Source organism: Schistocerca gregaria, chromosome 1 (assembly GCF_023897955.1).
Source record: "Schistocerca gregaria isolate iqSchGreg1 chromosome 1, iqSchGreg1.2, whole genome shotgun sequence".
Taxonomy (NCBI): domain Eukaryota; kingdom Metazoa; phylum Arthropoda; class Insecta; order Orthoptera; family Acrididae; genus Schistocerca; species Schistocerca gregaria.
Genome location: NC_064920.1, coordinates 1,166,581,805 through 1,166,725,983, shown reverse-complemented (window position 1 = coordinate 1,166,725,983; position 144,179 = coordinate 1,166,581,805). Strand labels below are relative to the sequence as shown.

At 42.4% G+C, this 144,179-nt stretch overlaps 1 protein-coding gene across 1 annotated transcript; it reads left to right on the top strand.

Annotated features, from left to right (window-relative positions):
• Nucleotides 1-37,165: 37,165 nt before the first annotated feature.
• On the top strand, nt 37,166-124,322 carry LOC126295950 (uncharacterized). The gene is made up of 6 exons (XM_049988091.1): nt 37,166-37,172; nt 39,862-40,034; nt 62,784-62,919; nt 80,148-80,273; nt 94,897-95,885; nt 124,194-124,322. Exons 1-6 carry the CDS (start codon nt 37,166-37,168, stop codon nt 124,221-124,223), a joined length of 1,461 nt encoding a protein of 486 aa, XP_049844048.1. The 3' UTR covers nt 124,224-124,322.
• Nucleotides 124,323-144,179: the final 19,857 nt, after the last annotated feature.

Here is a 144,179-nt window from a genome sequence, read left to right as displayed (position 1 = left end):
AAGTGTTTCGTTGGCGATCCTCGACAGATCTAACGATGGAGTAGAGTGTATGTCCAGGCATATACTTATACCCCGAAGTGTTTCAGCGCATATCGTTCTGCGCACATTCTTAACGTGGCCTCAGCAGCAGACTGCTGATTGTGCCCTCACGTTGAGCCAGAGACGTCATCAAATCCACTCTTCAGCCAAAGGCCTAACATGTTTATCAAAACTTTGATTATATAAATCACATAAAATAAATTCCGTTTGAAAGAATAAACTGATGAAGATCTCTTACAGATTTTTAAATTCATGTAAATGAGTTTACAAAACAGATAAAACGAGATCAGGGATGATAATGTTAAATCTGATGGTGGTGGCACATAAAAATTATCATTTTCATGCTAGAGGTGGAATAATCAATACTAGAGAGGGGGTCTGCAGAAAGCAACGGACAGTTCTTGAGGAAGCAGGATGGAGGAGGTAAATAACTGAAGAATGGGGTGGAACATTGATGAATAGAGTGTGTCTTGAGATAGATACGAGACGGTTATCGCGGGACGGTAGCAGGAGTTGACTGAAGCTCCAGTGGGAGAGGACGGATAAGGCATGGACGTCCATGGAAATAGGGATATGGAAGAAGAGGCGAAGCTTGCTACGTCGCTAGTGATTCGTGGTTAGAATATAGGGTGGGACTGGGATTTCTGCCTGATGTATTCGTTCTGAAGATGCTCAGAGGTGAGATGAAGGCGTGGGAAGTGGTGGAGCTACCATAGGACGCGAATTGGAGAAGGAATGACGTTCCTGACAAGCTCAGTGCACCAATGTCGCTGCCGTCCGAAGGCGAATGTCGAATCCGTGAGCTTTAGCCTTCCATGCTATTGGATTTATAGGCTGCTTGTAATAGAGGCTCTTCCCAACCAGCTCTGGCGATGGTCTGCCGACATGTGGTGTGTCGATATCCCATCTGGCGTGATTTCAGACATCTCTTTGTGTCTGTTGGATGGGAATATAATACTCTTACAGCTATTCAGGCAATGTATTGAGCAGAGAAACAAATCTATAACCCAAAGGACTCGCAATTTTTCTTACAGAAGCAGGTGTTGTTCTCCTGAACACCAGGGTACATAGGATTCAATGGAATTGGCTGAATGATTCGCCTGCTAAAGACGCCTGTGATGGAAATACATTAACAAAGTGTGTGATCCTGTTGCGCTCCCAGTTGAGGTACATGATCAAGTGTCAGTGGAAGAAAGAATGACTGAGAAAGGGATAGTATACTACGGCCAGTGAGTCCCCTATCCGGCTACTGTATTACCCAAAAAATGGCTCTGAGCACTATGGGACTTAGCATCTGTGGTCATCAGTCCCATAGAACTTAGAACTACTTAAACCTAACTAACCTAAGGACATCACACACATCCATGCCCGAGGCAGGATTCGAACCAACGACCGCTGCGGTCACGCGGTTCCAGACTGAAGCGCCTAGAACCGCACGGCCATATTATATTACCCCTTCCAGTCACTGAGTCCAAATACGTCTATCAATTGAACACTATCTGCTGACGAGTGGATTCCTCCTCGAGAATAACAACAATAACCATTCTACTCTGGTACTAAAACTACAACTACGAACAACAATAATAACTATTCATTATAATAATAAAGGCACTTAAGAATTTGAATGTGAATACGTAAAAAAGGAAAAAAGGGAAGAATGGTATATGACACATTGAGCTCTAACAAGGGAGGTACCCACCTCAGTGGTTAAAACCGTAAGGAAACGCTCTTAAGATAAAAGGTTTTACCTGTTCGAATAGCAATCAATGTCATTCACCTGCAAACATAAGGGTACGGCCGTTAGCGCCATCTGAAGGTCGATGTGCCAGTCTCGCTGCATGTACACACAGCATGAGTGAGACATTTGCGGCGTTTCGTAGTGCAATGCATGTACTAACGGCAGAAATGAGCGGGCGGAAGCCAATTAATCCCTTGATCGTAGTGAAGTTACTGTTTGAAAAGATACATGGAAATTACACTAAAAAAAGGAATTATCAGAACTAGACGCAAATCGGTTGATATGATGTAGGCCTACATGTGCAGGCAAAGAAATGATCACAATTTTACAAAAATGATAATTTATTTAAGAGAAAGATCTTCACAAATTGAACAAGTCAGTGGCGCGTTGGTCCACCTCTGGCTTTTGCGCAAGCAGTTATTTGGCTTGGCACTGATTGATGCTATTGTTGGATGTCCTGAGTGATATCGCGCCATATTCTGTCCAATTGGAGCGTTAAATCGTCAAAATCCCTAGATGGTTGGAGAGGCCTGCCCATAGTGCTCCAGACGTTGTCGATTGGGGAGACATCTGGCGACCTTGTTGGCCAAAGTAGGGTTTAGCAAGCATGAAGAGAAGCGGTAAAAACTCTCGCCGTGTGCGGGCGGACATTATATTTCTGCAATGTAAGCCCAGAATGGCTTACGATGAAGGACAACCAAACGGGGCGTACAATATTGTCGACGTACCACTGTGCTCTACTAGTCCCGTGGATGACAACTAAAAAGGTCGTACTATGAAAACAAATGGCACCCTGACCATCAGTCCTGGTTGTCGGACAGTACGGCGAGCGGGGCGACAGTCGGTTGGTATCCCATCGCTGTCCAGGTGTCTCCAGGCACGTTTTCACTCGTCGTCGGGTCTCAGTTCGAAGCGGGACTCATCACGTCAGACAATTCAATGAGATTCTTGGCCGAAGACGTGTCTGAATAGGACTTGACAGCTGTGGGATACCAAGCTGACTGTCGGCTGCAAAACGGTCCGACAGCCGAAATGGTGGTCTGGGGTGCCAATTATTCTCATCACGAGACCCCTTTGGTTGCCATCCGCAGCACCCTTACAGCACAGAGGAACATCGACGGTATTCTACGCCCCGTTTTGTTTCCCTTGATGGAAAGCCATCCTGGACTTACATTACAGCACAACATAATGACCCCCCCCCCCCTCCCGCTCACCCTCACACGGCGAGAGTTTCTGCTGTTTGTCTTTGTGGTGTCACCGCCAGACACCACACTTGCTAGGTGGTAGCCTTTAAATCGGCCGCGGTCCGGTAGTATACGTCGGACTCGCGTGTCGCCACTGAGCGCCGCCACACGGCAGGTCTAGAGAGACTTCCTAGCACTCGCCCCAGTTGTACAGCCGACTTTGCTAGCGATGGTTCACTGACTTCTACGCTATCATTTGCCGAGACGATAGTTAGCATAGCCTTCAGCTACGTAATTTGCTACGACCTAGCAAGGCGCCAGTATCCGTACTATTGATATTGTAAATCATGTACCATAAAGAGCGACGTTCGTCATTAATGGATTAAAGTTAAGTATTCCACCAGGTACGTCCGTTTTTCTCAATTCTAATTCCCTTGTCATGTTCCAGACCTCACGCCAGCCTGCGTGAGCTAAAACGCGTGCATTTCGGCCTCCTTTACTAACACGGTTGGCTCTCCTGCTAACCACAACAGTCTTCGTGCTTCCAAAGACTACTTTGGCCAACAAGGTCGCCGGATCTCTCACCAACTGAGAACGTTTGGTAGGGCCCACCAATCATCTCGGGATTTTGACGATCTAACGCGCCAATTGGACAGAGTTTGGCACGATATCCGTCAGGACGACATCCAACAACTCTATCAATCACTGCCAATCAGAATAACTGCTTGGATAAGGGTCAGGCGTGGACCAACTCGTTTTTGACTTGCTTAATTTGTGAAGCTCTTTCTCTTGAATCAATCATCCAATTTGTTCTGAAATTGTAATCATTTGTTTGTCTGTACATGTACATCATACTTACCGATTTCCGTCCCATTCGGATAATTCCTTCGTGATGTATCTTTCTTTTGTCTTAGATTGTAGTCCAGTTCACTGTCGACGTGCTTTAGACTGCTTCAGGAAGTGCATTTCGGGAATTACTTGCAGAGGCAAGAAAACGAATTGTTAAGTGAATACACTGGAGTGCAAGAGGTGAGTGAGACATACCAAGCTGAATGATAGATGAATCAATGAAGTTCTTTGATACTGTCGAACGTTACCCTTGCTGACGGAAATCTTAAAATAATCCGTTATGAACAGTTTCCTTTGTTTCTCGAAAGCAATTGAATTAGTTTTAAGCGAATTTTTGACGCACCGCTTTGTTCGATACACCTTTATCGGCATAGTTAAGTATAACAACAGTTTTTCGAAAAATTGTATCCAACTTACAGGCTGCTGAAAACAGTGGTTCAAATGGCTCTGAGCACTATGGGACTTAACGTCTGTGGTTATCAGTCCCCTAGAACTTACAACTACTTAAACCTAACTAACCTAAGGACATAACACACATCCATGCCCGAGGATGTAGCAGTCGCAGTCGCGCGGTTCCGGACTGAGCGCCTAGAACCGCGAGACCACCGCGGCCGGCAGCCTGCTGAAACTAGTGTGAAAAAGAAACTAGGCACATCTACATCTACATCAGCATTTACACTCCCCAAGCAACCCAACGGTGTGTGGCGGAGGGCAGTTTACGTGCCACTGTCATTGCCTCCCTTTCCTGTTCCAGTCGCGTATGGTTCGCGGGAAGAACGACTGTCTGAAAGCCTCCGTGCGCGCTGTAATCTAATTTTACATTCGTGATCTCCTCGGGAGGTATAAGTAGGAGGAAGCAATATATTCGATACCTCGTCCAGAAACACACCCTCTCGAAACCTGGCGAGCAAGCTACACCGCGATGCAGAGCGCCTCTCTTGCAGAGTCTGCCACTTGAGTTTGTTAAACATCTCCGTAACGCTTTCACAGTTACCAAATAACCCTGTGACGAAACGCGCCGCTCTTCTTTGGGTCTTCTCTATCTCCTCCGTCAACCCGATCTGGTACGGCTCCCACACTGATGATCAATACTCAAGTATAGGTCGAATGAGTGTTTTGTAAGCCACCTCCTTTGTTGATGGACTACATTTTCTAAGGACTCTCCCAATGAATCTCAACCTGGTACCCGCCTTACCAACAATTAATTTTATATGATCATTCCACTTCAGATCGTTCCGCACGCATACTCTCAGATATTTTACAGAAGTACTTGCTACCAGTGTTTGTTCCGCTATCATATAATCATAAAATAAAGGATCCTTCTTTCTAAGTATTTGCAATACATTACATTTGTCTGTGTTAAGGGTCAGTTGCCACTCCCTGCACCAAGTGCCTATCCGCTGCAGATCTTCCTGCATTTCGCTACAATTTTGTGATGCTGCAACTTCTCTGTATACTACAGCATCATCCGCAAAAAGCCGCATGGAACTTCCGACACTATCTACTAGGCACCTTAGCCACTGAAACTACTTCAGTACTTGTCGCCTCCTACACGTATTTCTGTTGTAAAAACTAAAATCATCTAGCTTGAAGGGGGAAACCAGATGGCGCTAGGGTTGGCTCGCTAGATGGCGCTGCCATAGGTCAAACGAATATCAACTACGTTTCTAAAAATAGAAACCCCAATTTTTAGTTAACATATTCGTGTAGTACGTAAATAAATATGAATGTTATAGTTGGACCACTTTTTACGCTTTGTAATAGATGGCGCTGTAATAGTCACAAACGTATAAGTACGTGGTATCACGTAACATTCCGCCAGTGCGGACGGTATTTGCTTCGTGATAGACTATCCGTGTTCAAATGGACCGTTTACCAATTGCGGACAAGGTCTATATCGTGATGATGTATGGCTATTGTGATCAAAATGCCCAACGGGCGTGCGCTATGTATGCTGCTCGGTATCCTGGACGACATCATCCATGTGTACGGACCGTTCGTTATTTAAGGGAACGGGAAGTGTTCAGGCACATGTGAAATGTCAACCACGACCTGCAATAAATAATGACGCCCAAGTAGGTGTTTTAGTTCCTGTCGGGCCTAATCCGCACATCAGTAGCAGACAAATTGCGCGAGAATCGGGAATCTCAAAAACGTCGTTGTTGAGAATGTTACATCAACATCGATTGCACCCATACCATATTTCTATGCACTAGGAATTGCATGGCGACGACTTTGAACCTCATGTATAGTTCAGCCACTGGACACAAGAGAAATTACGGGCGATGACAGATTTTGTGCACGTGGTCTATTTAGCGACGAAGCGTCATTCACCAAGAGCGGTAACGTAAACCGGCAAAACATGCCTACGATGGCTGCGACAAATGGAACATCAGCGATCTTGGCGGGTTAATGTATGGTGCGGCATTATGAGAGGAAGGATAATTGGCCCCCATTTCATCGATGGCAATCTAAATGCTGCAATGTTTGCTGACTTCCTACGTAATGTTCTACCGATGTTACTACAAGATGTTTCACTGTATAACAGAATGGCGATGTACTTCCAACATGATGGATGTCCGGCACATAGCTCGCGTGCGGCTGAAGCGGTATTGAATATCATATTTCATTACAGATGGATTATCCGTCGAAGCACCATACTATGGCCCGCACGTTCACCGGGTCTGACGTCCCCGTATTTCTTTCTATGGGGAAAGTTGAAGGATATTTGTTATCGTGATCCGTCGACAACGCCTGACACCATGCGTCAGAGCATTGTCAATGCATGCGCGAACATTACGGAAGGCGAACCACTCGCTGTTGAGAGGAATGTCGTTACACGTATTAGCAAATGAATTGAGGTTAACGGACATCATTTTGAGCATTTATTGCATTAATGTGGTATTTACAGGTAATCACGCTGTAACAGCATGCGCTCTCAGGAATGATAAGTTTACAAAGGTACATGTATCACATTGGAACAACCGAAATATGTCAATCGTACCTACGTTCTGTATTTTAATTTAAAAACCTACCTGTTACCAACCGTTTGTCTAAAATTGTGAGCCATATGTTTGTGACTATTAAAGCGTCATCTGTCACATAGCGAAAAAAGTGGTCCAACTAAAACCTTCAGATTTTTTTACGTACTATACGAATATGTAATAGAAATGGGGGTTCCTATTAAAAAAAAAAACGCTGTTGATATCCGTTTGACCTATGGCAGCGCCATTTAGCGGGCCAACCATAGCGCCATCTGGTTTCCCCCTTCATGCTAGACAAGTTTCGTTCTTTGTAGTTTTCTCGTTTGACGCTCATTTCGTGAGATGGCCACTGTTGTATGCACGGACCCAACCAACCAACCACCCAACTCGCGCACGCGCGCCCTGACCGTGACATCGCTGTCGCGGCCGTCGGCGTCTCAGGTCGTTACCGCCGACGGAAGAGGTCGCGCCATGGCTGAGCTCAGGTCCGCAGCGCCCTTTGCCTTTTGCATATAAGGAGGAGCGCTGGCCCCGAGACGGACATTCGAGGGTTGGATTCCCTCACTGCCTCATCGAGGACTGGCACTGCCTGGGCTTCTCTCAGGGTGTATCTTCGACGTGGAAGAGCCCCAACCGTGCTTGTCGCGTTGTTGCCCGTCTGCACGCCGTCACTGCTGCCCGCCGCCTGGTCGCCGACTCTTGGTGTTCGCTGTCGCCTGCAGTTATGGACGCCCCAACTACCACCATCATCTACACCTCCCCTTCACCTGACCCCACTATAACGTCATGGAGTGCTTCCTCTGGGATTAAACCGTCTCATCCACCTCCCCTACTCCCCATCTCCTCCCCATCTACCTCCTCTCCATCACTGTATCCCCACGTGTATGTCACTCCCGCTCCTACCCCTGCTGCTCCTCCTGTTCCTGCTCCTGCCTCTGCCCCTGCTCCCACCCCCCCCCCCCCTCCAGCTCCTGTCACCCGCCGAGACGACTTTCCCCCTCTCCCCCTACTCCCCATCTCCTCCCCATCTACCTCCTCTCCATCACTGTATCCCCACATGTATGTCACTCCCGCTCCTACCCCTGCTGCTGCTCCTGTTCCTGCTCCTGCCTCTGCCCCTGCTCCCACCCCCCCCCCCCTCCAGCTCCTGTCACCCGCCGAGACGACTTTCCCCCTCTCCCCCTACAACTACCACTGCTTCCCCTGCCCGAGTCACCGCCCGCCGCGCCACAGTCGCCGGCACAGAGCGCCCTTCCCTCTCATCAGGTGCTACTGCCTCACAGGAGGGCCCTGCCTCCCACCACCTCCCCATCTATCCAGTCCTTCATCCCTCCTCCCAGGCAACACCCGCCAAAATTCTTCCAAACGGCCCAGTAGCGACCTCTCCTCTACCCTCTCATCCAAAAAGTCACTGCCCACTGCACCTCCCACTCTCCCAACGTTCTGTCCTTTCCCCTCTCCTCTATCTCCTGTACACTGCTGATATGCCCAAACCTCCCCCTCCTGTTCATCTTCTCCAGTTTGCTTATGACACCGCCTTCCTAGCCCTTTATCCTACCCTTCAATGGCCCCAATGTACCCTCCAAACCCACCTTGGCCAATTCACCGCTTGGTGCAACCAGTGGTTCCTCCGTGTTAATCCCTCCAAGACCCAGGTGATCATCATAGGCCGCTCCTTCCGCCTCCATGATTTATACCTCTCCATTTACGGCCATCCTATCCACCTCACTCCTACCCTCAAATTCCTTGGCCTGACACTCGACCGCCACCCTCACCTGGATACCTCATCTCCTTACCATCCAAAACAAAGCTCACAACCGCCTCCTCCTCCTCCGTCCAGCCGGACGTGGAGTCTGCATCCTTCCACCATCCTTCACACCTACAAATCCTTGATCTGCCCCATCCTCTGTTATGCCAGCGTCGCTTGGATTTCCGCCCCTCCCCGGTTCTATAAAGCCCTCCAAATCCTCGAACGCCATGTGCTCCGCCTCACTTTCTGCATCCGCCTTCTGTCCCCGACGCGCATCCTCTGTGACCTCATCCCCTTCTCCCACCTTCTCCTTTTCCTTGAACACATCCGCACACTATGTATTGCCCCCACCTTGATCTCCCTCACCCCCTGGTTTCTCCCATCCTCTCCACCCCCAACCAGTTGCCGCGCCTTTACCGTTGTCCCACCCTCTCTCCATCTCCACGCCCTCCATCTCCTTTCCCAACACAGCTTCCACCGTCTACCCCTTGGATGATGACCTTCGCCCTGACATCTACCCTTCCTACCAACTCTAACCCCTTCTTCCTGCCTCCTCCTCTGGGCTCCCTTTCCTCCCCTCCCTCCTCCTGAGCGGCTTCCCCCTCCTACTCCCCCTCCACCTCTTGTGCCTCCTTCCAGTGTCTCTGCGCTCCCTCCTGCCCTGCCTTCCCTCTTCCTCTCCCGTCCCATGTGTCTCCTGCCTCTTCGTGAACCCACTGATGCCCCTCCTCTCTTCATCCCGCCACTTCCCCAGCTGCCCCATGCTCTCCCCTCCTTTTCCATACTCTCTGACCTTTTCCCTCGGCAGGTCCCACCTGGCAGCTTTATTCTTCGTTGTGTGTGCTCCAAGTGGGTTTTATGTGTGTTATTCCAGAGTGTTTTTACTACTGTGGCCGACTCTTAACCTGTGCCTGCTCGTTCAATGTCTTCTCTGTGTTTTAAGAATCGCCAACTGGTGTTTTTTTAACTTTCTGGTGACTTTTTTTAACTGTCCCACATGAACGTCTCCATGTCAGTGTATATTTTACCACCATTTTCTCCCCTTACTCTGTTTTATATCCCCTTTTTTATCTCCTTATGTATGTATCATTTTATTCTTATTTTAGTTGTAGTGTCACTAGGCTGAAGAGCGGCGGATTGTGCGGCAGACAGCCCTCCCCTGCCCATATGGGGCAGGGGAATCAAATCACAATAAAGAAGAAAGAAAAAAAAACCCGAGACGGACAGTCTATTGTCGATTGTCTATTTTTTTTTGTAACATCCTCGATGGTCTGTATAAGGGTGATGTACTTGAGAACAATATTATAGATATGGAAGAGGATGTAGATGAAGATGAAATGGGAGATATGGTATTGCATGAAGAGTTTGACAGAGCACTGAAAGACCTGAGTCGCAACAAGGCCCAGGGAGTAGACAACATTCCATTAGAACTACTGACAGCCTTGGGAAAGCCAGTCCTGACAAAACTCTACCATCTGGTGAGCAAAATTTATGAAACAGGCGAAATACCCTCAGACTTCAACAAGAATATAATAATTCCAATCCCAAAGAAAGCAGGTGTTGACAGATGAGAAAAGTTAAGCATCATCGGGTCGGTCCGGTTAGTACTTGGATGGGTGAGAAAGAAAAATAATGAAAAAAGTAAGAAAGTGGATATACAAAAAAGGAAAAAATAATAAAAACAAAAAAATACACCAGTTCTTGTCCGATCACCAAAAAAAAACTAGAAAAAAGAAAGAAAAACAAAACAAAAAGTAAGAATAGAAAAAAACAGGGAAAAACAAATTAAATAAAAATAGAAAATAAAAAAGAGAAAAAATAAAATAAATAAATAAAATAAAATAAAAAAAATACGAGCAAAAAACAAAACAAAAAAACGCAACTCACCCTATAAGGATTCCTTTGCTGATAAGGAGAGCCGCAATGTGCACTGCGTATGGTGTTATATTTTATAGGATTGCATTTTATTTTAGCTATGAGGATAGAGTATAACCTGTCAGGTGATGTAATCTCTGCTTTAGTACACTCCTGGAAATTGAAATAAGAACACCGTGAATTCATTGTCCCAGGAAGGGGAAACTTTATTGACACATTCCTGGAGTCAGATACATCACATGATCACACTGACAGAACCACAGGCACATACACACAGGCAACAGAGCATGCACAATGTCGGCACCAGTACAGCGTATATCCACCTTTCGCAGCAATGCAGGCTGCTATTCTCCCATGGAGACGATCGTAGAGATGCTGGATGTAGTCCTGTGGAACGGCTTGCCATGCCATTTCCACCTGGCGCCTCAGTTGGACCAGCGTTCGTGCTGGACGTGCAGGCCGCGTGAGACGACGCTTCATCCAGTCCCAAACATGCTCAATGGGGGACAGATCCGGAGGTCTTGCTGGCCAGTGTAGTTGACTTACACCTTCTAGAGCACGTTGGGTGGCACGGGATACATGCGGACGTGCATTGTCCTGTTGGAACAGCAAGTTCCCTTGCCGGTCTAGGAATGGTAGAACGATGGGTTCGATGACGGTTTGGATGTACCGTGCACTATTCAGTGTCCCCTCGACGATCATCAGAGGTGTACGGCCAGTGTAGGAGATCGCTCCCCACACCATGATGCCGGGTGTTGGTCCTGTGTGCCTCGGTCGTATGCAGTCCTGATTGTGGCGCTCACTTGCACGGCACCAAATACGCCTACGACCATCATTGGCACCAAGGTAGAAGCGATTCTCATCGCTGAAGACGACACGTCTCCATTCGTCCCTCCATTCACGCCTGTCGCGACACCACTGGAGGCGGGCTGCACGATGTTGGGGCGTGAGCGGAAGACGGCCTAACGGTGTGCGGGACCGTAGCCCAGCTTCATGGAGACGGTTGCGAATGGTCCTCGCCGATACCCCAGGAGCAACAGTGTCCCTAATTTGCTGGGAAGTGTCGGTGCGGCCCCCTACGGCACTGCGTAGGATCCTACGGTCGTGGCGTGCATCCGTGCGTCGCTGCGGTCCGGTACCAGGTCGACGGGCACGTGCACCTTCCGCCGACCACTGGCGACAACATCGATGTACTGTGGAGACCTCACGCCCCACGTGTTGAGCAATTCGGCGGTACGTCCACCCGGCCTCCCGCATGCCCACTATACGCCCTCGCTCAAAGTCCGTCAACTGCACATACGGTTCACGTCCACGCTGTCGCGGCACGCTACCAGTGTTAAAGACTGCGATGGAGCTCCGTATGCCACTGCAAACTGGCTGACACTGACGGCGGCGGTGCACAAATGCTGCGCAGCTAGCGCCATTCGACGGCCAACACCGCGGTTCCTGGTGTGTCCGCTGTGCCGTGCGTGTGATCATTGCTTGTACAGCCCTCTCGCAGTGTCCGGAGCAAGTATGGTGGGTCTGACACACCGGTGTCAATGTGTTCTTTTTTCCATTTCCAGGAGTGTATATGGTGAGACAATTATAGTGCCACTTTCTAGGTTCTGCAAAATGTGTGATCTACCTCCTAAATTACTAATGCGGAGACTTATATGTGTTGTTTAGTACTTTAGAGCCATCATTTATCTACAGACAGAAGAAAACCAATGTTCTAATTGCATTTGCAGGAGCTGGAAAAACTGCGCACCGACAGTGAAGAGGCGTTGAGGAGACAAAAGCTATTCTATGAAGCTCAGCTCAGCAAACTGGGTCCAGAGCTGTAAGTACTGTTTTACACAGGGTGCCAGGTTTCAGTACACAGGAATATGACACGAACGATCATTCGAAGCATAAATATTTACCAAACAAGGGCTCAAGGCTGCACACCTTAAAAGCTACTAGCACCTGTTTATTTTCGCTACTGTGAAAAACATCTCTTCCACTGAGTTATTCATTTTAGAGCACTTGTTTACTAGTCAAATTTTTACCCCTTCATCCCTCCCCCCAAATATGTGAAGGCAAGAGCGCGCTGTAGAAGAGATTCGTTGGTTGGTTGGTTGGTTGGTTGTTGGGGGGAGGAGACGAGACATAGAGGTCATCGGTCTCATCGGATTAGAGAAGGACGGGGAAGGAAGTCGGCCGTGCCCTTTGAAAGGAACCATCGCAGCATTTGCCTCGAGCGATTTAGGGAACCCACGGAAAACCTAAATCAGGATGGCCGGACGCGGGATTGAATCGTCGTCCTCCCGAATGCGAGTCTAGTGTGTAACCACTGCTCCACCTCGCTTGGTAAGAGATTCGTTTCACAGTACTGAAAATCAGAAACTGCTCATAGTTATTAAAGTATGCGTTATAGAGCTTATAGGTGCTAGACATTTTTGCTTCGAATGATCTTTCATGCCATATCCCTGAGTTTTGATGGTTCCCATGGGATTCACCGTATTTTTTATACTTCAATCAGCGCTATCATTACGCTTCTTGTACTTATTAAATTTTGAGCAGATGGATAAAATGTTCCCTTATCGACACAGTGTACATCAGTAAAAAAATGTTAGCCAGAACACGGACAGAACATGGGATCTTGGCTCTTGCTAGTAGTAGCAGTAGTATTGTATTAGTGCTATCTGAGCATGTTTAATTTGTATCACCGAACTTCCATGTGTATCTCCTGTGGTTTGATGGCTGTTGAACTACGTTATAATTCCGCAGGTTTGTCACTCCTGAGAGAGATTGCGGAGTGGAGAATGATTGAAATACATCCTAGGATTGGTCAGATGTTCAGCTGGTTCCGAGTGCTGGACTGGAACATAATTTTAGAATGTCACTAACATTGCGTTTCACACGTTATTGAATGCATCAGCTGCTGTATGAAACAATCACGTGAAATCACTCAGCACTTCATTGTATTTCTTACTGTTCTTTGAAATATCAATTTCAATCTGTTTGCGTTTGCTGTTCATGTTCGCAACTCCTTATTTTCTGTGCTTGTTATCCAGGATATCAATCTGTGTATCCCGTAGGACTTTGTAACCTAAAGGCATCTTAGTTTGTTCCATTATTTTTCAACGATAAAAAGCTTTCTAATTTCGTGAAAGAAAAATACAGATTTATTTCCCAGTGTTCAGAAAGTTTTATTTCATTTCCACGTGGCAAGCGGCCTGGCCGGATCACGAGATACTAGACAGACGGTCAGCTGTAGTGTATGCAGATAAGAAAGACTTAGGGAACTACCTCTTGTATAGCGACATTATTGCTATTTTCAGAGACATGGTTAAAAGCGAAGGCCTGGACAACCAAGTATTTGCAAAAGAGTCCCTGATCACTACCAAACTGAAATACAGCCGTGGTTATTACCGACCACGTCTTCATAGGATCCATACTACATCGCCAGCACACTTTAATTCTGGATGAGAGCCTTATGTGCTTTTGTTGCCCTGGACATAGAAATAAATCAGAATGGTTACTTAAGACGATCCTTCAAATAAAAGACGAGCTCCCCAATGGTTATAACATGACCGGCTAATGTCCTAAAACGATACATGCTGCTTCTTTACTCTTCTTCTGAAGAACGTAATTATATGCTTTCTCTTGCTGGTAATTTCTAGGAAGCCTGTAATGAAAGGTTCAACTGAGAACAGTTATTAACTTTCTTTTGCTGGTAATTTTTAGGAAACGGATAGCGAAACATAACAGCAGTTAACAGGTCACTGCACGATTTTTCTTTTTTACTAAAATTGTTACTCACTTCAGTCAACGGCCTCGCTGCAGTGGGAATACCGGTTCCCATCAGATCACCGAAGATAAGCGCTGTCGGGCTGGACTATCCATTTCCCTTTTTAAATTTTCTAACCTACCTGCCCGATTAAGGGATCTGACAGTCCACGCTCCGATCCGTAGAACGCCAGTTTTCTTTCTCCTGATAGCGACGTACCCTTGAGTAGTCCCCCCAGGAGATCCGAATGGAGGACTATTTTACCTCCGGAATATTTTACCCAAGAGGACGCCAGCATCATTTAACCAATACAGTAAAGCTGCATGCCCTCGGAAAACTATGAAAAACACTCCCATATCGTAACTCCACCTCGGTGCTTCACTGTTGGCACTATACATGATGGCAGGTAACGTGCTCCAGACTTTCGCCAAACCCAAAACTTCCATCACATTGGCGCAGGTTTCACTCATCCACTGTCTAGCGGTGTCGCTCTTGACACTAAATGAACCATCTCTCAGGATTAACTACAGGCTGATCGTCCATTATACCCCATCCTTTTGACTACCTACGCGCACTCATTGTGGTAGCTGGACTGTTGGTAGCACTTTGGAGATCACAAGCGATTCCTTCCGCTAATTTTATGCAATTTCATACAACCACCATCGAGAATGGTCGACAGTCCCTGTTCGTCAGCACATGAGTTCTGCCTGGTCTTGGTTTAACTGCGGTTGATCCTTCGCGTTTTCACTTCACAGTCACATCACCAGCAGTCAACTAGGGCAGCTTTAGAAGGATTGAAGTGCAACTAATGGAACTGTTACTCAGCTGACATCCAATGACTAGTCCACGTTCGAAGTCACTGAACTCTGCTGACAGACAAATTCTGCCGTTACCGCTTCTCTGCCGACAACACAGTATTACGCGCCTCCTTTTATACTGGCGTATCCACTTCTCATGACATCTAGTAGTAAATTCCGCTTTACATGGAGGTGTCGGGATACTTTTGAGCAAATAGGGTGCCTTTGTGAAGAATATTCCTTGCCAAATTGGCTTTAGATATTCTACTGGCCATTAAAATTGCCACACCAAGAAGAAATGCAAATGATAAACGGGTATTCATTGGACAAATATGTTATACTAGAACTGACATGTGATTACATATTCACGCAATTTGGGTGCATATATCCTGAGATATCAGTACCCAAAACAACCATCTTTGGCCGTAATAACGTCCTTGATACGCCTGGGCATTGAGTCAAACAGAGCTTGGATGGCGTGTACAGGTACAGCTGCCCATGCAGCTTCAACACGATGTCACAGTTCAGCAAGAGTAGTGACTGGCGTATTGTGACGAGCCAGTTGCTCGGCCACCATTGACCAGACTTTTTGAATTGTCGAGAGATCTGGAGAATGTGCTGACCAGGGCAGCAGTCGAACATTTTTTGTATCCAGAAAGGCCCGTACAGGACCTGCAACATGCGGTCGTATATTATTCTGCTGAAATGTAGGATTTCGTAGGGATCGAATAAAGGGTAGAGCCACGGGTCGTAACAGATCTGAAATGTAATGTCCACTGTTCAAAGTGCCGTCAATGCGAACAAGAGGTGACCGAGACGTGTAACGGATGGCACCCCATACCATCAAGTCGGGTGATACGCCAGTATGGCGATGACGAATACACGCTTCCAATTTGCGTTCACCGCGATGTCGCCAAACACGGATGCGACCATCATGATGCTGTAAACAGATCCTAGATTCATCCGAAAAAATGACGTTTTTCCATTCGTGCACCCTGGTTCGTCGTTGAGTACACCATCGCAGGCGCTCCTGTCTGTGATGCAACGTCAAGGGTAATCGCAGCCACGGTCTCCGAGCTGATAGTCCATGCTGCCGCAAACGTCGTCGATCTGTTCGTGCAGATGGTTGTTGTCTTGCAAACGTCCCCATCTGTTGACTCAGGGATCGAGACGTGGCTGCACGATCCGTTAGAGCCATGAGGATAAGATGCCTGTCATGTCGTCTGCTAGTGATACGAGGCCGTTGGGATCCAGCACGGCGTTCCGTATTACCCTCCTGAAGCCACCGATTCTATATTCTGCTAACAGTCATTGGATTTCGACCAAGGCGAGCAGCAATGTCGTGATACGATTAACCGCAATCGCGATAGGCTACAATCCGACCTTTATCAAAGTCGAAAACGTGATGGTACGCATTTCTCCTCCTTACACGAGGCATCACAACAACGTTTCTCCAGGCAACGCCGGTCAACTGCTGTTTGTGTATGAGATATCGGTTGGAAACTTTCCTCATGTCAGCACGTTGTAGGTGTCGCCACCGGCGCCAACCTTGTGTGAATGCTCTTAAAAGCTAATTATTTGCATATCACAGCATCTCCCTCCTGTCGGTTAAATTTCGCGTCTGTAGCATGTCATCTTCGTGGTGTAGAAATTTTAATGGCCAGCGGTGTATTTGTAATTTGTGCTACAGCTATTCGTTCTTTAATGTTGTTACTATATACTAGCTTCTTGTCACAAGGATGATCCCTCAATTTCACTTTCACAGCTGGACGCTCAGAACTCACACAATTTTGGCTCTGACGTCTACACAAAACGCAGGAGGGAGGAGGATTTGCATGGGACTGTTGCACGTGCTGCAGGCGTGCGCAGGCGCAGAAGCAGGTGCGCGCGTTGGAGCTGGAGATGGAAGAGCGGCTGCGTGCTGTGCGTGCCGCGTGCCGTGTGCAGCTGCGCAACGAGGTGGCGCGCGCCGCGGCGCAGGCGCAGCTGCGCCACGGGGACGCCGGGACGGCCGGGCTCGCCGAGGCGGAGGTGCAGGTAGCTCTGAACGGCACACTCTTCGCTGCCTTTATGTTCGTGCAAAACAAAGAGTGCTGGTATTAATTGCGCAAATCTCAATATGTACGATCTATGCACCCTGCTGGCCATGAAAACTGCAACACCACAAAGGCAACACACAACGAACGCGCAAGTCTGCTTCGTGCATTGATATGCAAAAGATACGCATTTCAGCATAACCACACAAAGTAGACAGGAATAACGCCAGTATATGTACAAGGAAAGATGATGTAGTGGGATCCTCATTCAGAAATCGCATCTGGAAGTTGTTTGTTCCCGAAAAGATCGTGTAACAGACTAACGCCTACAGGCTCGTGTGAGAATTAGGCTGTGGCTCGATAGTGGCCATTTGGCACTGAGTATATCGTTTGGCGATAATGCTGTCTGCATCGGTCGGAGTCCCACGACTGCCACGTGAATGGGGAATAAATAGGTGTAGGAGGGCCATACACATCATTTAGGACATCAACGGCTCCACGCGGCTAGTGCCCGAAAGGGCAGACATATTGTTCGCCGGCAGACCAAATGGTGTTTCCGGTGATTACAGTGGACACATTAATGGCACTACATCATTTGTTCAGACGAGATCGAATTCTGCACGCAACATTATGATGGACGTACCTGTGTGTAACAGCTCTGAGGAGAACTACAGTGGCAGACAGTATTCGTCATTTGCATATGTCCCCAGTACCTATTATAATAGTATGGGGGGCCACAAGGTACACAGCTTGATGGGCCCTCATTCAGAGAGCCAGTAGTTTGGACAGCAGCTGTAATATTTCTGATGTGTTAATACTGGTAGCTGTGTCCCATCTTCTCTCGTCGTTGTCTGATGCAGCGAACAGCCATTGCGTGTTACAAAGGGAGAACCACAATGGTAGTGACTAGCATAAGACCCTGAGACATTGGAATAATTGTCCGCCCCCGGTAGCTGATTGGTCAGCGTGACGGAATGTGAATCCCCACGACCCGGGTTCGATTCCCGGCTGGGTCGGAGGTTTTCTCCGCTCGGGGACTGGGTGTTGCGTTGTCCTAATAATCATCCTTTCATCCCCATCGACGCGCAAGTCACCGAAGTGGCGTCAAATCGAAAGACTTGCATAAGGCGAACGGTCTACCCGACGGGAGGCCGTCGTCACACGACAGTGTTATTATTGGAATAAAAGGTAATTTACGAATAATCTCTGGCTGTGGGATCGACACCAGTCTATTACAATAACAGAGACTCAAAATTTGACAATGCCAGCCTCTTGTGCTGAAGAAAGTCAGAAAAATCATTAAACAAAAGTTGGCAGAAGGTCCTGCACGAGAGGCAAGAGGCGATAAATCGCACGAGTGAATGTTTTTTTCTTGTTTTCACTTGAAACAATTTCCACTCCACACAGAATTAGTGCAGCTTAGATATTCCTAGCAACTCTGCCTCACAAAAAAAAAAGTGAAGCACCCAGACGACATGGTCAGATGTTAATTTAATTTCGTGTGTGTACACACCATCGGTGTGTAAATAATTTGAGTTCCAATTCTCTGTGACGGGTAGAATGGTCAAAAGAGTGCGTCAGTGTTGTTTGTGTTTAGAGTAATTACCAGGCCTGGTAGGGTATATAGTGTAAAATATCGAATGATAATTGTGAAGAACACTGAGATGCTGAATACTTGAGTGAGGCAACTATATCAATACCTGACACAGTTTTAAATGGGCATAATTGTGGCTCTTCATTTGGCCAGCTAGTCGAATCATGCCGTGTCCTGATGTGCGTGCCATTCAGAAGTGTTCGTTGCCTGATATCGGACGTGAGGAGAGGGATGGTCATTGTAAAGTTTCTGGTCGAACATCTCTCAGCACCACAAGGAGAAACACCTAATTGCACCCCAAGCAAACTGCGACCCCGTCAGTGTCTGTCACCCAAAAACTGGAAATGGACTTCTTGCAGTATTATATGCCACTCAGCACCACTGGTCGGAGACTAACAGCACCAGGACTGGAAATTACCGACCTATGTGTAAGCTGCATTACCACTACAATACCCGTCGCATTGTGTTCAGTGATGATCCGTAGCTTGGATGACCATCGCTGTCGAATATGGCGACGACCTGGGGAGAGGTCCCATTCTTCCAAACTTTTGGAGAGGTACAGCGGTGTTACTCCTAGTGTAATGGTGTGGGGAGCTGCTGGGTATGACTTCAGGCCATGAGTGGTAGTATTTGAGGGAAATCTGACGCCACAACGGTACGGTGTACGTCACCAACATCTTGCATCCTCATGTGTTATCTCTAATGTGATGGGGTCATGATGCCATTGAACGACAGGGTGATTCTCGTCAGCACATGACACATCTCCCTATAAACTGTCTGCGTTATTTTGAGGTACTCCTCTGAACAGCAAGATCCCCATATTTGTGCCCGATAGAATATGTGTGGCATCAACTTGGACGTCGACTGCGTTCCAATGCATAACACACCAGTTGCGAGGCATCTTGCCTTAGGAGAGGATACAAAGCCTTTATGTCACCCTTCCTAATAGACTCTGTGCATGCCTCCAGGCCAGAAGGGGTACACTGTCATGTTGTAAGTGGGTTCATGCTGCCAAGTTCTTTATAAATTGGACTCGATTTTGTAATCACTGAAGTAACAACACAAATCCTCTTCAAGAAGGTATCAGATAGATTATATATATAATGGTAATACAGAGATTTAGGAACCAGGTTCTATTCAATACCTCCTCATTAGTTGTGTGATCTACCCATCTAATCTTCAGCATTCTTCTGTAGCATCACATTTGGAAAGCTTCTATTCTCTTCTTGTCTAAGCTATTTATCGTTCATGGTTCACTTCCATACATGGCTACACTCCCATACAAATACTTCGAGAAACGACTTCCTGACACTTAAATCAATACTCGATGTTAACAAATTTCTCTTCTTCAGAAACTCTTTCCTTGTCATTGCCAGCCTACGTTTTATATCCTCTCTACTTCGACCATCATCAGTTATTTTGCTCCCCAAATAGAAAACTCCTTTACTACTTTAAGTGTCTCATTTCCTAATCTAATTCCCTCAGCATCACCCGACTTAATTCGACTACATTCCAATATCCTCGTTTTGATTTTGTTGATGTTCATCTTATATCCTTCTTTCAAGACATTATCCATTCCATTCAACTGCTCTTCCAAGTCCTTTGCTGTCTCTGACAGACTTACAGTGTCATCGACGAACCTCAAAGTTTTTAGTTCTTCTCCATGGATTTTAATATCTACTCCCAATTTTTCTCTTGTTTCCTTTACTGCTTACTCAATATACAGATTGAATAACATTGGGGAGAGGCTACAACCCTGCCTCACTCCCTTCCCAACCGCTGCTTCCCTTCCATGCCCCTCGGCTCTTACAACTGCCATCTGGTTTCTGTACAAATTGTAAATAGCCTTTCGCTCCCTGTATTTTACCCCTGCCACCTTCGAATCGACATTGTCAAATGCTTTCTCTAAGTCTACAAAAGCTAGAAACGTAGGTTTGCTTTTCCGTAATCTTTCTTCTAAGATAAGTCGTAGGGTCAGTATTGCCTCACGTGTTTCAACATTTCTACGGAATCCAAACTGATCTTCCCCGAAGTCGGCTTCTATCAGTTTTTCCATTTGTCTGTAAAGAATTAGCGTTAGTATTTTACAGCTGTGACTTATTAAACTGATAGTTCGGTAATTTTCACATCTGTAAACACCTGCTTTCTTTGGGATTGGAATTATTATACTCATCTTGAAGTCTGAGGGTATTTCGCCTGTCTGATAGATCTTGCTCACCAGATGGTAGAGTTTTGTCAGGACTGGGTCTCCCAAGGATGTCAGTAGTTCTAATGGAATGTTGTGTACTCCGGGGGCCTTGTTTCGACTCAGGTCTTTCAGTGCTCTGTCAAACTCTTCACGCAGTATCGTATCTCCCATTTCATCTTCATCTATATTCTCTTCCATTTCCGTAATATTGTCCTCAAGTACATCGCCCTTGTATAGACTCTCTACCTTCCACCTTTCCGATTTCCCTACTTTGCTTAGAACTGGGTTTCCGTCTTTGCTCTTGATATTCATGCAAGTGGTTCTCCTTTCTCGAAAGGTCTCTTTAATTTTCCTGTAGGCAGTATCTATCTTACCCCTAGTGACACAAGCCTCTAAATCCTTACATTTGCCCTCTAGCCAACCCTGCTTAGCCATTTTGCACTTCCTGCCGATCTCATTTTTGAGACGTTTGTATTCCTTTTTGCCTGCTTCATTTACTGTATTTTTATATTTTCTCCTTTCATCAATTAAATTCAATATTTCTTCTGTTATCCAAGGGTTTCTACTAGCGCTCGTCTTTTTACCTATTCGATCCTCTGTTGCCTTCACTATTTCATCTCTCAACGCTACCAATTCTTCTTTTACTGTATTTCTTTCCCCCATTCCTGTGAATTGTTCCCTTATGCTCTCCCTGAAACTCTGTACAACCTCTGGTTATTTCAGTTTATCCAGGTCCCATCTCCTTAAATTCCCACCTTTTTGCAGTTTCTTTTGCAGGATAGCGCCACGAAATTTCGATTTGTTATTACAGATTTAAGGTTTTCATTTGACTCACCCTCGTACTTGAGAATAGAAGATACTTTGCAACCAGGTGGACGCAGTGGCGGACGAGCCGGAGCAGAACGACTCCCACCTGCCGTCAGCGTCAGGGGGGCAGCCGCTGGCGGCGGAGTCGCGGGAGTGGTGGACGCAGGAGCGGGAGCAGCTGCTGCACGAGGCGGCGTGCCGGCTGCAGCGACAGACCTCCACCCTGCGCCGCATGGCTGCGCGCATCGACCAGCTCGAGGACGAGCTCGCCGTCGCCAGGATCAAGGAGGAGGTGACGCTCGGCTTCCGCACAGCAGGGGGGCACCAGCTCCATCTCGCGTGCCGAGCTCTGTAACCCCTCCCGCTCCTGCCCCCCCCCCCCTACCCCCGCCACACTACCGTGTCACGCTGTCTGAGCTGCGGAACGGGAACAAGGAGAACTGCGAACATGCCACATTCAGGCAGAAATGCAGTCACGCAAGGAACACTCAACGCCTTCCATGCAATTAGGATTCATTTTTCATATTTCTACATCCACATCTGCATCCATACTCCACAACCCACCTGACGGTGTGTGGCTGAGGGTACTTTGAGTACCTTTATCGCTTCTTCCTCCTGTTCCAGTCTCGTATTGTTCGTGGAAAGAAAGATTGTCGGAATGCCTCTGCGTTGACTCTAATCTCTCTGATTTTATCCTCATGGTCTCTTCGCGAGATACACGTAGGAGGGAGCAATATACTGCTTGACTCCTCGGTGAAGGTATGTTCTCGAAAGTCCGTATCGAGCTACTGAGCGTCTCCCCTGCAGAGTCTTCCACTGAATTTTATCTATCGTCTCCATAACGCTTCCGCGATTACTGAATGATCCTGTAACGAAGCGCGCTGCTCTCCGTTGGATCTTCTCTATCTCTTCTATGAACCCTGTCTGGTACGGATCCCACACTGCTGAGCAGTATTCAAGCAGTGAGCGAGCAAGCTTACTGTAACCTACTTCCTTTGTTTTCGGATTGCATTTCCTTAGGATTCTTCCAATGAATCTCAGTCTGGCATCTGCTTTACCGACTATCAACTTAATATGATCATTCCATTTTAAATCACTCCTACTGCGTACTCCCAGATAATTTATGGAATTAACTGCTTCCAGTCGCTGACCTGCTGTATTGTAGCTAAATGATAAAGGATCTTTCTTTCTATGTATTCGCAGCACATTACACTTGTCTACATTGAGATTCAATTGCCATTCCCTGCACCTTGCGTCAATTCGTTGCAAATTCTCCTGCATTTCAGTACAATTTTCCATTGTTACAACCTCTCGATATAGTACAGCATCATCCATAAAAAGCCTCAGTGAACTTCCAATGTTCTCTACAAGGTCATTTATTTATATTGTGAATAGCCAACGGTCCTACGACACTCCCCTGCGGTACACCTGAAATCACTCTTACTTCAGAAGACTTCTCTCCATTGAGAATGACATGCTGCGTTCTGTTATCTAGGAACTCTTCAATCCAATCACACAATTGGTCTGATAGTCCATATGCTACTTTCTTTGTTCATTAAATGACTGTGGGGAACTGTATCGAACGGCTTGCAGAAGTCATGTAATGATTACAGCATCACTATGAATTTTTCAGAATTTGCGTTTTCCTTGACGCCAGTGAGCTTAAGGAAATGAACGATGTTTTTGCCAGAATTTCTCTCTTCCACAATGCATTTTCGTTACTAAACGCATCGCCATCAAACCAGAAATAATTCTTTTCTCACCTTGAAAAATCTTACTGTGGGTAGCGTGCAGTGAAGTCCACTTAAAATGGAACGTCTCATATCCATTCAGGATGTTCTAATTTTCGTTCTTGCTTTCCTTGATCTGACAAACGCACTTTGCAACAATATGTTTAGTCTCCATACTCTACTTTCAGTTCCACAAGAAAATTGTTGCTAGTGACAGTATAATATTGCATGTGTCTTCAGAAAATTTGCTGTTCGAACCATCAGTTCCATCATATGCTCTATGCCTGCAAATTTTGAACAAAGTTCTTCTTGATGTTCAGAACAATCCATCCCATACCACTTGTGTGTCGATTTTTGTAATGTTTTGCTCTTTCATCGTCAACTAAATGTTTAAAATTTATTACTGTATGACGTTATAATGTCGTTCCGTAATACATTTGTGGTGATTATGCGACTGCATAATAGACAGTGAAAATTCCCATCCTTCTCCTCTGTGATTCCCACTCAGTTTTAATGGCTTGAGACTATATAGCGATAGACTGTTTCTTTTTGTGCAAACAGCCAGTCGGAATGCCAAATTGTTTAAGAAGATGTCTAAAAAATATCACAGGTGAACACCACATATTATTCTTAGAGCACATATTTGAGCAAAAAAAACTTTTTTCTGGAAGATAGTTACATTATTGATACGACATTATTAAATGAAAATATGCTGACATACTGATTTGTCTCTCGCCAAGATTTGCAATGACTTTAAGTGCAAATGTAGGTGAACTAAGTTGTTTTACAGGTCCAGAATTTGATTTTTCCAGTTTAAATCTTCATCAATAGAGACACCCAAAAATGTTTCAAGATTCCACCCTATTTATTATTTCTTCAGGATGTGCTGTACTTATCACTAATGTAACAACTCTAGATGTGTAGAACTGAAGGTTATCATTTCTTCTGTTGTTCTGTATATACTTGGATTGATTAGAATACTAATGTCATCCGCAAAAACAACTATGTAATTCTGCTTGTACATTAGACGGAAGATGGTGTAACTCACCACTGTCATCTTACTATTCATTCAGTGCTAGCCTGTGGAGGGTTACTTACTTCCACTAGCAGGAGCTTCTTTTGTTTATTATTAAATCTTTTGTTCCAGCCTTCTATGATGGCATATCCTGTCCACATTCGCTCTTATTTTTCTCTGTCGACGTAACCTCTCTGAATAGTTTTGCCCATTACTTGAAATAGATTTAGGCCCATCTAAATTTTAGGAACAAATCCTTCATTGACTGAATTTATTAAGGTCGCAACGGATAACGCAATGGTATTCTATGGAGCAGCCACAGAAAGCTACATACCGTTAGCTAAATTTGAGCCAAGCACTTTGGATTTAGGATCGTAATCATCCATACTACAAGTGTGACTTTATTTTTAGATGTACTGAAAATAAATTAACGATCACGGAAATAGTTTCAAATGATAAAATATTTATTTTTGACTAATATCTCGCATGTTAACAGTAATCTTTTTGTATTTAATAGTCGGACAAAACATTCCTGGTACATTTATAAACGATCCTATGGCTTTCTCATACAAGAATAACAAGCCACGTTGACCTTAATCTGTAGGGTCCTGTGGGGGTGGGAAAATCTGGGGAGCATGTGGTCAGTGCTGAAGTTTGTAACACAGAGATTCACATGCACTAATTCAAACGGCAAACAAAATGTCGACAGCATTTATTAGTTGGGAAGAGTTGTATGCACCTCGTAGCTGGCATCGAGCAGGATTTTGTTGGCTGCATATCTTTGCGTGAAACGCTTGGAGTCAGATCGATTTATCTTGCCGAATATATGCTCGGTACAGGTTCATCGATAATTTAAAATGTCCCGCACAAATAAAATAAAATGGCAGACAGTAAATTTTAAGGCTTGGGCTGCGCTTTGAATCTATAGATCGCGTGGACGAGCCTTACGGAAATCACACTATTATGACACTGATTAACTGAACAAAAAATTGTAACCAGAACCTAAATGGTAATTCAAAAAGTGGGTAGGAGAAGAAATTGTTGAGATTAACAAATTATTATTAACAGATTCAAATGCCTTTTGTCCCTCATTCGACACAGACGTTCTGAGAGAACGTGTGGTTGCTTACCTGTCTTCAGAACAACTCCACCTGTAACTGTCGCACGGAGCTCTCTCCGAACCGCCCGAGGTGGTGGGGCAGGCCCACTACCAACCTGTGCTAGGAAAACGTTTTGCTTTACTCATCTTTGGCCAAGTCCTCCTCTTCCCGCTCTCTGCCTTCCACCGACACCGTTTAGGTTGGTAGAAGATTAAGAAACCCACCACTTCTCTGCCCACTTCTCTGGTTCGTCTGCTACTGCATTCAAATCATTCACGCCTGACCACAGACTTTCAAGAAGTGTGAAAAATGGAAATCAGGATACAGGACGTCCATATAGGAATGAAAAAAAGAAATGTGTAGACCCATATTGCTTTTACAGGCATGACGGGTATTGGGGATGAGATTGATTAGTTGCATCACTCATTTTTTAAATCATGTAACGACACCTATTGTGATGTTACAATAGTTAACTTATTTAAGGAACTATGGCAGACCTACGATTGAGCCTAGGGAAACACACTATGTGATTTATACCCAGTCAGAAAAATCTCCCCTGATTACATCGGTTGAATTACTAAGTACAACTTTCTGAATTCTTTTGGTTAGATCTGACACTATCCGTTGGTTGGTTATACTGTCAGCCACATAAAACAGTTTATCTGGGAGAATACCGTGACTCACACAGTCAGATGCCTTAGATAGGTCGCAGAAAACAACAAACCGACGCTATTTTGTTATTTTACACATGTAAAATTTGGTGAATTACTTGCAGACAGCATTCTCAGTAGAGAAACTTCTGAAACCCGAACTGTGATTTTCTGACGATATTATTGTCGCTCAGGTGGGATACTATTCTAGAATACATTACCTTCTCAAAAATTTTAGAAAGTGATAGCACTAGTGAAACAGGTCTTTAGTTATCAACATGTCTCGTTTCATCTTTCTTATAGATTGATTTAAGAACGGCATATTTCAGTCTCTCTGAAAGAATACCTTTAATTAATGATGCATTATATTTCAGGTCTTATTAGATGGAAAGAAATCTTTAGTACTCTGTTGGGAACATTATCAAATCCACATGAGCTTTTTTTTGAGAGGCTATTTAATTTTCTTAATTTCAGACGGATAATTTGGTGATACATTCATACGACTGAATTTTCTGAGAGCTTCTTTTTCAACATACTGCTGTGACTTTTCTCTTGAACTGTTTGTCCCTGTATTTTGTACTATATTTAAAAAATGATTATTAAACTTATTTACTACGAGCGACCCACCGTTTATAGCTCTTCTATTTAATTCAATAGTGATGTTATCCTGTTCCACAGCTCATTGTTGTGTGTATCGTTTCCCTACATTCCATATACCTTAGATCTGTTGTCGGATGACATAATGTGCATGTTCCTATATTTTTAATAACTATTGTTGGTTAATTTTGAGTAGTGTTTGTAGTGTGCGACAGTGCAGGATCTCTACTTATTCTTACCAAGAGATACATTTCCGTTTTAATTTCACAAGATAATATATTCGTTGTAGTGATCCATGGTTTCTTAGGTGGCTTTTTAATGTCATTTCTGATTAGGTTATGCTGAAAGCTGTTTTCAAAAAATGATATGAATTTATCATGGAATAGATTAAATTTTATGTGAGCATTTGGTTCATTATAAATATCTTCCAAACGCGTCTCTCGTAAACTATTCTTAAAAAACATTTGTTCTGGTGTCATTAATTTTCCGAATTGATTTCGACTGAGGTGTATCAATACTGTAAGACACTATTTTATTTATCCCAACCAACTGTGCATCATGAACAAAGGGAGCATTTGTCACGGGTGTACAGTTATTTTCTTGTATTGAGTTTTATCGATGAAAACATGATCAGTTGAGATCGTGCTGTCTTTATCCACCCATGCTGGAAAGTTAATTACTGAGGTCAAATCCTAGTCTCTAAATACGGGTTGCAGATCATTTTTACCATCAAAATATGTAAGAAAATCTACACAGGAATCACCACAGCCTATTAAGTGCTTGCTACTGTCTAACAGATAGCATAGTAAGGAACGAGATTCCTCATAAACAGTTAGCACTCCGTTGACGTGGGAGGGGCGAGTCCATTTGTTCGGAGGGAAGGTAGGTATGAGTACAATGTGTGCTATCAGCGACAATAGTGGATTCCATTGCATAGTGTGTCAACTGCAGTGTTGCCACTATTTGAGTTCCAACCTACGTAACTTGCGGCCTCAGAGTTTTCGCAATGGTGGGACAGACACGCCACATGTCAACCTACAACGGTAACTATTTTGGAGTTCCGGTAGGCACTGCATTTCTCACTAAAAGACAGTCCTGGTCTTCTTTAAGGTCACAATCTTGGGTAATACCCTCAATTTTTTTGTTTATTTGTTTGAAACATGCTGTATTGCAATATTTGTAATTCTACATGTAAGTACGAACGTGTGTGTGTGTGTGTGTGTGTGTGTGTGTGTGTGTGTGTGTGGAGTGGGGTGTAATTGTGTAATGTTTGTTTGTGACGATGACGATGATGATGATGAGGGAAGGGAGAGGGTGAAACTTGTTGTCGCCACATAGCCTACTCCTCACGAATAGCACCAAGGGGGCCTCCAAACTTAACCTCCTCATTCGACAGACAGATCACCACCAACAGTGTCACTTGCCCTCGCTTCATGAGAATCTGCGGTTTGGTATTTAAACCAGGACATTGGCGCAAAGTCTACTGGTCAGGGACTTTACATCACCATCTCTCCTCTCCTTGCCGGCCAGATACCTGGAATGAAAATTTTTTCCCACTGCTGGACTCGAACCAGCTTACCCCCAGGTAGATGAACACCGTACAAGCGTACGTTAGTGACCTCGTCCACGGAGGCGGGTAAAACTGCAATCGAACTAGAATAGATCTCACGAACGTTGCACTTAAAAACCAGTGTGCTGCCAATTATGCCACAACTGTTGACACTAATACCCTTCAGTGTAACGAGAACTTACCACCCCCCAATACAGTTTATAGCTACATATCTTACAAAAATAATACATTGGTGTTGATCTTCGGAATCTGTCCAAAGTCAGACTTAATGCTGAACGCGCAGTAATTTATTTTTCAAATAACGTGCGATATCGCCGCTTATTAAAGAAACCTGCCTCTCTGTTGTGAGTCTAAGGAGCGAGGATTTGGCTACTAAGTCGACGAGAGCTGCAGTAAATTGAGACAAGCACTGCGATGTTCCACCCTTGGTACCTACTGCTTTCGGGGCTCTCCACGGAGGAGCAGTAGCGAGCTCCAAACCCGTATGTGCAGGGGACCAGACTGGAGGCGAGAAGACGCGGAACTGCGGTGCTGACCAGCGCGGAAGCGGAGCTGCGACTGGAAGCTGTCAGGAGGCATGCGCAGAGACTGGGTACGTACCTACATAGACTCACAAACCATCAGTCACCTGCCTCGTGCCTACCGCTGTGTCGCGATTCCTCCGCCGCCCCGCTCAAGGGAAGCGCTGTTTCTTCAGCAGACGCTTTGTTTTCATTCTGTGAGCCTCCAGGTGGCACTGCTACACACTGGTTCTCGGGATCCGCCATGGTGATACTGTTCTGTCACTATTCTGGATAAATAAACGTCACGTTCGGGCAATCACTTAGCCTTCGACCACAAACTATCGTGCAGCCCCCTTGCTAACCATCCAACAACAGATAAAAAATTACTAACACTAACGGGCTCTACACGTGCATTACATCCGTTCACTGTAATCTACGCCTACGAAGGCCTCATGTGACCCAACCTTACCTTCGCCTACACTTAAATAACATCTCCTTCAAGACGCCCCTTCTTCCTAGCACAAAAGTCCGTGCTGACATTCTACTAACTTATTCTAGCTCCCAAATACGATCGTCAAGCCAACACTGCAATAAACCTTCAAGGCTCCTATCAGCAGCAATCGTCGCTCCTTTCTATCCAGGCCCTGCTTATCCATTAGACGCTTCCCAGCTGTCTGAAGTAATGTCATATAAAGGAAGCGCCTCTTTTTGCATTTTAATCGCATTATTTAATATTTATATCACATTACATTAGTCGTATTCGATGGATCCCACGAAGAGTGGTCTCTGGGATACGGAAAGAAGTCAAACGTGTACTTTTAATTTAAGTGCAATACACTGAAACAACATTACCTTCCTGTATTGCAGTGATGATTTTTATTATAAATAAACTTAAAACATCAAATTTAAGAAATTCTATGTAGGTAACCTTCAAGGGCATAGAAGAAGTTTCTCAAGAGAAAATTCTTTAATTAGGTCTTAAACTCTACTACGTTTTCTATATCACATTTAACATGCTTGGTGTACCCATGTGCGTGACCCCATTCTGTACTAACATTAACCCCGTGATGTCTTTGTAGCGGTTGTTTTCCGTCCTATGTAGTATCCACACTTATTACTAAATGTTGTGAAAACAGTATTATTGGTATCAACAAAGGACATTAATGAATGTGTGTATTGTGAGGTACTTGTAAAAATACCAAGTTCTTTGAAGAGGTTTTTCGAGGATATTCTTGAATTAGCAGCAGATATAATTCTTGCATCATGCTTCTGTATTCTGAAAATAATATCTTTGTAACTTAAATGGATGCAGAAAAACTTCCATAATCCATAAGCGAATCGGATCAGGAAAAATAAGCTGATTTCTTCATTTTTAAATTGACTGTAGCTGTAATCATGTGAACTGCGAACATAAGTGAATCAAAACGTTTCATTAATTCTAGGGATGCGTTTTCCAGTTGAGGTTGTGAATTATCTGTATTCTTATAAACTTAACACTTTCCAATTATTGTATTTCATTGTTTGAGAAACTTATTTTTATAGCTTGTGGAGTTCCTTGAGAAACACTGAACTGTATGTACAGAGTGTTGACAAAATTCAGTGGTAATCCATTTGTCTTTAAACATCTACCGATGTTTTCGAATATTTACATAGCTATCATGTTTTAAACTTTACATAACTTGGCGACTATTATTTTATGACATTACACTGAAGAGAATCAATATAACTGCTGCCAGCCCAACGCCCCATACATGGGGAATAGCTGACAAAAAAGAACAGATTGATAATGTGGGCAACGACTGATAATAAATTAGTTGTGGATCGCTGTAGATACGGTTTGGGCTAGGACTCTTTTGTAATGAATTCGTCTTTTATTTAGTATTGTTCGTTTTTATGTAACTATTTTGTGGATCTGGTACTGAAAGGTTATGCCTAGGGTTGGTGTTTATTGTGTTGCAAACTAGTTTGCGTAGTATAACACTTCTGGGACTAGAAGAAATTAAGGTTCACTCTTAATATCACACGCATACTGACTGGTCTCATATCACCTGACAGATGTTAATCATAGTAAATCTGATTTGCAATGTTGCAACCTAAGTCAGGATTACATTACAGTAAATATTAAGTGGTCCATATTGAAAAGTAAAAACTGTCTGTTACTGTGGCCCACTCGTTAGCTACTGTCTGTGAGTGCCGACGGTATACGATATTTGTTACTAGAATCACCATCATGTACATAAAAAGCAAATTTTCAAGAGAATACAGTTATGACTTTAATTCAACACACTACTGGCCATTAAAATTGCTACACCACGAAGATGACGTGCTACAGACGCGAAATTTAACCGACAGGAAGAAGTTGCTGTGATATGCAAATGATTAGCTTTTCAGAACATTAACACAAGGTTGGCACCGGTGGCGACACCTACGACGTGCTGACATGAGGAATGTTTCCAACCGATTTCTCATACACAAATAGCAATTGACTGGCGTTGCCTGGTGAAACGTTGTTGTGATGCCTCGTGTAAGGAGGAGAAATGCGTACCATCACGTTTCCGACTTTGAGAAAGGTCGGATTGTAGCCTATCGCGATTGCGGTTTATCGTATCGCGACATTGCTGCTCGCCTTGGTCGAGATCCAATGACTGTTAGCAGAATATGGAATCGATGGGTTAAGGAGGGTAATACGGAACGCCGTGCTGGATCCCAACGGCCTTGTATCACTAGCAGACGACATGACAGGCATCTTATCCGCATGGTTGTAACGGATCGAGCAGCCATGTCTCGATGCCTGAGTCAACAGATGGGGACGTTAGCAAGAAAACAACCATCTGCACAACAGTTCGACGACGTTTGCAGCAGCATGGACTATCAGCTCGGAGACCATGGCTGCGATTACCCTTGACGCTGCATCACAGACAGGAGCGCCTGCGACGGTGTACTCAACGACGAACCTGGATGCACGATTGGCAAAACGTCATTTTTTCGGATGAATCCAGGTTCTGTTTACAGCATCATGATGGTCGCATCCGTGTTTGGCGACATCGCGGTGAATGCACATTGGAAGCGTGTATTCGTCATCGCCATACTGGCGTATCACCCGGCATGATGGAATGGTGTGCCATTGGTTACACGTCTCGGTGACCTCTTGTTCGCATGGACGGCACTTTGAACAGTGGACGTTACATTTCAGATGTGTTACGACCCGTGGCTCTACCCTTTATTCGATCCCTGCGAAACCCTACATACAGCAGGATAATCCACGACCGCATGTTGCAGGTCCTGTACGGTCCTTTCTGGATACAGAAAGTGTTCGACTGATTCCCTGGCCAGCACATTCTCCATACCTCTCACCAACTGAAAACGTCTGGTCATGGTGGCCGAGCAACTGACTCGTCACAATACGCCAGTTACTACTCTTGATGAACTGTGGTATCGTGTTGAAGCTGCAAGGGCAGCTGTACCTGTACACGCCATTCAAGCTTTGTTTGACTCAATGCCCAGGCGTATCAAGGCCGTTATTACGACCACAGGTGGTTGTTCTGGGTACTGATTTCTCAGGATCTATGCACCCAAATTGCGTGAAAATGTAATCACATGTCAGTTCTAGTTAATATATTTATTCAATGAATAACCCATTTATCATCTTCACTTCTTCTTGGTATAGAAACTGTAATGGCCAGTAGTGTGTATAGTAGTTAGTTACAACATGCACGTAATACAGACATATTTCATTATACTACATAATGTGTTATATTCTGCCCCCAACAATGATTGGTTCTTGAGCCTTCATTTAATATAGCTATACAGTACACTCCCGCCCATGAACCATGGACCTTGCCGCTAATTGGGAGCCTAGCGTGGCTCAGCAAAACAGGTAGCCGAGCTGTAGGTGCAACCACAACGGAGGGGTATCTGTTGAGAGGCAGGCAAACGTTTGGTCCCTGAAGAGGGGCAGCAGCCTTTTCAGTAGTTGCAGGGGCAACAGTCTGGATGATTGACTGATCTCGCCTTGTACCATTAACCAAAAACGGCCCTTCTGAGTTGGTACTGCGAACGGCTGAAAGCAAGGGGAAACTACAGCCATAATTTTTCCCAGTGGCATGCACCTTTACTGTGTGGTTAAATGATGATGGCGTCCTCTTGGGTAAAATATTCCGGAGGTAAAATAGTCCCCCATTCGGATCTCCGGGCGGGGACTACTCAAGAGGATGTCGTTATCAGGAGAAAGAAAACTGGCGTTCTACGGATCGGAGCGTGGAATGTCAGATCCCTTAATCGGGAAAGTAGGTTAGAAAATTTAAAAAGGGAAATGGATAGGTTAAAGTTAGATATAGTGGAAATTAGTGAAGTTCGGTGGCAGGAGGAACAAGACTTGTGGTCAGGTGAATACAGTGTCATAAATACAAAATCAAATAGGGGTAATGCAGGAGTAGGTTTAATAATGAATAGGAAAATAGGAATGCTGGTAAGCTACTACAAACAGCATTATTGTGGCCAAGATATATATGAAGCCCACGCCTACCACAGTAGTACAAGTTTATATGCCAACTAGCTCCGCAGATGACGGATAGATTGATGAAATATGTGATGAGATAAAATAAATTATTCAGATAGTGAAGGGAGACGAAAATTTAATAGTCATGGGTGACTGGAACTCTGCAGTAGGAAAAGGAAGAGAAGGAAACGTAGTAGGTGAATATGGAATGGGAGTAAGGAATGAAAGAGGAAGCCGCCTGGTAGAATTTTGCACAGAGCATAACATTATCATAGCTAACACTTGATTCAAGAATCATAAAAGAAGGTTGTATACAAGGAAGAAGCCTGGAGATACTAGAGGGTTTCAGGTAGATTATATAATAGTAAGACAGAGATTCAGGAGCCAAGTTTTAAATTTTAAGTCATTTCCAGGGACAGATGTGGACTCTGACCACAATCTATTAGTTATGAACTGTAGATTAAAACTGAAGAAACTGCGAATAGATGGAAATATGAGGAGATGGGATCTGGATAAACTGAAAGAACCAGAGATTGTATAGAGCTTCAGGGAGAGCATTAGGGAATGACTGACAAGAATGGGGTAAAGAAATACAGTAGAAAAAGAATGGGTAGCTTTGAGAGGCGAAATAGTGAAGGTAGCAGAGGACCAAGTAGGTAAAAAGACGGTGGCTGATAGAAATGCTTGGGTAAGAGAAGAGATATTGAATTTAATTGATGAAAGGAGAAAATATAAAAATGAAGTAAATGAAGCAGGCAAAAAGGAATACAAACGTCTCAAAAATGAGATTGACAGGAAATGCAAAATGGCCAAGTAGGGATGGCCAGAGGACAAATGTAAGGATGTAGAAGCTTATCTCACTAGGGGTAAGACAGATACTGCCTACAGGGAAATCAAAGAGTCCTTTGGAGAAAAGAGAACCACTTGTATGAACATCAAGAGCTCAGATGGAAAGCCAGTTCTAAGCAAAGAAAGGAAAGTAGAAAGGTGGAAGGAGTATATAGAGGCTCTATACAAGGGCGATGTACTTGAGGACAATATTACGGAAATGGAAGAGAATGTAGATGAAGATGAAATGGGAGATATGATACTGCGTGAAGAGTTTGACAGAGCACTGAAAGATCTAAGTCGAAACAAGGCCACAGGAATAGCAATATTCCATTAGAACTGCTGACATCCTTGAGAGAGCCAGCCCTGAGAAAACTCTACCATCTGATGAGCAAGAGGTATGAGACAGTCGAAATACTCTCAGGCTTCAAGAAGAATATAATAATTCCAGTCCCAAAGAACGCAGGTGTTGGCAGATGTGAAAATTACCGAACTATCAGTTTAATGAGCCACTGCTGCAAAATACTAATACGAATTCTTTACAGACGAATGGAAAAACTGGTAGAAGCCGACGTCGGGGAAGATCAGTTTGTATTCCGTAGAAATGTTGGAACACGTGAGTCAACACTGACTCTACGGCTTATCTTAGAAAATAGATTAAGGAAAGGCAAATCTATGATTCTTGTATTTGTAGACTTAGAGAAAGCTTTGACAATGTTGAGTGGAATACTCTCTTTCAAATTCTGAAGGTGGCAGGGGTAAAATACAGGGAGCGAAAGGCTATTTACAATTTGTACAGAAACCAGATGGCAGTTATAAGAGTCGAGGGACATGAAAGGGAAGCAATGGTTGGGAAGGGAGTGAGACAGGGTTGTAGCCTGTCCCTGATGTTATTCAAACTGTATATTGAGCAAGCAGTAAAGGAAACAAAAAACACAAAAAAAATTGGATTAGGAATTAAAATCCACGGAGAAGAAATAAAAACTTTCAGGTTCACCGATGACATTGTAATTCTGTCAGAGGCAGCAAAGGAGTTGGAAGAGCAGCTGAACGGAATGGACATGGTCTTGAAAGGAGGATATAAGATGAACATCAACAAAGGTAAAACGAGAATAATGGAATGTAGTCGAATTAAGTCGGGTGATGCTGCGGGAATTAGATTAGGATATGAGACGCTTAAAGCTATTTGGGGAGCAAAATAACTGATATTGGTCGAAGTAGAGAGGATATAAAATGTAGATTGGCAATGGCGAGGAACGCATTTCTGAAGAAGAGGAATTTGTTAACATCGAATGTAGAAATTTTAATGGTCAATAGCGTAATAACCGTGCAATAATTCACGTTCTCGCATTTGTTGCACGCACGTCGGAAAGACAGGAGTACCATACTAATCCCCTACGCACATGTCTGTTCTTACACAGTGTGTAAAAGAACTTTACGGCAGGACTAATTCCTCTCACGTAGGCGAAGAAATTATGTTACTTAACTATCTCTCCCCCGATACAAATGTTGAGTGCTAGCGTCATTGCGCTCAGGTAACCCATACATCAAACGGGCATCTGCCTTCTCTGTTATTTGTGTGCACTGCCATTGCTGGAGCCAAGTCTGTGGTTAACCCTACGTAGTATCCATGTGCTTGCAAAGGTCGTACCGATCGGTCAAACAGATGACGTACATCGCATGGGAGCAGGGACATGTAAAGCAGAACACTGGTGATGCACAACATAGCCAGACGTCACAAAAAGTGCCTTTTCCCCTGGATTCTAACGTTCTGTTCTTGTGTGTTCCCGTTAATAATGAGTTGGAGAAAATGAGGTGCAACATAGCAACAAAGCGTTTCCAGACCGATGTTTATAAAATACAACTTCATCGTCTACCTGTGAGAAATGTGTCCTGCAATTTATGATGTACATTTTTGTTACACCTTGTATACCCGCATTGGTGTTTCGTTACGTTGCATATACGTAACAGGAACGCCCTCAGGCGGAAACTTTTGGATCACCCCCTTATATTGTCTGACCTGCCGAGTGTGAATATAGCCACATAATTTTGGTTATTACATCACCTGTCAGACTCTTGATGATGAACTATCCCGAACACTCATCGAATAATAAATAGTCTGCACGCAGTCTAAAGGCGATGTTTTGGAAGCTTTTATTTCTTAATTGATACAATTTATTAAATAACTTTTGATCTAGCGCAACTGCACACAGTTCATGCACTCTTTATTCCAGCGACAGCAACAACTACGAACAAAAAATTAGAGTGCTTTTCTGAAAAAGTGAGACAACAAGACTTCACAAACAAAAACTGTTCAAAATACGGGGTGTTTCAAGAAGACGCGTCCGATTTCACAAGACTGTATCTTCTACATGAAAGAAGACAGAAGCTTGTCGCGAATTTTAACTTACGCATAGGGCTACAAAGTTTCTATTTTCAAAAGAATCATCCGATTTTATAATGAAGTAGCTTTTACATGCAAGCAGATACAATATTGGTGTACTCCAAGCGCAGAGAGAATTTACAAAATTGTGCATATGGCGGCTGTGTGGTTTGCTAGCTGTCACTTTCGGACAACGTTCTGCAAGATTGTTTCACTTACCTCAGTGAGTTCCACACCTCCTGCTGTCTGGTCTACGGAGACATGCAAAGTACCTGTCAAGAGAAACTGCGAAAACCTGACTGCAATTACATGCCTCTCTCGGATGCGTCATATTTGCTACTTCATCGCAAACCTCGGTATTAAGTTCCATACTAATTGATATAAGTTACGTGAAGAATAACTAAGTTGTATTTTAAAATATGAAGTCAAAAATGTTTGCAAGCCGGTGCCATAACTGCAAGTACTTGTTTCTGGTGCACTGTTGATAGAATTATCACTCATGGCACAGTCATATTAACAGTCAGTATCTATGTGGAAATCACGACTCTCTGCCGACATAATCGATTTACTAACATCTTAAATCTCACACAGTGTACATCAGTTCTGTATGTTCCCCAAAATACTACACAGTTCATTACTTAGTATCGATGTGATGCCTCTGAGCTACGTCTACGTAATATATCGCGCAGTTCTACGATGAGTGGTAAGAAATGGAGATTTCACGTCATCAAAGTGATGATGATGAGGTCCCATACTCCGAGGAGCGTAGGGGACGATGCGGGAGACCTACACCGCTGTACTAGGCAAGGTCGTAGTGGAGGTGGTTTCCCATTGCCTTCCTCCGACCGTATTGGAAATGAATGATGATGATGAAGACGACACAACAACACCCAGTCATCTCGAGGCAGGGAAAATCCCTGACACCGCCGGGAATCGAACGCGGGACCCCAAGCGCGGGAAGCGAGAACGCTACAGCAAGACCACGAGCTACGTAAGTATCCAGCTACCTTATTCGAATACGATATTATTGAAAATGTCTACGATAACATAGTTCCTTACCAAATGCATTTTTCCAACTTATTGCTGAAGTTTTTAGACCCTCTGCAGATGACACAACGCTACTTTCTAGTGACTGGATTACGGCTCCTCTGTACTATACTCCACGCAATTCATTTTCTGGCTTGTGAGATGCAGAAAATTACTTAAAACGTAGCGTTTTCCATAGTAAGCTCTCTATCTGATCAATCACTAAGAATTAAATAAAATTTACATCTACTGGCAAAATCTGTTCTCAAAAAAGTTCGATGAACTTCAGTTAACCATCTCTTGGCGCGTTTTGAGAACAAGAATAAAGATATTACTTCTCCAGTGGACGTTCTGACTGTTTTTCCATTATAACTTCCACTCAGTAAAAGTGACCTAGTCCCCTAATACACTTTAAGCGCAATCTCAAATAATCTTAATTACTCACAAATTCAAGATTCATTCTTCACTCCATGTGCAGTTTTAACTGGATGTAAACGCAGAATTGTTATTTATTACGGGAGATTTTGGGTTTTAAGCAACTTTCTGTATATGGGAACTATTAAGGATATTTACTTGAAATGGAATTTATGAACTACTATTATTCTGTATCATCGTTGTGTAAATTTTCATAAAAATTGGTTCATTGAATCGCATAGAAGTAAAATAACAGGTTGGCATAAGATGCGCCGTCACCATAGCTGTCATAAGCATACAGTGGGTACACGTCGCGTGGGTACGTCTACGCACAGCATCTCCACAGGCAGTCAGTACTTTCTCTAAAGGCTGAACACAAATTGCTACAGAACAACAACCTTGTTGTTCATGATCATTAAGAAGACTTTTGTAGCCATTGAGACCTGTACTATTTGTAACACCAACGTTCTCACAAAAGGACAGACACATGAGAAATGGCTGACTCTCGGTTGACACTACGTTTACGCTGTTATGGAATACAAGCAAAACTCAACTGAATGCACTGTACGTCGTCAACGGGCACGCAGAGACAATCTGCGGATTTCTCCTTGTGCCATCATCGCCCCAAATCACGCGGCACAAATGTAACTGAATTGTCTCTGTTGAAACAGAGAACGCAAAATGCCTTTGTTGCTTTGCTTTGTTATCGCCATCTTGACAGGGGTAAGGCCGGTATTACACACTCAGATGTCTTTGTCAAATATCTTTCTCAAAAATCTTTGTCAAAGAAATTTGATGGTGTAATAGGGTACTTCGTCAAATGTCGTCCAATATTTCATTAAATCTAGGGCCTCGCTGTAGATTTGATCAAAAAAGTCGCTTGTCTTCTGTTCACTGCAATGTGACATGTTTCCACATGAAGCGCTAGCATCGCTGCAGCGTTCTGTCGTCTGTAATGTTTTTATAAACATTACCGGCAAATACAATTGGTGTGTGCCGACAACTACAAAATTAATAGAGATGTATGAAGCTGATGAGGCGTCTTACCACTTGAGACACCCTGAATACAAAAACAGATTAAGAAGATTGGAGACCTGACCTGACCTGATCAAACCTAACCTAACCTAACCTAACCCTCTCCTGTAGCAAGGAATCGGAATGTTACAGTGAGCCTGTCTTTTGCAGATGTAGCAGTTCTTAAGTGAAAATTGTGCTTTGTGATATGAGGTTACACTTCACTGAGCACATACAGAAAGGTATGCTCATCCATTCTTAAGTAATTGATGTACGACTTGACGTCCTCCACTATAAGCTCAGGTAACAAGTTTTGTTGAATGCTTTTATCGTGTCGTCTTAAACCCCACAGCTTCACCCAGGTATGTTTCCATTTCCCCCCCCTACTTCTCTTCCGCATGTGCACACAGTACAATTGTAGTACATGCAACTGCTGCGGTTAATAACAAGTCGTTGTCAGCCAATTTGAACTTTGACGAAAAATATGATGACAGTGTAAAAGCCCTTCTAGCGCTAGGTCAAAGATCTTTGTCAAATATATTTGACGGAATATTTGATCATATCTTTGATCAAATCTTTGACAAAGAAATTTGATATTGTAATACCGGCCTAAAGAAGAAGCGGATGAGCGAAAGAACAAGTGAATGAGCTAGCTGCACCAGAGAGACCTCTACCAGCAGCCACAAGAACCAGCAACTTAACAACTGGCGCCAAGGTGAACTTTCAGGTTCGATGCTTAGATTAAAATTCACCCCACACTTGTATCTTCATTCATATAGGACATGTAGTCTTATTAAACTGGATGATTCTTTTCGAAATGTCTTCTAATAAAGGAAGTCTCGTGAACCGTTATTGAAGACTGCCATAAGTGAGCTAAGAAAGAGCAGTGGTAACGTTAGAGGCTGCCACAAACCCAAACTGGTGACGTGTGTCCACAGAGACAGCACTGGAGGCGCGTCGCAGGGAGGCGCAGGAGGCGCACTCGGAGGCGGGCGAGCTCCGGAGGCAGCTGGCTCTGGTGCAGGGCTGCGCCGCGCTGCGGGGGCACTGGCTGGGCGCTGGAGCGGCAGGGAGCCTGTCCAGCAGGGAGCCTTCTGCCGAGGACGAGCAGGTGAGGGCTGCAGCTGGGAGGGCCGCAGCAGCCAGCCGGTGAGGGCTGTCAGCAGGAGCATGGTGGGGACGGCAGTGGAACTGTCTAGCCGTGGGGAGAACACTGCCTCTTGGAGCTCGGTAGCCAACAATCTGCAGGAGTGTGTATCAGTTGGGGTTCGGAATGGACTCATTCAGTCTCATCTTATGAAGGTCTCAGCTGACAGCTAGTGAGAGCTGTTAGTTGGAGCATCTGGTGGGGACGGCAGTGGAACTGTCTAGCCGTGGGGAGAACACTGCCTCTTGGAGCTCGGTAGCCAACAATCTGCAGGAGTGTGTATCAGTTGGGGTTCGCAATGGACTCATTCAGTCTCATCTTATGAAGGTCTCAGCTGACAGCTAGTGAGAGCTGTTAGTTGGAGCATCTGGTGGGGACGGCAGTGGAACTGTCTAGCCGTGGGGAGAACACTGCCTCTTGGAGCTTGGTAGCCAACAATCTGCAGGAGTGTGTATCACTTGGGGTTTGGAATGGACTCATTCAGTCTCATCTTATGAAGGTCTCAGCTGACAGCTAGTGAGAGCTGTTAGTAGGAGCGTTTGGTGCGGACGGCAGTGGAACTATCTAGCCGTGGGGAGAACACTGCCTCTTGGAGCTCAGTAGCCAACCATCTGCAGGAGCGTGTATCGGTTGGGATTCGGAATGGACTCATTCAGTCTCAACTTATGAAGGTCTCAGCTGCCAGCTAGTGGGAGGTGTTAACAGGAGCGTCTGGTGGGGATGGCAGTGCAACTGTCTAGCTGTGGGAAGAACACTGCTTCTGTGGAGCTCGGTAGCCAACAGGTGGGAACTAATAATAGGAGTGTAATGGGCATCGCTGGGCATGAGGGAAGGCCTATAGGCGATAAGAGGAATCCTTTCCTGCCAGGAGGAGCATTCTAATGAGGAGGAGCTTAGCAACCAGCAGGTGGGAGTTGCAGGGGTGTGTATCGGTTGGCGTTCGGAATGTACTCATTCAGTGTCATCTTGTGAAGGTCTCAGCGGCCAGCTAATGAGAGCTGTCAATAGGAGCGTCTGGTGGGGATGACAGTGTAACTGTCTAGCCATGAGGAGAACACTGCCTCTTGGAGCTCGGTAGCGAACGAGCTGCAAGAGTGTGTATCGGTTGGAGTTCGGAATGGACTCATTCACTCTCATCTTATGAAGGTCTCAGCTGCCAGCTAGTGGGAGGTGTTAGCAGGAGCGTCTGGTGGGGATGGCAGTGCAACTGTCTAGCTGTGGGGAGAACACTGCTTGTGTGGAGCTCGGTAGCCAACAGGTGGGAACTAATAATAGGAGTGTAGTGGGCATCGCTGGGCACGAGGGAAGGCCTACAGGCGATGAGAGGAATCCTTTCCAGCCAGGAGGAGCATTCTAATGAGGAGGAGCTTAGCAACCAGCAGGTGGGAGTTGCAGGGGTGTGTATCGGTTGGCGTTCGGAATGGACTCATTCAGTCTCATCTTATGAGGGTCTCAGTCGCCAGCTAGTGAGAGCTGTTAGTAGGAGCATCTGGTGGGGACGGCAGTGTAACTGTCTAGCCATGAGGAGAACATTGCCTCTTGGAGCTCAGTAGCCAACCATCTGCTGGGGCGTGTATCGGTTGGGGTTCGGAATGGACTCATTCAGTATCATCTTATGAAGATCTCAGCTGCCAGCTAGTGAGAGCTGTTAGTAGGAGCGTCTGGTGGGAATGGTAGTGTAACTGTCTAGCCATGAGGAGAACACTGCCTCTTGAAGCTCAGTAGTCAACGAGCTGCAAGAGTGTGTATCGGTTAGGGTTCGGAATGGACCCATTAGGTCTCATCTTATGGATTTCTCAGCTGCCAAGTAGTGAGAGCTGTTGGGAGGAGCGTCTGGTGGGAATGGAAGTGCAACTGTAGATATCTGCCTGTGTCGAGCTGAGCAGCCAGCAAGTGAGAGCTGTAATAAATTCTTCTCGTCGTATAATCGCTAAGTTCTGTCTTGGATGCTTTATAGTGCTTTGGGTAATTTTCTGTTTGCATAGTTTACGAGTGTTGTTAGAAGATATTATCTTTTTATAGTTTTCATTCACTTCGTGTCAGGAACTTCCTATGTTCAATGAACTTTGATCATGTTACTCTATGTATTACTGACACTTAGAGGTTAGCTGAACAACTCACTGAAAGATAAGTATTTACTGATTATTACTTTATTGCAGCTTATGTGTGTTGTAGTGCTTATCAGTTAACTGTTAAGACTAGTGTCATGTGTGACAAATGTGAATGTTGCCATAGCCTAACTGGTATGGGATAAACATGTCAGGACAGTAGGTTGATGTTTCACTAAAAATATGGAACACAGAAGCTAAAAAAGTTCAGATGATGCTTTTCTTTGGAATTGTAGATTATGTAGGCCAGACAAGAAAATCGTGGAACAGGCGACAAAGATTTGTGCACTCGAGGCAGAATTAGAAATGGTATATTTTGAATTAGATAAGTTGAAGGAGGAAAGAGACAATGGGAGCCTGGACAAGGTCACAAGTAATAGAGAAAAGGGGGAAATCTTAGAAATCACAAATTCCAGTTAGCAATCAGTTTGTCTTTTTATCTGAAGTAGAGATAGATCCTCAACCAGTTTTTGAGATTGATTGGGTGTACCAGATTCATTCTAACGACTTTACGGACAGATCGGTAGAAAAGTCACGCAGAAAGAAATGAGTCTTGCTCTTAGAAGTAGTCATTGGAGAGGTGTAGGCCAATCTCTACAGGAAAAGCCAGGTGTATAACACCAGGTAACAAACATCGTGAAATCTGTAGCACAATCAGCGCAAGGTGATGCCTGACAGGTGCCAGTGGCTCGAACTGAAAGCAATAGTAGTCTAAAGTGCTTCAGCAACACTGAAGCATTGCTACAGACAGTTTATAAAATTACGTGACGTGATACGATGTAGCAGACGCCCAAAGCTGCTACGCCCAGCCTACTGCAACTGACAGGGGTCAACTTACAGCGACCTGCTATAGTGCCAATAGTATCCATGTGACAGATACCATAGAGGCTTTTGCAGAAATTTCGATGGCAAGGGCAAGGTACTTATTGTAGGAGGAGCAGGAAATAGCGTGACTAGCAACTTAGAATATAGCATTAAAGGTGATTTAGAGGACATAGAAGCAGCAACAGCACATACTCATCTGGGGTTTGTAGAGGTTTTCCAGTGACGTGACCAGCCTTGTATTAACGTGGCAGCTTGTTGTGTGAACAAAGAGCTGAACGAATTGCTTTTGACTGAAACAAAGTCTCATACCTGTGGGACGCCTTTCGCTACAATTGGTCGATGGGGATATACTAATCATGGCCTGCAGCTGAAAATGAGAAGAAAGGGAAGATTAATTGAGCAACTTGCAGCAAGTGTAACGGGGGCCACAAGCACACAAGTCAGAATCCGAGTGATTAAAGGAATGAAAGGGATACATTGTTTTATGTCACTGTCAGGTTACAGACAGAGAGTACTGAAATAAACAGAGCAGTACAAGACCACAATACATGTAACGATTTCCAGAAAAATAAAATTAATTTGTTTCATCAGAACATTGAAGGTTGAAAAACAGGACATGACTTTACTGCATGCGTAGAAGAGGTGGAAAATTGTGAAGTGATAGATGTTATGTAGCCACGGGTGTGGAGAAGTTTAATATATCAGAGATTGTAGACTTGCACCATTTTCTTGTCGAGTTTATATGGAAAAATGAGGAGTTTCAACATATGTAAAGGTTGAACTCAGATAAAAATGTTGAAACAAAAAGTTTTTGTATTGACTAGATCCTTGAAGCACGTGCTTCTGAGTTGTTATTGCAAAATACTTCTCTGATAATTGCAACAATCTACAGATCCCCTCTACAAAACTTTCTGTTATTTATGAAAAATCTAAATGCATTTTGAGCTACATGTCAGACAAAACGCCACAGTTAGTAGTTTTTGGAGATTTCACTGTAGATTTATTGAAAGATATGGACAGCAAAAATCAACTAGAATTATTATTTTAGTATTTCAGTCTAACTTCATTAGTCAATTTTCCATCCTGTGTACAACAAAATAGCAGTACACTGATTGATAAAATTTTTATGAACTGTACTAAGGTGGAAACAATTAATGTGTACCCAACTGCTAATGGACTATTTCATGATGATGTGCAATTAATGTAAATAAACAGTATGACAACTCTGAGGCAGGTTCATACAAAGCAGTAAAACTTATTAATAAGAAAGGATATGATGTGTTAAGAGGCAGCCAAAAGGGATGGTATGGGGTGAAGTATATGTAGAAAGAGATGCTGAAGTCAAATTGAGTTTATTCCATAACCAATTAGTGTTAATATTTGAAAGTTGCTTTCCTAAACAATTATCCAGTATACAAATTTAAAAAAGTATGCTGTGGGTAACTAAGGGGATTAATATTCCATGTAAGAGGAAGAGGGAAATTGATGTAAAGGCCAGAGTAATTGCAACTTGCAAAAAAATACTGTAGCATTTTTAAGGGAAGTCATTAAGATGTCCAGAAGTATGCAAATCATGACATAAATAAATAATGTCGATAAAAAAATTAAAACTGTACAGGGCATTTTCAAGTGGAAGACAGGATAGCCAGTCAGTGTACAAAGTTCGATAATACAAATACTAAATGCCAATGTAGTGACTGATAATTCACAAGCTGCAAACACTTTTAACAATCACTTTCTAAACGTAGTAGAAAATGGTTCAATTGAAGAAGCAAGAGATTATGTTAAAAATATCATTCCACAAAACTTTAAGCAACTAGATGTAACACCAACATTCTTCACTGAAATTAACACAATTATAATAAATCTATAAACAAAAGCTCTTGTGGAGCTGATGGAATTTCAGACAGAATTCTGAAAAGTAGTTACTACTTAATAAGTAATGTCCTTAGTGATATACGCAATAATTCAATGGCAAATGGAAATTTTGCAGACAGGTTAAAGTTTGCAGTTATTAAACCACTTCATAACAATTCATAATGAAGGTGACAAGACAGACTTAAATAATTATCATCTAGTTTCCATACTGACATCTTTTTCCAAAATATTCGAAAAAGTAATGTACTCAAGAGTAGTCGCACTCTTAAGTGGAAACAATTTACTTAGCTTATCACAGTTTGAATTCCAGAAAGGTTGCTCGAATGAGAAGGCTATTTATACATTTATTCGTCAAATAGTATAAACCTTAAATTATAAAATTTTGCCATTTGGTTCTTTTTTGTGGTCTTTCCAAGGCATTGTGTGGATCATGTTACTCTTTTAGAAAAACTCATGTTTGATGGAATTTATGGCCTTATACACAGCTAATTTGACTAATACTGAACAAACAGAATACAAAAGGTTGTGCTGAAGAATTCAAACAATGTCGAAAGGGTAGGAAATTTTAGTGACTGGGGAAAAATCACAAAGGGATTCCCAGAGGGTTCAATTCTGGGTCCTCTCCTATTCCTTGTATGTGAATAGACGTATATGTGAATGAACAATCAAAATTGGTACTTTTGCAGATGATACTAGTGTTGTAGTAAACCCCATTAGAGAGAAAGCAACAGAAGAGTTGATAAATGATACTTTCCAAAGAGCTATTAAGTGGACTCTCCCTAAATTTTGAAAGAAAACCCACACTACATTCTGCTCTATACAACAAATAAAGTCAACTGATGTAGGACGTGAGGAGGGTCAGCAAATACGGTAGCATGCTCCAAATTTTTGGATTTCCATAAGGATGAAAACTCGAGCTGTTACTGAGCTTTTCAAACAATTCAATTCAGGTAATTTTGCTCTTTGCACAAATGCTAATGTTGGAAACAAGTAAATCAACTTCCAGATATATTTTGTACATTTCCATTCAATGTAGCACAGAATAATTTTCTGGTGTAACTCATCTCTTAGAAAGCAAGAATTATGGTCACAAAAGCGAGCAGTGTGAATAATAAGTATGTAACGTTCACCCACGGATGTCATGTACCTCTTCAAGAAGCAACGCATTTTAATTGCGCCTTCACAATATATATATTCACTAACGAAATTCGTCATAAATAATCCATCAAAATTTATGAAGAACAGTGATGTACATACCTACAACATTATAGGGAAAATGACTTACTATCCATTGTAAAAGCTGTAAGTAACAGAAAGGAGATCAGTATGCAGCAAGAACAATTTTTGATCATTTGCCCAGTAACATAAAATATCTGACAGGCAATGAAGCAAGTTTTGAAGCTAATTTAAAATTATATTTCTTGGAAAACTCCTTCTGTTCCTTTGACGAATTTTTATTTAAAACTTGATTGCCAGTTAAAAATATTAAGTAATTAGTTGCATAAGTAGAACTAAAATAATAATGGGTTCATTAATGTTAATACTAATCATGTATAGACTAGTGTATCCTGTAAACTGACTCGTTCCACGTAATTTCGCCAAAAGCATCGTTCAAATGTTGAACGGAACATGTAATTAGCTAAATAACTGTAATAATAAGAACGTGGTAGAGTTGGGGTATGTACGAGAAAGAGCTTACTGGCCATGGGAGAAACCCTGTCGAGCAGGGGAGGTGGGGCCAGAGTGTTCTACTTAGATTTGGTACCATACGCGTTCCTCACCGTGATCCCTTAATAGCCTCAATAATTTAATGTTTAAAACTGCAGCTGTCTAACGTTGAAGTCCCTAGTACGATACTTGTGATATTTTTTGAGGACTTTATCTTGGTCTGTTTAGCCTCTTTGTTGTTGTTGTTATGGTCTTCAGTCCAGAGACTGGTTTGATGGAGCTCTCCATGCTACTCTATCTTGTGCAAGCTTCGTCATCCCCAAGTACCTACTGCAGCCTATATCCTTCTGAATCTGCTTAGTGTATTCATCTCTTGGTCTCTCTCTACGATTTTTACCCTCCACGCTGCACTCCAATACTACATTGGTGATCCCTTCATGCCTCAGAATATGTCCTACCAACCAATCCCTTCTAGTCAAGTTGTGCCACAAATTCCTCTTCTCCCAAATTCTATTCAGTATCTCCTCATTTGTTACGTGATCTACCCATCTAATCTTCAGCATTCTTTTGTAGCACCACATTTCGAAAGCTTCTATTCTCTTCTTGTCTAAACTATTTACGGTCCATGTTTCACTTCCATACATTGTTACATTCCATACAAATATTTTCAGAAAAGACGTCCTGACACTTAAATCTACACTCAGTGTTAACAAACTTTCTTCTTCAGAAACGCTTTCCTTGCCATTACCAGTCTACATTTTACATCCTCTCTACTTCGACCATCATCAGTTATTTTGCTCCCCAAATAGCAAAACTCATCTACTACTTTAATTGTCTCATTTACTAACTTAATTCCCTCAGAATTATTTAATTCAATTACATTCCATTATCCTCGTTTTGCTTTTGTTGATGTTCATCTGATATCCTCCTATCAAGCCACAGTCCATTCCGTTCAACTGCTGTCTCTGACAGAATTATTGTGTCATCGGCAAACTTCAAAGTTTTTATTTCTTCTCCATGGATTTTAATTCCTACTCCAAATTTTTCTTTTCTTTCCTTTACTGCTTGCTCAATATACAGATTGAATAACATCGGGGAGAGGCTACGATCTTGTCTCACTCCCTTTCCAACCACTGATTCCCTTTCATGCACCTCTACTCTTACAACTGCCATCTGGTTTCTGTGCATATTGTGAATGGTCTTTCGATCCCTGTATTTGACCCCTGCCACCTTCTGAATTTGAAAGAGAGTATTCCAGTCAACATTGCCGAAAGCTTTCTCTGAGTCTACAAGTGCTAGAAATGTAGGTTTTTCCTTTCCTTAATCTGTCTTCTAAGATAAGTCGTAGGGGCAGTATTGCCTCACGTGTTCGAACATTTCTACGGAATCCAAACTAATCTTCCCCGAGGTCGGCTTCTATCACTTTTTCGGTTCGTCTTTAAAGAATTCGTGTTAGTATTTCTCAGCTGTGGCTTATTAAACTGATAGTTCGGTAATTTTCACATCTGTCAACACCTGCTTACTTTGGGATTGGAATTATTATATTCTTCTTGAAGTCTGAGGGTATTTCGCCTATCTCATGTATCTTGCTCACCAGACGGTGGAGTTTTGTCGTGGCTGGCTCTCCCAAGGCTATCAGTACTTCCAATGGAATGTTGTCTTCTCCTGGGGCCTTGTTTCGACTTAGCTCTTTCAGTGCTCTGTTGGACTCTTCATGCAGTATCATAACTCCAATTTGATCTTCATCTACGTCCTCTTCCATCTCCATAATATTGCCTTCATGTACAACGGCCTGCTTTCCCTTCTTTGCTTAGTACTGGTTTTCCATCTGAACCCTTGGTATTCATACAAGTGGTTCATTTTTTTCCAAAGGTCTCTTTAATTTTCCTGTAGGCAGTATCTATCTTACCCCTAGTGAGATAATTCTCTACATCCTTACATTTGTCCTCCAGCCATCCGTGATTAGTCATTTTGCACTTCCTGTCGATCTCACTTTTAGACGTTTGTATTCCTTTTTGCCTGCTTCATTTACTGTATTTCTATATTTTCTCCTTTCGTCAATTAAATTCAGTATCCTTCGTTTATCCAAGGATTTCTACTAGTTTTCGTCTTCTCACCTACTTGATCCTCTGCAACCTTCACTATTTCATCTCTCAAAGCTACCCATTCTTCTTCTACTGTATTTCTTTCCTGTTGTTCTTATCAATCGTTCCCTAATACTCTCTCTAAATCTCCCTACTACCTTTGGTTCTTTCAGTTTATCCACGTCACATCTTCTTAAATTCCCACCTTTTACTAGATTTCTTCAGTTTTAATCTACAGTTCATAACCAATAGATTGTGACAGAGTCCACATCTGCCCCTGGAAATGTCATACAATTTAAAACCTGTTTCCTAAATCTCTGTCTTACCATTATATAATCCATCTGAAACCTTCAGGTATCTCCAGGCCTCTTCCACGTATACAGCCTTCTTTCATGATACGTAAACCAAGCCATGATTAAGTTATGCTCTGTGCAAAATTCTATTAGGAAGCTTCCTCTTTCATTCCTTACCCCCATTCCATATTCACCTACTACCTTTCCTTCTCTTACTTTTCGTACTATCGCATTCCAGTCCCCCATGACTAATAAATTTTCCTCTTCCTTCAGTATCTGAATAATTTCGTTTATCTCATCATACGTTTCTTCAATTTCTTCGTCATCTGCGGTCCTAGTTGGCATATAAACTTGTGCTACTGTGGTAGGCGTGGGCTTCGTGTCTATCTACAATAATGCGTTCACTATGCTGCTCGTAGTAGCTTACCTGTGCTTCTATTTTTTATTCAATATTAAACCTACTCCTGCAGTATCCCTATTTCATTTTGTATTTATAACCCTGTATTCACCTGACCAGAAGTCTTGTTACTCCTCCAACCGTACTTCACTAATTCCCACAATACCTAATTGTAATCTATCCATTTCCCTTTTATGTTGCTTAACCGAACTGTTCGTTTAAGGGATCTGTGTTACCACTCTCCGATCCATAGAACGCCAATTTTGTTTCTCCTGATAACTTCGTCCTCCTGAGTAGTCCCCGCCCAGAGATCCGAATGGGGGACAATTTTACCTCCGGAATATTTTACCCAAGAGGACGCCATCATCATTTAACCACACAGTAAAGCTGCATGCCCTCGGAAAAAATAACAGCTGTAGTTTCCCCTTGCTTTCAGCCGTTCGCAGTACCATCACAGCAAGGCCGTTTTGGTTATTGTTACAAGGCCAGATCAGTCAATCATCCGGACTGTTGCCCCTGCAACTACTGAAAAGGCTGCTGCCCCTCTTCAGGAACCACACGTTTGTCTGGCCTCACAACAGATACCCCTCCGTTGTGGTTGTACCTACGGTACGGCTATCTGTATCGCTGAGGCACGCAAGCCTCCCCACCACTGCAAGGTCCATGGTCTATGGGGGAGGGGGTTAGCCTCGATAGGGGCAGTAAAACTCGTGAAAAAGGAAACATGAAACATCAATCCTGTCAGTTAATTTCCTCAAATGGCGTCATTTTGAATGAATGTCATCCAAAGTGCTTCGGTAGCTGGGGCAGTAAAACATGCTAGTATGGTGGTATTCGATAGCAAGATAAGAATTTGAATCCCAGAGGAGGAAGAAATTTCAATCACTACTGGAGAAAAAATTTATGGTATACAGATCCTTGCACTAGATGCTGCACCAATCTCCGATGTGAAACTCATTACTTCTCTTCTTTAAGAAGTGATAGAATTGGGAATCGGACAGTGTTCTGGAAACCAGACTTTGTCCTTTGCAGGCAATGTTCTTGTCAGCTGAACTATCCGGGCATGATTCATGACCCACCATCATTCGGGTCTGTCAGTACCTCTCTCCTGCTCTACAAGTTCTATAGAGGATCTCATGCAAATCTTGCTGGACTGCCACTCTTAGGAGAAATGTATTTGGCACAACATAAGGTTTGTTTCCAGTATTAATTTATCACTCTTTAGCGAAATGAGCGCTATTCTGAAACTGCCTTCAAATTAAAACTGTGTGCAGGTAGAACTGATAGAATAGAAAGAAAATATCCGACACAGAGAGGCGCGTTTCGCCACGGAATCGTTTAGTCAGCGCGAGAGCGTGGCGGAGATGCTCAACACATTCCACTGGCCGGCGTTGCAAGGTCTACTATTAAAATTTCGAGAGAGCAGTTTCTGGGAAAAGGGAGAAATCTTATTACTTCTCACCATATCCATCTCGCGTTAGAATCTATAAGAAAATTCGAGAAATTAGAGCTTATACAGAGGCTAACCTACAATCATTATTGCCACGCAATATTTGCGAGTGGATCACGGTAGTGGGGGATCAGTTAGTGGTACCAGAAGTACCCTCCACCACACGCCATTAGGTGGCTTGCAGAGAATGATGTAGCTATATATTAAACTGTGGTGTTATTTTCTGGTTTTCGAACACGTAATAAGCAGCGGTGTGTACGGAGTAAATAACTTTTTATATACAGCAGATATTTAAGAAGTAAGTCCTGTAATTGTATGCAAATCCGTGAAGATAAATCTTAGAGAAAAACTGAGACTAAAAACTAGGCTAAAAGTTCTTAATGCCCTGACAAATCCTGATGGTTAATAAATATACAGAGGTACTATAAATGATTCATTTGCCTCCAGAGCTCTATATTTTGCGATGTGTTACAATTACAAATATGACTATGCGTGAATAGAACCGAAAACTCAACAAGTTATTAGTGGTGTGATAAGCCATGTAGCAATGTTAATGGATTTACAGGGACACTATAAATGATTCATTCGTTTTCAAAGCTCTACATTTTCCAAAGTGTTGCATGTGGAAATATGACTGACATGTGAATAGCAACGTATTGTCGGCGGTCATCACAGCTGCAGTGATGCGTTATCTGAGCTGTTCCAGTGTTCTTGGGCGTGGTGTTACGTAAACACGGTTAATTACTGTACCTCCACGAGAAAAAGTTACTAGGCCTTACGTCAAGGGCCGCCAGGTTTTTTTTAACAAAATCGGAATTTTTTACGAAACTGAGACAAAAACCACATAAACCCAAAATGCAAAGTAATGTTTAACAAAGCACTGCATTTTATCTTGCTGATCTCTCTGCTCACTTTTCAACCCCGTCAGTTGTATCTTCCATTGGTCCCCGTCGAGAAAACGACAGAACTGCACGCATGTAAATACCATTATTCCAGCTTTTAATGTAGCCATTGACAAACGGTTTATCTCTGTTGGCCAAATGTTCACCATGAGGCTGAACATTCTTTTGGAGAAACATTGGAATGAGGCAACTTTTAACAGGTTTCCGCAGATATTGAGAAGCCACTTCTATGAACTCTAAAACTGAGCGCTGTTTCCCTGTTAATGAAAATTGTTTGAGAGCTTTGTACTCGCTCTCTACAAAGTCAAATCGTTTGTCAAGTTAGATTATACCACCCTGCAAATAATCGGCCACTTCTCTTTTCAGTTTTTTCACGATCATCACTTCCTGACTTCGAGACTACTGAGGATACCACAGGGCCATGAAACTGATCTTCCTTCCTTTGGTTCAGAGAGGTTCTAAAGTGGTTCATGAGGTCAAGTAAGACTGTTACAAACGCGTCACCAGGTTTAAGTTTTGCATTTAATAATGCAAAATAACCACCAATGTTCATTATAGATCCCAAATATGCGAAAGATAATTCATTTTCGAAAACGTTGCTGCATATTTTGGTGTGTACTCCTGCGAGAGTTCAAAGTTTTTCACTATTCGCTGCACGACCGCCAGCGTGTTTGATCTCCTGTCATTCGCCGTCCATCTGGGCAAAAAATTCGTTTAGTTCACTGAGTCTTTTAGTAGACCGATGTAATTCATTACATATCTAAATAACAATGGCTCCTACATCAATATTCTAAGTGCTTTCTTGCTTCGTGATGGTACTCAAGAGATGACAGTTCATGCTATTCCAATCAAGTTTGCGTTTCCTTTGCGTAGATTTACGATAGAATTTTATTCTTGGCAAAATTAACAGATGCGTTGTCAACAAGAAAAAGCTTGCTAAGCTCACGTTCGATTCCAGCCTCAGCTAAGTCAGATGTTTTATTATCACTGTTATAAAATGAGAGACGTTTTGCGCATACATCTCCTTCAGGAGAAAATAACTTACTGTCAGTGGAACGGTTTTAAAAGTGTCTTTTGTGGATGCATCCGAAGAAACAAAATAATTAATAGTATTGTCCAATTGCTTCATTCTTCGCTCTTTTTAATACGGGCCCAGTAATGATGAAATAATTTTCGTTGCTTTTGTGTGTCCACATAAATATTTCTTACACATTTTTGAATTTGGGAAAAACTTCGGGGAAAAACTATTGCTGCGACCCACAGAAACATCACCATGCTATGTTTAACTTAGTCAAACACAAAGGTTGCTTCCGCGGCTATTACTTTTTCTTGCTTTACACTTCCACGAGAGCTTACTTGTATCGGCGTTTTTGAAGTCGAGCGTTGAATAGAAGTTCTGTGTGTTTTTAACGTCATTTGCGCCTCCTTGAGTAACACTGAAATAGGAGGGTCACACAGTACAATGATAATTATAATCATTTTTACGTTTTGGAAGCCACAAGCAAAACTGTGCTTCATTCACTATGGAAAATAGTTTTCAGCTTCAGTTTATTTTTCGGCACCGACACTTGTTTCGTTCGCTGTCTGATGACGAATCCATATTTGTAAACAATGTTTCGTGGAGGACGCTGCACAATACTACTTAGTTGTTCGTGCAGGGAGTGACTAAGCACTGTTATTGATCGACTTCTGACTCGCTACTCGTAAACAACGGCTGTTAGTCAGATTCGGCAGCTTAGGTCTCTGGCCAAAACTAAAAAGAGAGTTTTAAATTTCAGTAACTTTCATAAGACTGCCCCTCATTTTTAAATCCACAATGAACAATTTGAAGTAGAGAGAGCTAACGCGCTGCTTCTTGGACTCGGGTAGGCGCGCCGGCACCGGGTCGAATCCACCCGGCGGATTAACGACGAGGACCGATGTGCCGGCCAGCCGGGATGTGGTTTTTAGGCTGTTTTCCACATCCTGCTAGGTGAATACCCGGCTGGTCCCAATGTTCCGCCTCAGTTACACGGCACGCAGACATCTGCACACATTCGCACTATTCCATGGATTACACTCGACGCAGACAGTTGGGGTACACTGATTCCGTCCTCGGGGGTACAGGGTGGTGACACGAAGGGCATCCGGCCACTCCTAAACATTAAAATGCCAAATCCGATTAACGATGGCTGACCCTGCGGGACGAAGGCTCAAGCGATAGATAGAATCATAATGTTGCATAAAATATTGTCCATTTTTGTCTGATTGGGATTTTTACATATCCCGACATGGTTTAATCGGGAGACGGATTTTCAAATGGAAATTCGGGACAATCTCGCCTAAATTGATATACCTGGCAACCCCCGTTAAGTCAGCCGACATGGGGGTCCAAGGGAAGTGAACCACATCATCTTCATCTTGATGTGTTGCACTTCTTCTTGTTACGCCCGTCCTTGCTACGAAATGGGAAGAGGAATTCCGTCTTATGCAAAATGAAACAAAACAGTTAGAAACTGTGTATTTGGCTTGAGACAGAGTAACTGACTGACTTTGAGAGTGAGACTACTTAGCAACTTCCAACAAACTTTACACATGATTTCAAACCTTTACGAAACTTTTCCTCGCTGGAACCCCCACAAAATCATGAAAGGAAATAGGTTTATCGCGTACTACATTTTGGCTGTTCGTGCCATAAAACTTCAGAATCAGACATGACGTTTTAATTGATTGTTTATTTACTACCGACTCTATTCGCAAGACAGTTTGCAGACAGTATCCACGTATACCGCTGAATGTATTTATAAAATTACACAGTATCATTGTACGATATATGGTGCAGCAGATACGATGTCATAACATTTAGATTATGAAAAACTAGACCCTGCTTAAAACAACGCACAGTTAACACTTAACATCAGTCGTGATGTTTTAATTTATTATTTATTTACTACCACTTCTACTCGCAACACATTTTGGAGACAATATTGCCATTGATCAGTGAATGTATCTGCGAAGTTACATCATTGTATGTCACGTAGTTCAGGAGGTATCACAGATAAACATTTTGATGCGTGAAAAACTAGGAAATTACCCAGACTGCGCTCATTCATAGTTTCATAATGGAACACTTATTAACTTCCAACAAGCTTTTAGCGTATTTCCAAATCTTTCCAAAATTTTTTCTCATTTATGTGCTCCACGTCAAATATTTATCATCTGATTTGATCCATTATAAATGGTTTTTGAAAGCCTGCGACTGTAGATACAATAGGTTTGTTTATAAATAAATAAATCTTCTGCTACCAGTCACGATTTTTTATTTATTATAGTATTCGCACGACGCGTTTTGAGAAATAATTCCCATTTTCAAGTGCGTTTTTTAAATGTGTGTTAAGCCATTTCTTTTCATGTTGTCAGTCTACCTACATCTACATTTATACCCCGCAAGCCACCCAACGGTGTGTGGCGGAGGGCACTTTACGTGCCACTGTCATTACCTCTCTTTCCTGTTCCAGTCTCGTATGGTTCGCGGGAAGAACGACTGGCTGAAAGCCTCCGTGCGCGCTCGAATCTCTCTAATTTTACATTCGTGATCTCCTCGGGAGGTATAAGTAGGGGGAAGCAATACATTCGATACCTCATCCAGAAACGCACACTCTCGAAACCTGGCGAGCAAGCTACACCGCGATGCAGAGCGCCTCTCTTGCAGAGTTTGCCACTTGAGTTTGTTAAACATCTCCGTAACGCTATCACGGTTACCAAATAACCCTGTGACGAAACGCGCCGCTCTTCTTTGGATCTTCTCTATCTCCTCCATCAACCTTATCTGGTACGGATCCCACATTGATGAGCAATTCTCAAGTATAGGTCGAACGAGTGTTTTGTAAGCCACCTCCTTTGTTGATGAGTGTGTGTGAGTCTGCTTCATTTTGTTGACTTTTACTGTAATACATAAGAAACGCGATTTTTTGTTGGGTATCAATTCTTTCTGTGAGGTTAGTGGCTAAAGCTTGAGAACAATTTGTACTTACAGTTTTCTAATGGTCCATTTGTGTGAAATATCAACACCAGATACACAGAGGACATTAGAGCATACACACACAACAAACACACTACATCAGCAATAGCAACACACATACATAATACAGGACACCCATTTGGAAAAATTGAGCAAAATGTCAAAGTACTCCACCGACTAAATAAAGGACATAAAATGGATTTGCTTGAAGAACTGGAGATATATTCACAATATAGAAAATATGAAGATAAAATATTAAATGAAAAACTTGAAAGTGAATCAGTGAATTTCTTCAGATGTTTCGATAGTATACTTGAATAAAAATAGTAAAACATAGAAATAAGCACAAATGTAAAATCAGTATAAGTAATTCATGAGCCAAATTGTGAAGATAAATAACCTCTGTACAAAAGCATATCATAATCTGTGGAAGACCTATAATGTTATCTCTGTGAACTACCTGTAAGAAGATCTTTGTAACTGTTTTGTTTATATAAGATATTTTCGATGTGTAAAGTGTACAAGTTGTGTGTGATGTTAAGTGTGTGTGAGACTCTACACAAATGGACCATTAGAAAACTGTAAGTACAAATTGTTCTCAAACTTTAGCCACTAACCTCACAGAAAGAATTGATACCCAACAAAAAATCGCGTTGCTTATGTATTACAGTAAAAGTCAACAAAATGAAGCAGACTCACACACACTGACAACATCAAAAGAAATGGCTTAACACACATTTAAAAAAAAACGCACTTGAAAATAGGAATTATTTCTCGAAACGCGTCGTGCGAATAGTATAATAAAGAAAAAATCGTGACTGGTAGCAGAAGATTTATTTATTTATAAACGATCCTATTAAATATTTATCATATTAACTCATTTGTGAAGCAATCAGACGTTTTAAGCTATTTTATACACGAGAGTTCGATTCTCTAAAGAATTGGAGTTTACTGGTAATTTTCTAACACTGACTGACAGCACATTCTTTTCTGAAGCACTTCATTAAAAAACGGTGCTCATATACTACACTTTGGTTCTACACGTATTACATATCGCCATGATTTTGGTGAAATTTGTTCTCAGAGTATACGTGGCAAAGGCCATCTCGATATGGGGATTCCCAACTAGGATGACAGAACCAGCCCTCTGTTGGCGGATGACAAAACTACTAGCTCTTACGACCAGAGGATCACAGGGCCATGAGTTTTGGAGCACTACCGCGAGATGGCATGCCGCTCTCTCTAGCAGTTCGATTTCACGGCTGCTCCACGTTGTACTTACATAGTAAATCCTTTGTCATCAAATCTTAAATAATTTTCCACACCAACAAATAACGAAGTCCCAGGTTGCTTCTATATGACACAGGGGGTTAAAGAATTTGATAATATTCGCCAAAAATGCGGTTTAATAACGTATAAATCCACAAGACGTGTCTACTTCCTATGCATTTCACGCCCTTACACAGAAAGTGTTGAAAATCACAGTATCGTCATTCATTCACATTCATTCTAAGCGCATCACCATCTCATCAGATTGAGATAATTATTTTTTACTTATGTCAGAGTATTTTCCTTAGTTTTCAAACTGTTTTCATCAAAGACTGAACAAGACTAAATATGGCCACTCCAAGACAGCTTCCTTAAGGGAGAACTGAATCTTAGATGATCTTTGCTGTTATGCTGTATTTATGTACATCTTTTCTTCGTTCCACAGCTAGTTTTGGCTTTTTAAGCTTTCATCGAGTGCTTAACTAGAACAAGGTGCCGTAGTATATAAATAGCAACACTTTGACATGATGTGCTTCCTGTCGCTTAGGTTTCCAAAGTGCGTCTAGATCTGTCAAATCAAAGCACTGAAAAATTTGTAAATGAAAACGAAGGGAATCAGATCACGATGTTAGCTACCACCCTATTTTGATAAACGTATCTTGGGAACGGTACGTAAATGAGTGATCGGATTCACCGGAACTGATTTTGGCCCAGCGGTTGTAGTCTAGAGATGGATCACACAAAACCGTTCCCACTTTAAAAAAATTACGAGTTATGAGTTCTTTGTAGATTTTTTAACTGTGCCGAAAACTAGTACGTGCAGTAAAAACAGTAAGAAGATAACTTTGTAAGCAAACGAAAACCGGTCAGATTCTAAGTAGCCTTCCACTTTCGTATATTTAAAAGTTTTTAAAAGTGTTTGGGGCTGGCTCTCGAAAGCACTCCGATATTTGTACTAAGCACTCCGATATTTGTACTCTTGATGCTGACAAGACGAGTAGCAAGTCGAACTCTGCGCGCTCAGCACGGCAGAAATGTCTTGAGCTGCCGACGATTCACTGGGGTAGCGACGTTTTGTCAAAAAAGGGCCATTATGCGTGAGAGGCTGTTTGTGTCTAAGGACTCCAGGTAGAGACGAGGTACTAACGCACAATTTAATCAACTATTAAAAAGAAACTTCTGGCAGAATACAACTATGTGTCGGCTCGGGGCTAGCACCTCGGACCTATGCGTTTCGTGGTCAAGTACTCTGCCGACTGAAACATACAAGCACGACTCACGACTCGTCCTCGCAGCTTTACCTGTGCCAGTACCTCTTCTCTTATCTTCCAAATTTCACAGAAGTTCTCCTGCAACCTTGCGGTCTAGCACTCTTGGAAGAAAGAACACTGCGGAAATATGGCATATCTACAGCCTGGGAGGTGTTTCCAGAATGGAATTTTCAATCTGCAGCGGAGTGTGCAGTGATCTGAAATTCTTGTCAGATCAAAAGTGCGTGCCAAACCGAGACTCGAACCTGGGACCTTTGGCGATCGTGGACAAGTGCTCTACGAACTGTGATACGTGAGCACGACTCACGAATCCCCCCCTCCGCACCCCTACTTTGCCTGTACAGTTCAGGTGGTAGGGCACAACTGAAGATCTCAGGTTCGAGTCCCGGTCTGGTACACAGTTTCATTCTGCCATGAATTTCAGACCAGCATACACTCCGCTGCAGACCGAAAAACAGATCGGGGCACTCTCTGTTCCGTATTTAAAGTTAAGATTGGAAACCATGATCTTGAACACGAATTGTTGCTGCTAACTATTTAAACTACAGCTACATACACACGAAAATATTCTTACAAATATTGTAGGTTTCTAAATCAGAAGTTGCTTGGTTGCAAAACTATTGTAGCATGGGGGATCTGTTCCATCTTTTGATAATTTACTTGGTTTCAAAGTCTCAGGTGCCGTGTAAATCGCGCCTCCTTTTCATTAAAATCAATTCACATTATTTTTGGCTTTCTGAATTTTAGTTGGCAATCGGAGCTGATGGTTGCGACAGCATGCAGGGCTAACTTCCAATCAAGGTACAAGTCCCAGTTAGAGAAAATTCGTAACCGTCTGCCTATTGACACGTGCCCTACCTGCGACTCTAATAATTCTGACAAAAATTATCACCGAAACATTACCATTAATAAGATGAGGTTAGAGTTCACAGTGATCTGACACCTCAGAATTTATTATATTTTAAACTCCAACAATACAGTGTTATTGCTGCGAGCCTAATCACTGTCGCTCTGCAAACGCGTTCTTCCGCTCAACAACGTTGCAATCGAGTTTGCCATTGCTAGTATGTTCTTTACGTTCGCCTTTAATTTAAGAGTCATTCCCTGAATTTCTAAATTACCTCAGTTCTACAACAATATAATACACACAATCACGAGACTGTGTAGTGCGACAGTTGTTACCGTTTGACAGATGGAGCGACACAAGGACTGCAAGGCTAATGTTTGTTTTCAATTATTTTCTACGTAATTAACGAAATAGTTGATATATTTTTGCGTTCCATGCCTTAGTAAATTACCAAGAGACGTAAATTATCGCGTAACACATTTAAAAACAGACGACTTCACACTGATTCAATGACATAAGCTACAAATTGTTCATGAAGAATACTTGCAAATATGTGTATAATTGCAGATTATTCCGCTGAAAGCAAGAGAATATAAACATACATCTCAAGCATGAGAAGCATATATTTCTACTGATATTATTAAAGGCAGTTTCCTTGCCACTTAAAAAAATTTAATGGAGTCTAATGATTCGCCCATTCTTACATTTCACTCGACTTCCTAAAACATGAATATTTTTGTAAATGTAATTACTTTTGCTTCAAAAGCGAATGTTTTGAAGATTCTTGCGGTCTGTGTCTCAGACTTAGCAACAACTGTAGAACTGTGTTTTCCAGTGTTGGAAAACAGTTTTATTGCTTTTGACGATTTCATATTACGTCTGTGTAGTTTTTTCCTCAAGCTACAGATGTAATGAATTATTTAAATGACTATGTTAAACAATGTTGGTATTATATTCCGTAGCGAAAAAAACTCTACTTTGTTGGGTAGATATAGATGGTCTTTCTGCATAAGACCAGGTCTTCCAATGCTAATTAGCAATTTTTTTGTTATTAAAGGAAAACAATGTTTTTCAGTAAATGTCTGTACGTTACAAGAGAATCGTAAATAAACTGTCCTGTAAAGTACCGTTTCGTACCGTCCAGGGTCCTTAGGAAACTAAATAATGACAAATGCGGAGTAAAATTTTAGTTATTGACGATTTTTATGGCACTAAATACACTCCCTGTTGTAGAAACTACACTCCTGGAAATTGAAATAAGAACACCGTGAATTCATTGTCCCAGGAAGAGGAAACTTTATTGACACATTCCTGGAGTCAGATACATCACATGATCACACTGACAGAACTACAGGCACATAGACACAGGCAACAGAGCATGCACAATGTCGGCACTAGTACAGTGTAAATCTACCTTTCGCAGCATTGCACGTTGCTATTCTCCCATGGAGACGATCGCAGAGATGCTGGATGTAGTCCTGTGGAACGGCTTGCCATGCCATTTCCACCTGGCGCCTCAGTTGGACCAGCCTTCGTGCTGGACGTGCAGACCGCGTGAGACGACGCTTCATCCAGTCCCAAACATGCTCAATGGGGGACAGATCCGGAGATCTTGCTGGCCAGGGTAGTTGACTTACACCTTCTAGAGCACGTTGGGTGCCACGGGATACATGCGGACGTGCATTGTCCTGTTGGAACAGCAAGTTCCCTTGCCGGTCTAGGAATGGTAGAACGATGGGTTCGATGACGGTTTGGATGTACCATGCACTATTCAGTGTCCCCTCGACGATCACCAGACGTGTACGGCCAGTGTAGGAGATCGCTCCCCACACCATGATGCCGGGTGTTGGCCCTGTGTGCCTCGGTCGTATGCAGTCCTGATTGTGGCACTCACCTGCACGGCACCAAACACGCATACGACCATCATTGGCACCAAGGCAGAAGCGACTCTCATCGCTGAAGACGACACGTCTCCATTCGTCCCTCCATTCACGCCTGTCGCGATACCACTGGAGGCGGGCTGCACGATGTTGGGGCGTGAGCGGAAGACGGCCTAACGGTGTGCGGGACCGTAGCCCAGCTTCATGGAGACGGTTGCGAATAGTCCTCGCCGATACCCCAGGAGCAACAGTGTCCCTAATTTGCTGGGAAGTGGCGGTGCGGTCCCCTACGGTCCTACGGTCTTGGCGTGCATCCGTGCGTCGCTGCGGTCCGGTCCCAGGTCGACGGGCACGTGCACCTTCCGCCGACCACTGGCGACAACATCGATGTACTGTGGAGACCTCACGCCCCACGTGTTGAGCAATTCGGCGGTACGTCCACCCGGCCTCCCGCATGCCCACTATACGCCCTCGCTCAAAGTCCGTCAACTGCACATACGGTTCACGTCCACGCTGTCGCGGCATGCTACCAGTGTTAAAGACTGCGATGGAGCTCCGTATGCCACGGCAAACTGGCTGACACTGACGGCGGCGGTGCACAAATGCTGCGCAGCTGGCGCCATTCGACGGCCAACACCGCGGTTCCTGGTGTGTCCGCTGTGCCGTGCGTGTGATCATTGCTTGTACAGCCCTCTCGCAGTGTCCGGAGCAAAGTATGGTGGGTCTGACACACCGGTGTCAATGTGTTCTTTTTTCCATTTCCAGGAGTGTATGTTACAAATCATTATAAACTTTGGTATTCGCATTCGTCCGATATCGTGTTCAGAAGTGTCGCTTTCTGGCCGCTGGGGGTTACTGATACCACCATGGGTAACAGAACCGAGAGGGAGTGTCGCAGCTGTTACGTTAGAGTGTGGTCCCGAGTTCGAGTCTCGGTCCGGCACATAGTTTTAATCTGCCAGGAAGTTTAATACTGAAATAGTTGCCGAAATCAACAGTCAAGGAATAAAGTCTTAACTTGAACACTTAATCTTCTGTCCCGTGTATGGCAACAGTTATCAAGGAAATTACGTAACGAGCTAAACCAACGATGGAATTTAACATCAACTCCTTACAAAAAGGAAATAGAAGCCAAACAAAAAGAAGAAAATCTGTCCACAAGCCTATAAAATAAGAAACAAATAGATGACAACTTTAACAAGAACAAAAGAAAAGGACGGTATGAATTGGTCATGTCAGCTATGTAAGGAACGAGATGATGAAATGTAAAGGTCGGTACTTGACCTATATGCAGACGTGGAAAGTCAAGTGGAAAATTAAAATTACGAAATATTTCTAAGATATCTATCTTCAAAGCAACAATTTAAGAAATTTAATTGGTTAAGAATTTAGGTTTTGTTTCCTACTTGTAGTTTCACGATGTGTAGCTACGGAAGAAACGTTACGTTAATAGTCTGTAATACGTTACTGTGAGATGTTGTTACATTACTCCACGGATTTATTATGTCATCGCTGACTTCGTAACCTATGTTCGACTATAGGGGGCACGATTTAGGAAACCAGGCGCCTTAATTGTACCGAAGATTTAGATTTGAGAAAGACTGAAAAACGATTTTGAGAAAAGGTTTATATTTGTGTGGAAGCTGGTTGTTAGCTTAAAAAAATAAAGATCCAGTGTACGCAAAAAAATTGTATTATTTAAATTACCCTACGAAATATAGTACTTCTCTCTCCTCTCTGGTACGACTTGAGCAGCCTTACGCTATGTAACACTAGAGCTGGCAATTTATCTGACTGCAGTCGTAGTCACGAGTGAAATGTTGTGGCGTTTCTGGTTGCAGCTGCACGGCAGGGAGGCGGCGCCGCAGGGCCTCACCAGCTGGTCGCAGCTGGCGGCCGCAGAGGCGCCGCCCACGCAGCAGGCGGAGGGGCTGGGGGAGCCGCGCCAATCACCGCCGCCCAGCTCCACCGGCACGCGTACGTACACACCCCGGCACCGGGAACACCAGCCGCAATCACCTTAAGAATAACCTGCAGGGTGTCTCACACCGGGACGTCAAATACACTACTGGCCATTACAATTGCTGCACCGAGAAGAAATGCAGATGATAAACGGGTATTCATTGGACAAATGTAGAACTGACATGTGATTACATTTTCATGTAATTTGGGTGCATAGATCCTGAGTAATCAGTACCCAGAAAACCACCTCTGGCCGTGATAACGGAATTGATACGCCTGGGCATTGAATCAAACACAGCTTGCATGGCGTGTACAGGTACAGCTGCCCATGCAGCTTCAACACGATACCACAGTTCATCAAGAGTAGTGGCTGGCGTATTGTGACTAGCCAGTTGCTCGGCCACCAATGACCAGACGTTTTCATTTGGTGAGAGATCTGGAGAATGTGCTGGCCAGGGCAGCAGTCGAACATTTTCTGTATCCAGAAAGGCCCGTACAGGACCTGCGACATGCAGTCGTGCATTATCCTGCTGAAATGTAGGCTTTCGCAGGGATCGAATGGGTAGAGCCACATGTCGTAACACATCTGAAATGTGGCGTCCACTGTTCAACGTGCCGTCAGTGCGAACAAGAGGTGACCGAGACGTGTAACCAATGGCACCCCATACCATCACGCCGGGGGATGACGAATACACGCTTCCAATGTGCGTTCACCGCGATGTCGCCAAACACGGATTCGACCATCATGATGCTGTAAACAGAATCAGGATTCATCCGAAAAAATGACGTTTTTCCATTCGTGCACCCAGGTTCGTCATTGAGTACACCATCGCAGGCGGCCATGTCTGTGATGGAGCGTTGAGGGCATCCGCAGGCGTGGTCTCCGAGCTGATAGTCCATGCTGCTGCAAACGTCGTCGAACTGTTCGTGCAGATGGTTGTTGTCTTGCAAACGTCCCCATCTTTTGACTCAGGGATCGAGACGTGGCTGCATGATCCGTTACAGCCATGCGGATAAGATGCCTGTCACCTCGACTCTAGTGATACGAGGCCTTTGGGATCCAGCACTGCGTTCCGTATTACCCTCCTGAACTCACCGATTCCATATTCTGCTAACAGTCATTGGATCTCGACCAACGCGAGCAGCAATGTCGCGATAAGGCAAACCGCAATCGCGATAGGCCACAATCGGACCTTTATCAAAGTCGGAAACGTGATGGTATGCATTTCTCCTCCTTACACGAGGCATCACAACAACGTTTCACCAGTCAACGCCGGTCAACTACTGCTTGTGTATGAGAAATCGGTTGGAAACTTTCCTCATGTCAGCACGTTGTAGGTATCGCCGCCGGCGCCAGCCTTGTGGGAATGCTCTGAAAAGCTAATCGTTTGCATATCACAGCATCTTCTTCCTGTTGGTTATATTTCGCGTCTGTAGCACGTCATCTTCGTGGTGTAGCAATTTTAATGGTCAATAGTGTGTTACACTGAAGAGCCAAAGAAATTTGTACACCTGCCTAATATCGTGTGGGCCCCCTACTAGGCCGCTACGTCGCGAGACGTGTACGTAGGAGGCTCCTTAAGGCTGAAAACAAAGATAGGTTAGAGTAGGAATTGATAGCAATAAATAAGGTGGCCTATTCAGCAGCCTTTGGTAATTAACACCTGCCGATGTATCTATAAAAACTCTACGAATTTTGTTTCGAGTCATTTGAAAATTCAATCGTGATTGAAAGTATTAACGAAATTTATGAGGCAAAAGAAACTGTGTAATGATGATTCCTAACATGGTGACTAACCGAAATCTGGAAACAGATTTCATCTGCGGTCATTCTGAGAGGAGCTGATAATTCACTCAAAATGGTGGCAACCATTAAAAACTACTCAGGTTTTAAACAGTTATTGCCTTCCTTGTGTAGGCATAGTGATACAATGGAAACCACCTTATCCACAGTTAGGGCTCCACCAGGTAATGGAAGCCTTTCGGGTAATGTAGCCATTACTATGTATCAGTAGTCAGGCTCTGTACCCCTTGACCTCCCACGCAGTTGACAATGGCTCAGTTCTGTGAAGTCGGGACACTATCGGAGTGTGGTGCCGCCAGTCTATAATAGTTTTGCCCGTCAGCACGCCGACTCCCAAACAGTTTGAGTTTCAAGACTGATCAACAGCTAAGGCTGCGTCACGACCATGTCTTGCGATAGGTATTTAACGCCATGTAGTAGTTGTTTATTACCTTGAACAGAACACAGCAGCCTTGCCGACTGGGACCACTGTGTATGACGACCACTAACCAACGGTCCAGCCATGTGGCCTCTCATTTTAATCATCAGTCTTTTGACTGGTTTGATGCGCTCCGCCATGAATCCCTCTCCCGTGGCAACCTCTTCATCTCAGAATAGCGATCGTTCCCTATCTTCCCAATTATTTGCTGGGTTTATCTCAATCTCTGTCTTTCTCTATATTTTTTACCCTCCACAGATCTCTCTAGTACCGTTGAGATTATTCCCTGATGTCTTATAATGTATGTCCTATCATCCTGTACCTTCTTCTTATCAATGTTCCACTTTCTTCGCCGATTCTGCCGAGAACCTCCTGATTCCTTACCACTTAATTTTCAACATTCATCTGTAGCACTGTATCTCATGCTCTTTGATTCTCTTCTGTTCCGGTTTTTTCACTGTCCATGATTCACTAATTTACAATTCTGTCGAATATTTCTTCCAAAAGGGATGGCATTTTGAAGGCTGTGACTGTTGATCAATACAAATAAAACATTTTCTGTTACTCAGAAATTTCTGCCTCCTATTAGCATTAGAATTCTCTTTTCCTGTGCTAGTCTGCTTCTTATGCCCTCCTTGATTCGTCCTTAATGGGTAATTTTGCTTCCAAGAGAACTGAATTCCTTAATTTCATCTACTTCGTGATCACCGACTCTTTCGTTAAGTTTCTCGCTGTTCTCATTTCTACTTATTTTCATAACTTTGTTTCTTTTTCCTGTCCCCTCTCAATTTATATTCTGTACTTACGAGGCTGTTCATTCTATGCGACAGATCCTGCAATTCTTCTTTACATTAACTGAGGATACCACTGTTATTAGCGAATATTATCATTGATATCTTTTCATCCTGAATTTTTATTCCACTCCTGAAGCCCTCTTTCATTGGTTCCTCGATATATAGATTAAACAGTACATCTACATTTATACTCCGCAAGCCTCCCAACGGCGGAGGGCACTTTACGTGCCACTGTCATTACCTCCCTTTTCTGTCCCAGTCGCGTATGGTTCGCGGGAAGAACGACTGTCTGAAAGCCTTCGTGCGCGCTCGAATCTCTCTAATTTTACATTCGTGGTCTCCTCAGGAGGTATAAGTAGGAGGAAGCAATATATTCGATACCTCATCCAGAAACGCACCCACTCGAAACGTGGCGAGCAAGCTACACCGCGATGCAGAGCGCCTCTCTTGCAGAGTCTGCCACTTGAGTTTGCTAAACATCTCTGTCACGCTATCACGGTTACCAAATAACCCTGTGACGAAACGCGCCGCTCTTCTTTGGGTCTTCTCTATCTCCTCCGTCAACCCGACCTGGTACGGATCCCACACTGACGAGCAATATTCAAGTATAGGTCGAACGAGTGTTTTGTAAGCCACCTCCTTTGTTGATGGACTACATTTTCTAAGGACTCTCCCAATGAATCTCAACCTGTTACCCGCCTTACCAACCATTTATTTTATATGATCATTCCACTTCAAATCGTTCCGCACGCATACTCCCAGATATTTTACAGAAGTAACTGCTACCAGTGTTTGTTCCGCTATCATATAATCATACAATAAAGGATCCTTCTTTCTATGTATTCGCAATACATTACATTTGTCTATGTTAATGGTCAGTTGTCACTCCCTGTACCAAGTGCCTATCCGCTGCAGATCTTCCTGCATTTCACTGCCTCACACTCTTCTTAAAGTGAACAATTTTGATGATTTCAGTGGAACGTCCCCCCAAACCACAGCAGCACAAGACGCAGACTTCACAAATGAGCACGAGAAAACGTTGTTCCAGCAATGAAAAAAATCCAACAAAAATGCGTTTGACACACAAAACCAAACCAGCCACACCTCAGGACCAGCAAAATGTAAAAATGGTGACATGGTGCATTAATTTAGACCTGTGTCTCATTTCGGTCGACAGCCAAAGGGCACACAAAACCTAAAGTAAAAGAAACAATAAAACGAAAAAGCCCACTGATGATCCATAACCTGGCGATGCATGTAAGGTGTGAAATCAAAACAATAGTTGTGTACCTGTAAAAGGCGAATCAATCCTTAATTCATTATCAACTCCAGTTTATTTAATGCCTAAGTGATTTATATCACAGTATTCCCGTCTTTCGCTGAGCATTTTTGTACTTCCTTCGTCGATCAGTTGAAGAATTTGTTTTGTTACCCGAGGATTCTTCGCGGTTACCTTCCTAGTACCTATGTTTGTCTTTCCAACATCTGTGATTGCTGTTTTTAGAGATTCCCATCCCTCTACAACTGAAGTGCCTACTATAATATTCCGTATCACAGTTCCACATCCTCAGCGAAGTTCAAACGCGTCTCATCCTTTCTCAGTAATTGAATATCCCATATCGTTCCACACTGATTCTTCTGTACTACTCACTTAAACATCAGTCTGCCCCCCCATCACTAAATTGTGATCCGAGTATACTTCTGCTCCTGGGTAAGCTTTACAATGCAACATCTCATTTCGGAGTCACTGTCTGAATATGATGTAATTCAGTTGGGATGTGATAAGATCAACCAAAATAGCCGCTTTCTCATATTGATCTACTTCTCATGATTTAGCATTCCCTCTTGGCTCGATCGTAGTTCTATGTAGTTTATCATTACGTAACATCAGTGAAGGGTGCCCTCAGCTAAATATTTTGTTTTGCTCTATTATAATTTCACAGTAAGTCTCTATTTTTTTAACTCTTCATTTCTTTCTTATTAGTGTTGTATATTCACCAAACTTTCCGAGTATCCAAACAAATGAGAACCCCCCTGCAAGTAGGAACGTTCCTCATGGCTTACACTGCATAGGAAATCAATTTCAAATCATGGAGAGCTATTAATGTTGACCGTGTCCGCAAAATGAGGCAATCTCTTTCCATTTTTGCTACCTGGGGTGCCGAGAGCTGTGGAAGACGGCAGGATGAGGTAGTACATACGTACTTTCATACTTGCTCTGTTCAGTTCTCTAAGCTTTGCTAAAGTGGGCTTCCGACCAATCAAAAGAATATCACCTGCGAGTCAGTAATTCAGATGAGAGCTGTTTATGCATATTCTTTCTTGATGCTAGTTCAAGGAATTAAGATGTCTTCCAAGACTGCAGAAAATTTTTGTAGAATGAGTCTCCTTACGTAAATCCTTCTTCAATTTTGAACATTTAAATTTCTTGATGTAACCGAATCGAAGTTGAAGACTGTTCCAACATTGCCCCCTAGGACATGGGCAGTGGGGACTTCATATCAGTTCACACGTGAGCAGGCATAGCTGCTATAGGCTACCAATTACATAGCTTTATTACACGCAGTCAGCACGTCGCTGAACCCTTTGGCCACCCCTGCACATGGGCGCGAGTCTAGGCAGTACGGTTGTGCATGCTACAGTCTCGCTGCCTGACAGCATAACTTCAGCTGTTTACCCAACGCTGCCCACAAGGGCTACCTGTAGCTGGGCACTTAACCAGGCCCAGATCTATAGGCTACCCACTATGTACCCAATGATGCATGCGGTCTGGGCATCGGTGGACCCTTTGGCCATCCTTGCATGTGGGTGCGATTCCAGACACTGTGGCTGGGCATACTACAGTTTGGCTGCCTGACAGCCTCATACTGACTGCTTCCCACCTCTGTCCACAAGGGCTGCCCATGGGCCGACACTCGAGCAGACACAACTCTACAGGTTACCCACTACGTAGCCATTTTGCATGCTTTCTGTGCATTGCTGAACCCTTTGGCCACACTTGCATGTGGCTGCTAGTCAAACTAATATGGCTGTGGCTGCTGCTACCTGGCAGCCTAACTTCACCCGTTTGCCCAATGCCGCCCACAAAGGCTGCACATAGCTGGGCGGTTAACCAGGCTGAGGTATATAGGCTGACCACTATGTACCCATGTTGCATGCGTTCTGTTTATCGGTGAACCATTTGGCCATCCTTGCACGTGGGCGCGATTCCGCACACTGTGGCTGGGCATACTACATTTTGGCTGCCTGACAGCATAATCTTAGCCTGATCCCACCTCTGCCCACAAGAACTGTCCGTGGCTGGACACACCTGAGCTGGCACAGCTTTATAGGCTACCGACTACGTAGCCATACTGCACGCATTCTGTGCATCGGCGATCCTTTTGGCCACACCTGCACGTGGATGAGCGTCCAGACAATATGTCTGCGCATGCTACAGCCTGGCTAGCTGACAGCCTCGCCTCACTCTTTGCTCACCATTGCCCATGATTGCCTTGCTAGACACTAGAACTGGAACAGCGTGGTTTATATGGTCCTGTGTGTTACTCCAACATCAAAATCCATCTCGTTCTTTCCCTGGTTTAAGTCTAACGTTTTTCAGAACGACCAGTAATAACTTTCATAAAATTTTTTTATACCGCTGACAAAAAAATGAATGGGCTTAAAGTTCACCACATCTTATGTACTCCTTTTCTTGTGAATTATAATAATTATAACATTGATCCAGCTCTGACCTTTCATGTTTTCTCGGAGTAATTTTTAACTATGCCTTCCGGTGCTCAGTCGAGGTGCCAATTCTATTTTTGTGCACGATAGTTTGACGAAACGCCCATCCCACAGGCAGTTACGGCGAGCTGCGTTATGATGCTTACTCCCAGCCTGGATTCCTACCAGTCTGCCTTGAGCTTGCAGCTCCTGAAGAATACTGCTGGGTCGATGCTATCATTCCTTCTTACAGTGTTTGCACAGGGCATGCCTCGTTCCTTGTGTGGAATTAGATTTTTGCTACTTTTTCTTGTAGTACTTTCGTAATGAACTCATTCTCACACATTGTTTCCTGAGAGACTGTTTCCTTAGGTGCACTGTATAGATTTTGATGCGATTTTGATACGACCTACTACTGACATACTGACTGTTCTGATATGATGTTATCATATTTTCCTTGCTCTCGATCGTCTCTCTTATAATGTGCTCATTATATATAATGTGCTCCATGAACCATGGACCTTGCCGTTGGTGGGGAGGCTTGCGTGCCTCAGCGATACAGATAGCCGTACCGTAGGTGCAACCACAGTGGAGGCGTATCTGTTGAGAGGCCAGACAAACGCGTGGGTCCTGAAGAGGGGCAGCAGCCTTTTCAGTAGTTGCAGGGGCAACAGTCTGTGTGATTGATTGATCTGGCCTTGTAACATTAACCAAAACGGCCTTGCTGTGCTGGTACTGCGAACGGTTGAAAGCCGTTATTCTTCCCGAGGGCATGCAGCTTTACTGTATGGTTAATGATGATGGCGTCCTCTTGGGTAAAATATTCCGGACGTAAAATAATCCCCCATTCGGATCTCAGGGCGGCGACTACTCAAGAGGACGTTGTTATCAGGAGAAAGAAAACTGGCGTTCTACGGATCAGAGCGTGGAATGCCAGATCCCTTAATCGGGGAGGTAGGTTAGAAAATTTAAAAAGGGAAATGGATAGGTTAAAGTTAGATATAGACGGAATTAGTGAAGTCCGGTGGCAGGAGGAACAAGACTTCTGGTCAGGTGAATACAGGGTTGTAAATAGAAAGTCAAATAGGGGTAATGCAGGAGTAGATTTAATAATGAATAAAAAATAGGAATGCGGGTAAGCTACTACAAACAGCATAGTGAACCCATTGTGGTGGCTAAGATAGACAAGAAGCCCACGCCTACTACAGTAGTACAAGTTTATATGCCAACTAGCTCTGCCGATGACGAAGAAATTGGAGATATGTATGATGAAATAAAAGAAATTATTGAGATAGTGAAGGGATACGAAAATTTAATAGTCATGGGTGGCTGGAATTCGGTAGTAGGAAAAGAGAGAGAAAGGAAGCGTAGTAGGTGAATATGGACTGGGACAAAGAAAGAAAGAGGAAGCTGCCTGGTAGAATTTTGCACAGAGCACAACTTATTATAAAAGAAGGTTGTATACATGGAAGAAGCCTGGAGATACTAAAAGGTATCAAATAGATTATATAATGGTAAGACAGAGATTTAGGAACCAGGTTTTAAATTATGAGACATTTCCAGGGGAGATGTGGACTCTGACCACAATCTATTGGTTATGAACGGTAGATTAAAACTGAAGAAACTGCAAAAAGGTGGGAATTTAAGGAGACGGGACTTAGATAAACTGACTAAACCAGAGGTTGTACAGAGTTTCAGGGAGAGCGTAAGGGAACAAATGGCAGGAATGAGGGAAAGAAATACAGTGGAAGAAGAATGGGTAGCTTTGAGGCATGAAATAGTGTAGGCAGCAGAGGATCAAGTAGGTTAAAAGACGAGGGCTAGTAGAAATCCTTGGGTAACAGAACAAATATTGAATGTAATTGATGAAAAGAGAAAATATAAAAATGCAGTAAATGAAGCAGGTGAAAAGGAATACAAACGTCTCAAAAATGAGATCAACAGGAAGTGCAAAATGGCTGAGCAGGGATGGTTAGAGAATAATTGTAAGGATGTAGAGGCTTATCTCACTAGGTGTAAGATAGGTACTGCCTACAGGAAAATTAAAGAGACCTTTGGAGATAAGAGAACCACTTGTATGAATATAAAGAGCTCAGATGGAAACCCAGTTCTAAGCAAAGAAGGGAAAGCACAAAGGTGGAAGTAGTATATAGAGGGCCTATACAAGGGCGATGTACTTGAGGACAATATTATGTAAATGGAAGAGGATGTAGATGAAGATGAAATGGGAGATATGATACTGCGTGAAGAGTTTGACAGAGCACTGTAAGACTGAGTCGAAACAAGACCCCGGAAGTAGACAACATTACATTAGAACTACTGACGGCCTTGGGAGAGCCAGTCCTGACATAACTCTATCTGGTGATCAAGATGTATGAAACAGGCGAAATACCCTCAGACTTCAACAAGAATATAATAATTCCAATCCCAAAGAAAGCAGCTGTTCACAGATGAGAAAATTACCGAACTATCAGTTTAATAAGTCACAGCAGCAAAAAACTAACGCGAATTCTTTACAGACGAATAGAAACCGACGTTGGGGAAGATCAGTTTGGATTCCGTAGAAATATTGGAACACGTGAGGCAATACTGACCCTACGGCTTATCTTAGAAGGTAGGATAAGGAAAGGCAGACCTACGTTTCTAGCATTTGTAGACTTAGAGAAAGCTTTTGACAATGTTGGCTGGAATACTCTCTTTCAAATTTTGAAGGTGGCAGGGGTAAAATATAGGCACGCGAAAGGCTATTTCCAATTTGTAAAGAAACCAAATGGCAGTTATAAGAGTTGAGGGGCATAAAGGGAAGCAGTGTTTGGGAAGGGAGTGAGACAGGGTTGTAGTCTATCCCCGATGTTATTCAATCTGTATATTGAGCGTGCAGAGAAGGAAACAGAAGAAAAATTCGGAGTAGGTATTAAAATCCATGGAGAAGAAGTAAAAACTTTGACGTTCGCCGATGACATTGTAATTCTGTCAGTGGCAGAAAAGGACTTGGAAGAGTAGTTGAACGGAATGGATAGTGTCTTGTAGGGAGGATATAAGATGAAAATCAACAAAAGCAAAACGAGGATAATGGAATGTAGTCGAATTAATTTGGGTAATGCTGAGGGAATTAGATTAGGAAATGAGACACCTAAAGTAGTAAAGGAGTTTTGCAATTGCAAGGAAAGCGTTTCTGAAGAAGAGAAATTTGTTAACATCGAGTATAGATTTAAATGTCAGGAAGTCGTTTCTGAAGTATTTGTATGGAGTGTAGCCATGTATGGAAGTGAAACATGGTCGATAAGTAGTTTAGATAAGATGAGATTAGAAGCTTTCGAAATGTGTTGTTACAATGTATGCTGAAGATTAGATGGGTAGATCACATAACTAATGGGGAGGTGTTGAATAGGATTGGGGAGAAGAGAAGTTTGTGGCACAACTTGACTTGAAGAAGGGATAGGTTGGTAGTAAATGTTCTGAGGCATCGAGGGATCACCAATTTAGTATTGGTGGGCAGCGTGGAGGGTAAAAATCGTACAGGGAGACCAAGAGATGAATACACCAAGCTGATTCAGAAGGATGTAGGTTGCAGTAGGTACTTGGAGATGAAGAAGCTTGCACAGGATAGAGTAGCATGGAGAGCTGCATCAAACCAGTCTCAGGACTGAAGACCACAACAACAACAACATGCTTCTGCTCTCTTCTGGTAAACGTTTGTGAACTGTTTCGCTTAGTTCAGTTACTTCTATGTGACTTCTGTTATCATGTACATTTAATTTTTTTCTTTTCTAGGGTCTTCTGAAATTTGGTTTTGTTTATTCGTTTTAGGTTGTTTGTGTCCGTGGGTTAACTATAATGATTTTGCAGAAATATTCAAATTGGTATGGTCTTGCAATTCTTCGTAATAGAGTCATCTCACAGCATGAGTGATATGATACGACGTGTATCCAGCATAAATGCCTGTTACGGTGTCTTCATACGTAGCTTGTTCTCGGTTGTCTCCCTTATAATCTTCTAAGTAGTTTCTTCTCGTAATCGCTTCTGAATGATTTTGTTAAGATCAGTTAATACTATATGACTTCCGTTATCGTTTAATTTTAATTATTTATCTTCTTCATTATCTCTCCAAAGTCATTTGAAATGTGTTTTATCCGTTTCTCTTTGCACCTGCAACATCTTTAGCTCTTGTCAGTATACTAATCGTTAAAGTATGATTTCTTTATATACAGAGCTTTAAACCAGTAAGTTAATTTTGGTTGTTATTGTTCCTCATTTATGCTTTTTTTAGCCAGCGTACACGCCTCATTTCACAGCACATAGACGATTTCATTTATAATACTGTTTGGTCATATCCATCTTTATTTTCTGCCAGGTATTTTTCTCTAATGGCGTTCTTAGCGAATACCACTACTATATTTCGTCTATCGTTTCAGATATTGAATCCTATGTTGACTACTGAAGAGTCAGTTTTCATCTTTCTCCCCGTTTTTGCTTTAAATCGCTCACTACTATACTAAACTGTAAATTGCTTTAGTTTAACACTTATTGTATATCATCTTTAAGGTTTTCAGATTCTTCATCGGGATGTAAGGATATTGGGACATAAGCTTGTGCTATTTGAAATGATTATCTTTTATTTACTTTTAATACATTTCTTTCTATTATATCTGAGATTCCATCATTATCATCATCAATACTCTTGTTAATGTTAATACCTAACCCTGAGTACCTGCTTTGGTCTGTGCCCCTGTAGTAAAAGGCATTTCCTGACTTCCTGACTGTCGCACTTCGTTATCCCCTTCCTTCTTCGTTACTGTGATATCCCGATGCTATCCCATTTGATAAAATTTGGTTTTAATCTCATTATTGGTTTCAGCAACCTTATTTCTGTCCAAAATGTTCTGCAGTTTGTGGGTTCCATATGGCTTGTGTCAGTCAGACACAAGACAGTCAGGTCCTTGTGAGTCATGATAAATTTATTTTAACCAAATTTCGCGTAGCAACGTGCAGGTGCAGAAGCAACTTGGGGTGCCTCATGTTATAAATACACTGCCTGAATATCTTCAGTCCACCACTTCCGATATGCTTTAATTAAGGCCGAGATGCCAAAATCCCTGCAAATGCACATGCCTGTCAGTTGTACACTAGCCTGGTAATCTGAAAGAGTTTGATGAGACAAACATCCAGAGCAAAACGTTGTAAGAGGAGAGCTCACGGCAGTTTCAGACTCTCTTTCATTGTTTCTAAATGTCGAGGAATGAAATCCACATAACCAGTTCGGATGCTGAACATGTTTCAGCAAAGGGTTATCCTCTTCTTCTTAGTCAACATTAGTTAGTCTACAAGACCAGAAAATAATGTGGTCTGTCCAGAAAGTTGGAGACGTGTGATGCGGATTAAAGATGCTCTCTTTTGCGTGTTTTCAACAAACTGATGTTTGATTGGACCGCTCTCACACAGAACTAAGTGTGAATTGATAAGGTGAACACGATGGGTAATGAAAGTTACAGGAGTTGTGGGACACACTTTGTGTTTTTTGCCACTTGAACCTGTTCCGTTTGGAAACTCCTACCAATGACTGCAACTTCTTAGGTGGCTCTCAGCTTGATGCAATCACGCAGATTCCTGTACTCAAGTGGTCAGTACCATGATAATGTGGCGTCCAATGGAAAGGTATTTGTTCAGTATTCAATTCATTCCATTGTATTACTCGTAAATAAGAAGGCCAGTCAGAAAGTAATGGTTCTTACTTCCCTTCTGCTTCACTAAGTGTGTAATGGAGTAATCATGAGATCGGCATACTTCCGCAAAACTCCTACGGCGTTCCCCAGTAAAAACATCCTACATCAACAGATGGCAGCACTGTAAAAATTTAGAAGATGGCCGACATAGACGTACGTATAAGACAACCTTCTGTGACAGAATTACTTGCCGTAGTCGGTGAAACGGCCAGATGCATTCACGAAAGGCTGGAGAAGGGGTGTGGAGATGCTACGGTCTATATCAGTTCCGTTAGACAATGGTTTTGTCACTGTAAAGAGCCTGAAGGGCAGGCACAGCTGGGGGATGCAACGTGGAGTGGTTGGCCAGTGATTGCAGTGACTTCACACAACATTCAGGGGGTGTGATTATGGTTGATGTTTTGGAGACAGGTTGCACAATGGACGTTGAAAGCACGTCTTCAGCGAGTTTGCACATCAAAAGTTCCTTCTTTTGCACGACAGTGCGATACCACAAACCAGTCACTGTACCACTGACGAAATTGCAAAACTTTCGAGTAGGGTAATTTTCCAAAGTGGTAATCAGTGAACGTAGAGTTGCACCTACATGAACAATGGCAATAGTACACCATTATTGACCAGAAATAACATCTACATTACTTAAAGTAAAATCGAATTGACAACCACGGAATTCAGTATGCTCATGAAGAGCATCAATAATTTTTGCTGCATGAACTTTCATATTACACGTTCGTGTTACTATCTGTTCCTATATCGATAACGCATTTGTAAACAGTAGGACACCACAGCCCTGATAATACAGTCTTCGAAGATATCGAGGCCTTGAAAAATTCTATGGAGCAGTCGCTGAGGATGAAGGACTATGATATTTACCGCACTGGTATACATGTTCTTGTTTCAAGGCGGAAAAAAACATTGTGGAAAAAGATGGTGATTATATTAACAAGTGACAAATTAATCTAAAATATTGTAGACGTTACCCTATGAATATGGCATTTATTTTACTGTAAAAATAATAAAAAATTGATGGAATTAATTTCTGATTGACTCTATTACAATATATATCCTTGACTTCGTTGCACATGCAGTGACCCTTCTGCACGGGATCCATAGAATGTGGATATCTAGGTTGTTGACTGGCTCATTTATGCTTCCTTGAGCTGTATATGAAATTCTATAAGTATACATTGTGTCCAAGGACGATTTGTCAATATTCAGGGATATGATAAGAGCCATCATTCGAAGCCAAAGAATCTAGTTAACATGGGCTCTAAAATGCGTACTTTAAGAGATGTAAGTATTTCTTCATTATCGATAGTGTGAAACAAATCTAGTCTACCCTCCAAGCTCTTTGCTTTCCATGTTTTGGGAAGTGTACTATGGACCAAAACAAGAAAAAAATGTCTGTACACTTACTCTCTAAAATGCATAACTTAAGATCTATGAGCATTTGTTGAGTAGAAGTGATGTGTTTAACAATAGTGTCGATGAGGAAGCGCTCATAGCCGTTAAGGAATACACTTCAGAGCCTGTTACACTGGGCATTTTTTTCTTGTTTGGATCAATGTCATCACCTCTCAAGATATGGAGAGCAGAAAGCTTGCATCAGGAGAGATTCGGTTCACAGTATCGAAGATAAAAAGTGTTCATAGCTTTTAACATATGCATTTTGGAGACCATATTTACTTGACTTCTTTGCTTCATATCCCTGAATACTGATCATTACTTCTGGGACACGTTGTGTAAGTAACAAGTCCTGTATTATACAATTTTTATGTTTTTGCCTCCTGGTCAGGGTTCCGTGACTCAATGCGTAAAAAATGGAACCCGTAGCTAACTTTCCTGTCCGCCTGCCTGCCTGTATGTCTGTCTGACTGTTAAAAACTCATTTTGCCAGGAACGGGTACACATATAAAGTTCAATTCTATGTCACATACTGAGGTATACGGTCCCTTGGCGATGTAGTACATGTAAGCTTGTAAGTCAATGCAATAAAAAGATACAGTTATTTATGTCACATACTTTGATATTAGGAAACTCACTCATCATTTGTAAAGAAACAAGTTTTCACAGTACAAATAAAGGAAGAAAAAATCCGAAAACTATTACTTATATCAAACGATTTTTTTTGTCGTTTGTTATCCGACTGTGTATCTGTCCGTCTGTTAAGATGTCTTTTTCTCATGAGTGATAGACGTAATAAGTTGAAATTTGTGTCATATACCAAAGATATTTTGGATACTTGCAAACTCACTCATCAAAATATGTAGGGTATTTGCTTTGACATAGAATCATCAGTTTCTAAAGAAGCTATGTTTAACAATAAAAGTAAATAAAAAATTCCGAAAACTGTTAATTTGTAATTGTATCACACGAAAATAGTTTTTTGTCATCTGTTATCGGATTGTCTCTTTCTGTCTGTTCATGTGTTAAGACGACTTTTTTTTATGAACGTGCAGAGGTACCGAGTTGAAATTTATGGAATATACTAATGTCTATGGTCCTCTGGGATGTAAAATAGTTGAGTTTCTAAGTGATTGGTAGTATGCTATTCTGCCTTACGGCAGGTATTGTCTTGGGTTAAGACTCTTCCACTTTTATCTGTCCATAACCATTTCTGAACATTTGCCTCCTTTGATATTGTCCAGCATTCGATATCTTCTTTTTCCTCTTCCCCTTTATCCCTCCACCATTCCTTCTATTCCTTCCTTCAATAAACGGTCCCTCCTCAAACAATGACCAATACAGTTCCGTTTTCTCTTTCTGATGACTTTCAGCATGTTTCTTTCTTCTCCAACTTTCCTTAATACTTCTTCATTCCTTACTCGGTCTTCCCATTTCACTTTTTCCATTCTTCTCCATATCCACATCTCTAGTGCCTCCAGTTTTGTTTCATCTTCCTTCCTCAATGTCTAGGTCTCCGCACTATATAGTGCAATGCTCCAGGTGTAACATTTTTCAAGTCTTTTCGTCAGATCTTTGTTTAGTGGTCCACAAAGTAATTTCTGTTTTCTCTTGAATCCTTCTTTTGCCATTGCAATTCTTTTCCTAATTTCCCTTGAGCCATACAAATCATCCATTATTACACTTCCTAAGTAACTGAAGTTATTCACTTGCTCTATTTCCTCTCCCCCTATTTTCATACGGCATTTTCTCCTCTTTCCTCAAATTACCATGCTTCTCGTTTTCTTCTTGTTAATCTTCATTCCATATTCTTCTAATTTTGTGTTTAGATCTTCTAACATTTGTTCCATGTCTGTTGCTCTCTCTGCCATCACAACCTTGTCGTCTGCAAATCTTATACACTCTACTCCCCGACCCCCTATACAAACTCCTCTCCTTCCATCAAAACTTTCACTAATACTTCCCTCCAGATATATATTGAACAGTATTAGTGATAAATAACAACCTTGTCTTGCACTTCTTCCCAGTTCAATTTCTTCACTCATCAGACCTCCTATTCTTACTCTTGCTCTTTGGTTCAAATATAAATTTCTAATTAGCCGTCTATCCCTCCAGTCAACTCCATGTTTCCTTAGCATTTACATCATTCTGTCCTATCTGACACAGTCTAAGTGATTACAACCACAAGATACGGCCATTTATATCGCATATTTTGATACTCGAAAACTCAATCATTAAATCATTAGGGTACTTCTCGTTGACCTGGAACCATGAAATTTGGAAGAAACAATGTTTCAGAGCATAAACTAAGGAAAAAAAATCAGAAAACCTTTATTATTTCACACGAAAAATATTTATTTTGTCACTTCCTGGCAGATTAAAACTGTGTGCCCGACCGAGTCTCGAACTCATTCAAAGATATTTTCCTCCTGTTACGAGTATACAAAGACAAAGCAGATGTAGACGTATAAGCAGATTTACCAAAGTCTTTATTAGCGAGTTCGGCCATATGATAGGTGCGAAATGCAATAATGTCTCTGTCAACGAAACTTTCTAGTCCACCAATATTTGGTACTCCAGAACCTCCACGGACAATGGCTACAGTAAACCATCCGTTACAATGACCATGAGTTCGAGACTCGGTCGGGCACACAGTTTTAATCTGCCAGGAAGTTTCATATCAGCGCACACTCCGCTGCAGAGTGAAAATCTCATTCTGGATTTCTTTTGTCATTTGTAACGCGGCATCATACCTAAAATTAAAACATTCTCGAAAGTCTTGGAATTCCAGTGACCGATATCTTGCACGATCACCGTAGAAAACAGGGAAAAGTCGTTGAGTTTCTCGATTACTGGGGTGGATGAACTGTCTATATATAAAGTTAAGTTTGTACGGAACCGTTACTGCGCGTGTCCTACTCACACTTGGCCAAATATTTATTGAAATTGCAGCTCTTACAATTCGTTGACTTGTAAGAAATGCACTCATGCTTTTACTGAGTAACTACCAAAATTAATCCTTAAGTTTCTAGCGTTTAGTCAGCATGTGTGAGTAGTATGTTCCACTGATGATAACTAGGTTAATGATTTCTCAGTATGTGAATTTTTTATTTCTTTTTGTAGCCAATGAATTGTGGATTGCTTGGCCGGCCGGAGTGGCCGAGCGGCTCAAAACGCTACAGTCTGGAGCCGCGCGACCGCTGCGGTCACAGGTTCGAATCCTGCCTCGGGCATGGATGTGTGTGATGTCCCTATCTTGGTTAGGTTAAAGTAGTTCTAAGTCCTAGGGGACTGGTGACCTCAGAAGTGCTCAGAGCCATTTGAACTATTTTTTTGTGGATTGCTGGGGTTGCCGTTTCTAATAGAACTACATGGCACGTACTGGCGCTTTGTAGGTTCTACGGACAGCCTGGAGCGTGGATCGATGGCAGGTGAGGATCGCCTGCGCAGCCTCGAGGAAGGGAATGAGCTGCAACGGGCGCGGCCGGGAGACGCCGGGCGCCTGAGTCCATCCGGGCAGGGTAAGCACAGCACAGCACGGGCCGGAACCGCGGCTCCTAGTTCTCTAGGGTACAGCCTGCTCTGTGCAGAGGGGGCACGCAGCGTCCTGGCTGGACTGGAGGGTCGCGACACGAGTGTGAGTAACTTTAGGCGTCCACCAGGGAAGTGTATCGGTGCTCTTGTTGTTCACTGTATACAGTGTGATTGTTCACTGTATACAGTCTGTTCTAAGTCATGTCTCCCTACCACTTCGCGCAACGACGCTCTGAGCGTGTTTTTCAGGAAATTGACTAGTTTGAACCTGGGACCTGTTGCTGGTAAGGAGACGCCCGACCACACATGAGATGCAGAGTTCAGTGAGAATAGCGATGATATAACCAAATACTTAATGATCTCAGCGTCAGCTGCACTGCACTCCCTGTAAAAGAATCTTAATACTAACTAAATGTAGTGGAAGGGGTTCAAGGCTTTCCTATTTTTAGTTAGCTGGTAAAATAAAGTCGAAAAAGCAGTTAAGTTTACCATTGGAAATTTTATTCTACTCACAAAACATTGTTTATAAATTGCACTATTGATAAAAGGAAGTGTTTTAATACAGGATGGTAAAAACCAACTGCTCTCAACAGAAATGTGAACGAATATTCCCTGAATGGGTTTCCAAGTTCTACAACGGATCGAAGGCTGACCTATGCCATATCACATCTATAATCTAAGTTTAAATTAAGTTTCACAAAAGAGAAAACTATCAAAATGGTCTACAGTGACCCTCAATTATCTTTATTTACTTATCTAACTTGTCGTAAATTACAGTGGCTGATGTGGCTTCTCAATAACTACATAACAGAAAAATCATCGCGTTTCAGATTCTTACTTAAAGTGGCAAATGTGAACACCATGAGCTTTAATTGACGATCGACACTAGTATTACGCAAAAAGGGGGTGTAACAGATGAGACTTCTGCAGTTCTGAGTGAAGCTTTATGCGCTGTTATGCGGCATCGCGTGCGTACATTATCTTGATGGTGTTCGTCAGGGGGCGGCGGCCGGTGCAGCAGCCATCCAGCTCGCCGTCTGGGAACTAACTAACCTCTCCCAACTTCTCCTTACTACCATTTTCCGAAGTTGGTTTAAAAAAAACTATCTGGCTGTGTTTTCATCTGACCAATCAGGGTCTCAATGTTAACCTTAAGCTCCGCCTACAAAAATTCTGTCTATCCAATGAGAAACGTTATACTTTTCATGGTGGGGCAATGTTTTTAACGTTTGAAACGTAACAGAGACGCGAAAAAGTCTCACGCTAAAACTTGGAGCTGGTGTGGCCCTTTTAGTGTTATCGTAAGATCTATACTGTTCTTCTGGAGGGCTCTATCATTTAACATGGGCTGGGGGGTGGTCATGGCGGTTGGCTGACGACGTGGGTGTCCATCCCTTATCGTGGGGCCTTCTAGCTTAACACGGTTCTGCTCTCGGCTTCTCGTTTCTCCCCTCGGAACTGCATCTGTTTCACGGTGGGAAGGTATGACATGCATTTAGGGGTTCTTGTGTTAGTCTGTGGTATTCCATTTGCTCACTCGTTGATCGTATTACTTTGGTTAATTTAATTTGAGGATTTATTTGGAGCTATGCGACATACTGCCGAATTTGCCACCATGTGAGGGTTTTCATGGAAGGTGTTGGATTTACCTGACACCTTACAAAGTTATGTCTGAAAATGCGTAGTTTCCATGCTAGAGACCATTTATTCCATCATAACTTGTTACAGAGACTGTGGTTCGATACACGCTGTGCTATGCAGCAACAGTTTTAGATTGTGTTGAAAATAGTTTCCATCTACCTCAATGCATTCGTGTTTGCGCCAGTCGCACGTTCTGTCCCACACGTTCGCATCGACCCCGCTGCCTCCGAAAAAAGTGTCAAAGACAGTACGGGTACGCTGCTCTAGTGTCTCTACATCTGGAATGGGCTCTGCAAGCATGATACTTTTGAGATGGGCTCATAACCAGAAGTCGCCCGGTTTGAGATCTGGTGAACGAGAAGGTCATGCTACTGGACCCCCTCGTCTGATGCATCGACCAGGGAAGACACGATTGAGATGCGTCTGGACGTTAACGGCGAAGTGGGCTGGAGCACCGTCATGTAGCAGCCACATAACCCTTCGAATCATCAATGGCTCTTCTTCCATCAGGGGACGCAAAGTCACCCGCAAGAAACGACGATAGTTCTGTCCTGTTAGGCGACGCTGAAGGAAGACTGAACCCAAATCATGGTCGCTGGTATTACGGCTTACACCTTCCGGCTGCACCGATGCTCATGATTCGCTGTCACCATACCATGTGGATTTTGCGTACTGTCCCACATATGAGAGTTATGAAAGTTGAATATACCACTACGCGGAAAGGTTGCCTCCTCTGTGAATAGGATGGGTGATACAAATCCCGGAATCGTGGTTGCCTGGTGAAGAAACCAGTGCCAAAATTGCTCCCGATGTGGAAAGTCTGTCACTAGTAATCCCTGAACATGCTGCAAGTGATAAGAGTAGAAACAATTGTCATGGAGAATGTTCCGCACGGTCGTCTGGCTTATCCTGTACTGGCGGGCCAACTGTCTGGTCACATTCCATTGAGTTAATCACATTTTCCTCCATGTCTGGTGTCCGAACATTTCGGGTACGTCCTTCACGATTTCCTACTTCCTGACGCAACACTGTCTCAGACAAACGGCGAAACACTGTTGCAAACATTGAATGTTGTGATTGTTGCCGACGGGGATGAGTCTCATACAGCCTCGCTGCCCGCTGCCCATTGCCATTTGCCTTTCATTGAGTAAAAATCACGTCGGCAAGCTCTCGATTCGAATACGGAACCATTGTGTACAACCCTGTATCACATCCACTACAAGGTGAGTCAGCAAGAGAAGTGAGTCGGACATGACATTACCAATTACTATGGCACGAGAGGCGCTAGGGCATGGCGTACGAGGAACAGTACCACACCCTGAGAGAAAACCACTGTAACTGTGGCTGCATGGTACAGCGCGTATTAGACCGCAGTCTCTGTAACAAAGTACGACTGAATAAATGGTCTCTAGCATGGAAACCATGCATTTCCGGACATAAGTTCATTAGACCTTTTATGTTCCGTGTCTTTTCATCCACCAATCTCTAGAGTTTGTACACAGAGGAAAAAATCACCCAGTGTTATATTGTTGACCTCAAAGACAATATTAACAATAACGTCAGGTTTTTGCAGGTGATGCAGGTGATGCATCTATCTACAGGGTGTCACATATAAAACCAATACGCCTCAGGTACCGGTTAATCATCTCTAGTCGAATTGCTTGTGGAGTGGCAACACTGTCTCGAACGTTAGCTGCACTGCATTTCATCGGAAAGTTAAGTACAGCTGCGTATCCGTACGTCGGTTTTTACGAGAAACTCATATTGTTGAGTTATTACAGAGATGGGGCAGTTTGCATTAGAACGGCGAATTGACATTGTGGAAAAAGGCAGGCTCCATCAAGGAACGTAAAGAAATGTTTCAAGCAAAGCATACTGGTAGGAAACACCCCACGATCAGCACAGCGTCCTGGTTGGAAATTCCCCATGACCAGCACTATTCAAGATCTGTACAAGAATTGGAGGGCTGTTGAAGATTCGTTCAGAATGTGCAGAGGTATAGGTGACCGACGTTGAGGACTATAGACGCAATTCGCACGGGCATTGCGAGAAGAGCCCACAAGTCGGTAAGGAAGCAGGTTGTCGTATCTCGTACATTGTGTCGTTGTGTACTAAAAGGTATGAAATTAAAAGCCCAAACGTGAGTGTGGTGCAAGAGTTGAAATTTGAGGACCAGGAAAAAAGAAGAGTCGTTATTGCAACTGACTATTAGCATCAAGTGCTAACGGTTACATTTTGCGTGAAGAACCTCTACATTCAGAGAAGATAGGTGTTTGGTGTGCATTGTCCGGAATGCGCTTTATGGGCCCCATAATTTTCAGTTACATCTTAAGCAATTTCAGATATCTAGAGATCTTCCAAGATTTCTATGCACAATTAACAGGTGCAGAGAAGCTGTATGCAGTATTCCAGCAAGATGGAGGAACCGCTCACACATCTAACAGAAGTATGACCCACATCAAAAATGTACCCCCTGAAGACAGACTTCTCAGTAGTGGCCTCTGGCCCACAAAGTCCCCGAATTTAACATCGCGTGATTTTAATTTATGGGGCACACTAGAAAGCAGATTGTATGCTGACAATCCTCACATAACAGACGATCTTAAACGGAACATTACTGGAGAAATTAACAACATCATGCCTGCAGAATTACAGAATGTTGCTGGTAACGTCATCACACGAAGTCAGCCATGCCGGATGCCCATGGCCACCAATTCAAGCATCTCTTATAAATAGGTAGCTACATCCTTTTAACGTTACTATTATCTATTCATTTTAGTTACTTCTTTGCTATGTGAATTTAGGTCTCAGGCGTATCGTTTTATGCGCAATACCTTGTGTGAAGAAGCTACGCAAAAATCCACGATTTCAATATTTTGCGAAGATTCGCGAATTGCTGTAATGTGCAGAAATGTAATATTGGGTACTTTTAAAAACGCAGAAATTTAGTATCCTGTAACAACAAATCAACCGTTGGAATCAGTCAATTCATACAAATGTCTATTTCTAACAACATATACGGGTGTAAAATGGAGTGATCACATACGCTCAGTGATAGTCAAAGCAGGTGGCCAACTTTGGCAGCGGTCTAATGATCATGAACTTTGTGGCCACTGAATGGGCTCTCCAGCGCGGTATTTGTTTACGTAAAGACGTAATTCTTCCTGCTACATAGCAGTCAACTGCCATTCTGGAGCGTAAGCGTGAAACATGCTATTGGGATGCTGCCTGCCACTGTACCGAAAAGAGCTTCCGTGGGACGCTATGCTGAAAAATACATATGTCAACATTGACGAGATACTGGCAAAAACAGTCAGTAACCAAAGGAGACTAGTTACACTGAAGAGCCAGAGAAACTGGTACAACTGTTTAATATCGTATAGGGCTCCCGCGAGCACGCAGAAGTACCGGAGCACGACGTGGTATGTACTCGACTGACGTCTGACATGTTCCCAAAGAACAGATAACATACATTTAAGGCTCACCGGCCTTTTCACCATCTTCTTCTGTGCGGATGCACAAACAGTGCCCCAACTCTTACGGAAATCGGCATTAACGCCGCGAGTAATGAATATAATGGACAGGGGCACTGTGAATAAAGTGCAGGTCAATAAGTTGCGAATGTGGGTCTCACAGGAGGCATGCCGGAGAGAAATCTCTGCAGTCGTGCTGTCCTCTGTGTCCTCGGTGACTCAGATGGATACAGCGTCTGCCATGTAAGCAGGAGGTCCCGCGTTTGAGTCCCGGTCGGGGCACACATTTTCAACTGTCGTCGTTGACTTATATCAACACCTGTATGCAGCTAAGGGTAATTGATTGTAATTTCATTCTAACGAGCTGCATTGTCACTGATGGTATCTGTTCTTTAGGAACATGTCCGAAAGAACAGATGGGTGATCAAAAAGTCAGTATAAATTTGAAAACTGAATAAATCACGGAATAATGTAGATAGAGAGGTACAAATTGACGCACATGCTTGGAATGACATGGGGTTTTATTAGAACAAAAAAATACAAACGTTCAAAAAATGTACGACAGATGGCGCTTCATCTGATCAGAGTAGCAATAATTAGCACAAGAAAGCAAGACACAGCAAAGATGATGTTCTTTGCAGGAAATGATCAATATGTCCACCATCATTCGTCAACAATAGCTGTAGTCGAGGAATAATGTTGTGAACAGCACTGTAAAGCGTGTCCGGAGTTATGGTGAGGCATTGGTGTCGGATGTTGTATTTCAGCATCTATAGAGATGTTGGTCGATCACGATTCACTTGCGATTTCAGGTAACCCCAAAGCCAATAACCGCACGGACTGAGGTCTGGTTACCTGGGAGGGCCAAACATGACGAAAGTGGCGACTGAGCACACGATCATCACCAAACGACGCGCGCAAGAGATCTTTCACGCTTCTAGCAATATGGGGTGGAGGCTGGGGATGATGCGATTCTGTAACATATCGGCGTACCTCTCACCCGTCACGGTAGCAGTTTTGCTGTCCAGCGCCATCTGTCGGACATTTTGTGAACTTTTTTTTGTTCTATTAAAACCCCATGCCATTCCAAGCATGTGTGTCAATTTTTACCTCTCTATCTACATTATTCCGCGGTTTATTAAGTTTTCAAATTATACAGACTTTTTGATTACCCTGTATATCTTTTACAAGAATGTATTCAAGTTGTGCGCCAGCAATATTTAAGGCTTCGGTGAAATCAAAGACAGTAGTTCAAGAAACCAATTCTGAACACTATGTTCCCTGCGAATTGAAGAAACTGTTCTCAACTAAGACCCTGAACGGTTAATGGTCGCTTTTATATGATGTACCGTCAATCCTATGAAGTCATGGCCTTTTTCCACGGACAATAAGTTATGGTGCAATAAACTGCTGACAGGTTTATGGATGGGACTCTTCTCTGTACAGCATGTATCGCCCAGAAGCTGATTTCTGTCGTCTTTCTGGCCAGAGTCTCCCAACCTGACACCTGATGTTTCCCAGTGTTGGTGGCTGATGATGGCGTGCTGGACCATGTTGTCAGAGACCGAGATGCAGGTTGGCGGCCCTATAAAGTGTCGGTCGCCGACGCAGGTCACTCGCCTCATGTACATGCAGCTATCTCCGTCAGCACTCCATTTGCATCTCCCCTGAGGGGTCTGTCATTAGCGACAATCGTACCGTCACTTCCTCCAAGTCTTCCCCATGAACGGATGCTGCAATGTTTAGTTTTTACAGTTTGCTATTCCTTTAGCACGTTTAACCTTCTCTTGATTCAGAAGTTATTTACATTCCGTATTTACATTTAGACATCCACCCCTTGCCAGTATTAAACTTAACGTTATTAATACTCCTTGGTTAACTTAGACATATACTTTTACTTTACATGTGGCAAGGGCCTTCTCGACCATACGCCTGCTCTTTTTGAGCCTCTTCCACTTCTGCCTGTCCAAAGCGCTGTTTGTCCAGCTGCTGCTGCTGTTCATCCTAGTTGTGTCCTCCCGAATGTTATCCCGCCATCTGATTCTGGGTCTCCCTCTGCCTCTCGTTCCACCTATTGTTCTGCTAAGTGCCATTCTAGGTAGTCTATTCTCTGTCATTCTTGCTATATGGCCTGCCCAATTCAACCTCCTCCTCTTGAGCACTTCCACGATGTTACCGTGTTTGTACAGCCCTCTTAATTCTTCATTTCTTCTTATTCTCCATTCCATGCTATTTTCGTCGTATACAGGTCCCAAAATTTTCCTTAGTACTTTTCATTCGAATATTAACGGTTTTTCTTCATCTCTCTTTCTAAATATTAATGTTTCACATCCATATAACATCGCAGGTGTAATGGTGGATTGATATAAGTGGATTTTGAAGTTACTGCTAAGTGATCTTTCTCTTAGAATTTTGATGAAACTAAAAAGTGTCTTGTTTGCTGTTGATAAACGGGCATCTATTTCTATATCTGTTCTGTTGTTATTACTAAAAAGACTTCCTAGGTACTTGAAGTGGTCAACAGTCTTGAAATTGAATCCATCTACAGTCAGAGGTGCATCTTTTCTGGTTTTCTTACTTATGGGCAGGTATTCTGTCGTTTCTTCATTAACATGTAATCCTGTTTCCTCAGCAATGTTTTAGTAATTTTGCATCATTCTGATTAATTCTCTTTTGCAACTACTTATTAGTGCTACATCATCTGCATAGGCAAATCTTGTAATGTTCACATCCTGTAGCTGGATCCCTTGCGGACTGGTTTTAGAAAATTCTCTATCGATCTCCTCTAGGACAAGGTTAAATAAAATAGGTGAAATGGCATCCCCTTGTCTCAGTCCAGTGTACACCCTAAAATCTTCAGTTTCTGCTACCGGTGTCTTCATGCGACATAAAGTTTCTTCTATACACATTTTCACTAATCTGATTAATTTTGATGGTATTTTAAATTCCTTCATTATATTTAGGAGTGTCTGTCGGTGTATGCTATCATAGGCCTTTTTAAAATCTACGAATAATATGTGGACATCTACATTGAATTCCCACGCCTTCTCAGTTTCTTGCCTTACGTCGAATAACTAATCTAATGTGGATCTGTTCCAGCGGAAACCGCATTGGTAGTCTCCAATCAGTCTTCTGTTATTGGTATCAGCCTGTTTAATAGACAGCTCGATAAGATTTTGTAGGTGACATCCAGAAAGGCAATTACTCTGTAGTTATCACAAACAAGTGGATCATTCTTCTTAAATATGTGGCACACAGTTGCGGTTTTCCAATCGGCAGGAATAGTTTCTGTCTGCAAATTGTTTCTATTAACGCCTGTATTTCTAATTCCAGTTGTGGGCTTCCATTCTTTAATAACTCAACGCATATCTTGTCCTCGCCACAAGCCTTGTTATTCTTTAATTTCTTTATTGCTTGATGTATTTCATTTACTGATGGGGTAGTAACTGTATCAGCTGTATCAATTGTATCAGGTTCTTCCAATTTACAGTAAGAGTGTGGGTCATTGCAGTTGAGTAGTTGTGTATGTTTTCCATCTGTTTTGTATGTCACTTTTGTTGGTCAATATTTTCCCATACTGATCCTTTATAAACTATACCCTTTTATTGAAATTACCAAAGGACTTTTTTTTTAATATTTAGATACATCTGCCTTTTCCTGTGATGTTGGAAATCATCCTCTGCTTCTCTGATCATATTGTTATAGTATTTCATTTTCTCTTGTCTTAGGGTTCTTTGCGTTTCTTGGCGGAGTTTATAGTATCTTTTCTTCAATGTCATATTGTCCCTTTCTTTAATCCATGTATTCCTAGCATTTCTTCTTTCCAGCATTTTTTCATGACACTTTGTGTTAAACCAAATTTTATTAGGTCGTTTTCTTTCAGCTGTGATTTTGGAAGCTGCTTCTTGAATACAGCCTCTCATGTGTCTCCATCTGCTTTCGACATCCTGTGGTTCTGCATTGGTCATGAATTTCTTTCGTGAAATTTTCTTTTGTATCTACTACGCCAGGTTTCCTGTGTTATATCTTGTACTTTCTACTCTGTTTCTATTTACTTTCCTTTTGAGTTTCACTTTTATTTTTTATATTATTAACATGTGGTCTGTGTCACAATCCGCTCCCCTGAAGGTTCTGACATCTTTAATACTGTTTTGGAATCGTTTCTGGATAGCTACATGATCTATTTGATTGACTACCTTTCCATCTGGTGATATCCATGTTCCTAAATGAATGCATTTATGTTGAAATTTTGTGCTGCTTATCGTGAGACCATTTGTCGTTGCAAAGTTTATAAGTCGAACCCCATTATCTGAACTTTCTTCGTGTAAGCTAAAATTGCCGATGGTTGGCTTCTAGATTTCTTCCTTTTCTACTTTGGCATTAAAATCTCCCAACACTATTTTCACATTGTGCCTACTTAATAAGTTGTACGTTTGTTTCAGTTGGCTGTAGAATTCTTCTTTCGTGTTGTCATCCTTATCTTCTGTGGGTGCGTGAGCATTTAGAAATGTAATGTCTAACCACTGCGTCTGAATAGTTATGTATGATATACGGTTATTAACAGGTTTGAACTCCCTTACTGAGTCATCTATTGATTTATGAATGTAGAAACCGGTTCCAAATTCATGGCGCTGACGGCAGTCTCCATATATTATTGTCCCGTCTGCTATTTTCAGTGAACCTGTTCCCTGCCATCTTACTTCCTGGAGAGCTACCAGTTGCACTATATATTTTATTACATCGTTTGCTAGTATTTGAGCAGTTCCTGTTCGATACAGGCTTCTAATATTCCACGATCCAAAAGAGAATTCCTTGTAGCGTTGCCAGTTTTTGTTGCAGTAAATCCTGTTCTGTTTCCGAGGCTGGCGTTGAGTATCCTGACCATTTCGTATTTTTACATGAGTGGGTTGGTAGCCCTCTGCTCAACCCCCAACCTGGAGGACCAGGAGTCTTGATTTTGGGGTACTCTACCCCTAGGAGGGTTGCTCTCACCGCGACTGAGCGAGCCTCTCCTGCCCGTGCTAGAAATATGCTATCTGAAAATCTTTCGCCACCTCTTCACCAATGACGAGTTTCTTGCTTGTTGCCTGGGCCACTCGTCTCTTCCTGCCTTGGTTTATGACGCCACAGCAACTAAGGCATCAACTTTTCTACCCTTGACACATTACGAAAGTCTGTGGCTTGTGTCTGTTTCATATAGCTGAGCAACCGAATCTCAGATATCAAACTTAGTTTACCAGGCTGCCCGTAACAACTGCAGTGGAACGGTACATTCTTATTTAAGCAGAATTTAGCATAGAAAATCTCAGGGCGGGTCAACCAACAGCCCCACCAAAATGTCTTGCCAATGCTTAACTAGAATGATTTAAGTGAAAGGCACTCTGATTAAGTTAGACTTCACCACATTTAAAAGGAAATACAGCAAACAGATCAGACCTAAACATGACCGACGGTAAGCCACTCGAAATATGACAATTTAAACAGCTCCACTAGCTCTGTAACGCAGACCACGCAACTTCCACACATTCCACAAACAATTGCGACTAATGTCTGTAATGAAACAGAGTTACTTCCATTAAGGTAAACTTCAGTTCTTTCGGAGCGAATCTCCATAAACAGCAAACACAGCAGACCTTCCGGGAAGGAGAAACTAGTCGCAGCTCAACGAGTTTAATGAAGCAAGGCACAGAAGCCAGAGAAAGAGTCTCGCCAAAATATTTGATGAATTGGTTGCGAATTGGCACTCAGAATCTCTACACATTGGTCACAGACAAATTTCCAGTGTGCCATCGCCACCACAGCCAACCCAAAGCACTGTCTTCGCGGAATAAGGTCTTTGCCCTGCAAAAGCCGTTTGCTATGTGCTCCAGACAGCGGAGGTAAATCGGCATGACACACCGCAAGTGCTCCTTCCAATTCTGCCCACAAATTCTGTGAACCTTCGCCCGCCGGTCAAAGCCACTTTATTTGAGAACCATCAAAGCTCTTGCCTCACTACCGCGATCTAGCGATGGGTTGATTGATGCGAACCGGTACGACTCCAATGTAGTATCTATTCCATAGATTTTTACTGCACCTTACTGCTTTGTTTTGTATGGCAACGAAATTATTGTTCAGATAACTTACGGGTTTGCTGCCGGGTGACGTTGTCGACCACCGCCGATATTTCGGCAGGAGTACACCCTGCCATTCTCAAGGCACAACTGCGTAAATTTGATGTGTTTTTCGACCAACTTCTAAGATTAAGGCCCTGTTGGCGTCCGCAAAAGATGATCTTGGTTTGCGTAAGGCTGGTGTCTGTCGTATTCCTTGCAGTTGGGCGGTCATATATGGATCAGACAATCAGGACTGTGGAAGACCGGTGTATTGAACATAAGCGTCACACACGCTTACAGCAGCCGAGCAAATCCGCTATTGCAGAACATTGCCTGACACCGGTCATCCTATGGAATACAACAACACGGAGATTTTGGCTTGCACGTCCAGCTGTTGGGATAGTGTCAATAAGGAAGCTTTTGAAATCAAACTATGAAGCAACCTTATAAACAGAGATGGTGGATTTTGTCTAAATGTTGCTTGGAATCCGGCTCTGCTTCTCAGCAAAAAACAGAGGGACAGAATTAGTGCTGTGTCACCTGTTGATTAATAGTCACTATCGATATTTCTGATGGAGGTTATCTTTGGTTGTGTGTTGACTTTGCGGTTACTTGTTCTGTGTGTGGTATCTTCCTTGTTTCTCCTCTGTGAACCGAGGGATTAAATTCCCTTGCACATTGCTTCCTCCTTGCAGTTGTGCCTTGAGAATGGCACGGTGCGCTCTTGCCGAAATATCGGCGGTGGTCGACAACGTCACCCGGCAGCAAACCCGTAAATTATTTGAACATTCGATTCGCCGGGAAAAATTAAGGTCTCACAACGAAATTAATGTCTAAAGGATAAGTGAAATGAAGCAGATTCAGTTTTCCTATCATTCACAAAATATCTAGATTACAATAGAATTTTGAAATGATACAGCATAACTGCCTCCATTCACAGTCCTTGTTTTGAAACTGATTACTGTGTTTTTTTTCCAGACATCTGAAACTTCCAATGTAATACACACACGTGGGTGAAGAAACGAAAAGTATTTTCTTTTGTCTTTTAACGATACTTACTGGGCGCCATGTCGAATTTACACAAGGAACTAAGAATGAGAATCTTTGATCAGCACACTCAGACAGCTGCAATAAGACATTCAGTTTAGTTAGAGATCGCTGGCTGAATGTTTTCTAAAACGTTAATAGAAGGTCCTTGTGTTTCACATAATTTACACAGAATTAGAGGAATTCGAGTTCATAGAGAGGGGATCTGATGATCGTTCTCCACGTGCACCATCCGCAACTGGACAGGAATAGGCGGAGAAAAGATTCTAGCACAGTATCTACCCTTAACCTCACGTTGTGCACTAGTTCTCAGCGTATAGATGTAGATTAAACAGAAGTAACAACTGAAATAGTAGTATTATTTAGATTTGGCATTGCAAGGAAACCATAAAGGTCTATACTACGTCTGAACGAGATGACTGTAAACGTCCTGAAGAAATATTTACATAACTGTTGTCTGAACAGTGACGTATTAGGCACCAGCGAGTGGGTGAAATAGAGGTTTTATTACTTCCGTTTTCGGCCAGAAAGAAAGCAAAACAGAGGGAAAGGCGAAATGGTGGTATGATGGGTCCTCTGGCTTTTCTTTGGAAACGTAACCGCAACGCGAAGGGCGTTTGTAAAATTCCATATGGGCACAGCAGTTTACCGCTTTTATTTTTGTTCTTGTTTTATTAATAAGTTATTGAAATTTGAATTGATTTACAATAAGCTAGCATTTTTTCTTTCTTATATACTTATCTTAATGTTACACTGTGTAAACTGCTACCCATAGTGCCAAATTTTTACAACTACGAATAAAAAGTATCATTGTGCAGAGGATGTTCAATGTAGTGAAAACTCTTAATGGTGTGACCTAACTTGGATTTCCTCAGTATCTTACGAATGAACCGAAACTTGCAAGCTACTTTACCAGTTATTGAGCTTACGTCATTATTCCATTTCAAACTGTTAACCCATGTATTTGTATGAGTTGACTCATTCCAACTACGACATAGTAGTATTATAGTCACATGGTATTACGTTTCTGCGTTTCGTAAAGTCCACACTTTTGCATTTCTAAAAACTGAAAGCAAGATGTCAATGTTTGTTCTGCTTTGCAGTCTTATCAGAATCTGACTGGAATCTTTGGAGTTTTTTTCAGACAGCACTTTGTTATGCAAAACGGCATAACCTGCAAGGAGCCTGAAATTACTGCAAGGCACTAAAAATACACTACTGGCCATTACAATTGCTACACCACGAAGATGACGTGAAATTAAACCAAGAGTAAGAAGATGCTGTGATATGCAAATGATTAGCTTTTCAGAACATTCACACAAGGTTGGCGCCGGTGGCGACACCTACAACGTGCTGACATGAGGAAAGTTTCCAACCGATTTCTCATACACAAACAGCAGTTGACCGGCGTTGCCTGGTGAAACGTTGTTGTGATCATCACATACCATCACGTTTCCGACTTTGATAAAGGTCGGATTGTAGCCTATCATCATCTCGGTTTATCATATCGCGAAAATGCTGCTCGCGTTGGTCGAGATCCAAAGACTGTTAGCAGACTATGGAATCGGTGGGTTCAGGAGGGTAATACACAACGACGTGCTGGATCCCAACGGCCTCGTATCACTAGCAGTCGAGATGACAGGCATCTTATCCGCATGGCTGTAACGGATCGTGCATGTACTCCTGTCATGGAGTAGGAAATATGTGAATGAGTGTGTCCACACGTTGCAATATTGCACGAGTCACAGTCGTGTGTTGCCGGCCGCTACCCAGAGGATCAGAGAGGTTTGCGTGACCTTCTTACGATGATTGCAGACACCTCGCCCAGCAACTCCGTGCTTTTGTCACTGCCAGGTCTCCGTAGGCATTCTGGAAGCGCATATGAATATCTGCTATACGCTGGTTTTCCGACAAAATAAAGCTCTCTGGAACGTATCTGCTTTACAGACGCCACCCTTTAAAGGCTAAGTATAGCGAAGTAGGGATATTCTGAAACAAATTTCGCATTTTTAAAGCGAAATTGGCCAAGAAAGAAATACGTTGCATTAGTTGTTGAACGCCCGTCGTACAACATGAACAGCAAGGACCCCAACACACTTCCCTGGGACACGTCTGAAGTTAGTTTTACTTCTGCCAATGACTCTCCACCCAAAAAAGCATGCTGTCTAAAGCAATCACAAATTTCGCATGATACACAATATTATTGTAATTTCGTAACGTCTCATTCACGAATCCCTGACGCTACATTGTGTACAAATTTAGTGTGTATCAATCTCTACTGTTTGAACAGGCTTCAAATATTACACATTGAGATACATTTCTTGTAACACGTTGTTTCTGTTTTACCTTTCCAGTAGGTGGTGCTGGAGAGGGTTTCTATCTACAAAACGCACAGAACCAAGAAGAGTGGGGCCAGTTGAACGTAAACAGAGACACACGTTCTGCTGACAGAGGTCAGGGTTCGCTAGTGGCTGATGACGACGATGATGTCATAACAGAGAATGCTAATAATACGGAAACTGTTGGCAACTCGCCAGGCACGTTTTCAGAAAGCAAGTCTCAAAGCTGGCATTCAACCTACGGGAATAAAGAAGCTTCTGGCCGATTTAGGCGTATAGATGCGTTAAGAAGTCCACGTTCACAGGTGGTCCACCATGTTGTTGACATAGAACCTGATTTCAGTAGCGATTTCAGACGGAGGGTTCCGAGAAGAAGATCACGCTTTGGGATGGGAGTAGATCGAATAGGAGAAGAAACAGGGTATCCTTTAAATTATTCAGTCCCCAGTCAGCAGATATCGAGTTTCACTTACTCTAACGAAGGTGGAAACCAGTCTTGGCCAGCGTCGTACACCGAGAGAAATCTGGACAACGCCGAAATTACGCAGGACGTCGTCACTTGGGGCATAACAGACATTAAGGGTTCGGTGTTCGACAAAGTGAGGGATCCCGAGGCGCCTAGAAGTCCACGTAGCTCCGGTACGAGGGCGAGAACGACGAAATCGCGCTCGGTGAGGGCGAAGAAGACCTGGTCCAAACCGAGCGACGCCGGCAAGCTGTCTTCCGACACGAGCAGCGTGGAGTCGCCAGAGCGGAAGCCGGCTGGCGCCAGCTACTACGACAGGATGGCGCAGCGCATGGGCGGCGACTTGAGGGCCGTGCCCACCGGCGACCAGCGACCTACGGGGCAGCCCGCGTGGTCGCTCAGCCCGGTGCACGGAGAGGAAGGGCGCGGCGTGCGGAAGACGGCGTGGCGGCGGGTGAGGGCCAAGGCGAGGGGCAGCCTGTCCGAACAGACCGCCAGCGAGCTGGAGGAGATCGACAGGAGGCGCCAGCTGAGGCAGGTCAGTCGCAGCCACAGCTCGTCTTGTTGGTACTTTTGTAGTCATAAGCCCACGAGGGCTATGCCGAAAGTTTTTAGCAGAATGTGTGAAAAAAAAATTTATTTGCAAGAAAACGTTTACATCTTTTCAAAATACTCTCCATTAGCATGTATACATTTTTCCATTCTCTGAAACCACATAGAAAATGCCAGTCCAAGCTTCTTTTGGGATGTCACTTAGTGCACTCTCGTACTCTGCAATGGCCTCTTCATCTGATGAAAACCGCTGCCCTCGAATTTTTTCCTTAATCTTAGGGAACAGAAAGAAGTCACAGGGGGCCAGGTCAGGTGAATAGGGGGGTTGGGGTAACACTCGCACTTTTTCCTTCTCCAGAAAGTCCATCGTTCTAACAGCCCTCTAAGGGCAGCAGCAGTCTAATGGACTATGAAAGATGGTCTGTGCTGCTGTTGGTCCAATGTTGCAAACTGTAAGATTTCATCATTTTCCTCACAGCATCAATGTTTTCATGAGTCACAGCTGTTGCTGGGCGACCGGAACGAGATTCATCTTCAACTGACTGCCGACCCCTCGAAAACTCGCGAAACCGATTTCCAACGTTGGCCCTAGAAGGGGAAGCTTCACCAAAAACACGCAGCAAAGAAGAATGGCATTCTTCGGCACTTAAACCCTTTTTACGAGGGTCGGTCAGAAAGTAATGCCTCCCATTTTTTTTCTACTTAAAAAAATTAAGTTAAGTGAAAAATTTGAATATGGCGCCTTTCCTCAAACCTTCTTCTGCAATCCACTGCAGTAGTAACTTTCTGTGTCAACAGGTGGCAGCACAGCAGAAGTTTGTAAGATGGCCGACATCGATGTTCGTTTGAGACAGCGTTGTGTGATTGAATGCTTGAATGCAGAAGGTGAAACGCCCATACGCATTCATGAAAGACTGAAGAAGGTGTATGGTGTTGTGACAGTGGATGTCAGCACTGTTAGACGATGGGTTCGTCGTTGTAAGGAAGCTGAAGGGCAAACACCGTTGACTGAGGAAAAGCGGAGCGGCAGGCCGGTGAGTACAGTGACTCCACACAGCATTCAGCAAGTTGATGACATCATTCGTGGTGACCGTCGGGTGACTGCAGATGAAGTGTGTCGCATTATTTCTCTTAGCAAAGGCAGTGTGATCACGATTATTAAACAATTGGGGTACTCAAACGTTTGTGCACGGTGGGTTCCAAGAATGTTAACCGATCAGAATAAAGAGGCAAGGAAAACAATAGCCTCCCAACACTTGCAGCGCTTCCGATTGGAGGGAGATGAGTTTCTGAAAAAAATTGTGACCGGGGACGAAACATGGGTGCATTTTTTTGAACCCGAATCAAAGAGGCAGTCAATGGAGTGGCGTCACACAAGCTCGCCGAGGAAGAAAAAATTCAAAACTGTGCGATCGGCAGGGAAAGTTATGGCAACAGTTTTCTGGGATACAGAGGGTGTGATTCTGGTTGATTTTTTGGAGCAGGGATGCACAATAAATTCTGTTCAATAGGTCACAACCCTCAAAAAACTTAAAGCACGTCTTCAGCGAGTTCGCCCAAAAAAATCAATGGCAGATGTTCTTCTTTTGCATGACAATGCAAGACCACACACCAGTCGTCACACCTCTGACGAGATTGTCAAAATTGGATGGGAAGTTTTGCCTCATCCCCCATACAGCCCTGACCTGGCACCATCAGACTTCCATCTGTTCGGGCCACTAAAAGAAGCTCATCGTGGGATTCATTTTGAAGATGAGGAGGCCGTCAAAACATCCGTGCGTCAATGGCTTAGGAAGCAGAGCTGTGATTTTTACCGTGCTGGGATACATGCCCTTGTTCAAAGATGGACCAAAACTGTAGAGATGGGCGGAGATTACATTGAAAAATGACAAAATGATCCTCAATGTTGTGGTTTTCAACCTATGTAATTGCATTTAAATTTCCTGACAATTAAACGTAGAAAAAAAATAGGAGGCATTACTTTTTGACTGACCCTCGTATAATCGTAAAAAATCATGGCGTGAAAGTCGCGGCGCGACAGCTCCAATCTGCACCGTCTCTGACTCAGCACTGCCTGTGCTTTCTTACCGCGCTGTGGGGGCACCACCACTAGCCAGGGGCTGCGCGCGCACGTCCCAAGGTCGAAAAACATCGCTCTTTCGAATGAAATCAACCCCATTCTCCTCCGCCTTACGGTTTACGTGCTGCTAAAGACTTTCGGCTCGCACACACCAGAGGTGTACAAATTCTCGTTTCGGCCTGCCTGCCCCGACCTCCGCTGCAACCGTTAAAGCAGCTCAACCTGTCGCATCGTAGACACAAGAGTACACGTGTACTGAAGCGCAGTGGTTAAAACAGCCCAGCTGGGTTCCCGCAAGCCTGGCAAGCTTCATGGGACCCGTTCAGCCTGCTGCAACTGACAACATGTTGAGCCTCCCCGCCACCGTAACCAGACAGGCACATTTTTGCGTAGGTAGGCCACTGCAGCTCATTTACCATGACAGTGGAAGCAGCAAGATGAGCAAATCAAACTTAAAGCAGATTGAGAAGACATTAGGTTTGGGGGGAATACAAACCAATGAGACCAATCAGGCAACAGAGTCCAAATCTAGCAGGGGAATGTTGTCACTTGTTTATGAGGCAGCTTCAAATAAATCTGTAGGTGTCTCGCAATACAAGTTGTGTAAAAGCTTACTAACTACTCGTTTGTGAACCTGTAGTATGTTACGACATATCTGTAAATTTGACCAGTAGTTTCCTCCACAAATATTTTGGAAGAGGGCAAAAACTTTGCGGCTGACATGTATGTGGAAATGTGTGCTAATGAGCTGAGGCCATTTAGCAATATACAGGCTTTCTAATTTTAGGGCAAACACTGACTGAAATGGGGAAAAAATGTGACTCAGTAGATATTAAAAAACAAATTCCGGTGATAGACAACGTAGTACGAAGAAAGCTTGGTATGAAAGAAATGCTTTTAGGTTAACATAACATGAAAAACAAACTTCATGTTTCCAAAATGCATTTGGGGATTTTGAGAATGAACTATTTTGCTACTTAGAATGAATGCAGCGAACCCTGCCAAGGTAGCAGGCAAGCATGGGCAGTTTGAAAACAGAAAGTATACACCTCTGGCACACACACACACACACATACATACACCGTCATAAGTCCCAGCAGTCCATCGCAATCAGTTCATCTCTTGCTGCAGCCAGTGACTCATCAAGATCTGTATCTCCAAAATCGGGACAATGCTTATAGAGAGACTGACGCACTACTTTTTCGTCCATGACCTTAACATGAGTATTTACGATTACGTTGTCTAATTAACTACCTCGCATTAATGGTTCACCGAAACTAACATGATAACCCTACCTACAAACATGCGATGGACACTATTAACGTAACTCTGTTAATCTCTACTCTGTTGCTGGCAAGGGAAAGGCCCCAGGCACGGCCAACCCCTGTTCGGCTCATGTTTGACAGGTCACCTGTGTACAACCTAAAATAAAGAACTCTTAGCGTTTTGGATCACTATCATCTCCCCCTCCCCCTAACATACTGTCTCCCGCTTTAGAGAACATCACCCCTAAAATTTACGAGTCGCAATCGACTCAACGTTGACGGGATCAGTAGATAAGTAATTGAAGACTGACCATTTTTCATCATCATATACAGCGTGTATGGAAATTTGCGTTACAGACTTCTAGGGCTTCTAGACGGAAGAGAGTGCATAATATTTTGGATAGGAACCCATGTCCGGAAACATACTGTTTCCGTTCTACGGCAGTTTCAGATCAGTTGTCTAATTCATCCATTTCTGTTTGAGGAATTGAATTAAGCGTAACGAAGTACAATTATTAGCTAGCAATTCGAAAGGAAACATAACAAACCATCCATTTATCACTTAATCACAGTTGTTTCTATTAATGCATTATCATTAAGGGTTTACATTATTCCAGAACAAAAAATAAACCAGCATACTGTACTGATGCACTACAATAGCGGCTCTATGTGGCGACCACCAACGTTGTACATTGTACCTATGAAGCATGTTATCGTACACAATCTGAATTTCACCTGGTGTCTCTTCAATTCCTAGAGCAGCGGTCAGAACTCGGAGTCTCGCAAATTAAACTTTGCAAGGCAAACGTTGAGTGACATCAGGCGATCGTTTGAAGTAATACACATCATCCTGCGTGCCCAGCTGCGTACCAGGACAAGCAGCTATGAGATTTTTCTCTTTCCTACGGGAGACGTGGACACGTTAGACAACTGAACTGAAACAGTCGTAGTATGGAAACGCTGCCTTACCGGACGTGGGTTCCTATTAAAAATATCATATAATAGATGTATTACATGTCTCTACTTCCATCCTCCTCGAAGTTTGTAAAAGGAATTTCCGAACACCCTATATGGGGACCGAGAAATTCTTATTTTTCCAGAAATCCAGAAAATAAAGTTTTACAACTGTCACTTATGCAGGCATAATGTTAACACCATTACACGATAGCGGAGCTGGCAGAGTGACCAAGTCAACTGGCTGGGGAGCGGAGGAAATTGTTCGATTCCTACTTGCATTATACAGTAATATTTTTTATATGTGTATATTTCTCCGTGTGGAAAACGGTATGAATAGGAGGGCCAATAAAGTAAACAAAAGTATAAGCATTATTAACAAGTTAGATAAATAAATTTTTCAAAGACCTTGGGTTAGTGCAGAATCAAAATTTTAACTCGCGTTGTATGACGACATCTGCGAGAAGGACTTCTCCGAATTCGTCACGAGGGACCGGGAACAGCTTTATTTCTTGGAATTATAAATGCAAGTCGGCTCTGGAAACCCATCGGGAGCTGTACAGCCGCGCGCACGCAATAACGATCAATAGCATAATTCATGATCAACTTTCAGCACCTATTTTTCAAGCGATGTTATGGTAAACGTGGTGCAGATCAAAATTAATTCCCGGAAAAGAAATATTTTTAAAAGTAATCCAATTCTCTTTTCGCCGCTTCTTATGAAGAAACAATGTAGTTGCTACATGCTTGCATTCTTTAGACGTTCTTGGTGCCGCGACTATATGTGACTTGAACATTTATGTGATACGTACCATCTATCCATCTTGTTGTTCGAAGAAATGTGAGCATTTGTAACAGAGTAAAACAGAGACTATAGAACGACCAGGATTAAAATTTCAGTTCTGCACTAATGTAAGCTGCTTGAGAAATTTATTTATTTGATTTGTTTTTATTCTTTATAATTGATGTAACTCGAAGTTATTCTCTTATGCCTCAACACATGTCGTATCGTCCTGTCCCTTCTTTTTGTCAGTATTTTCCAAATATTCGTCTCCTCCTCACTTCCACAGGAACCTACTCATACTTTTTATTGTCTGTCCACCTACTTTTTATCATCATTAGCATCAGACCTCAAACGCTTCGAGACTCTTATTTTGTTGTTTGGTTCACTACCATACAATGCTGCGCTTCAAACGGACTTTCTCAGAAATTTAATACTTAAATTAAGGATGATTTTCGATACTAGATGATGCTCACTTCTTCTGCAGTAGTCAGCTTTCTACCTCGTCCTTACTTTGTCTATCGTGTGTTATTTTGCTTCCGTGTCAGCAGAATTTCCTAATTTCAGCTACTACATGGTCACCAATTTTGATGTTAGATTTATGGCTAATCTCTTTTTTACTACTCTTCACTAATTTCGTCTTTCTTCTGTTTACTCTCAGTACGTAATGTGCATTTATTCCACTGTTCAATCCATTCAGCATGTCCTGTAATTTTTGTTCATTTTCACTAAAGGCAGCAATGTCATCAGTGAATCTATTACATGAGTATACATCTTATCATTGGTACCCTGAATTGTAATTCCACTCTTGAGCCTTTGCTTTATTTCCGTCATTGGTTCTTTGCTATATATACTGAATAATATGGACCAAAGACTGCATTCATGTATTAGGCCCTTTTCAATATGAATACTTCGATCTTGGTCTTCTATTATTATTCTTCCATTTTTGTTCTTGTGTATACTACATAATCTCCTTATACCTTACTCATACTTCGAACATCTTACACCATTTTACAATGCCGATTTCATTTTCTAGGTTGGAAAATCCTGTGAACGTCTCTTGATTTTTGTAAGGTTTTTCCTCCGTTAACAGACTCTACGTCTGTTTATTACAGTCAGGAACTTGGACGCATGAGCTGTTAAGCTGATGGAGCGGTGGTTATCACACATATTCGCTGTTACTATGATCGGAATTTTATGGATGATATTTCGACGAAAATACGACAGTACATCTCCAGATTCTTTAAATCAATTTGAATGACTTTATTTTCCGCCTCCCCCAATGACAGATTGTTACATATTCCTCCTACTTTATTTGATCGCAAGTCTTCGAAAACTCTTTTACACTCTGATCTGATAGCTGATCCCCTATGTCCTCCTTCATGACCACCATTTCTTCTTCTATCTCTTAGAGTCTTTATTGTACTCTTTCCATCTGTTACCTCCCTCCTCTATATTAAAACTGGAATTCCAACCAACTACCCAGAGTAGTTGGCTGAGGGGTTGTACTGGTCACAATATGTATGGGCAAGTCTGTGGGCGCCGATTTTTATTCCCTTTGAAGGCGTTGTGCATCGTTGGTTGTTGTTGTTGTTGTGGTCTTCAGTCCTGGGACTGGTTTGATGCAGTTCTCCATGCTACTCTACCCTGTGCAAGTTTCTTCATGTCCCAGTACCTACTGCAACCTACATCCTTCTGAATCTGCTTGGTGTATTCATCTCTTGGTCTCCCTCCACGATTTTTACACTCTACCCTGCCCTTCAGTACTAAATTTGTGATCCCTTGATGCCTTAGGGCATGTCCTAACAACCGATCCCTTCTTCTAGTCAAGTTGTGCCACAAACATCTCTTCTCCCCAATCCTATTCAATACCTCCTCATTAGTTACATGATCTATCCACCTAATCTTCAACATTCTTCTGTAGCACCACATTTCGAAAGCTTCTATTCTCTTCTTGTCCAAAGTATTTATCGTCCATGTTTCACTTCCATACATGGCTACACTCCATACAAATACTTTCAGAAAAGACTTCCTGACACTTAAATCTATACTCGATGTTAACAAATTTCTCTTCTTCAGAAACGCTTTCCTTGCCATTACCAGTCTAAATTTTATGTCCTCTCTACTTCGACCATCAGCAGTTATTTTGCTCCCCAAATAGCAAAACTCCTTTACTACTTTAAGTGTCTCATTTCCTAATCTAATTCCCTCGGCATCACCCGACTTAATTCGACTACATTCCATTATTCTCGTTTTGCTTTTGTTGATGCTCATCTTATATCCTCCTTTCAAGACACTGTCCATTCCGTTCAACAGCTCTTCCAAGTCCTTTGCTGTCTCGGACAGAATTAAAATGTCATTGGCGTACCTCAAAGTTTTTATTCCTTCTCCATGAATTTTAATACCTACTCCGAATTTCTCTTTGGTTTCCTTTACTGCTTGCTCAGTATACAGATTGAATAACATCGGGGAGAGGCTGCAACCCTGTCTTACTCCCTTCCTAACCACTGCTTCCCTTTCATGTCCCTCGACTCTTATAACTGCCATCTGGTTTCTATAGAAATTGAAAATCGCCCATCGCTCCCTGTATTTTACCCCTGCCACCTTAAGAATTTGAAAGAGAGTATTCCAGTCAACATTGTCAAAAGCTTTCTCTAAGTCTACAAATGCTAGAAACGTAGGTTTGCCTTTCATTAATCTTTCTTCTAAGATAAGTCGTAAGGTCAGTATAGCCTCACGTGTTTCAGTATTTATACGGAATCCAAACTGATCTTCCCCGAGGTCGGCTTCTACTAGTTTTTCCATTCGTCTGTAAAGAAATCGAGTTAGTATTTTGCAGCTGTGGCTTATTAAACTGATTGTTCGGTTATTTTCACATCTGTTAACACGTGCTTTCTTTGGGATTGGAATTATTGTAGTCTTCTTGAAGTCTGAGGGTATTTAGCCTGTTTCATACATCTTGCTCACTAGATGGTAGAGTTTTGTCAGGACTGGCTCTCACAAGGCCGTCAGTAGTTCCAATGGAATGTTGTCCACTCCGTGGGCCTTGTTTCGACTCAGGTCTTTCAGTGCTCTGTCAAACTCTTCACGGAGTATCATATCACCCATCTCATCTTCATCTACATCCTCTTCCATTTCCATAATATTGTCTTGAAGTACATCGCCCTTGTATAGACCCTCTATATACTCCTTCAACTTTTCTGCTTAACTTACCTAAATCCATTTTAACTCTAAATCTTATTTTTATTAAATATTTTTGTTCCTAAAAGGCTGAAAAAAATATTATAACGTGGAAATATTTCTACATGATGTCGTCTTATAACATTAAAGGTTAAACTACGCATTACAGGAAATATCAAATTAAAAAAAAAGAAAAATACATTGCTTGTGTTACAAGTAAAAGAAGATAGATAGCTCCTGTCTTCTTTCTTGTTTTTCTTATTCTTGCGTTTCTCCCAAAACAATTCGTTCTGTGTCCCATTCATCAGAACAAATTTTTCACTGTAACTTTCTTTGTAATAATAGTTACCTTAAACATACAAAACGACATCTCTGTACATATTAAATACTATTTATAGCATACGATATTCTCTATCTTACAGTGCAATACAAGTGACAAAATACAACAGCAAAGTTTAGCAATGCACATTCCATAATGAAAAATATAGGTAATTTGATGCAAGAAGTAGCTATGTACAAATATACAGAAAAGAAAAATGTTAATCAACTATTCAGCAAATAATGTTAGTTTTGCTTAGTAAATGGTTTCGCATGTGTAACATGTTACAGTTCTCTACTCATGTGTGTACACAAAGTTTTTGGTGGACAAATATATCTCTTTATGGAGAGAATATCAAAGTCCTGTCTTGTATGTATTCACCAGTCGTTATAATAAGGAAATTTGTTATTGCTGTGTCTCTTTTCCATGTTTCATTTGAGCTAGTCGTTCTTCAATTTTTTATGATGAACACAATTACAGAAATTATTACTCGCCATATTTTTGGCTGATTTCTAACATCATAATGTCACTTTACTTCCACTTTTTTGTTTGAGTGAGTTCCATCCATTCCTCTTAACTCCGTAGTGGCAAGGCCACTAATAACTTATGAAAATCATGGTCTCTAATTCTCTTCACATCTTATTATCCTATTCTCTGTTTTTCTTTATCTCATTATCCTCTCTCATCATTTCTCACCTTACTTTGTTCATTTCACTATTAACTATTATTCTGACCTATTCCTTCTGCACTTCAGTAACTGCCTAGTACATGTCCTTACAATTGCTCATCAAACCCTCATGACTTTATCCACTAATCACTTCTCATTCTCAAACGTACACATCTCAGTTATTGTTACTCTCCTCCACATATCTATTATTCATCACCAGTTTCTTCCTATCTTCAATCATTATTCCTACAAAGCAACAGATCACTGAAGGTTCTTTTGTTGTTACTGTTCACATTACAGAGGAAACTAATACATTGCCACACTGCCGTACTATAATTACAATATATTCATAGTCCCAGATTTCCTCCACAAAGCTTTACATAAATAATTGTCTTATTCTTGTCGATTTACAAACCACCCACCTGTCACTAAGTGATTTAGTCATCAGGCAGTATATAACTTTGTACAATACAGTTAAATCAGATTAAAACTGCTCTGCCTTTTCGCTGAATAGTTCGATAAACGTTCCAACCGTCAGAAAACGCTTGCAATTGAAATTGTCATTTTTAGTTGTACTCGTATTCTCTTTGTTGCATCGCATGTTGCGTACACTAATTTGCCTGTGAGAGATTTTTTTGTTTCCTAGAATGTACGCCTACGCACCACAAGTTTCAATATTCACTTACATTGTCTCCATGCACACCACTACCTCCATTACGGTTTCTTTCGATTCCTGTGAACTGGTAACATACCACTTAAAGTTCTCATCTGACCATCCGCAAATTGTTTCAAAATTCGTATTTTTCTGCTGCCGAAAAATGAACCGGTAAAAGTATTGTCTGAATGACTTCCTTTGTATCGCTCGACAAATTTATCTTGTTCTCAATAAGTTCGTAATATTTCTCAGAAATAATGTCCAGTTGTTCTCTTTCTGTTCCCGATTTAGTTTCAATGCTTCGTTTGCTTCACACGTTACGTGAATAATAATTTCGAGTTGCGTTCTGTTCATTTATGTGAATAATTACAGTACTCAGGACTATTATATCCACTGTAGCCACAGATTCAACTTCTGGTCTGAGGTTGATTAGTTTCAATATTTGAAATCACTCATCTACCTTTTTACCTGTTTCCGAATGTATTTGGTTCTGTTGCTTCAGTGGTATTCACTATTGGCTGGAATTCGTTATGAACCTCTTTCCTAATGTGAACTGGCGTATTCTATATCTGTTCTTTTATCTCCTCCTGTTTCGCATACTGTTTCATAGTATGTTCTTCCTGTTTCCTGTAAGTTTCTTTTCGCACATTACTTGTCTCTCTCAGCGACGTAATAGATTCTTTCTGTGATTTATTATCCTAATCCAGATCACTCGTTAACCCTAGCAACAATTTTAAAATAATTGTGTAATAAGATTCAATACTATTTGCAACCGACACAGTTTGGGTAGTCATGATGTTAATTCGTAACAAAAATGCCATAAAATGCAGAGGCTATTCATTTTACACTGTTCACCAACACACAAACTGTCCCAGGAAATGAATGACTAATGAAAATCCTGTATTTGTCAAACAGAAACTCGTAAAATACGCACTAAAATGAGCGCAGACTGCACAGTTGCTTTTAACCAAAAACACGAAAATGTCACGCAAAAAATCAAAAAATTGTCTCAATAAACAGCACAAATCAAGAAATACAAAATGACAATACACTAAGAGAAATACACGAAATTCTCTCAATAAATAGCACAAATCATGAACTACAAAATGGCAATACACAGAGAGAAATATGCAAAATTCTTACAGTAATATGAGCCAGCAAAGCAGCGCTTGCTCAAAACGTCCTTGTTACAAAATCACTGTCGAGCCGGACCTGTGACTGCACAATTACGAAAGAATCCTAAAATTTTCACCGCGGACAAAGGGTTCACGAAGTGTAACTTTCCTGTGTTTAATGTTCTGAGTCGCAACTGGAATAAACTGTACTGCTGTTCTTCGTAACCTCGTGTATCTGTTTTGTTGTCCTACACAATGCAAGTGGTGTAGTTACAGAAACGCTATCTGATAAATGAGTCACCGAAACTATCTCAGACTTTATAACTATATTTTTAATTAACTTTACCGAAGTGATTAGAAAAAGTAACTGTTCTGTGAAATTCTATTTTGTGCGGTACAGTGAGCGGTGCTACAATGTGTGACGTCATAATGCGTAACTTGCAGATATAACGCTCGAAACTAACGGAATAAAGATGCTACATAATTACAAATTTAATTTTGAAAGAATAAATATCTAACAATGTTTCTATAAAAGTGCCCAGTATGCAAATTGACTAAGCAAACTTTCAAACACTAAATGATACAAACGCGAACGTAAAACTGTGCTATTAGAAAAAAAAAACTGTGTGCGTAAGAAATGAAATGTGAGTTGAACCTTACCTGAATTAAACCTGGAAATAAATTTTGGAAAGCAACACCTAACTGTAAAATGATCTTACTATTTAGAGTGTAGTGTCGTTGACCCTGACAAATTTTGATAGCTTACCTGTGGCAACGGAAATATGGTGCCGCTCAAAGTGATGGACATAAGTATGTATCGCAGGAGCATGGAAGCTAAATAGGAAAAAGGAGGCCTTGCGCTGTGCAATTCAAGGACGTGAATTTCACCTTTTTAGATTTGTGTTCCTATCGGTGCAATACGGCGACATACACAATAATAAAAACAAAAGAAAATTCTTTCGTGAGGAGATGGTGGTGGAATCTGAATTTGTCAAATAATTGAAAATAGCTTACACTTTAAAAAACCGTGTTAGGAAAACTGTTACTCATTCCTCAGTAATTGCAATGATCTTTTATAACAAAAATTCTTCTATCATGAAATTAATTACTCAAAATGATAAAGGAGTGTTGAAACTAACATAAGAGAGCAATTCATGTGAACTGTTAACTTAACCTATTCTCGTCTAAGCAGTGAAGTAACTAACACAAACCAATAAAGAAAAATCCTGCTAAAACTTCCCGGTTTTGAAACACATTATAATTACGCGCAAGCAAGCAATGAAGCAACGACTTTAGCTCATAATCTTCACTTGTACAATTAATCTTTACAATATCATATTTCATAATTCATTATGCTTTGTAATTTTATCTCTGTGCTCTGTAAGTTAATTCAGTCTGCTCAGCAGCATAGCCAGCTCAATATCTCCCTTAGAGTGCCTCCGCAATTGCGACACTACTGGCAACCTCCCTGTGCTTTTACTGAAAGTTCCTGTGGCGTAACATATCGGCTATTGTAAACAACTGTTTGAGGAATGTTGAGCGTACAAATATGCAGTATTAAACATCCAATCGAAATATGAAGCTCGCATCACCTTCCTCGAATACCGAATATAAACCAGAAACTTTAGATCTTATCCAAGGACACTCGTCGTATTGCTTCTCACAGAATTTTATAGAAATTAAACTAAACGTCAGCAAAATATAGTTACAGATGTAACAAAACTATGTGTTTAAACGATTGGAACTTGATGATAATAGTTTTTTAATTCATAAAAGTACAGCTGAAACGTATTTTAAATTTAACTATCCGAAGCAAATTACTCTTTGTGCGTATTTTTCTGTAATTGTGGTTTCCTTTTTTTGCGTAAGTGCTAATGCGTTGGAATATACAAATTAATCGTCCGCCATCAGGCTTTAATTTTCTTGCAGCACCAGGTTACACCGTGTCAAAAATATCAAGCTAAAAAATAAATTTCGCGTGGCTTTGTGTGGTCGTTTACCTAAAAAAACTTTTCCTGCTCAGCGCACGATTTGTAGATTCCTTCATAGTTGGGACAACCCGACAGCTATAGTGCGAGACTATATGCAGCATGTTGATTGCGACAATATATCAAGTTAAATCAGTAAATAACTTTCATTAATACATTTAAACTCCATAAGCCGCGTCGGCTATGACGTCTGAATAGGTAAAGAACGCATATGAAAACCAGTGAACTGCTGAATCCGTCATTAGGAAGCTGTGCGCTTGGTATCTCGAGAAAGAGGCATAAAAAGTAGTTGAGGAATGGACAAGAAAGATTATGCATTTATTTAGATTATATGAAGAGATATACAATAAGTGTTACCGGAATCCACAGCTCTAGCGTTAAAGAGGGGCTGGGGAAGAGGAATTCATTAAATACCTAATCCACTCGATAGGAAAGAGAGGGAATGGGGCAAGAGAACCGATCAGTTAAAGAATCAAGAAGAGTATAACGAACCAGTTTTTAAGCATTTTCACTTTGAGACATTTATCAAGATGTGAATTCAACGGAGGCTAATTATTTTAATTTTCAATACACTTAAACAAGTATTGCCAATTGTAAGGTTCATACAGATTCAGTTATCTGGATATCGGAACTAGAAAATTGTTTGTTTATTGCTCCCACTATATGATCACTCCCCCATCCCAAACCTCCATGGAATGAATACTTCATCATTTTTATTAGCCTTTCGAGGCCATATAGAGTAGCCAGTAACGAGGCTCATGGACTGCTGAAAACTGTTCTCATATTTCTCGAATGATTTCTCTTAAAAGACTAAATGAAAAGAAGGCGCCGTTTGGATAGGGGCCTAATGTGCGTCAGGATTACTTATGGAAACACGCTACAGTACACAGAGCTTAAGTAGCTTTTCTTTTTAACTCTTCCTCTTTTATAATGCTTTGATACACTCGCGGTGCGTGGGCTCTGCGTTTCGCACCAGACCTCCATGTCTGCATACATAGTGCAACAAATCGTGTCAATAATTTGTGTCATAAATGTCATTCCTTCTCTCAGCTACGACTTTTGTTTTCTACCTCTTGTGACATAAGCATATCGACTAACCCTGTTTGCTTGAGAACATGCAGTGTACTGTCAACATTTCTACTAAAGATAACAACCTTCTGTAGATTTATTCTTTCGTCAACCGTGTTAAATCATCATCCCTTCTGATGCTATAAGAGTTTCCATTTTTTTTCTTTCTGTGTCACAAGTTTTAAAATTTATTCGGTTTTGCTAATTTTCCATTTTATCGCTTCCTACAAATTTCTTACATACGGCAACCTATGCTTTATTTACAGTTTTAAAAATACTTTCTTTGAACTTAATAATGAAAAACAGAAACTAGTAGGCATCGTCGGATTTGTTTTCGATCTTAAATAATAAATTAGTCTACCGAGCAGCGTAGTTAGAATTTATAATATGATATTTACTTCGAAGAAAATCAGTACATTAATTGTGTTTTCTCGGATACGCTTTTTAATCTCTTCCAATTCTTTTAATTTTCTATCGACATGTGGACAGCGTGAACTTCTACATATTGCGTTTCTTGACATTCTGAATCTCTAAGTTTCAATTTTGTTGTGTGCATTACTTCAACGTCTTTGATGAGTAGCCTTTCACAAACTCTCAAAAAGCGTACTGGAATAGTGGAGTTTCCTGATGGTCTTTTTGTTATTAATTGTCCTGCTGAGACAACTTATCATTTATAAGGTATTTGTTTGGTCAGGATGATGGTGGGTGGGCGTGAGGGTCTTAGGGCGAGCCGGTGATCAACATTTGAACACGGTTGAATAATTTACTTTCACTTTTATTAAAACTCGTGACATACATACTCAGAAGCGGTCAGTGTCCTCGCAGCCTACCGACCTGAACGCGACGCGGAAGCCGGTGTCTGACGACGCAGCCGCCCGGCCGACAGATAGACCCACTTTTATTCTGCGTTGCTAGCTGACTCGCGCGGGCAGCGACCCGGCGATGCGAAATTAGCGGTGACGGAAATGTGTGTACCGCGCTGGATTGGTGAACGATCGCTTGCCTACTTCCCTCTTCCCTTACACATTTGTTTTTTTTTTTTTCATTCAGTAAAATCACACTTCAGTTATCTAGTGCCTCTCTTCTATTAGAACAAGGCGAGCTGTCGACAGCGAGTTTATCAGAATTGAGCGTCATCTAACTGATCTGTATTGAGAATAACTGCTACATACTGAGCAAGGAAAAAAAGTTGCAGTTAAACGTCTGGTTGACGTATTATTATAAGAAACTGACGACCTATAGAGGAGACATTAACATGTATCAGTGTAAAATAAAACAACCTTAAGCAATGAACCGACATGAATGAAGTTTTTTCATGTTTTATACAGGTAGTAAAATCCCAGGGCCAAACCACTACGGACTGATTGGCATGGACAACAATTTCAATGTGCTGCGTAACCCCCACTTGAAAAACAACAGAAGATGAATAGGTAGCTTTGAGAGAATTAATGACGGCAGCAGAAGAACAACTAGGCAGGAAGACAGCCGCCAGTACAAATAATTGCATAATACTAGGAGAAAATATACAAATGGAAGAGGCAAAAATGAACTTATTGAAGAATCCGAAGGGAATGTCTAATTGAGGGGATTGTAGATAGGGCTGTAACCTGTACGCCATATTATTGAATCTGTGTATACAGCTCTCAGTAGAGGATAGCAAGGAGAAACTTCGAACCATCCATCAAAATTAAGGAAGGAGAAATAAAATCTTTGAGGTTTGCGAATGACGTAAATCTGTCAGGCACAGTAATGGACATAGAAGATCAATTGAATGGAATGGGAGGTTTCGCGAAAAAGAGGTTAAATCATTGGTGAGGCAACTAGACTCAGAAATGAGAAAGAGAAAGTAATGGGCGAGCTTTGCTATTTGGCAACAAAACTAATGACGAAGTGAAATGCAAGCGTGCAGTATGAAGAAAAGAGAAAATTATTTATGAAAGGATTAGAAAGTCTTTTCTCGAAGTTTTTGAATGGAGTGTAGCCTTATATGGAAATGGAACAATATGTCAAATAATGATATTCAGAACAGACGAGCAGAGAACAGAAGCTCTTAAAATGTGCTGTTACAGAAGAATTCTCAAGATTAGTTGTTAGACAGGATAATCGATGGGATAGTATAAGAGTCATTCTAAAAGTAAATAACGTTTGCTTCTCCAGACATTTTTATTCTACATAATGGCAGAAAATTTATATTATCACATATTTTGACATCGTATAAACTTTTCTGTGTAGTCGTCGTTTATATTTAAATATTTTTCGTAGCAATCCGTAAGCTTTACAACGCCTTCTGCATAGTGAGTTTTCGCCCATTTTTTGAAACAATCACTGAAGTCATCTTTCATTCGTTGTAATTTCCATCCTGCATTCCATCGAAAAAATACTTTAATTTTGCAAAATGATAGTGCTCACTCGGGATGGCGAATGTTGGAAAACTTCCCACATAAACTGCATCAGTTAACCATTCGTCTACGCAGCAAAATGCGATTGACCGTTATCGTGGCGAAGCACAATGCCTGTCGGACAACAATCCACGCCATGTGTTTTGGACGACGCTGAGCAATCGGTAAAGGGTCTGACAGTAGAGCGCTGCATTTACACACACTCCTCTAGGCATAAAGTCCGTAAGTAGAACGCTCTTTCGAATCCGAAACACTGTCACCATAAACTTTATTGTCCACAGAATTTGGCTTTTTTTGTTTAATTGGTGATCGTGAATGATGCCATTCCATAGACTGGCAATTTGTGCGAATACCAGGTCTCGTCATCAGTGAGAGTGTGGTTCAAAATTCCTCACCATCCTTGTCGTACCGAGCGAGAAAGGTCATTGCAGCTCCAGTCCTTTTCTTTTTTTTTTTTTGTTCTTCTGCCAGAAGCCGAAGTACGCACCTGGCGCATACTTTTCTATAGTCCAAACTACCACTAACAATTTCATAAAACACTGATCGTGAAATTTCAGGAAAGCACAGCCTTAGTCAGTGAACAGTGAAACGTCTGTCCTGTTGAATTTTTCCCTCAGTTCTTGATTTGGGCTCGTCAGCTGCAACTGAAAGTCGGACAGATCATTCTTGATCATGAACACTCCTTCGTTCGCCGTTTCTAACTCAAGCTTCAACTATCACAGTCCTATAAAGTTCGGTAGTCCATCTGCAAATTTAGACAGGATGGACATGCAGAAACCTCACACTTGGCCATATCGTTAATTTTGTCACATGTTTTAAAATCGCTTAAATAAGCAGTGAACGCCGTTCCTGGCCGCTACAAGCCTGAACTGGGTACTACCTCGGTACTACTAGGAATGGTCTTGCACGAAGTATGCTTACAGAATGTTAAGGCAGTCGACTAACTCGTGAGCCCCCATTCACTGCAGATATCTGTGTAACATTTGCAAGTCCTGAGCGCTGGTACTCAAAATGAAACACTGTTTTACGATTTAAGAATAAGTAAAAGTTCCAACAATTCGCTAAAGAACTAATATCTACATCTCTCTACTGATCCACCAACTGCGAATAAATGCAAGTCCCGTATGTTCTGTGAACCCACAAATAAATGCCAGCTGCGGCAAACATGCGAAAAATTGAAATAAAATGTCAGCGTACACTAATGAAAAAGTTAAAAGGCCTCGAAACCCTACTCGCAAAACCGACAGAGTTGGGGAAACTACGAAATGAAATCACTGTCCGAACGGAGTCTCAGTAGTGGAAGCTATACTAGGGCTGTGTGAACTCACGCGAACACAAAACAAACAAACAAAACTAAAGTTAAAAGCGATACGATCGGCTATTTTGCACCGCAAATTTCCGCAAATCCGGCGTCCATCGTGGTCCACAACTGAACGCTCCCACCAGCGTCCGGCCAGCCGGCATATACCCTTGGATCGGAATTTCCGTGATGACCAGACTTTAGTTCAGAATATGCTCCAGCACAAATTTACAGTTTTTGTATCTTTAATGGGAGCTAAACTCTAATAATGTAGAAAGATGTATGCTTTCGTGTTGCATAATCTGAGACATCTCAGGAAACTGTCACCCACAGTTAATGAAAATGTAATTACTAAGATTTCTTAATATTTCTCAAATGTTAGTAACATTTATTATTAACAAAAAAAGTGGCACACCATTTGTATGTTAAATTAACTCCTCTTTACGTAAGACGGTGAAAACTGTTTTCTCATAAGTTTAATGGAATTGATGTTATTGGCGATTTTAGTTACGAATTCCTTAATCAGCTCAAAATGACCAAATAAACCATACAATGCGTACAGTTCTTCAGTTCGTTTTGAGTGTCGTCGAAATCCTCGCCCCTCCCCCTCCCTTCCGGTAGTCCGTTGCGATCCGTTCCCAGAGGGGCGTGCCGATTGCTGCAGCAGTCCCAGGAGGCAGCGCCCCAAATTTTCTGAAAGTCTCCTAATTAAGCCAAGTGCGGAATTCCGGATTTTGCTGGCTTTGTGGCCAGTGTCACGGTTGATTGGTTGGACCCTATATTACACTCTCATGATTCCGACGCTATGCAGTACCAGTAATATGACACTGGAGCTAGGAATCCGGTACACTCTTACACCATGCCATATGTTTCCGAGTGGCAATGTTCTGCTACCATTGACTTGAAACTTCCTGGCAGATTAAAACTGTGTGCCGGAACGAGACTCGAACTCGGTACCTTTGCCTTTCATGGGCAAGTGCTCCACTATCTGAGCTACCCAAGCACGACTCACGCCTTGTCATCACCTCGTCTCCTACCTTCCAAGCTTCACAGAAGCTCTCCTGCGAAACTTGCAGAACTAGCGCTCCTGGAAGAAAGGATAATGTGGAGACATGACTTAGCTATACCCTAGGGCAGGGGCGGGCAATTGTTTTGTCTCGGGGGCCACATTATAGACACAGAGGGTAGCGGAGGGCCGCACCTTACAAACCTTTCACTTCTAATGCCGTATATATACTGGCGGTATATATATATATATATATATATATATATATATATATATATATATATATATATATGTGTGTGTGTGTGTGTGTGTGTGCAGTATTCCCAAAAATTTTACGAAAATGCAAGTTTTCTTTATTTCTAATCACATATCACACACAGAGATGCAATTTCGGGTGTAGCAGTGAAAGCGTTAAAATGCATTGATTAGTTAGCTTTACATTTCATAAAAGATACCATAAAAATCATTAGATTTAAATGGAAGAGTCAGAAGCAGAGAGGTATAAGTATACTTCTTATAATTTTGATAAGACTAAATTCACTTGTACCTCTTTCCTTCTGACATCCTCAAATAATATAGTTGTGTTCAATTTCATTTATTTTGCTAATTTAATATCACCTCCAAGTACATTAAATTTTAAAACAAGTTTAATGGGACAAATGCATCCTATCACAATTTTGCACAATTTTTTTGAAATCAGGAGTCAGACTGCTAGTTGATATTCTCATCACAGCCTGCAAATAACTCTCTGTTAAACAGCTTCGGTATTTGCTCTTGTTGATTTTCAAGCAATAAAAACTTTGTTCACAAATATACGTCGATCCAAATAAGGAGAACATTTTGCCTGCAAATTTCTTGATAGATGGACATTTTTCAGCTGACAAAGATTTATAAAAGTCAACTAAAGTTACAGCACTAAACATTTCTTTCACTGCATGATCTGCCTGCATGCCAATCGGTTCAAGTTACAGCTCCTGTGGTGCAGTGTCTATATCAGCAGTGATGGGATACGATAAAACATTAAATTGAGGCTCATTTCTCTTAAAATTCTGATATCTTGTAGTAAACTCAGCCTCTAAACTCTGCAGATAATCCCTAATCTTAGCTGAAACACTTCCAGGTACTTTCTGTTTCCCTAGTAAAGGGAAATGACAAAATTTGCCTTCATTTGTTTGCCTTGCAAACAGACCTAGTTTTGTTTTAAATGCTTTGACATGTGTCCACATTTCATGAGCAAACAACCCCTTTCCCTGCAATGTCACATTCAGCTCATGCAGTTTTTCAAAAATATCGGCTGTAAACATTATCTCATATCTCCACTCCTCACATCCTATTTTTGCAAAAAAAAAAAAAAATATCATGAGATATCTCATTAGTGTCCAGAAATAAAATAGTTTCATCCTGTAATTCCCAGACTCTTTTTAATACTTTGCCCAAGCTCAACCACCTCACACTGTTATGGTAAATTACATCTTCATGTTCTTCCCCCACCTCCTCAAGAAGAGATTTGAACTGTCTGTGATGGAGTGCCCTTGGTCTGATTGCGTTCACAACACCAACAAAAGGATCTACCATATGCTTTAAGTCTAGTGTAGTCTCGCAGAGGCTTTCCTGGTGTAAAATTCAATGAAAATCCAAAATATCACTGTCTGTGTAACTAGTTTTTTGAAAGTTTCACCATACCTATATTTTTCCCACAGAAAGCTCTGGCCCCATCTGTAGTAACGTTGTTTCCACACAATTAACAACACATTAAAACAAGTCCTGACCAGTGGTTCTATCTTTCATGGATGCTATACCAAGTAATTCCTCGGTGATGACGAAATGTTCATTAATTCCACGGATAAAAATGAGTACTTGTGCAGTGTCTTCAATACCTGTCCTTTCGCCCATTGCCAGTGAAAACCAAACAAAATCTTCGCTCACAGTCTTTAGCTGCTCTGCAAGTTCGTCACTAATTAAATCAATGCGCCGCGCTATAGTCCTCCTTGACAATGAAATGCTGTCAAATTTGGTTTTAACCTCAGGACACAATACACTTGCACACTCTACCATGCAGTGTTTAATAAACTCGCCATCCGAAAAAGGTTTGTTTCGTTTAGCAAGGTTATAGGCGACCATGAAACTTACTTAGGTAGCACTATTTTGAAGCGGTGTTCGCTTTGTAAATAACGCTTGTTGCTTCTTCAAGCGTTTCACGAACTCCGCTGCTTTTATTTTTCGATCTTCATCTGAAAGTTTGCAGCCAGAGTGACTGTGTTTTGTTTCGAGATGTCGTTTCAGATTGTACTCCTTGAATACGGCAGCTGTATCATGGCATAGTAAGCATGCGGCTTTATTTCCTGCATCAGTAAAGAAATATTTGGTCGTCCACTCTTCATTAAACAGACAGCACTTACCATCGACTTTACGCTTCTCACTAGGAGTCATGATTGCACTGAAGTAAAAAAGATATATATTACGTTGTACTGCTGCACAGACAAAACAGAAGTAAACCACGCGAAAAAGAAGAAAATTGCTCTGAACGTCGTACTATTCACTCGGCGCGGGAGAAATACAGCGTTCCATCAGCCACCGCGAGGAGCATAAATTTGCGCCAATAGCAGGATGCACAGTGCTTTTTTCCGTGCCCATGGTGGCTGATGGTAGTACTCCCATAATCCACCGCGTCCACATGCATATAGGTGTGTTGCGTGACTGTAGAGACATCTGTCGGTAGTACGCACTACCAAGTACCGCAGACGATCGCGGACGGGGAAGGGAAATTTTATTTTTCTTATGATTTTTGTAAATGACTTGGTGGGCCACACAAAACTCCTTCGCGGGCCTCATGTGGCCCGCGGGCCGTTATTTGCCCACCCCTGCCCTAGGGGATGTTTATGGAAACTGGGTAGCTCAGATGGTAGATCACTTTCCCGCGAAAGGCAAAGGTCCCGAGTTCGAATCTCAGTCCGGCACACAGTTTTGATCTGCTAGGACATTTTATATCAGCGCACACTCCGGTGCAGAGTGAAAATCTCGTTCTACCATTGGCTTGTTGGGTTGCATTAAAAGAGGCTGTAGCTCTATTGTGCTTACATCTTCACCACTGCGTCTTCTAACTCAAACAGCTTTGTACCTGAACACACGCTTGGGGTAGACTTCTGTGTTAGGCTGGACGACGTTGGTAGCGGGGCCCACGAGAAATACAGGCCCCGTAACGAATTTGGGACGTCACACTAATCGGCTTGTCTGCCACAATTCGCGAAAGCTCGGCTGCGTGTGCGGCTCACGCGAAATCAATATGTAATTGAAAACCTGCTCACAGAAGGTCTTAACTTCGTCATTTGCAATCGAGAGCTTGCATGCATTTTAAATTCTCAGTCGAGATTTGCTAAATTCGTCAGAAATAATTACTGCCTCCCTACCAGAGACGGCTGCTGGCACTCGCGAGACCTGCAGTGTCACTTGCTGTGACGTACGCGCCAAGCCCTGTCATTCCAATGGGCCTCGGATTGGTAGCAGCTGACGTCAGTCGGTTTCCGGCGAAGTTAACGGACAGGTAGAACTTCGCACGCACGCACACGTGCTTCTGGGAAACAGCTTGGAGTAGAGTGACAATCGCTAACCTGTCTTGCTTGTTGCTCGTGGTAACGTGTACGGACCATTTTGCGCGTCCAGTCTCTCTATTATCCTGCAATATGGTCAGGGCAGAATAAGATTGTTAGAATTTATTCTTTTGACATCATATTCATTAGGCCGGTATTACACTATCAAATTTCTTTGTCAAAATTCTTTGTCAAACATATTTGATGGTGTAATAGGGAACTTTGTCAAATGTCGTGCAATATTTCATCAAATCTAGGGCCTCGCTGTAGATTTGATCAAAGAAGTCGCTTGTCTTCTGTTCACTGCAATATGACATGTTACCACATGGAGCGCTAGCATCGCTGCAGCGTTCTGTCGTCTGTAGTGTTTTTACAAACGTTGCCGGTAAATACAATTGGTGTGTGCCGACAACTACAAAATTAATAGAGATGTATGAAGCTGATGAGGCGCTTTACAACGTGAGGCACCCTGAATACAAAAATCGATTAAGAAGATTGGAGACCTAACCTGACGTGACCTGACCTGACCAAACCTAACCTAACCCTCTCCTGTAGCAAGGAACAGTAGTAGCAGTTCTTAAGTGCATATTGTGCTTTGTGATATGAGGATACACTTCACTTAGCACATACGGAAATGTATGCTCATCCATTCTTAAGTAATTGATGTACGACTTGACGTCCTCCACTATGAGCTCACGTAACAAGTTTTGCTGAATGTTTTGTCGTGTCGTCGTAAAACCCACGGCTTCACCCAGGTATGTTTCCTTTTTTTTCCGCCACTTCTCTTCCGCATGTGCACACAGTGCAGTTGTGGTACATGCAACTGCTGTGGTTAATATCAAGTTGTTGTTGTCAGCCATCTTGAACTTCGACGAAAAGTATAATGACAGTGTAATACCCCTTCTAGCGCTACGTCAAAGATCTTTGTCAAATATATTTGACGGAATATTTGATCACATCTTTGATCAAATCTTTGACAAAGAAATCCGATAGTGTAATACCGGCCTTATCAGAAAACCATTGGCTTGAGAACCACTTCACAGTAGGTATGGGATCTCAAGCAGTAAGTTTGATGAATCTATTTCGGCCTTTAGGTCGATCTCATACGAGAGCTTATCATGATAATTGTTGCGTGGCATCATACTTTCATTCTAAATCCCGCTGATGGGATTTGCTTTATTCAAATAGTTATCACGTGCAGACTTAAAGCAATCAGAATAATTTAATTTCAGATGTTAATCTTTCGAAGAATAGCTGTGATGAACTGTAAGGGGTAGTCATAAGAAAACAAGACAGTTGGGAAAAATGCAAGTAAGCTGTTCATTATTTTAAAAGTAATCGCCGTAACTGTTAATACATTTATTCTACTGTGACACAAAACGCTCAATGCCTTCATGGAAAAATGTTTGCGATTGCCTACGAAACCGTGCACCTTTGCATCCGAAGCAAATCTTGAGGCACGTACTTATTTCTTCGGGGCTCCAAAAATATGGGAACCGTAAGGGGAGGGATTAGGACTGCATAGAGGATGTGTAAGGGCTTAACAGCGAAACTTCTGCAGCGTATTCGAAACAACCTTGGCAACATGTCCTCCGGTCCACGCTGTAGACGTTTCGCTGGAAACCCCTTACATATTCTCCACAAAGTCCTGATCTCTTCCTATGCGATTTACATATTTTGGGGGCTCTGAAGAAAGACATTCATGGGCATCGATATGCTTCGGACGATGAGGTGCGCGTCTGGGTGCAAACATGGTTCCGTAGGCAACCCCAAACATCGTTTTGTTAAAGGCACTGACGCTGTTGTCTTACGGTGGTATAAATGTATTAACAGTTATGTCGGTTATTTTTGAAATGGTAAGCAGTCTACCTTCGTTTTTCACATGTCTGTTTTTAATTTCACTGCCCCTTATAGAATGTTTTCTGTGCTCCGTACCGAGCGAGGTGGCGCAGTGGTTAGACACTGGACTCGCATTCGGGAGGACGACGGTTCAATCCCTCGTCCGGCCATCCTGATTTAGGTTTTCCGTGATTTCCCTAAATCACTCCAGGCAAATGCCGGGATGGTTCCTCTGAAAGGGCACGGCCGACTTCTTTCCCCATCCTTCTCTAATCTGATGAGACCGATGACCACGCCGTCTGGTCTCCTTCCCCAAACCAACCAACCAACCAACTGTGCTCCGTATTTGCCTCAACGTTGTCGTGACTGTCACGTTTGTCTGATGAGGCATAAAGTTGAATCTTAAGTGCATATGGAGATCTTTATTCATGTATTGGTTTTCCTAGTTTCTGTATAATGTTGCACTGAAGTAAATTTGTGTTTCACATTATCATACTAACCCGCACTTACCGTTTACCATTGGAAAACTATCTTTTACGAATAAGTGCACTCACGTAGCACAGCAGTACGATTTATTTCATGTGCACATGCAGACGATTATATTTCAGGTACTGCTGCAGAGCAGGTTTTCCGTTGCGCACGTAATATTTTCAATTTCAGAGCAACGAAGGGCACTCCTCTAATGATTTTATGACGGCAGAACATGTACTTCATTCTCCATAAGCGCTCATGATAGAATCACTAACTGTTAAGGGCAAGGATTAGCTTACTATGTTTCACGTTATCAAATTTCAAAGCGTATCTTGTTCATGTTCCCAGAAGTGGTCTTCGACAATGCGTCTTGTCTGTCCAATGTGTGTGTTGATACACTGAAAGGGTATTTAAAACACTTTGGCATGGCGAAGTGCAAGATCGTTCATGACACCACCTAGTAACGTACACGTCTTATTTTTTGGGTGGAACATGGTCTAAATGTTGTTTGTCCCGAGGATACTTCCAATTTTTTAAGATAAAGCTCAGGTCTATAGCACAAATACAATGACAACGTTTAATTCCTGCTGCTCCACAGCCTTTGAGATAATGCTGTAAATTAATACGTAGTGCTCATCGAATCTGCCCCTGACTATTACCATTTTCATTGAAAGCGGCCTCCAGGTGCTCTAGTTCACGTTTGAGATTCTCCAGGTCAGAGACAGTACGTGATGTGTGTACTACAGCTTTAAGAACACTGGTACTTTGCGTAGGATGGTGGCAAATCTGATCACGCAGATACAAGTCTGTTTGAGCCTTCTTGCAACATTCGCTGTGACCCAGAGTTCCACTCGCCTTCTTCTTAATCACAAAGGGTAGCTCACCATTCACTACGATTTCAATCGTGAATCAGTTCATAAGGAATCTCTTCCATGTGACCACATTACGAAGATGTTTTCAGCTTACCAGAAGAAGCTGGTGGATTTACTCAACAGAAAATACACTCCTGGTAATTGAAATAAGAACACCGTGAATTCATTGTCCCAGGAAGCATGCACAATGTCGGCACTAGTACAGTGTATATCCACCTTTCACAGCAATGCAGGCTGCTATTCTCCCATGGAGACGATCGTAGAGATGCTGGATGTAGTCCTGTGGAACGGCTTGCCATGCCATTTACACCTGGCGCCTCAGTTGAACCAGCGTTCGTGCTGGACGTGCAGACCGCGTGAGACGACGCTTCATCCAGTCCCAAACATGCTCAATGGGGGACAGATCCGGAGATCTTGCTGGCCAGGGTAGTTGACTTACACCTTCTAGAGCACGTTGGGTGGCACGGGATACATGCGGGTGTGCATTGTCCTGTTGGAACAGCAAGTTCCCTTGCCGGTCTAGAAATGGTAGAACGATGGGCTCGATGATGGTTTGGATGTACCGTGCACTATTCAGTGTCCCCTCGACGATCACCAGAGGTGTACGGCCAGTGTAGGAGATCGCTCCCCACACCATGATGCCGGGTGTTGGCCCTGTGTGCCTCGGTCGTATGCAGTCCTGTTAGTGGCGCTCACCTGCACGGCGCCAAACACGCATACGACCATCATTGGCACCAAGGCAGAAGCGACTCTCATCGCTGAAGACGACACGTCTCCATTCGTCCCTCCATTCACGCCTGTCGCGACACCACTGGAGGCGGGCTGCACGATGTTGGGGCGTGAGCGGAAGACGGCCTAACGAGGTGCGGGACCGTAGCCCAGCTTCATGGAGACGGTTGCGAATGGTCCTCGCCGATACCCCAGGAGCAACAGTGTCCCTAATTTGCTGGGAAGTGGCGGTGCGGTCCCCTACGGCACTGCGTAAGATCCTACGGTCTTGGCGTGCATCCGTGCGTCGCTGCGGTCCGGTCCCAGGTCGACGGGCACGTGCACCTTCCGCCGACCACTGGCGACAACATCGATGTACTTGGAGACCTCACGCCCCACGTGTTGAGCAATTCGGAGGTACGTCCACCCGGCGTCCCGCATGCCCACTATACGCCCTCGCTCAAAGTCCGTCAACTGCACATACGGTTCACGTACACGCTGTCGCGGCATGCTACCAGTGTTAAAGACTGCGATGGAGCTCCGTATGCCACGGCAAACTGGCTGACACTGACGGCGGCGGTGCACAAATGCTGCGCAGCTAGCGCCATTCGACGGCCAACACCGCCGTTCGTGGTGTGTCCGCTGTGCCGTGCGTGTGATCATTGCTTGTACAGCCCTCTCGCAGTGTCCGGAGCAAGTATAGTGGGTCTGACACACCGGTGTTAATGTGTTCTTTTTTCCATTTCCAGGAGTGTATGTAGAGGTCAGGAAAGGCTTGAAAAGTTTTATTACCTCCAGGTCAAACCTATAGAGCAATAAGTTCCAAAGATGCCTCTAATGGGATCGCAGTGAAGATAGACCCAACATCGAAGCCTAAGACGATACGGTGTCAGACTCCTTAAGCTTAAAGGTGTTCAGCCATTTTTTAGAATCTGCTGAGTTCCAGACGCGATGTGGTCAGTTGCCTACATATGGGATAAGCATGTGCTTTGAGGTCCTCGGTGAGTAGTTAGCTGGGGGACTAATGTTACTGACGACGGGGCGTAGTGGTACTCCATCTTTGTGTGTCTTGCGAAATCCAGAAAGTCTACGCAGAACTGTGGGAACGTCGTCAGGAAATATAAGCAGTAGGCCAAAATACCTCATTTCTGACTACTAGTTTCACTCAAAAGACGATGTTTTAATTACTGGTTATTAATGAAAATATCGATAAAGTCGTATCAATATCTTTCATAAAACTTTACCTAGGCGAAATCCAGTTACAGCTTTGTAATCATTTGATCCAATAGAATCGTTTCAAGGACACCCCTAAATCTACTATAGATATCCGATATAGAACATAGCTGTCTTGAAAACTGCGCCTCTGAATAAAGAAGTGACTAGTGATCGAAGTAGGAAAGCGGATCTTTTTAATAGTTAGTCCCCTCCTGCATTTGTGTCGTTGTTAATTCGGGTGTCTCCAGCCTCCTTAACTGAAATCGCTTCCACACGCTGTGGAGGATAGCTAGTGTCCTTATGTGTCCTCACAACAAGGCCTCACGCCAAAGCACTGTGCCAAAGTACTGCGCTAAGGCGCAAACCCATCTACAATTATCCTCGAGTGATGGCATTTGACATTGTTGGTGAAGATCTATCGTCCTGTGCAGTCATCTTCGTGCTACGTGCGAGGTGTGGGTTTCACCCGCTTCCTACTGTTTCCTGTTGTAATCGACACGACACTGCACTCTACACAGAGCCATCACAGTGACCTACACTCATCGGTACACTTAAGACACAATAGTCGCTCTTTACAAAGGAAAGGTACCATAGTTCGAAAACAAAGGGACAAAGTTTCCCCATTATGCACCAGTATTTCCCAGCCACGTACTATATGACTTCACAGTCTTTTGTATTTCTAAACCATGTTCAGTGCGTACCATGGAACAGCTTTTATTGCCTGAAACAACTCGGACCATCAGCATCACGTTGTGTCATATATACAAAAGAGAAATCGTTAAAAAAAAGTCATGCACGAAGTTAATGTAATTTCTTTATTTACAGCTTCAGCATCTAGAAACTACAAGGGAGTGAATGGTTACCCTGCATGTTGGAAACTGATCAAGAATGAAGAGGAAGTATGAGAATAAAAAAATTGTTAGTGTGAAATAAACTGAATATTTTAACTTTAAATAAGTTTAATTTTTGAGAATGAAATGTTCGGTGTTTACAGTTTAGTTTCGACTGCAGAGATTACATTATAGAACTTGTTCCAGTTGGTAGACAAGAGTAAAGCTTTCTTCACGTGACAGGTGACCGGAGAAAACCTCCTACACAGGTGGCCGAGTTAATATTTACTGAATATAAATGATGAAATTATTGGCCAATTGAATTGTCTTTTTCAGCCTGCCAGAATAAGCTATTCATTATTGGTAGTAATAATTTTAGAAGCTGTCAACTCACGAAGCAAATGTTTTCTTCCGGATGTGATGTTTTTCGACACAGGTGTTATTGTTGCCGTGGTCTTCAGTCCAAAGACGGGGGACGCAGACCCCCGTCATAGCTTATCCAGTACAAATCTCTTTCATCACTGTATTCCTACTGCAGGCTACATCTAACTGAAGCTGTTTGCTGTACCCAAAGCTAGGTACGACACTAAAATTCCTGCTTTCCTTACTGCCCTCCATTACCAAATAAACTATTCGTTGATGCCTCATTATGGGTCCTATAGATCAATCGCCTTTTTTTCAAACGGTGCCATATAGCTCTTATCTCTCCAAATCGATGCAGTACCTATTCGTTAGTCATTCGATCATTCTTTTAATTTTCTTCTAAAATTCTTCTTGCTTTCCTTTACTGGTTACTATACGCCGAGAATCCTTCGACTCTTATTACTGCTGTCTGGTTTCTGTACGGACTGTAGATAGCCTTTCACTCGAAAGTGATAACTAACGCAAAAGGCTGTACCCTTCGAAGAACTCAAAACTCTGATAGCGGTGTAACGCCTGATGATATATGTTATCAAAAATCTTATGAGTGATGAGGGACGTAACGACGTACTTTTATCATGTGAGAATAATGTCAGATGTCAAAATTTTCAATCTTTGAAAACTGTTGTCAGCTATCTTGTACCCAACTCACACTGTGGAGAATATACTTGCACTGTGTCCACAACACGTTGAAAGAATTGTTGGAGAGTGTTTTGTCGCTGTTAGACTGGTTCTAACAGCGTCACTAGTTTCCGAGCGCATCTATAGACTCATCGAAACTGTTTGAGGGTATGTTGTCAAAGCCACAGTGACTATTTGTGAAACTTTTGCCAGCTTGGAATATGTTAAACAATTGTTAACATGTAGATAACAATATTATTAACAGAGCACAATAGTCGATCCGACTACTTCGTTTTACTTGAGAACTTGGGTTGTCACTCCGCAGTTCCACATCTAAGTAGCTTAACGAAAATGTGCCCTACATCATTCGTCAATCCTGGAACAAAGTAACAGAATTTGTTTGACATTTGTGGAGTTCAGAAACTGTAGTTATTTAAATTCAGTTACCTGTTTGTTTGTGATTTCGAGTATAGGTAAGTGTTGTAAGAATTTAGTACGGAATCAAGGAGAAACACTCTGACCACAGACCAGTTATTACATAGAAGTAATTTGCTAAAAAACTAATAACTTGTGACTGCTGCTCTGCTACTCACCATACATTAAAAAAAAGTGTAAGGCAGTTTACACAGATCAACAGTATTACATGTGCATTTGCGGTTTAGTTTCCCGTGAAGTAAACGCGGGAGGTTAAAAAAGTGAAAATACCGCAAAGAAACATATATTTAGAATGGGCCGTTCATTTTGTCGGACTACAAGAAGTGTCAATTTGTTTTCCAACCTGTCTTAGGGGAACTCGGGGTGGAACGGGATGCTTAACGTTTAACAATTTCTGTAAAATAACGGAACACAAGGAAACAATTCTTTAAGTATTAAAAAAACACCTTGTAGTGTAACCTAATGTACCCTATTTTAAAATCACTTAAAACAATACATTTTGCATTTTTTACCTTTTTTCAAAGAAAGTCTTGCATATTTCCCGTTCCGCCCAACCCACGGGGCAGAATGGGATAAGTGTATTTTTTGTTAAATTGTTGCATAAACGTTGAATTTGAATTACGAGTATCCTATTAAACAATGACAAAATGTTTTATAACAGGCAATTCAGACTAAGGAATGTGTAATTTAAACAATTAAAAAGTCATTCTTCAAAATAAGAAAATACTTTAATGCCATTCTGAAAAATGTACAATGCTTATTAACCACCAAACCACTAACTACTAGCCCTTTCGACAATAGTCACAAATCAGTATTTCCTATTTATCTTCACTGTCTATGCCAGCACATGAATTGTTTGCCCACTCTGGCATGCGACCCACCCCTCATTAGGAACGGAGTAGAAGTCCCCACAGTAGAGACACTCAGCAACCTCTCTCGCTGATTCTCTCTTCTCCATCATCTTCTTCCTTTTATTTTTCTTAAGGTCTTTGATATCGTCTGTTTTGGTTTTTTTTATGTGTACAGTTTGATATTTTTGCCTTAAGTTGCACTGCACCTGACGTCTCTGTCCTGACATTGTTTATATTTGTGCACCCTCCTCCTTTCTGTAGGCCTACTTTACGTGCGACAGCATTCTGCAGTTCCTTCTTATAAGGAGAATCTGTTAATACGACCGTTTTTCCTTTTCGTCTTGTAGTCCGCCGTGTATTTTGACATATTAGTGGGATTGGAATGACAGCCTCGGGCGATATCTGGAAAGCTGAGCTGTTCGGCGACCATAGTTGGATGGGAGAGTCTGGCATTCAGAATTGGACACTATCCCATTCTGCCCCGTCCCGTTCCGCCCCAAGAGCACTTTTGAGGTTAAAAACTTTTATGGAGTGTAACAACTGACGTATTTAAACTCATTAAATAACTAAAGTACAACAAATACCAAGCACGTTAAGGGAACGTGTCATTGTAGTGTATACAATTAACAGCTTACATGGCGTTCAAATTCACCAAACGTTAGAACAACGCAAACGGTAACGTGACGGACAACAATTCACTTAGATCTCGCACTTCAAACTAAATCAGAACGGCTGCCCTCACTTCCCTTCCATTCGGAGAAACAGTTACATGCCCATACAACAGGTTGCAACACTGTCCAGTCTAGAAAAGAGCAATTTCCCACTGGGCCCCACTATCCCATTCTGGCCCGAGTTCCCCTACATATCCTTCAGCCTTCATTCCCAAAAACTACGGACACCTCAGAAAACTTGAAGCTACAATCGGATTGAGTCACCTGAAGGGCACTCTCGTTTCTGGAAGGTCTCCACGTTGTCGATAGATGTGGATTTTCACTGTCGGCACAGCAGTAAACTTCTATAATTAAGATAATATGAACGGGAAACCCATGCTATTGGACTTAATCGAGCAATCTATCACTCATCATAATTCAAGATTAGCTCGTATTTTACGAGGAGTATAATATCTGGGGCTGCTCCATCGTGCGTAAACTACATCTTCTGTCTTTCTGCAAGTTCTCCAGTAGCTCTGAGTAGCCTGTTGTATAGATATCGTTGATAAACAACACCTGTTAGTGGCTACGGTGAAATATACATCCCTAAGAAAATGTCATCCACTGTTCTTGCTCGTATATTCACAATAAAGTGATGTTGTGTCCTTCATTGGCTACTCTACTCACATATTCCTATTGTGGTAGTTTACTATTCTACTCCCACCGTCTGCACCAATAACAAGCACATTAGGAACAGCGGACATTCTACGCTCAGCGTCACAGTCGCTGACATAAATAACGACACAAACACACCCAGCAAGAAAGAAACATTAAACGTCAACAAGAAGGCAGTCTACTCTTTTTCGATACAAAAAATACACTCCTGGAAATGGAAAAAAGAACACATTGACACCGGTGTGTCAGACCCACCATACTTGCTCCGGACACTGCGAGAGGGCTGTACAAGCAATGATCACACGCACGGCACAGCGGACACACCACGAACCGCGGTGTTGGCCGTCGAATGGCGCTAGCTGCGCAGTATTTGTGCACCGCCGCCGTCAGTGTCAGCCAGTTTGCCGTGGCATACGGAGCTCCATCGCAGTCTTTAACAGTGGTAGCATGCCACGACAGCGTGGACGTGAACCGTATGTGCAGTTGACGGACTTTGAGCGAGGGCGTATAGTGGGCATGCGGGAGGCCGGGTGGACGTACCGCCGAATTGCTCAACACGTGGGGCGTGAGGTCTCCACAGTACATCGATGTTGTCGCCAGTGGTCGGCGGAAGGTGCACGTGCCCGTCGACCTGGGACCGGACCGCAGCGACGCACGGATGCACGCCAAGGCCGTAGGGTCCTATGCAGTGCGCGTAGGGGACCGCACCGCCACTTCCCAGCAAATTAGGGACACTGTTGCTCCTGGGGTATCGGCGAGGACCATTCGCAACCGTCTCCATGAAGCTGGGCTACGGTCCCGCACACCGTTAGGCCGTCTTCCGCTCACGCCCCAACATCGTGCAGCCCGCCTCCAGTGGTGTCGCAACAGGCGTGAATGGAGGGACGAATGGAGACGTGTCGTCTTCAGCGATGAGAGTCGCTTTTGCTTTCGTGCCAATGATGGTCGTATGCGTGTTTGGCGCCGTGCAGGTGAGCGCCACAATCAGGACTGCATACGACCGAGGCACACAGGGCCAACACCCGGCATCATGGTGTGGGGAGCGATCTCCTACACTGGCCGTACACCTCTGGTGATCGTCGAGGTGACACTGAATAGTGCACGGTACATCCAAACCGTCATCGAACCCATTGTTCTACCATTCCTAGACCGGCAAGGGAACTTGCTGTTCCAACAGGACAATGCACATCTGCATGTATCCCGTGCCACCCAACGTGCTCTAGAAGGTGTATGTCAACTACCCTGGTGGATATACACTGTACTAGTGCCGACATTGTGCATGCTCTGTTGCCTGTGTCTATGTGCCTGTGGTTCTGTCAGTGTGATCATGTGGTGTATCTGACCCCAGGAATGTGTCAATAAAGTTTCCCCTTCCTGGGACAATGAATTCACGGTGTTCTTATTTCAATTTCCAGGAGTGTAGTTTACATCACTGAAAGTGTTTGTTCTTGGACACACAGTACGTCTACAGGACTTCATATTTAGTTTTCTGCACTATTAGTTTATCTGATAAAGAAGGGCATTTATTTAAAACACGTTGTACATTTCGTGACACTGAAGATGGTTGCTAAAGAACTGAGGCGAAATGCGTATGATGAACATAAGTTTCCTACATTCATTTACACACAGAGATAACCTCAGCCTCGTCCGACACGAACTTTACAGAAAGCTGGAACTAGTCAGCAAAAAAGTTGACTACCCGTTCAATGTACCACGAGAAAATATTGACAGGTAAAACAAAATAACAATGTAAAAGGGATAAATATCATCCCATCATCCTAATAAGTGGAAAAAGCCAAACCCTCATTGATATGACAAATAATGATACATTGCAGTTAATGTAGAAGTGTTGACGCGTGAGTGGAAAAACAGACTATAGGATCGCCATTGAAATCGACAATGGAAGGCGCCCTCTAATATTAGACGATCTTATGTTAAAAAGAAACGAGAACTCTAAATACTCACCTTACTTATAATGAAAGTAAAATCTGAAAGCTTCAAAGTTACACATTAAGTAAAGTCTGAAAGCATTTGAGAAAGATATTTGACCCAGTGAGATACTTAGAAACTATGAAATCGAGAAAATAAAAATAAAATGATGGATTGGCACTATCTATGGGCTTGTATCAAAACTTAATTCTAATTTCCGTAACTCAACAGATTCTATGAACAATGAGAAAATCTTACATTCCCAAATTTTTACTATGAATGACACGAGACAGGCGCTACCCTCTGCTAAGAGGAGTTCCTCGTCGACCCACGAAAGTACGTCCTACCGCCGTGTCTGGCTATCGAAGCGGTCCGAAAAGCCGACAACATGCTTCACGTTTAATGTAAACCTTGGCGCCTGTAACCACAACTATACGAATCGTAGTTTTAACTTTACATCCACTACAAGGATACTATAACACTCATTCATTCTGACCACTGTAAGAATTGCTTACAGGACAGCACGTAAGAGAAACAGTAGCATTTATAGATATTTGCTGTTGTTAACAATTATTACCAATACGATAACTTTTCTCCTGTCATCTTATTTTAGAAACTAGGGTCATTCGTCACTGCTGACCCTTTATGGCATGCCAAGTTAGGTGGAAATTACTGTAGAATTAAGAGTGAATTTACATTGTTTTGCACTGTAAAGCTTCACATCTCTAGAACAATTCTCCATTACTATAAAGAATTACATTCTAGATCACATTTGAAGGAACCTCTAGTAGAAATAAACCAAACTTTTATCTAACGTAAGTGAAACGTCATTATTGGCTATGTATCTGCAGATATTTAATTACTCAGTATGCAATACACCTTATACACTTCTCGTAACGTTCCTTTGCGACACAGTGCAGATAAATTAGAATGCTTTCATACCCAAGCTTGAAGCCGCGTTATCAGTCACACACGCCGACAGCCGCTTAGTGAGTGCTCGTAGCCTTGCAGAGTACCAACGACCATAAATATACGATGAATTTTAAGTCTAATTCCTCTTTTACCCTATGTATACCTGGGTACTAAACAAGTTGCGACTGTACTCGTTATCTGTTTACCACCTTAGAATCAATTTTAAACTTGTACTGAGCCATATCATGTACTTAGAGGATTGTCTTGAATACTGGTCGCTGTTGAAAGGTATCGCAGATACTAGGATTTATAAAGAAATACGTAAGACAAAAAAAACTAAGAGAAATCACAAGGCCGTCAAGATTCTGCACTCAATTTGTAAATAAGTACTATGTACGACAGTTCAGAAACCCCCAAAGCCTCTGACAGCACAAACACCCTGACTGACAAGCAGCACATCTTGAATCGCTGGAAACAACATTTCAGCTCATTTTTAAACCGTAGCTGTACTGGTGATGACGACTTCCTGAAACATGTCCCACAACTTCCACCACAATCTTGAATGGTACCGAGCGTGGCGGCGCAGTGGTTAGCACACTGGACTCGCTCTAGGGAGGACGACGGTTCAATCCCGCGTCCGGCCATCCTGATTTAGGTTTTCCGTGATTTCCGGGATGGTTCCTTTGATAGGGCACGGCCGACTTCCTTCCCCATCCTTCCCTAAGCCGATGAGACCGCTGACCTCGCTGTCTGTCTCCTCCCCCAAACAACCCAAACTTTGAATGACAGTCCCACCGACATTTCAAGAATTCAAAAGGCTCTACATAGTATGAAAGGGAGAAAGGCATCTGTACCTCACAACTTCGCCCTGGAGATCATTCAGAGTGGTGGCTCATCTCTAAAACGAGACTCTTATCGCTGTTTCTCCTAATGTGGGAAACCCAATTTACCAGCTGGCATGAGGAACTCTGCAGTTGTCACCAACTTTAAAGAAGTCGACCGAAGCGTATGTGGTAATTACCGTGTCATATCCTTCTTCTCCTTGGATGGTAAAGTTTTTGCTGGAATTCTGCTGAACTGCTTCCATACTCTTGCCAAGAATGTACTTCCTGAATCTCAGTGCCGATTTCGCCCCTCCAGAGGAACTATTGATTTGATCTTCTTGTACGACAACTGCAGGAGAGTGCCGGGGAACAACATAAGCCTTTCTATTTGTCTTCTATGACCTAGAAAAGACCCTTGATACAGTGTGCAGAGAAGCTATTCGAAAGACATTCTGGCTGCCCTGAACAATTTGTTCGACCGATTCAAACTTTCCATGATGACGTGTTTGGGCAATTGCAGTACCAGAATGAAACATCTGACAAATTGCATGTTACTAATGGGCTCAAACAAGGGCTTGTCCTCGAGGCCAATGTTGTTTGCTCTATACCCAGCAACTATTCTTTATAAGACATCGTTGTAAACGATTCAGGAGGACACCTTAAATACAGATTTGACGGAGGGCTATTAAGTCAGTTCAGACCGCATTCTACAACGTAACTGCAGTACACGGACGACAATGCTTTTCCAGCTCAGACAGCGCAGAGATGAAACTGCCTTTAAATTGTTTCAGTACTTCATATGAAAGGTTTGGCCTGACCATCAACACTGAAAAAGCAAAGATACCAGCACAGCCAGCTCCTAGAAATGCCTTTACGGATTTCAGCATCTCTATTTCCAGCACACCTTTGCGACAAACAGATCACTTCCTCTCTCTAGGAAGTATACTCTCAAATAACTGATCATCGGAAAAGGGCACGCAGTGCAGGATTCATGCCGCACATGTTGCTTTTGTTCTTCCTGAAAAAAGATCTGACACTATGTAACAAACTGATGGCGTATCGAGCAGTTGTCGTTTCTTCCCTGCTCTGTGGTTACGAAGCCTGGAAGATATCTCACGGTGATCTTCAGAAACTAGAACGCTTCAACCAACACAAGTTTAGACGCATAAAACTGAAAACTCGGATACTAACATCAGCCGCCGCCGCCGACGCCACTGCCGATGGCGGCGACAATATTGTGAAATGCAGGTAAGTCAATAATCAATGACCATCGTTGGTCGATGAGATCTTCAACTCACCACCACGAAGTCAAAACTCCATCGCAGTTAACAGCAACAATCCCAGTGACCACGTCATTGAATTATAATGCAACATCGTCTCACTTCACTGTCCGCTCAAGTAGCACGTAATTATAAAGGGAAAACTCACAGCAGGCCAACACTATTTGAAATAAAGTTCTGAGGTATTTGTAGCTCACTCACTTTAAAGGAAGAGTAAAAAAATAACTAAATCAGATTTACATCGACTTATGCAAAGAAGTAAATGAAGTAATTACAGTGACTGGTTCAAAGGACAGCCTGTTTTTAAGTCACTTTGCAATTTAAGTTTTTATGTTGTGTATAAGCTCCATTTACTCTGTTATTTTGATGTTCTGTGTTGTATTCGTCATTTTAGCTATTCTGCTGACTCTGTTAGTTTATTGGTTATTTGTTGACTGTGTACTAGTGTGTAAGGTCACGACAGTTGCCTCCACGGAAGTCAATGTAAGTTAGCTGACGTTAGATGGAATTAAGCCTAGTAACTTGTTTGATGCGTGGGTAGAATTGCACCATTTGCGACTATGGTTCCTTGTACGCTCAATTTCTAATATTTTGGATATTTCGCTGTTATCTGAAGCTATATTTCATATTATGTACATGGATCAACTCCCCTTGACAAGTATTTCTAGATGCCTCTTCAATTTGATTGTTGTTGGGTCATCGGCAGGACAGTCGTGGCCTCGCCACTTATCAACACCTACATTCGTTTCACATAGGATCTTTCCTATTTGTTATTGAAGCCACTTCTACAATTGAAACTACTTCAGGAATTTCAACTCTGATGACATCCATTCACACATTTTTTGACGAGAACGCTGTTCATGGGAAAACCTGGTATGTCTTTATGGTTTCCAGTCTTTTCCATTTTTGCCCAATAGTATGCTTAAATGACTATCGCTAGTGGTTGATAAAGAAAATATGGGCTCCTCTTATGTCACCTTTACTTCTAAATCCACTATTTCTGTTGTCATGATTATACACATACACGAATATTACACGTAAAACACAGAACACATCACTTTCCAGTGAATTATAAGCAAACCAAGAACCTAACCTTTTCCATTAAATAAGAAGACCATATTGGATCAAGCCCAAGGTTACATGTATGCCGTATAGTAATCTCGATGCATAATGTCATCCTTCTCTATTTTTGTGTTCCCCTTTTGGAACTAAAATTGTCGTGTTCTGCCAAATGACCTTTTTGTCCGACTTAATCAGTTCTCACTTGGGAACTAGATGTTTCTGAGGGCGAGTCTTCGTGCCTGGTCCTCTATTTCTAAAGTTCTTTCTCGTAAGTTGTTTTTTTAAATCTAAGCTTTCACCTATCAATCTGTATCTGTTCATGAGACCCAGAAAATATTAGATACAGGCGCCCAGGTAGATGCTATTTTTCTTGACTTCCGGAAGGCGTTCGATACAGTTCCGCACTTTGGCCTGATAAACAAAGTAAGAGCCTACGGAATATCAGAGCAGCTGTGTGGCTGGATTGAAGAGCTTTTAGCAAACAGAACACAGGATGTTGTTCTCAATGGAGAGACGTCTACAGACGTTAAAATAACCTTTGACGTGCCACAGGGGAGTGTTATGGGACCATTGCTTATCGCAATATATATAAATGACCTAGTAGATAGTGTCGGAACTTCCATGCGGCTTTTCGCGGATGATGCTGTAGTATACAGAGAAGTTACAGCATTAGAAAATTGTAGCGAAATGCAGGAAGATCTGCAGCGGATAGGCACTTGGTGCAGGGAGTGGCAACTGACCCTTAACATAGACAAATGTAATGTATTGCGAAAACATAGAAAGAAGGATCCTTTATTGTATGATTATATGATAGCGAAACAAACACTGGTAGCAGTAACTTCTGTTAAATATCTGGGAGTATGTGTACGGAACGATTTGAAGTGGAATGATAATATAAAATTAATTGTTGGTAAGGCGGATGACAGGTTGAGATTCATTGGGAGAGTCCTTAGAAAATGTAGTCCATTAACAAAGGAGGTGGCTTACAAAACACTCGTTCGACCTATACTTGAGTATTGCTCATCAGTGTGGGATCCGTACCAGATCGGGTTGACACAGGAGATAGAGAAGATCCAAAGAAGAGCGGCGCGTTTCGTCACACTGTTATTTGAAAACCGTGATAGCGTTACGGAGATGTTTAACATACTCAAGTGGCAGACTCTGCAAGAGAGGCGCTCTGCATCGCAGTGTAGCTTGCTCGCCAGGTTTCGAGAGGGTGCGTTTCTGGATGAGGTATCGAATATATTGCTTCCTCCTACTTATACCCCCCGAGGAGATCACGAATGTAAAATTAGAGAGACTCGATCGCGCACGGAGGCTTTCAGACAGTCGTCCTTCCCGCGAACCATACGCGACTGGAACAGGAAAGGGAGGTAATGACAGTGGCATGTAAAGTGCCCTCCGCCACACACCGTTGGGTGGCTTGCGGAGTATAAATGTAGATGTAGATGTAGATATATTTATTGCTGGTCCGAGGGTCTCTGAGTAACAACAAGACTAGATTAAAAAAAAAAAGAAGAGGGCCGGTCCGAGTAGCACTCGCGAACTGAGGGTTCTGTACAAACTTAATTATGTAAAATGTTTTAATTTCAATTATATAAATGTGAGAGGACGCAAGCGACCATTATTATAGTAGTTAGTACTTCTCCAGTAAGGCTGACTGGGTCGCAATGGAGAAAGTGAAACATCTGGCAAGTAATGATTTCATTGCTCATATGACGCGTTTCGGAATTTATCGATCATCCAGCCAGGAGGGATGAATGCACGTAGGTATGGCGTTTCAAGTGGTATGTGAAACGGCATACCTATGTGCTATAATCGCTCCTGGAAATTTTGGTGATGAGCCTTGCCTGATGTTTGACTTTTACCATTGTGACCCAGTCAGCTTGTGTGGAACTACTAATTGTTGACGTCAGATAACAAATAACAAAATAAATATTTTTTTCGTGTGATATAATTACAAATTAAAAATTTTCAATTTTTTCTTTTACTTATTTTGTGCTATCTCACTTCTTGCCAAATTTGATCATTTGTCGATCAAAAGGAAGTGCACAATAGGTTTTGATGAGTGAGTTTGCGACTATAGTTATTTATGACGTAAATATCCTTATCTTTTGACTGCATTGTCTTAGACGCTTCGAGTTTTCCCTAGGTCTTAGTATGTCACAAAAATTTCAACATGATACGCCTAGCCTTTCCTAAGAGAAAGGGTTCTTAAGGACGGGCGAACATGTGGAGATTCAAATAAGAAATGACAAAAAAAAAAAAACCTGAGAAAAAGGCTTGTAACAGTTGGACGGACAGAGCGACAACAAAGAAGTCCTAGAAGGGCTCCGGTTTTACCGATTGAAACTCGGAACTAGCTCACGATAATCATCAATATATTATTTTTCTGTTGTGAACACTTGGTTCCAGTTCGTCCTTACTGACCACAGGGCACACAGCTGTATTTGCCATGTTAATGCTTTCTTTCAGTAAAATCTCTTTCACGTATTTATAACCTATCATCCCAACTAAAACTTAAAGATCAATCATAGGATTGGCAGTACGCCATGTAGGTGCAGTATTTAAGTGTCAACCTTGCATAGGGGGATTTAATTGTTGTTCCTGGGGTCAGGAGATCTAACTTCTACAATTTTTGGACCTGAGTCGGGGTCTCTCCTGGGTCCCTATCTATTTTCAGCGTCAGAACTCAGCTTAATGAGACGCCTCCTGTCCGAGTTATTTCTATTCCCTAAACCCTTGTCAGCTTCGTACCTTACGTGCTGACATCTCTCAACTCCCCAAGAATCATTTCTATCACTGGCATTTTGCGACTGTCCCTGCCCCTTTGACTTGAAAATTTGGATTCTCACTCCAGTCATTCATACTTTTCCCATCTTCAGCGTCTTTATTTCTACCATGCCCACTACCCACTGATCTCCTGCTACCATTTACAGAATTATGATTCCATGCATCACTTCCCCTTTTCTCCTTGTTCTTCCTTTGGTAAGACAATGGATCTGAATTACTGTTGTCATATCTATATTCTAACTCCTGCAAAAAAGATTGACAAACTTCTATGTCACCTTTCATTCTACCAGCAAGAATGCTCTGGTGTAACTGTCTGGGTAGTTTCATGAAAAAGATACGGATTAACTTACCAGGTCAGAGAGGATTGTGTAGGGGCTGATTCATCTATAACATCGATTTAAAATATTGGAGTGGGCTGTCAGACCTGGAATTCTTGAAACATCTCATCATTAATGTATCGAATATGAATCTAACTTGTGCTGTTTGATTTCAAAAAAGCTGATAGGAAGGTGTCGGATATGTCCGAAAGAACAGATACCATCATGATCCAGTAGCTATTATGAATTAAGACACAAATGAATTACATACATTGGCTGTAAGTGGGCGTTGTTGAAATCAACGAAGAAAGTTGAAAATATCTTCCAGCCTGGGAGTCGAACCCAGGTCTCCTGCTTACTAGTTAGATCCTCTGACAACTGAGACATCAACACCCAGTGATCAGTGCAGTGGCGTGGAGAACCGTAGTACCCCTCCCGTCAGATGCAAAGTCTCAACTTATCCACACACCACTAATGTAACATATGCCAAGTAAGGAGGAGAACTGGCTTCAAATTCCGGTCTGGCACAAGTTTCCAACTTTCTGTTTTGATTTCAGTCAATGCCCGCTCGCAGCCAGTGTCTGTAATTACTTTGTGTCTGATAGGATTACTTACCTAAACTCTTCATTAGTAACACAAATTCCACTTAACATATGAATTCGTGCTGCAGACTCATCCTCCAGGTGCCTTCGTGCGAATTCTACCTGAAAACTATCTGCCCAATTTGGAGGGAGACAATAATCAAATTATTCCAGCTAGTCGCTAGGACGTATGTTGTTATACGTAAGCTGTTGTATGTATGCTGTTATGAGTATTCCTAAAAGGTTGAAATTTATTGACTGTTAGAAAGTGATTATAAACCACACGAAATGTCTCCTCAATAACTGTCTCGTTTCTACTTGTTTTTCCACTGTCAAAACAAAATCTATTCATGTCACAGTAATTAATACAATGACCGTTACAACGTTTCATCCATTTTTGTTTAGTCAAACTTCACTACATACGACTCGAAATTTTTAGAGCTGCCGAATGTTATATGTAACGGAGTATCTACTAGGGACATTACGCAAAATTATAGTGAGCAACGATAGAAATGTGCAACGGGTACATGAACGACTTATAATCCGAAACATACACACATCTGTGTGGTTAAGCAATTCGTTACTTTCCATAGCCACTGCACTCAGCAAAACACAAATACCAGATTAGTATTAGAGTACCAGTTTCATTATTAAGCACTTTTTATTCCTTAATCCAAGATAGGAGTATGGAGGCCATAAATAGAAGAATTTGAGTACAATCTATTTATTGAATGAAAGAACATGTTGCAGAATACCTCTCACATGACTTAAATTAAGCTTCAGTTATATTTGAACCAAACATTGCGATCCACACGCCTTATAATACCCTTAGAAGAAAGATTTCTGATGATCCACAAATCCTTGAAAATAAGATGAGACCTTCTGACGTCGTTAATGGAAGTCGTATTTAGTTTATACACAAACTGTAATAACGAAGATTCCGTCCCTTTAGCTGGTTAATGAAAGAACCCTAAAATAAACTCATTAATAAATTAAATTCGGCCACGAACGCACAACGTAGCAGCTCGTGATTAGACCTCAAATAACAAATAATACCGTTTAATTATAAGGCGCTGGGGAAGACGTGCACACAGAACGAGAATGAAGCACTCGCCTTACGGCATACCGGCGTGCTGTGGCTAGAGCAAAGAAGCCACCTGAATAAATATTCCGTAAATCAGAAATTCTTATAAGAATGGGTAAATGGCCAATTTAAACATAAGTTTCAAAATCATCATCAGCTTATTATTTTAATTAGTGGCAACGTAATTACGACCCGGGTGCCAGGCAGCCTTATTGTTGCTTCTTACGTCACCCAGCAATTGACACCTAGCTGATAAGCCTTTAGGCATATGTTGTACTGACCACTCCGTCATGTTTACCATTACGTTGGTTGACTGGTTCATTGGGAGGGAGCGGACCAAGCAACGAGGAGATCGGTTCCGTAGTTTATCACTGCAGTCCTGCTCACGCTGTTGCACCTGCCAAATAAGTTGACATCTTCACTTAGGGACTAAGCTCATACTGTTCACCACTCACCTAACAGCTGCCTCGATGCTCAGAACACTCTTCCACCATGTGGGTACTCCACGCTTCGGACGGTGATTAGCTGGAGGAGAGCCTTCAAACACATGGTCTATCACATAAGAGCAAACCTAACAAACAAGGGTATATCGGTACTGATCTTACAAAAATGCAACGATTACTGGCACACGCCAAAAATTAGACGTCGTACTGCTATGCTGGGCCTTCAATAGGTAAATCACCACATTTTATTTCTCGGACAATTTCGGATGAAAAAATGCGGAATTTGTTTTGGGATATAGTGAAATATTCCCTCTTCAGCCTCTATAGTTTCATGAAGTACCGATAGGTGGCGGCGCTTGTGAGTTAACGAGCATTGCGCTCTCATTTAAATAGGTCTATACGGCCGAAAGAGTCAGCCAACAGGAATTGTGAAACGAACCCTGACGTCCAGGATCGCGTGCCACAAAGGCCACAGATTCACCACGAGGTGGGGAAACTCACAGGCGTCTGTTGGTTATTGAGGCCTAAGCGCTGTAGTGTGCTATTGATACAGACGAGAACCTACGTCATAGGGAAACCCAGTAGAAGGCTTTTCTGGCCAAGGAGACATAGCAGTGTTAAATATGGCGGACCTAAGATCAGCCATAAAAGGGAAACATTTATGAAAAGTGTTTAATTCTGTAGTAATGCAGGGAATCAAGCCACTAGTAATCTACTATCGTTCCTAAATTTTCATGGTGATCACAATAAAACTTGAATATTGATCATATGTATAATGGTTTAGGATTTGCTGTTAAAGTGTTTTGTATGAAACTCTTGAATGCTAAAATCTGAACGCTTTCGTCGATCGACTTTTCATATAGAAGCGCATTATTAAAATGGCATTTCTCTCCCTCGTGATGTCTGGGTGTTGTGTGATGTCCTTAGGATAGTTAGGTTTAAATAGTTCTAAGTTCTAAGGGACTGGTGACCATTGATGTTAAGACCCATAGCGCTCAGAGCCAAATTGAACCATTAAAATGACAAACGTTTAAATATCAAGTCTGTACTTTATTTGGTTAAAAGATATAGTAAATTTAAATTATCAGAATTTTCAGTTAAGCATCAGATCACCATTTCCTCCACACAAAACACATCGAACGATGACAGCATGACACCTTTTTGAATCATTAGGTAATAGAATATTTGTTGCTAAGTTTAGAGCATAATAGTTACTTCTGTACTTCATTTATTTATCAGAAAGCACATTGGTGAAAGGCTACTGGCCTTGACATTCAAAGTTAAGATGGAAATTGTATTGGTTTCATGAAAAAGAATTTAATGTTTATTATGTAATGGAAATTATTGTTACTTTATTTAGAACGTGAAAGTGGTCAAACTTTGATTATTTGAATATGTTAAAATGTAAAATAATGTAGAATAAGCTGTAGCCAATCAGATGGACGGCTTCAGGAAGAGGACTGCCCTAGTCAGTTGAGTGACGATGTTCGGCGCGCGGGAAAAAAGCGGGCGGAGACGGGCAGAGGGCGGTTCTGGTCTAGACACCAAAGGGGACAGTTCGGCTGGAGACACCAAAGGGTGCAGTTCCGATTGCGACGCGAGAGCGGACGGTCGCTCTTTAGGCAGCTAGGAAGTGAAACGACTTAGAAAATTTGGCGTTGTGCGGTATCGCGGGACTCAGTCTCTGAGCGGTGAGCAGCCGCACGCCTGGTGTGAACTCCAACTTTTGGTGAAGATAACGAGGTGTGCTTGTATTTCGAGATGAGATTGTGAATGATGGAACTGTGTCGAAGTGATATGTAACTCTTAGTACGAACAGTTCCGCTATTAACTTGCTTTCTGAATAAACGTTATTGCCGCGCGGGATTAGCCGAGCGGTCTCAGGCGCTGCAGTCATGGACTGGCCTCCCTCGGGCATGCGTGCGTGTGTTTGTTCTTAGGTTCATTTAGGTTAAGTAATGTGTAAGCTTAGGGAATGATGCCCTAAGATTTCACACACATTTGAACATTTTTTTTAACATAAACGTTGTTCTAACAAATCGTAGGTTTGTGGCCTACGTCATTTATGGGTCGTTAATTTAGTTCCCCATATTATTATTACTGTTATTCTTCGGTATGTTTACTTTGTATCTGGCAAACTTGCCGTTAGCCAGACAATTTAACCACAGGGTCACATGTGTCTTAATTTAGGGCGTGTTCAACCCCGAGACGAGTTTGAGCCAACCCTTTTCGACGAAGAGGAACCGCATGTGTTTGAGCCAAGCCTTTTTGATGAAGAGGAACCGCATGTGAACCCGAACAACTTAAAGATATTAGCTCGCACGCTATATGTAGCTATGGAAATGGAGTTTGTAACGGTGGTGCGATCCAAGCAGAGAGCAGTCATTGAATTTCTTTTGGCGGAAAAGCAGAGCATCCCAATTGTTCGTAGGGGCTTGGAGGATATCTACGGAGGCCTGAAGGTGAACAAACGTACGGTGAGTTGTTGGGAGAAGCATTGCAACAACATCGAGCAACTTTCCGCATGCCGGACGGTATAGCTGCCCACGTCTTGTTGTGCCAACTCCACTGTAACTTGAATGCATTTTTAAGTTTGTTTTATATGCCCGACTTCTAATTTCACCACACAAGTCTCTAGGGTTGAGCAGTTATTGCCCGATGACGGCACGCAATACAGTTTGTTAATCAGTTGAACCATAGACCTTGCCGTTGGTGGGGAGGCTTGCGTGCCTCAGCGATACAGATGGCCGTACCGTAGGTGCAACCACAACGGAGGGGTATCTGTTGAGAGGCCAGACAAACATGTGGTTCCTGAAGAGGGGCAGCAGCCTTTTCAGTAGTTGCAGGGGGAACAGTCTGGATGAATGACTGATCTGGCCTTGCAACATTAACCAAAACGGCCTTGCTGTGCTGGTACTGCGAACGGCTGAAAGCAAGGGGAAACTACAGCCGTAATTTTTCCCGAGGACATGCAGCTTTACTGTATGATTAAATGATGACGGCGTCCTCTTGGGTAAAATATTCCGGAGGTAAAATAGTCCCCCATTCGGATGTCCGGGCGGGGACTACTCAGGAGGACGTCGTTATCAGGAGAAAGAAAACTGGCGTTCTACGGATCGGAGCGAGGAATGTCAGATCCTTTAATCGGGCAGGTAGGTTAGAAAATTTAAAAAGGGAAATGGATAGTTTAAAGTTAGATATAGTGGGAATTAGTGAATTTCGGTGGCAGGAGGAACAAGACTTCTGGTCAGGTGACTACAGGGTTATAAACACAAAATCGAATAGGGGTAATGCAGGAGTAGGTTTAATAATGAATAGGAAAATAGGAATGCGGGTAAGCTACTCAAACAGCATAGTGAACGCATTATTGTGGCCAAGATAGATACGAAGCCCACACCTACCACAGTAGAACATGTTTATATGCCAACTAGCTCTGCAGATGATAAAGAAATTGATGAAATGTATGATGAGATAAAAGAAATTATTCAGGTAGTGAAGGGAGACTAAAATTTAATAGTCATGGGTGACTGGAATTCGAGTATAGGAAAAGGGAGAGAAGGAAACGTAGTAGGTGAATATGTATTGGGGCTAAGAAATGAAAGAGGAAGCCGCTTGGTAGAATTTTGCACAGAGCAAAACTTAACCATACCATACACTTGGTTTAAGAATCATGAAACAAGGTTGTATACATGGAAGAAGCCTGGAGATGCTAAAAGGTATCAGATAGATTATATAATGGTAAGACAGAGATTTAGGAATCAGGTTTTAAATTGTAGGACATTTCCAGGGGCAGATGTGGACTCTGACCACAATCTATTGGTTATGACCTGTAGGTTAAAACTGAAGAAACTGCAAAAAGGTGGGAATTTAAGTACATGGGATCTGGATAAGCTGAAAGAACCAGAGGTTGTACAGAGGTTCAAGGAGAGCATAAGGGAACAATTGACAGGAATGGGGGAAAGAAACACAGTAGAAGAAGAATGGGTAGCTCTGAGGGATGAAGTAGTGAAGGCAGCAGAGGATAAAGTAGGTAAAAAGACGAGGGCTGCTAGAAATCCTTGGGTAACAGAATAAATATTGAAATTAATTGATGAAAGGAGAAAATATAAAAATCCAGTAAATGAAGCACGCAAAAAGGAATACAAACGTCTCAAAAATGAGATTGACAGGAAGTGCGAAATGGCTAAGCAGGGATGGCTAGAGGACAAATGTAAGGATGTAGAAGCTTATAGATAGATACTGCCTACAGGAAAATTAAGGAGACCTTTGGAGAGAAGAGAACCACATGTATGAATATCAAGAACTCAGATGGCAACCCAGTTCTAAGCAAAGAAGGGAAGGCAGAAAGGTGGAAGGAGTATATAGATGATTTATACAAGGGCGATGTACTTGAGGACAATATTATGGAAATGGAAGAGGATGTAGATGGAGACGAAATGGGAGATAAGATACTGCGTGAAGAGTCTGACAGAGCACTGAAAGACCTGAGTCGAAACAAGGCCCCCGGAGTAGACAACATTCCATTAGAGCTACTGACGACCTTGGGAGAGCCAGTCCTGACAAAACTCTACCATCTGGTGAGCAAGATGTATGAGACAGGCGAAATACCCTCAGACTTCAAGAAGAATATAATAATTCCAATCCCAAAGAAAGCAGGTGCTGACAGATCTGAAAATTACCGAACTATCAGTTTAATAAGTCACAGCTACAAAATACTAACGCGAATTCTTTACAGAGGAATGGAAAAATTGGTAGAAGCCGACCTCGGGGAAGATCAGTTTGGATTCCGTAGAAATGTTGGACTTATCTTAGAAGAAAGATTAACAAAAGGCAAACCTACGTTTCTAGCATTTGTAGACTTAGAGAACGCTTTTGACAATGTTGACTGGAATACTCTCTTTCAAATTCTGAAGGTGGCAGGGGTAAAATACAGGGAGCGAAAGGCTGTTTACAATTTGTACAGAAACCAGATGGCAGTTATAAGAGTCGAGGTGCATGAAAGGGAAGCAGTGGTTGGGAAAGGAGTGAGGCAGGGCTGTAGCCTCTCCACGATGTTATTCAATCTGTATATTGAGCAAGCAGTAAAGGAAACAAAAGAAAAATT

What these genes read in the sequence shown, in the direction of transcription:
- LOC126295950 (XM_049988091.1), top strand. An exon ending in GCCCAGCTCCACCGGCACGC is followed by an intron (nt 62,920 to 80,147) that starts GTACGTACACAC and finishes GGCGCTTTGTAG; the next exon opens with GTTCTACGGACAGCCTGGAG. An exon ending in CCTGAGTCCATCCGGGCAGG is followed by an intron (nt 80,274 to 94,896) that starts GTAAGCACAGCA and finishes TTACCTTTCCAG; the next exon opens with TAGGTGGTGCTGGAGAGGGT.